The sequence below is a fragment of the Oryctolagus cuniculus genome, chromosome 1 (assembly GCF_964237555.1).
Source record: "Oryctolagus cuniculus chromosome 1, mOryCun1.1, whole genome shotgun sequence".
NCBI classification, from domain to species: Eukaryota; Metazoa; Chordata; class Mammalia; order Lagomorpha; family Leporidae; genus Oryctolagus; species Oryctolagus cuniculus.
Window position 1 is genome coordinate 195,589,182 of NC_091432.1, and position 121,896 is coordinate 195,711,077.

At 40.9% G+C, this 121,896-nt stretch overlaps 1 protein-coding gene and 2 long non-coding RNA genes across 4 annotated transcripts; 1 reads left to right on the forward strand and 2 right to left on the reverse strand.

Moving 5' to 3' along the window:
• Positions 1-23,568: 23,568 nt before the first annotated feature.
• Positions 23,569-25,943, reverse strand: LOC100353387 (heterogeneous nuclear ribonucleoprotein M). 2 transcript variants are annotated; one of them, XM_051844844.2, is made up of 2 exons: positions 25,632-25,943; positions 23,569-25,578 (listed from the first exon to the last, which is right to left on the reverse strand). In XM_051844844.2, the coding sequence occupies exon 2, from the start codon at positions 25,551-25,553 to the stop codon at positions 23,838-23,840; it is 1,716 nt and encodes a 571-aa protein (XP_051700804.1). In that variant the 5' UTR covers positions 25,554-25,578; positions 25,632-25,943; the 3' UTR covers positions 23,569-23,837. The 2 variants fall into 2 exon arrangements, with proteins under 2 accessions (XP_051700804.1, XP_051700802.1); XM_051844842.2 differs by having other exon boundaries at positions 23,569-25,937.
• A 38,667-nt stretch (positions 25,944-64,610) lies between these two features.
• Positions 64,611-71,272, reverse strand: LOC127490775 (uncharacterized). Its single transcript, XR_007919197.2, has 2 exons — positions 71,041-71,272; positions 64,611-67,680 (listed from the first exon to the last, which is right to left on the reverse strand). It is a non-coding gene; the product is annotated as an uncharacterized lncRNA (long non-coding RNA).
• Positions 71,025-106,058, forward strand: LOC138844500 (uncharacterized). The gene is made up of 2 exons (XR_011380377.1): positions 71,025-71,605; positions 104,887-106,058. It is a non-coding gene; the product is annotated as an uncharacterized lncRNA (long non-coding RNA).
• The last annotated feature ends 15,838 nt before the right edge of the window (positions 106,059-121,896 follow it).

Consider the following 121,896-nt stretch of genomic DNA (forward strand, 5'->3'; position numbering starts at 1 on the left):
TTATCCCAGGGCACATATGCCCAGATTATCATTTTTTTGTCATGTATACTCTATTATTCTCAGTTCTAAGGCCCAAGCACTCTTCCTTTTCTCACATACATTGGATCAATGTGGATTTCAAAAGCTATTTTTAAAAAATTCATTCCATTTCTCATATATGCAAATGAAGTTCGCTATGGTTTTTTAGAATTCCAGCTTAACTCCTGTTTCAGTCACTAAAGCCTTGTTACTCTGCTTTAGCTAGGGCTCAGAGTCATTGGCCTAGAACTGCCAATCCCTTTGGTATTCAGCACACAGATTACTTCCATTTGATGACAAGTTTTATTCCTGAATTTTAATGGGGCCTATCCTAACTTTTAATTGCTTTGAAAAATGAGGGCTTCTTTTGAAGGAATCTGCACATATTTGGCACAATTATAAATATTTTAAAGAGAAAAATCTCATGCTGAAGAACCATGAAAGACTCATCACTTAAAGTAAATAGGAAAGAGCATTGCAGAATTAAATTTGCATTATTTCACATCAGATTGGGGCAATTACTATGTTAAACTCTAGTTGACATCAAAGGCAAAGGATGTGTTAAACTTGTCTCTTAAATTATTAATTGAGTAAAATGATTTAATTACAAATTCTCTATTTTCTCTCTGAATGGAAACATACTTCCCTTCCCTTGTACTACACTGTTCTCCTTTGGTCACTGAATCTTGAAGTTTTTCTTCCATTAATACTGAATAACAATAGATCCTTCAAATGGATGCATTCCATTATGGTCAGAATCCTTAAAGGTTGTACAGTTGACCATGAGATTTTACCCATTGTTAAATATCACCCTGAGTCATAAAACAAAAGTCAAATGAAAGATGACTTCTTTACTATGAGAACTATAAAGCTGAACTTGAGGGGAGGATCCTACCTCTCAGATTTACCATTTCTATTACTCTTTCATCTGCATATCTGTGTTAGAAAAGATTTGGTAATAAGACTACAAACAGAGGGAAAGTCGGTGATAGAGAAGTTTAAACAGAGAAATGTATTGAAAGGATAAACTTTTCCTTCTACTTACTACTGTTGCATTAATTAACTTGGGGAATATTTATTTCTATGTATGACAACACCACTTTTCCTCAAGAATGTGGCCCCTACTGAAAAGGAGGTCACTTACATGTTCAGAGAAACAGAGAAGAATAGATTTGATAAACTCCATATTCATCTGCAGGTTGTTGAATTTTTATGTTTTTCTCTAGATTTTTAGTTGTGAAAAATTTTTAAATCGCCAGAAAGTGCAGAAAGTACAATAGTAAACACCTGTTTGTATCTCCTAGGTCCTAAATCAGTAATATTTTCTTCAACATTTTAAATAAATAAACAAAACATTGCAGATACAGCTGGAGTTCCCACTGAAAATGGCCCAAGCTTGATTTTTCTCTAGCCCTCCCCACATGTAACTGCTAGCATGATGTTGGAGAGTATTCTCTCCACGTTTTTCATATTTTAACTACTTTTATATCTCCAAGGTGATATTGCATTCTATTGTGGGTTTATCAAACTGATATGTCATATAATATGCATTGTATTATACCTTTCTTTCATTTTCAATATAATGCTTTTGAATTTTATCTATTGAAACATAATGATACCAATCATTTTAATATTCCAATATTTTAATATTCCATTGTTAAATACCTACAATCTGTCCTTTCACCTCAATGATATTTATTGAACTTAATTTCTAATTGTTCACTTCTATTTATTATGATTAGGATATATTGGGATTTATTCCAAACTCCTCCCCACCTTATTCCTCACAGAAATATCCACATTTCAGTTCCATGTTGCTTTGAAATTATCAAATATATTGTTATTATTGCTGCTACTTTTAAATCTAACATCATGTTTGTTTATTTCTATAATTCCTGGTTGGTTCTTTTCATATAAACTTTCCCTTTTTTCATAATATCCTGTTCATACCATACAGTTTCTATTCTTTTTCCATCTTTGATTATTCTTTTTTTAAAACTCATTTTTTATTTAAATGAGAGTTTACAAAGAAAGAAGGAGAGACAGAAAGAGAGAGAGATCCCCCATCCTCTGGCTCACTCCCCAATGGCAACAATGACTGAGACTAGCCCATGCCAAAGCCAGAAGTCAGGAGCTCCTTCTGGGTCTCCCACATGGGTGCAAGGACCCAGGGATTTGGACCATCTTCTGCTGCTTTCTCAGGAGCACTAACAGGGAGCTGGATTGGAAGTGGAGCAGCCCAGACTTGAATTGGCACCCACATGGGATGCCAGAGTAACCCACTGAGCTACAGCACCAGCCTCTGATAATTCTTTAAACAAAATAATTTTAAAGTCTTTTCTAGCTTCCTCATTATTGCAAGATTTTGAATTTTTATCCATCTACTTGTAACCTGTATCAGCTTTCTTGGGGAGAACAGGATATTTTTTGACAGAAAGGTCCACTTCACTGGGAACTTTTCTCCCTCCTGAGAGAGATCCCTGTAGGGCAGCTCCATGTTGACCTCCCCTAGTCCTTGGTGCATCAGGCTTTCGTTTTAGCTCACGCTTCCAGCTGTGCTCCTCTTAGTATCTGGAAACTTGAGTTTGGGCTTCCTTATCATTGAAGTTCACTGCATTTTACTGTTTCCTGTTGCTGTGTACTTCCACCAGCATTTCTGTATTGGGGGAGATGGGAATATCTCCCCTTTTCTCTGTTCAAGTGAATTCTCCCAAATTTTACCTCAGAGCTCTCCGAATTCTACCACCAACCTTGGGACCCATAGAACATTGATTTGGTTATAAAGTAAGAGGAAAAGGCCTTCCATTGCAACAAATGCAATTTGTAGAAATTTCACTTGCTCATTTATTATGTTTGAATGTCATTTTCCTTCTTTAGGCAATTTATTTTTCTTCTGAAATCTGAACTACTTTTCTGCATATCATTCCTATCCACACATCGAAAGGTAAAACTAAGGCTTCTAAAAAAGGTATAAAGTTTTATTCATAACTTACATGAATATTTTATTTGAAAGCATCAATAGAAATATTGCTTTGTAACCCTCTTTCATCTATATATTTTTTGTTTTATTGCTCTTTTTCTAGGATTGTGCTCTTTCATGAAATCCAAAATAGTCTTCATAAATACTTTTTAGATATATAAATCTTATGAAAACTTTTCAAGGAAAGAACTGAAGTGAAATATGGAACACACAGGAAATCAACCTTGAGATTTTTTTCCTCGAGAGATATAAGGGACTGATATATGCTTCAAAATAGGAGCTTAATAGGAAAAAGTACAACCTTACAAACCCAAATGGGTATTATTTCTTGATAACCCTGTTAAAACTGGGTTTGAGCAGAAATAAACTCTGTGTGATTTTTTTCCCTAACATTAAATAACATTCAGGAAACTATCTCATTACATTCTAAGGATTACTAATATTAGTTATTTATCATGTTTCACTTAAGATTCCAAAAGCTGTTAGATTTAAAAATTTAACTCTATTTAAATTAAAATAACTTATAGGCTTCTAAGACAAAATGTATCTATTATACTTTTCTCTGAAGCTGAAGAAAAACTATTTCTTTGGATCTTCCTAGAAAAATTAACAACGTAGAATTGGAAACCGACATCTCAAGATACTGACATGTATTGAGGTCCTGCCGTTGACAGACAATTTCACACAGTATTATTTAATTCTGTTTGATTTTCTGCCCAATCCTTTGAAGTAATAGTACCATTGCTCTTATATGAAGACACCAAAGCTCAGGAAAATAAGGCAATTTTCTCAAGCTGACAGCTAATATGTGGTAGAGAAAGCATCAGAAAACCCCTCTGCCCAACCTCCAATAGTATATGTGACCATGATGCAACACATGCCATTTATGGGTGGGCTCCCTTTTCACTATATCTGTTTAGTTTGAAATAATTTTATTCAAAATAATTTCACATGAAGTCACAAAGCTGCTACAGAGGGATTTTGTAACCTTTACCTCAATGGTTACCAATGGTTATAAGAAGAGTACCATAGCAATGCTAGTAGCTGGCATTGTCCATATACATGTGTTAATTTCCCATTACTATCACCCTAAACAACAACAGAACCATTCTATCACCACAAAGATCTCCCTCACACTCCTGGTTTACAATCACATGCTTCCTTTTCCACTGCTGCCCTTGACCACTGGTGACCATTAATCTATTCTCCATTTCCATAATGCTTTGTTATTGTGAGATATTATATAAATGAGATCAGACTATATGTGAAATTTTGAAAGTAGATTTTTACTCGAGATAATTCCCTTGATATGCATCCAAGTTGTGTGTATCAGTGGCTCATTCCCTTTTGTTGTTTAATAGTATGTATTCCATGGTATGATTTGTTCAAGCACTCTCTTATTAAAGATACAAATGAACTGTTTCTAGCTTGGGTCTATTGCAAATAAAGATGTTATGAGCATTTATATATATATATATATATGTATTTGTGTGGCCATAGGTTTTTATTTATCTGGAATAAATGCTCAGGAGTCTAATTGCTGAGTCATATGGTAATTTTATGCTTCCATTTTATGAAACTGCAACTACTTCCCAGAGTGGTACCATTTTACATTCTGAAAGTTATGTATAGAAATAGTTTCTCTGCTTCTTTGCTAGCATGTGGCATTGTCATTATCTTATTTTTTTTTACTTCAGCTATCCTAATAAATGCAAACTGATATTTCATCATGTAGTTCCTGCCAGCACGGGTGGTTAAAAAGCAAGCTTAGCAGCCGGCGCCGTGGCTCACTAGGCTAATCCTCCGCCTTGTGGCACCGGCACACCGGATTCTAGTCCCAGTCAGGGCGCTGGATTCTGTCCGTGTTGCCCCTCTTCCAGGCCAGCTCTCTGCTGTGGCCAGGGAGTACAGTGGAGGATGGCCCAAGTGCTTGGGCCCTGCACCCCATGGGAGACCAGGATAAGTACCTGGTTCCTGGCTCCTGCCATCAGATCAGCACGGTGCGCTGGTCGCAGCGCGCCAGCCGCGGCGGCCATTGGAGGGTGAACCAACGGCAAAAGAAGACCTTTCTCTCCCTCTCTCTCTCTCACTGTCCACTCTGCCTGTCAAAAAAAAATTTTTTTAATTAAAAAAATTTTAAAAAGCAAGCTTAGCACTTCCCTTCTGTCTCTCTCACACACATACCTCTCTTCTGCAGGTGCCCACTTCCTCTTTCCACTTCTCCAGTGTGAAGCCAAGGGATTCCAGTGCCAAGGCCTTAGCCCTCCAGGACTGTGAATCAAAATAAACCTCTTGTCTTTATAAATTTCCCTATTTGTGAAATAAGGAGGATATTTTATCTCCTTTGCTCGGGGGCACCCTTTGTCATGCATTTCTTTTTCTCATCACCCAGGTGTTCCTTCTCTTTAGATATTGACTCCTATCTCTCTCCTTTCCCACCCTCACACCTAGGGACCTACTATGGTTTGGGTATGATTCCTCATCCCAAGGAGTCCCCAGGGTGCTGGTGTAGACACAGTGGAAACTTCAAAGGGTGGAAGCCAGTGGAAAGTAGTTAGGTCATGAGACCAAACCCCAGAAATGGATTAGTGTTTTGGGAGAGTGAGCTAAGTGTCATGGAACTGGATTAGGTCCCATGAGAATGGATTTTTATAAAGGGAGTTCAGCTGTCTGGACTTTCCCTCAGGCACATGTGCCTCCCTTGCTACTTCTCTGCCATGTTGGGACACAGCCAAGGGTCAGGATGCCTGGGCCATGCTGTTTGGACCCTTCACCACCAGAACAACGAGCCAAATAAGCCTCTTCACTTGACAATCACACAGCTGTAACACCAGCCTTAAGGGTGATAGCAACACAAAAACGACTCAAACATGTGGACACATGTGACCACTGGATTCCACTGCTCTGGATACTCATGACCTAAGAATTTCTAACCAAGAGCTAAATGTCTGGTCAGGAGTCACATAAGAAGTCATACCTGGATCTCAGGTCTTGGCTTATCTTCAAACAGACAAGATTTGACCACAGGGGACTTATAAGTGACCTGTCCAAATGAGGAGATGTAGGGGAATTCAGGCTGGGAAGTGAGCCCACTCCCATGCTTCTAGCGTTGTGTTTCTCCTTCCCAGAATAAACACACATTAGAAAGCAGGAGGGCAAGACTTGTTAATGAAATATTGATGCACTAAATTGGGAACTGTATCTTTTTAAAAGTTTTTAAATGATTTGTACCAGTACATAAGGCGCTTGTTGTGTGCAACTCCAAGGAGCTCCATTCATGTGTAGAGTGTTTTTCTCCAGGAAATGCCACTGACATAGAATATAATTTAAAAAAAAAAAAAAAGATGTTTCTTGGCTTAAGGGACATAAGGCCTAACTCCAACACCTCATATCCCATCAAGGAAACCCAAATTCATTAATTGATTGGCAGCTTATTGATAGAGCAGCACTGGTTTATGCATTTTGGAGGTTGGTGGTTTGGTGTTGTAACTTTTCTATTTTGCCTCTGAAGTTGGAATAGAATGGAGGCATCTGGTTGAGGTTTAAAAGAACAACTGAATCACTGGAATAATCTTCCAAAGAATTATCTTTAAAAGTTTCTCCATTAGACACAAAATTCAGAAGTGCAAATAAGTAGTGTAGAAAGAAAGAGAGAAAAAAAGAAAACCCTTCTGTAGGGTTCTCAGACCCCTCCTCTCTCTCTGGGTCCTGACAAACACAGAGTCCCTAGGCCACTCTGTGACCTGGCCAGCAACATGTTTTTCCATGCAGGCTTGAACCCAAGCCAAGGTTTTGAATATTCCCAGGCACTGACAAACATTTTTACATTGTTTCCCAGAACACTGAAAGGTCAAACATGTAGCTAAATACACAGAGAGAAGTCTTAGCCCTGGGCCAAATTTCTTAAATCCTTATATAAACTCCATAACCCAACCTCTTCACTGCAGACACACCTGGTAGAACACCTCTTCTCTCATTGTCCATCATCAAGACACTATAGCCACTAGAATGTAAAGTACCCTAATAAAGGCTTGGGACTGATCACCCTGGTGTTTAGTGTTTCTTTCTTGGGAGTCCCAACCTGTCTCAACAAGGGACACTTTGCGGCCATCCCTGTGAGAACTCCCCTGAGACCACTCTTGGGGAAACTCCAGTCACAGGTTCCCCCAAACAAAACCCCTGCTTATCCAATAGTAAACTCTGAAAAAAAAATGTCAAAATTAGTTATCATTGACCTGTGAAATTCTCACTAAATTTCTTTGTGCTGTGTTTTCCAATTTTTTATGTAGGTCTGAGAGAATTTTTAATGAAAAAATAAATACTATGCTAACAATAAAAAATTTAATGCAAATATACAAAGGAATTAATAGAATTTATTTCTGGGAATGGAACAGATCTAATACTACAAATAACTTATTTATGAGACGTTTTGGACACATCAAATCACATAAACTGCCAAATTTCCTCCTCTTGTGGCTATCAAGAGTGCTGATATTTGTCAATTACAGTATTGGTATCATTCTGCTCCTCTTGCCTCCTAGATAAAAATTACTAATCCACATCCATAGCATGATTTGTGCTGACAGTACTCAGTCCATAGCAAATATCTGCCTCCTTGGGTGCTTCCTCAAATCACTTAACACCGAGCCAACTTCTCTAACAAATCTTCCTACCATACTTCAACTGAGACACTCCACACTTGCCATGGGATCAGCTTCATTTGTTCTGTCAAGTAACAAACCCATCTCTTATGACTATAGCTCTCCCTGGTTGTCTTCAGCTGGTGCACATCAAGATAGTAAGGCATACAGTTTTCTTGGACTTTATGGTTTACCTGTCTACAAAAGGAAACAACTGGATGGATAGCCATTGTCTAATCCTCTTTAGAAATTTTCTAGTTTTGTTATGCAATAGATGTGGGGTTGCTGTTTCTGCCCCTTGCTTGTGATTTTCTATTATATTTACCAAATTCCTGAGAATATTGAAAACATGACATAATAATTAGCACAGGCATTAAGCTAGAAGAAATTCTCCAGTGGCCTCGGTTAGAAAGGTGACGGTAATGTTCTTACATAATCTGTACTAGGCTTTGAAGTCAGAAGTGCCAGAAACCCAGATTCATGCTTTAAATAATTCTATAAGCCTATATGCAGGCTTTATAACCTTTTTGTTGCTCTGGGGTTTTAACCATTTTATAGAATTGAAGCCTGGAAGCAAATATTTTTGGCATGGAAATTTATAAATTAGATGTCATTAAAAGAAGCTAAATGATTAAACTTCATTCATGCAGATATAATGAAGTCAATAAATAACATCCAAATTAATTACATTTCTGATACACATGACATGTCAGTTATGCATCCTAATAATAACTTGGCTTAGAAACTTTTTTCTATCTTTTGTTGAAATTTGGCTGAATGGATTATTTGGACTTAATAAGTTTTTACTGAAGAAAGAAGATGCCTCTCCCTATCATCAGGAGAAATTTATTTAAATTCCAATGACGACATGAAAGGAAGTGGTGCTAGTGTAGGGAAGAGGCCCACATAGAATAAGTTGACAGCCACACCAAAGAAGAATATGAACAAGTGGAGAGCAGCAATATTGTCTAAAGAATATTCTTGCAACTCATTGGGAAGCAACTCTCACTAATACTAAAAGAACTACATGAATTCATATGACCATTTAGGGGGAGGCATTTAGCCCAACAGTTAAGGCATCACTTCGGTTGCCCACATCGCTTCTCAGAGTGCCTAACTGAGTCCAAGCTATTCCAATTCCAAACCAGCATCCTGCTAATGTGCATCCTGGGAGACAGCAGTGACGGCTCAGTTCTTGTGTCTCTGACATTAACATAGGAGACATGGATAGAATTCCAGTCTGTTGGCTTTGGCCTGTTCCAGCCCTGGCTGTTGTGTGAATGTGTGGAGTAAGCCAGCAGATGGAATATCTTTCTCTCTTTCTGCATTCCAAATAAAATTAAAATAAATATATAAAAATAAAAATCACCTTCTAAATTGTGGAAGCAAAGACAATCCCTAGAAAAATGCTAAGTAAGCCAGGAAGAAATCTTAGTAAAACAGCAGTGATGTAATAAAGTGTTTTCATTAGTGCTATCTTCTTAGAATTGTACCTATGAAATATATGAAATATGTTCTCTTTATATTAATAAACATTTAAAAAGAGATAGTTATTTGTACCCCCATGTTTACTGCAGCTCAACTCACAATAGCTGGATATGGAATAGGTGCTGGCGATGCAGCATAGTGGGTAAAGCCGCCACCTGTGGTACCAGCATGCCATATGGGTGCCAATTCAAATCCTGGATGCTCCACTTCCAACCCAGCTCTCTGTTATGGCCCAGGAAAGCAGAAGAAGACGGCCCAAGTCTCTGGGCCCTGCACTCATGTGGAAGACCTGGAAGAGGCTCCTGGCTTCGGATTGGCACATTACTGGCCATTGCAGTCTGGGGAGTGAACCACCAGCTGAAAGATCTCTAGAACTCTCTCTCTCTCTCTCTTTCTCTGCTTTTGCCTCTCTGTGACTCTGCCTTTCAAATAAATAAATAAATCTTTAAAGAAAAAAGATATGGAATCAACCCAGATGTCTATCAACTGATAACTGGAAAAAGAAATTGTGGTATATATACAATATGGAATACTACTCAGCCATTAAAAAGAATAAAATCCTGTCCTTTGCAAAAAAAAAAAAATGGATCGACTGAAGACCATTATGCTTAGAAAAATGAGCCAGCCCCCAAAATACAAATATCATATGTTTTCCCTGATTTGTGGCAACTAATATACAGAGTACCAAACAAAATGTTATGTATATAAATTAATTTGACATTTTGAGATTTGATTATTATTTATAGCCTTTGTCTTTGACTCTACTGTTGAGTAACAGTGTTTATTCTTCTTACTACTTGTTAACTCTTTACTTAGTACATGGTTAAACTTATGAGTATAAAGTACACTGAAAGTAGATCATTGTAAAAATTAAGAGAGGGTGTTGTATTTTATCAAATGCTTTCTCCATATCTACTGAGATAATCATATAATTTTTCTTCTGCAGTTTGTTAATGTGGTGTATCACATTAATTGATTTGTGAATATTAAACCATCCCTGCATACCAGGGGTAAATCGCACTTAGTCTGGGTGGATGATCTTTCTGATGTGTTGTTGCATTCTATTGGCCAGAATTTTATTGAGGATTTTTGCATCTATGTTCATCAGGGATATTGGTCTGTAATTCTCTTTTAATGCTGCATCTTTTTCAGGTTTAGGAATTAAGGTGATGCTGGCATCATAGAAAGAATTTGGGAGGATTCCATCTTTTTTGATTGTTCTGAATAGTTTCAGAAGAATTGGAGTTAATGCTTCTTTAAATGTCTGGTAGAATTCAGCAGTGAATACATCTGATCCTGGGCTTTTCTTTGTTGGGAGGGACTTTATTACAGATTCAATTTCTGTCTCAGTTATGGGTCTGTTCAGGTTTTCTATGTCTTCATGGTTCAATTTAGGTAGGTTGCGTATGTCCAGGAATCTATCCATTTCTGATAGATTTTCCTGTTTGCTAGCATACAGCTCTTTGTAGTAATTTCTGATGATTCTTTTTATTTCTGTGGTGTCATTACATTCCCTTTTTCATCTCTGATTTTATTGATTTGGGTCTTTTCTTTTTTAATTAGTTGGGCCAATGGTGTGTCAATTTTGTTTATTTTTTCAAAAAACCAGCTCCTCGCTTGGCTGATCTTTTGTAATGTTTTTTTTTTTTTTTGATTCAATCCTGTTGATTTCTTCTCTGATTTTAATTATTTCTCTTCTCCTACTAGATTTGGGTCTGGTTTGCTGCAGTTTTTCCAGATCCTTGAGATGCATTGATAGCTCATTTATTTGGTGCCTTTCCAATTTCTTGATGTAGGCACCTATTGCTATAAACTTTCCTCTTAACACTGCTTTTGCTGTATCCCATAAGTTTTGGTATGTTGTGCTGTTATCCTCATTTACTTCCAGAAAGTTTTTGATTTCTCTTTTGATTTCTTCTATGGGCCAGTGTTCATTCAGGAGCATGTTGTTCAATCTCCATGTGTTTTTATATTCTCTAGGGATTCCTGAGTTGCTAATTTCCAGCTTCATTCCACTGTGGTCTGAGAGGCTGCATGGTATGATTCTAATTCTTTCGAATTTGCTGAGGCTTGCTTTATGGCCTAGTATGTGGTCAATCCTAGAGTAGGTTCCATGCACTACTGAGAAGAATGTAAAATCTTTAAGTGTAGGATGAAAAGTTCTGTAGATATCTGTTAGATCCATTTGGACTATAGTGTTGATTAAATCTGCTGTTTCCTTTTTTATCTTCTGTCTGGGTGATCTGTCCATTGCTGAAAGTGGAGTATTGAAGTCCCCCAGTACTATTGTATTGGGGTCTAAGTCTCCCTTTAAGTCCCTTAACATATCTTTTAAATAAACCGGTGCCCTGTAATTAGGTGCATATACGTTTATAATAGTTACATCTTCCTGTTGAATTGATCCCTTAATCATTATATAGTGCCCCTCTATTTCTCTCTTAACAGTTTTTGTGTTAAAGTTTATTTTGTCTGATATTAAGATGGCTACGCCAGATCTTTTTTGGTTTCTGATGGCATGGAATATCTTTTCCCAGCCTTTCACTTTCAGTCTGTATGCATCGTTGTTGGAAAGATGTGTTCCTTGTAAGCAGCAAATAGATGGGTTTTGTTCCTTAATCCATTCAGCCAGTCTGTGGCTCTCATGGAGATTCCTCAGAAGCCTGACTATAACCCTACCATACAACCCAGCCATCCCACTCCATGGAATTTACCCAAAGGAAATGAAATTGGCAAACAAAAGAGCTGTCTGCACCTCAATGTTCATTGCAGCTCAATTTACAATAGCTAAGACCTGGAATCAACCCAAATGCCCATCAACAATAGACTGGATAAAGAAATTATGGGATATGTACTCTATAGAATACTATACAGCAGTCAAAAACAACAAAATCCGGTCATTTGCAACAAAATGGAGGAATCCAGAAAACATCATGCTGTGGGACAAATATCATATGTTCTCCCTGATTGGTGACAACTAACTGAACACCAAAAAGGAAACCTGTTGAAGTGAAATGGACACTATGAGAAACAGTGACTTGATCAGCCCTTGTCCTGACTGTCGAAGAACAACTTAATACTTTATCCCTTTTAGTATTTTTTGTTCTACTTAATACTATTGGTTGAACTCTTTAATTAACACACAATTATTCTTAGGTGTTTAAATTTAACTAAAAGGTGGTCCTTGTTAAATATAAGAGTGGGAATAAGAGACAAAGGAGATGTACAGTTTGGGACATGCTCAATTGGACTTGCCCCAAATGGTAATGTTAGAAACATGCCAGGGAATTCCAACTCAATCCAATGAAGGTGGCATGTACCAATGCCATCTCACTAGTCAAAGTGGTCAGTTTCAGTTCACAGTTGATCATAATGAAAGGATTAAGAGTCAAAGGGATCACATAAACAAGATTAGTGTCTGCTAATACTAACTGAAAGAATTAAAAGGTGCAAACTGTTGAAATCTTTACTTAGTATATACTAAATTGATCTTCTGTATATAAAGATAATTGAAAATCAATCTTGATGTGAATGGGATGGGAGAGGAAGTGGGAGATGGGATGGTTGTGGATGGGAGGGAGGTTATTGGGGGAGAAAGCTGCTATAATCCAAAAGTTGTACTTTGGAAATTTATATTTATTAAATAAAAGTTAAAAAAAAATTAAGAGAGGAGGGGCCAGTGCTGTGGCATAGTATGGTAAGCCTCCGCCTGCAGCACCAGCATCCCATATGGGTGCTGCTTTGAGTCCCTGCTGTTCAATTTCTGAACCAGCTCCCTGATAATGGACTGGGAAAGCAGTGGAAGATGTCCCAAGTCCTTGAGCCGCTGCATGCACATAGAGGACAGAGAAGAAGCTCCTGGCTGCAGGCTTCAGATCAGCTCAGCTCCGGCCACTGTGGCCATCTGGTGAGTGAACCAGCAGATGGAAGACCTTTCTCTCTATCTGTCTGTCTCTCTTTCTCTCTGCCTGTAACTCTGCCTCTCAAATAAATAAATAAATCTTTTTTAAAAAATTAAGAGAGGAAATAAGAGAGGAGGAAGGATTGGAGCACGGGCAGCAGGAGGGGTAAGGTGGGAAAAATCACTGTGCTCCTAAATCTGTATATATGGAATTCATGAAATTATTTACTTTAAATTAAAAATTAAATTAGTCTTAATACAAGAAAATTATTTTTAAAAGAAAATGTACATTTTCTCAAATTTAAATTAGAAAATTTTAAATTAGCAAATTTTAGAGCCGGCGCCACAGCTCAACAGGTTAATCCTCTGCCTTGCGGCACCGGCACACCGTGTTCTAGTCCCGGTCTGGGCGCCGGATTCTGTCCCGGTTGCCCCTCTTCCAGGCCAGCTCTCTGCTATGGTCTGGGAGTGCAGCGGAGGATGGCCCAAGTGCTTGAGCCCTGCACCCCATGGGAGACCAGGAGACGCACCTGCCTCCTGCCATCGGATCAGCGCAGCGTGCCAGCCGTGGTGGCCATTGGAGGGTGAACCAACGGCAAAGGAAGACCTTTCTCTCTGTCTCTCTCTCTCTCTCACTGTCCACTCTGCCTGTCAAAAAAAAAAAATTAGCAAATTTTAAATTAGAAAATCAATCATTCTGCCAAATGCACTTGCTACCAATGGCTTCTTTTATTTTATTAAATAAGTTCATTGTTTGGATAGTTTGAGGTAATATAGTTGGACCTGTTAATAATCTGCACTCTACCCACTCACATACAAATCACTTCTACTTCCTCATCCTTAGTAAAACAAGGGTCAAGACTAGCAATCAGTAAACTCTCTGAGAACAGTGTCCTGGCTCATGAAAGAATCATACTGAGCAGTTGAACCTACAAAAGGTGTCATTGCCATTGATAATAATTAGAACTATTTATTTTCAACTTGGCCCTTTCAAAAAAGAAACTATTTTGATGCTTGCCATTCTGGCAATAGATTAGGTGGCTGGGACTAACTTTTGCACACATACACACACACACACACACACACAAAACCTAGAAAATCTGGAGAAACATTTAAATCTACTGTAAGACATCACAGAAACAAAGTATTGAACAGTCAACAGGCCAAAGTCCAGATGATAGAAATTCTGGAATGTAAGTGTGGCTGTTAGTGTCATTTTGCCCCCCGGACATTTGCTCTCTCAGGAGAGGCAGTTGAAGAGCAAAGGGTCTGTGCACTTCTTGTCAATTCATTGAGCCAAAAGGGGAAAAACTGCTGGAGCTTGGGACCTTTTGGGAAAGTGGGGCAAGGAGGTGAGTAAACTCATACTATGTACTTGTGCCCTGAATATCCATATCCCAGGAAGTATGGTGAAACAGAAGCAGACTGGCCCATGAAATACCATTGCTAAGCATCAAGTCCTCTCAGTCCCTAAAAGATTAAAATCATTTCAGATCCTCTCCCAGTGCTCAGCAGAAGTAGGCAGAAAGGCTCTCCAGGAGGTAACATCTTCCTGGCCCTCAACTGTATCTTCAAGTACATTTTTAAATAAATTTCTCTGATATAATCAGCATATATAATTTATTATTCTAGTTATATAATTATTATATGCTATATTATGTATTATATAGTATAAATTAGTATATAACATGTAATAGAGGTATATTTTATTATATAATATAGTAATGTATTATATATTTTATAGTTATATAATTATATTTGTAATTTATAACTTACAAATGTTAAAATGTATAATTACTGGATAATTCATAATTATAATTTAAATAATTTATAATTGTTAAATAAGTATAACCACCTATCTGTGACATAATAAACCAGTTAGTTGAGCCATCACCTGTTGCCTTTTGAGGTATGCATTAGCTGAAGTCTGGAGCGAGGAAGAGAGCCAGAACTCAGACCCAAGCATCCCACATGGGATATGAGCATCGCAAGCAGTAGCAACCACCACACAAAATACCCACCCCTTGGAATGGATGTTTTTTAAAAATCATAACATTGAAAGCAACAGCACAACCTTCTTCATCACAATGCTGGCCCCAAGTAATGGTATTTTACAGAGACCACCAGGTGCCATCTAAAAGACAACACAGAGGACATGCTAACCATGGGTCTCAGGAATATTCTGAGCTCTCTACCAATGTTCCACAGAGATTTTCATTTTAGAGTTCGAGAAATAATATGGCCTGGTTCATATTAGCTTAACGACTAAAAGACGTCCTGCTGGGTTACAGGCTCTGTTATACCTCTACCTTTTACTTCTGAATATTTAGAGAAATTTGAATTTTAGAGAAAGTCTTTATTTTGGAGAAATTTCCTTAGTCACCCAACATCCTTACCATGAAAATCAACATAGTAAATTCCTGTGACAATCTGGCATTTTGGACAGTTTCTGTTACTTATTCAAATTCACTAACCTTTTATTCTATAATGTTTAATCTGATGTGGTGTAAGTAGGCAGTTAGTTAAACTTTAGGTGAGCCGGAATTCTTGCAGTCCTGAAATGTAGTGTTCATCTCTTTAACTGTTGATTTCAAATGCTCACTTGCTCAGGTTGCACCTGTCTCATCATTGACCAGGATGCATGCTAAGACTCCACCCTATTTGTATATCCAATTAAGGCACTATCTTCTACCTTATTAAAGAGGCTTGGGGGATTGGTCTCTTTCCACCATGGGCCACACTTGTTCTATCTTTTTTCTCTTTCATGATCAAACCTCTGGCCTACTCATGAAGTATCCTCCATGTCGGGCAGCCCACACTTACACGTGAATGCATGTTTCTTCTCACTTTAAGTAAATCCTGCTCTCACTTGTGTACTATATATGGATGCTTCCTTTTTGAATTCTTATCTCTGTAAGGGCAAGAACCTGGAATAGAAATTAAGATACTCGAGCCCACATCAAATCTGGTGTTAATCCAGTCAAATACAGTTTTTCAATTTAAATACTATGTGCCTCCAGAAGTCCAACTTGAGTATTTTTAAATCTTCCATATTTCTCTTTGACTTGTCCATCCTCTTATTTCTTGAACACATATATATATATTATATACATATACACATATATAATATATACATATTCGATATTTCAATATCCTTACATATTCTGTCATTCTCCAGTATATTTATATTGAGTGATTTTTCTCTTGTTTATGAATTGAATTTTTCCTGTTTCTTTTCACACCTGGTAATTTTTACTGAGTACCTTATATTATGAATTTTATACTGCTAGGTCCTGGAAGGTTTGAGGATTTATTCATTTGTATTCCTTTAAATATTTTGGGAGCTTTCCTTAGAAGTACAGTTATATTATCTGGAATCAGTTGATACTTTTGAGATTGCTTTTAATTTTGTTACAGCATATCAAAAATGGCTTTTATTCTAAATTTTTCCCTCCTACAGAACTAACACCTCTCTGAAGACTCAACTGGATGCTATGTGTGTTGAATGGTCTTTCATTCTGGCTGTTGGAAAAAGAAACTATTCTGAATTCTTTATGAGTCTTTGCTCATTCACTCTTTACAACAATCTTATGAGGTAGTAATGCTCTCATTATTATTATTTTACAGATGATGAAATTGAGATAGAGACATTAAGCACACACAGCTGCTAAGAAGCAAAGCTGTAATTTGAACAAAAGCAGTCTGGCTCCAAAACTTATACAGTTAATCACTATGTTATTCCTTCTTGTTGTTGTCATTATCATTATTATTAATGGCAGGCACAGAGTTCAAGAGCAAACTTATAAATTGATCTCAGAATATACAAGGTAGTATGTCCACTAAGCAGAGAACATTGTGGAGACCTAAGCTGATGAGTTAACTCACTTGTACCCACAAATGATGACAAGGTTGAAGAAATAGGGAGACAGAGTTGGGACTCTCTAACACTGAAAAATCTTTCCAATATTCAAAGATCTCTAGGTGTTCTACAGTCTTAATCTGGAGGAAGATGTGACCCCCCATTCTAAATACCAAAGAAGAATTTTCTAAAAGATTTTTTTTTGAGAGGCAGAGTTACAAAGAGGCCAAGGACAAGGCCAAGGCCAAGGCTGGAACAGTGATCTTCCCTCAGCTGGTTCACTCCCCAAATGTCTGCAACAGCCAGGGCTGAGCCAGGCCAAAGCCAGGAGCCTAGAGGTTCCTCCAGTTTTCCCACATGGGTGCAGGGCCCCAAGCACTTGAGCCATCTTTCAACACTGGATTGGAAATGGAGCAGCTGGGACTCCAACCAGCATCTATATGGCAGCTTTAGCTGATACACCAAAGTATCAGCCCCTACCAAAAAATAATTGATAGTTTGAAACCACTCTGTTTTTCTCCATGGTAGGAAAATCTAAATTTGGTTATTCTCACTTTGTAACAAATGAGAAAGTAAAAAATCTTTGAGCTCTCCCAAGCAACATGTCAAGTAGAACAAATTAAAGATCACTACTTACAAAACTAGAACTAGAATTCAAGTATTCTGGTTCTGGATCCAGAGCTCTGGAATGCACTTTGGGAACAATGACAGTCTAAAAACTTATAATACAGTGCATTTTCAAAAACCAAACACTCACCTGGGTGTATTTGATGAGGATAACTGGTATATGTGACTGGTGTGCTACACTCCAGCATTTACAAGGGTTTCATCTCATGTTATCTCTGTAACAAACTCTCTGGAAGCTGAACCTCTTTCCCCTGCTTAACAGGTGATGAAATCGTGACCCGGAGAATCTCTATGTCAAGATGCCTCAGCAAGCAGACTGGATTGGAAGAGGACCCCTGATGTTGGGTTTTTGTTTTGTTTTTTAAGATTCATTTATTTATTTGAAAGTCAGAGTTACACAGAGAGAGGAGAAGCAGAGAGAGAGAGAGAGAGAGAGAGAGAGAGAGGTCTTCCATCCACTGGTTCACTCCCCAAATGGCCACAACAGCTGGAGCTGTGCCAATCCGAAGCCAGGAGCCAGGAGTTTCCTCTGGGTCTCCCAGGTAGGTGCAGGGGCCCAAGGAATTGGGCCACCTTCTACTGCTTTCCCAGGCCATAGCAGAGAGCTGGATTGGAAGTGGAGCAGCTGGATCTCAGAACCAGCGCCCATATGGTTTGCCAGCACTTCAGGCCAGGGCATTAACCCACTGCACCACAGCACTGGCCCAGATGTTGTGTTCTTATCCTTTGTGATTTCTGTGCCACGGAACTTAGGATCTCTACCACTAGACCATGATGAACAAAAAAATCATAGATTGTTGACCCTCAACCTTTTCAGAGTTTCTTTTCCCTATAATATATAAAATCATGTACATTTTAGCCTTGAATGTTGTTTGTAAGCTTCAAGGCTTGGATGTTTTTGAGATGGTTAATGGACTTGACTCTGGAATGGTTAACTGGCAAGAAGACTCTGAAGTCCAGGCACACAAAGTAGGTGTAAAATTTGCCTAATTCTGCTTGTGCCATGTCCAGACTTGGGAAAGTGTGAGAATTTCTGTTGATATTATTTTTTACTATGTAACCAAAAACAAAAAAAAAGGTACTTACAAGTTTGAAGGCTGACATAAGCAAGCACTCTGAGAATTGTGTGGGGAGGTTTTGTTTCAGGACACAAGTCAGGTTCAGGTCAACTTCCTATGTCCTTCATTCTCAGCTAGCACAGACATGTTGTTTCCAGGAACAACGACAAACGTGTAAGAGAGAGAAGCAGGACCATAAAATTGATTTGAAGATCTCTTGAGAATTGACACATCCTCACAACACAAATGAAATGGGGATGAATCCCCCCACCTCCTTCTGAGATATCCTGCAGCGTTACAAAGAGGGAGTAAAGAAATGGGAATAATAATCCAACATACCACATTTCTCGTTTTTATTATACATTTCACTTTTGAAAAAAAATTGTTTTCAAAGAATATATTTTTTCTCAAGATTGACACAGTGGGAAAGTAACCATTACAGTTTTATATTTATGGATGTATTATTTTAGGACAAGTGAAACACATTTGAGCATTAACTCTCAGTTGAGAATTTGTAGTATTTTAATACATCAACCAAGGAAACTTCTTTCTTAATGGAACTTCTCGGCTGGCGCCGTGGCTCACTAGGCTAATCCTCCGCTTTGCGGCGCCGGCACACCGGGTTCTAGTCCCGGTCGGGGCGCCGGATTCTGTCCCGGTTGCCCCTCTTCCAGGCCAGCTCTCTGCTGTGGCCAGGGAAGGCAGTGGAGGATGGCCCAAGTACTTGGGCCCTGCACCCACATGGGAGACCAGCAGAAGCACCTGGCTCCTGCCTTTGGATAGGCGCGGTGCGCTGGCCGCAGCGCGCAGACCGCGGCGGCCATTGAAGGGTGAACCAACGGCAAAAAGGAAGACCTTTCTCTCTCTCTCTCTCTCTCTCTCTCTCTCACTGTCCACTCTGCCTGTCAAAAAAAAAAAAAAAAAAAAAAAAAAAAAAGGAGCTTCTCTACATGAAGTTCTCTAAGCTTTTCTTCGTAGGATTTCTATTTTTTATTTTGTAAAGCAAATGTTTAAGATATCTCTGTGTTGATGCTTTATATTAGGGTCAAAAAGGGAGTAGACCCTTGGGACTATGGAGATACTGACTCCAGCTCTCTTCTACTGACCATGTAACCATGAGATTGATGTTTAAGCCAACAGAATTCACTAGTGGCTGATGGATGTGTCAATTCATAAGCTAAAGTTACTTTGTATTAAAATCTCTCCTGGAATCTTAAGGAAAAATCATTCCATTCAAATAATAGTGAATTCCAGCAAAAGTCATTTGGAGGCACATCTTGTAAAAGTGAACATTAAAGCAAAATTGCCGGTAAAGAACAAGCCTGCATGCAAATTGCTCTGCTGTGCTCCAGAACAAAGAGCACATTCAGTGTTGGCGCCTCAGTACCCATATCCATCAACTAACTCCTTTCCTAGAACAAATCACTCTGCACAGCCACCACCTGGGGAACAAAGAGTACTCAAATTCACATAAACATGCAAGATTCAAATACAGAGTGAAACAAGTAAAGGACAGTCTCTGAATCTCAACTTTCAGTTGAAGGGAGGACACCAAATCAGACCAATCTCACCTTCTACTATTCAAAGATTAATACTTTAAAATTTTTAAATTTGAAAATGATAATCTCATTTCTAAATAATGAAGTATCAGATGCAGCTGTAGAACAGCAAGTTAAGCCGCCACCTGGGAAACCTGCGGCAGTATCAGAGTGCCAGTTTGAGTCCTGGCTATTCTGTTTCCAATCCAGCTTCCTGCTAATGTGCCTGGGAAGGCAGCAGATGATGGGCCCTGCCACCCACGTGGGAGACCCAGATGGAATTCCTTGCTCCTGACTTTGAGCTGGCCCAGCCCTGATTGTTGTGGCCATTTGGAGAGTGAACCGAAGGATGGAAGAGCTCTCTCTGTCCCTCCCTCTATGTCACTCTTTCAAATAAATAATTCTTTAGAAAATAATCAAGTATGGGAATTTTTCTCTTTCATAATTGAGATTTAATTGGCTGTGTTGAGGACCAATACAGACATCAACATGTACAAAATTGTTAACACAATGTACCAAAAATCTAAAAAGTTCTGTACTGTGACTCTTTTTTAAGCAATTACTTCAGTGATTTTGCAGCTTTCAATCTCCAGGCAAATTTTCTTTAAGAGGCTATTGTCATGGAATCCTGAAACCTGGGTCCACTCACCCTATACACAGTAAGCCAATCCCTGACACCAGGGCAAAGAAAAAAGTAGGAGCAGAGCAGGGATTTGAGTAACACAAAAATCCTCAAAGTTCCCCCAAAATTAAGCAAAGTTAATCTTTAATCTTACCTCACTCATAACAGTGAGTTAATCTTTATTAAGGAATTAACTTGTAGCCACAAAAATAGAGACAGAGGAAATGCAAGCCAAAGGAGAGAGCTCAGGGCCTGATAAAATCTACAGCAGGCCGGCACCACGGCTCAATAGGCTAATCCTCCGCCTTGCAGTGCTGGCACACCGGGTTCTAGTCCCGGTCGGGGTGCCGGATTCTGTCCCGGTTGCCCCTCTTCCAGGCCAGCTCTCTGCTGTGGCCAGGGAGTGCAGTGGAGGATGGCCACAGCGCGCCAGCCGCGGCGGCCATTGGAGGGTGAACCAACGGCAAAAAAGAAGACCTTTCTCTCTGTCTCTCTCTCTCACTGTCCACTCTGCCTGTCAAAAAAAAAAAAAAAGTCTACAGCAAATGCATTAGGGATAGAAGCTTGGTTTCAGTACCAAGTATTCATATCCTCAAACTCTGATAAGCATGTTGGCAAATCCCAACAGTTCACAGTTTAATGTCGTGGACATTGCAAACTCAAAATTCCAATCTTCTGCAATAAAATGATCAGAACTAGATTGCCATGACCAAACGTGCTGCAAAATGCACTCAATTATAACAGAGCAATGATCACAGACTGGTTCTCTCTGGGAAACAATTTTACTTAAAAGCAGCACAGGAATATAAATAATTTAAAATGTTAAAGACATGTTAAACGCATAACTGGCCTCCAAATTGCATTTTGTTTATTTCATATTGTGGGGTATAAAAACTATGCCCCATCTATGGAATGTTAAACTGACTCCCAAGAGTCAAAGAAACTGATAGTTCAATATCCCACTATATTCTGGTTATACCAAAAAATGGGTAACCACTAAATGAGTTTACCTCTTAAAAAATTGGCTTGCACTTCAAAAATAGGATGACATAAGATTCCTTATTTTTAAAAAAGTGTTCCTAGAGTTATTAAAAAACTTGCATTTATAAGATCCACAAGTGGAAAGTGACACAGAGACCATGAGTAAGGGGATGGCAGTCTCAATAAATTACTGTGTGATCTTAAAAAAGAAAAGAAACCTGCATATGTAACCAAGCAACTGGATTCTTAGTTCAGAGAAACAAAGACTCTCTCTCTCTCTCTCTCTCTCTCTCTCTCACACACACACACACACACACACACACAAATATGTGTGTGTATATATATATATATCATGAATGTATATAAAATATATATAAATACATGTGCATATATATGTGTATATAACATACTTCAATAGGTAAATAGTTAAACTATAGTACATCCATATCATTTAATACCACACAGGAACAAACTATCATATTATACATACGATAATCAGAACAGGAACAGGCATTCAGCCCAGCAGTTAAGATACCTGCATCCCACACTGGAGTATCAGGGAAGCCCAAAGTCATGGCAGGCACTGTGGTACAGCAGGTTAAGTGACTGCCTGGATTGTCCTCATACCAAAACCAGAGTGCTGGGGATTAAGTCCCACTTCTGGCCCTGCCAAGGTGTACCCTGGGAGGCAGCAGAGAATGGCCCAAATACTTGGGTTCCTGCCATCCATGTAGGAGACCTGGATGTTATTCCTGGTTCCTGGCTTCAGCCTTGTCCAGTCTCAGCTGCTGCAGACATTTGGGAAGTAAACCAGGAGATAGAAGATCTCTCTCTCTCTCTGCCTTTCAAATAAATAAAACCTAAAAAAAAAAAAAATTAGTGACAAATCTGAGGGGATGAGAGGGTGAGGGATGGGGAGAAAGAGCTACAGTGTACAGTTTCATGTTTTTGAGAGGACCTAAATGTCTTTTGAAAAGATTTGTTTATGTATTTGAAAGTCAGAGTTACAGAGAGGTCCTCCATCTGCTGGTTCACTCCCCAAATGGCGGCAACAGCCAGTGTGGGGCCAGGCCAAAGCCAGGAGCCAGAAGCTTCATCCGGGTCTCCCAGATGGGTGGTAGAGTCCCAAGCACTTGAGCCATCTTCCGCTGCTTTTCCCAGGCCATTAGCAGAGAGCTGGATCAGAAGTGGAGCAGCCAGGACATGAGCCAGCACCCATATAGGATGTCAGTGTTGCAGGCGGTGGCTTTACCCTCTATGCCACAATACTGGCTCTTCAAATTATTTTTTTTTTTTGGACAGGCAGAGTGGACAGTGAGAGAGACAGAGAGAAAGGTCTTCCTTTTGCCGTTGGTTCACCCTCCAATGGCCGCACCACGCTGATCCGAAGGCAGGAGCCAGGTGCTTCTCCTGGTCTCCCATGTGGGTGCAGGGCACAAGGACTTGGGCCATCCTCCACTGCACTCCTGGGCCATAGCAGAGAGCTGGCCTGGAAGAGGGGCAACCGGGATAGAATCCGGTGCCCCAACCAGGACTAGAACCCGATGTGCCAGAACTGCAAGGCGGAGGATTAGCCTATTGAGCTGCGGCGCCGGCCTCCTCAAATTATCTTAACATCAACTGTGGTGATGGTTGTGCATGACTGTGCATGGTTTGCAAGCTTTTTTGCACATAATAAATTTATCTTTTTATTTCATTTCCAAGAACTTTTTGAAGTCCCTTATATCTGTAAATATAATTTAAAAAAACATTGAATCATATACTTCCAATGTGTGGACTGCATGGCATGACATTTTTGGCTCAATAAAGCTGTTAACGTAAAAAAAAAGTTATATTTTTAAAAATGATCAACTTTCATCTTTTTTTTTTTTTCAGGAACTTGTATTTATTATCAAAGTCTTATTCGATGTCAACAAGATGCCACAACTACAAAAAAAATTGCGCACATTGCAATCTCAATGCAAACAGTCAAATGGAACCCCAGTCATTAAAAAAGTAATTCAAATTACCCCAAAAAGCAACTGAATTTTTTAAACATCTCTATACATCCAGCCAACAAATTAAAATGGTTAACAAGAAAAAATACAAATTCAGAGGTCTGGTATCGATGTTTAAAAAAGGCAAGTGCTTAAGCATTTCTATCGATTCGAACATCAATCTCTCGGCCACTCAGCTTCATGCCATTCATCATCCGGCAGGCTCGCTCCGCCACCTCTGGCGACTCAAACTTAACCACACCGCACCCCTTGGACTTCCCGTTCTCCATCTTGATGTCGGCGTACAGCACGTGGCCACATTCGTTGAACTTGTCCTTTAGCATCTTCCATGTAAAATCAAATGGGAGATTTCTCACAAAGATCTGGCAGGCCTTCCTGGCCACCCCAGGAGCATGGCCTCCAGCTCCACCAAAGGAACCTGCGAAGCTTCCTCCAAAGTTGCCACGTTCCATCTCAATGGCACGGTCAAAACTGGCACCTCCACCGCCACCCATGGCCAGGCCCATGCGCTCGATGCCAGCGCCCAGGGCTGGGCCCATGGCGGGGCCCATGCGCTCCAGGCTGTTGGCGCCCATGCGCTCCAGGCCCATGCACTCGAGACTGTTGGTGCCCATGCGCTCCAGGCCCATGCGCTCGAGGTTGTTGGCGCCCATGCGCTCCAGGCCGCTGGCCATGCGATCCATCACGGGGCCCATCCGCTCCAGGCTGGCCCCCATGCCTGCTGGCACCATGCGCTCCATGCTCAGGCCCATGCGCTCGATGGCAGGGCCCATGCGCTCCACGCCAGAGCCCATCCGCTCAATGGTCTGGCCCACACGGTCAATGGGCGCAGCCATGCGCTCCAGGCCGAAGCCCATGCCGGCGCCCATGCGCTCCACACCAGAGCCAATGCGCTCCATGGTCTGGCCCATGCGCTCGATGCTGGAGGCCATGTGGTCGAGGCCCAGCGGGCCCATGCGCTCGATGCCGGAGCCCATGCGTTCCACTGAGCCCATGCGGTCCATGACCAGGCCCATGCGCTCGATCTCAGAGCCCACTCGATCCATGCCGTGGCCCAGGCCTGCGCCCATGCGCTCCATGCCAGCACCCCCGATGCGGTCGATGCCGGGGCCCATCCTCTCAATCCCCGGAACACTGCCTCCGCCTCCACCTCCTCCCTGCTTTGCAATGATCTCTCCTCTCTTCAGTGCATTACTTAGGATTTCGTTTATCCTGCCCATGTTCATCCCAGATCCAAATCGCCCCATGTTTTCCATACCACCACCAAAGGGGCCTTCCATGGCTCCCATTTTATTTATTCCAAATCCTATGCCTTCCATTCCCATTCCTGCAGGCCCTATGTTTCCCATACCAATGCCTTTATTCAAATGATTGGCATCAATAGGCTGCCCTCCTGGTCCTAACCCCATGCCGATACCACCAAGTCCATGGGGCAGTTGTTGTGGACGCTCAGGAGGGAAAAAATCTCCCTTTGGTAAGGCCCTCTCATCCATTTTGACGTGCATCGGTCTGTCAAACAGCAGTTGACCGTTAAACATAGATATAGCTTGCACAGCTTCAATGGACTGCTCAAAAGTCACAGTGCCTATTCCTCGACTTTTCCCATCTTTATCCTCCAGAATGTCTGCTCGGACCACCACACCAGCCATACTAAATACTTCCTTCAGTTTCTTCCAGCCAACTTTATAATCCAGATTTGCTACAAATACTGTGCTTCCAAGTCTTCCAGCCTTTTGCATTGCTCTCCTGGCATGTTCACCATCAGGATCTTCCTTTACTTTCAGTGGCCGTCCACTCAAACTATGCTTGTTTAGAACTTCAGCAGCTTTTTTCATGCTCTCTTCCATCTTGAATTCAACAACGGCACATCCCCTTGACTTTCCTTCAGCGTCCATTAAGAGCTCCACGTATGTTACCTCACCAACTTTTTCTTTAACCAGGTCTTTAAGTGACTGCCATTTCACATCAAAAGGTATGTTTGTGATGAAGGCTCGGTATCTCTTTGTCGGATTGGCGTAAGGTTCAAAGCGATTGCCTCCTCTTTTTATGTTTTTCTCCTTCCTCTTCTCATTCTGAGTAGGTCGTTCTCCTTCACTCTTCGGGCCCGGAGTCCCATTGCCGCTCGGCACGCCGGGCGCGCCGCTCTCCTCCTCCATTTTGGGTTCCGTCGCCGCCACCTCGGCCGCCGCTTCGACCCCTGCCGCCATTTTCTCCGCGTCTAGGCTTTGTGTCTCAACTTTCATCTTTAAAAATGATCAATTCTCATAGACTAAAAAATTACTCAAGACTGGCAAAGATAAGGAGAAAACTCCTCTCTCATTCATTGCCGAAGAGAATAAAATAATTTCTAAAATCTTTTGAAGGACAATTTGGCATCTCAATGTAAGCATTCACTGAAATTTAATCTAGCAAGTCTTCTTTTAGCAATGTGGCTGAAGGGGAAAAAAATCATGGATGAGTGACGTAACATTAGTTGAATACTTTTCATAAAAGTCCCAAAGTGGTGACAACCTAAATGCCCAATAATGAGGACTGGGAAAAGAAAAAAAGATGCATTATGTGTTATAACTGTGGAATATTATAAAATCATCAAAATATCATATAAAATAATATGTAATTCTGTGATAAATGTGAACATATTGAAATCTAGAGAAAAATTACTGAATACTATGCACATTATGGTCATTTTTTGCTAAATATTCATGCATTTATGCATAAAAACAGGCATCAAAATGTATCACTGATAATTTCAGTTAGGATTGGATGCATTTTTTAAGCGTGTCTATATTTTTTAAACTTTCAAAATATATATATACACATTAATGAGAGAAATAAAATAATAATAAAAGTTCTTACTTTAACAGATGCAAGAAAATGGCCAAATCCATGCTAACATATGCAGATGAAAGCCATGCACCAGGGTTTATGCTGAGACCTCTATCAGGAAAAGCCAAGAGCTCATAGAGATGCTGCTGAAAGCTCAAATTATGAAGTGAAAATTACATAGGCAAGGTTTTGAGAGACAAAAATGACTGCAAGTAATTCCAAGATGCTCCAAGTAGCTGTCCTTAACAAGCCCTTGCAAGGACAATACCTCTTGCCCCACAGCCTGACAATTGTCTTCCACCTTGTCAGTCATGTAGGATAAGGAGAGACTACTGGATAGGCCATTTATTTTGAATTTTCTGATCTTTTTCAAAATTAGATTCAGGTCATAAAGTTTAGGCATGAATATTGCATAAGTGATGTTATGTTATCCTCAGTGCACCATTTCAGAAGCTACATAATATCCAATTTGTTTCATAGACTTCATCCACAAAGCTCAATAAACCTTTACAATTAGAATTTTTGGTTTTTTGGTCAGAAAAGTTTCATGTTCCCCTTTTTCCCTCTAAATTTTCCCCCTGCATAAAAGTGAATATGAAAGAATTCAAAACTTATGTTCACACTGAAATCTGTACATATCTATCACACAATTTTATTGTAAATAGCCAAAAACTGTAAACAGCTTAAACATATACCAGCTAAGGAGTGGTTAAACAAACTGAAGCACATACATACTACATATACCATTCAGAAATAAAAAGGAATGAACTATTGATACACTCACATTTTGAAAGAATCTCCAGAAAGTTATGCTCAATGAAAAAAAGTTAATAGTTAGCATGGGGTCGGCGCTGTGGAGCAGCGGGTTAAAGCCCTGGCCTGCAGCGCCGACATCCCATATGGCCCCAGTTCTAGTCCTGGCTGCTCCACTTCTGATCCAGCTCTCTGCTATGGCCTGGGAAAGCAATAGAAGATGGCCCAAGTCTCTGGGCCCTTGCACACACGCGAGAGACCTGGAGGAAGCACCTGCCTCCTGGCTTCAGATCGGCCCAGCTCTAGCCATTGCGGCCATCTGGGGAGTGAGCCAGCGGATGGAAGACCTCTCTCTCTGTCTCTACCTCTCTCTGTAACTCTTTCAAATAAATAAAATAAATCTTTAAAAAAAAGATAGCATGATTTTACCTACATAGCACTTTTGAAATGACAAAATTACCAAAATCTAGAATGGACTAGTGGATTAGGACAAAGGAGGGGCAGAAGAGTGGGTGAGAGAGAGGTAGAGACAATAGGAAGGATTTTCAGGGTCATGAAATTGTTCAGTTTCTTGACAGTGGAGGCACAAGCAACCTCCATGCATTATATAATTGTATAAAAATATTAAATATGTACAGACAGAATACTGAATACAAGGAAAACTAAGGAAATCTGAGTAAGATAGGTAAATTGTAAGATATCAATATACTAGGTGTGATATTGTGCAATAGTTTTGCAAATGTTACCACTGGGTGAATCTGGATAAAAAGAACACAGGATCTCTATTATTATTACAACTGCGTATGAATCTATAATATGCATAATATACTTCAATTGAAACAAATACAGAGCTAGTCACAGCTGAGTTCATTCATGAAAATTGATCATTCTAATGAAATTATGTATCTACGAGTTTGTATGATGGAATTTATGGTAGTTCTTAAACAGTTTATCCCACCTTACTTATTTTTGTAGTATATTTCTATTTAGGCAGCTCATTTCTGTGACTATTTTTTTATTCCCTCAGTCATTGATTTGTGGTGTTTCTCTTCCACATATGATCATTATAATCAGCTTTTCATTTATCATTGTTTATGATATTTTTATCTCTTTGTTATAAGTGTTTCATCATCAAAAAATATAAGAAATCTGTAATAAAGTGGCTTTCCAAATAAGAAAAAAAGTGAACACAGCTTTTTAGGAAGAAATGTGAAAATTCTTGCTCATGGTATTTGGTCATTCATTTTAACAATGCCAAGCACTATTTTGGAGCTAAAAATCCCCACTTTCATGGAGATTATGGTCAACCAGATTAGAAAATAGGCATGTAAATAACCATATATCACTTAATACTAAACGCAGTAAAGAAAAATATACCTGGACAATTACCAATAGGAAACAAGGAGACCCTGATGCAGAAGGGGTGGCATTCTGACAGCTTGTCTGAAGAGATGACATCTGAACAGAGACATGGATGACATGATGGGATATAGTTTGCTGTTAGCAAGACAAAACTAATGTTGACTCCTCTAAAAGAGATGCTTTTTAATTCATGATTCCAAGGTTAATTAAAGAAAAGTGAGTCCTTAACCAAACTTCCTTACCTTTCAACCAAAAGCCTGAAGTAGTTGGTTACAAGATAAAAAGGAGTCATATACTTAATCCTACTCTTTCATTCTCCTGTCCTTTGATATGTTTTAAAAGTGAGTCTAGCTCTTTCAATTTCTGTTTGCTATGAAAGGTCTTTATTTCACCTTCATTCACAAATGAGAGCTTTGCAGGATATAATATTCTGGGCTGGCAGTTTTTCTCTCTTAGTACCTGGGCTATGTCTCGCCATTCCCTTCTAGCCTGTAGGGTTTCTGATGAGAAGTCTGCTGTGAGTCTAATTGGAGATCCTCTGAGAGTAATCTGATGTTTCTCTCTTGCACATTTTAGAATCTTTTCTTTGTGTTTCACTGTGGTGAGTTTGATTACAACGTGTCATGGTGAGGATCTCTTTTGGTCATGTTTATTAGGAGTTCAATGAGCTTCCTGTACTAGGATGTCTCTGTCCTTCTCCAAACCCGGGAAGTTCTCTGCTAGTATCTCACTAAAAAGACCTTCTAATCCTTTCTCTCTCTCCATGCCTTCAGGAACTCCTAGAACCCAAATGTTGCGTTTTTTAATAGTATCCTGTAGATTCCCAACAGTATTTTTTAGATTTCTAATTTCCTCTTCTTTTCTTTGGTTTGACTATATACTTTCCTGTGCTCTGTCTTCTAAGTCTGATATTCTCTCTTCTACTTCACTGACTCTGTTTTTAAGGATCTCTAATGTGTTTGTTATTTGATCTATTGAGTTCTTCATTTCATTTTGATTTCTCTTCACTATCACACTTTCCTGTTCTACTAGTTTCTGTGTTTCATTTTGATTCCTCCTTAAGATTTCATTTTCATGAGAGAGATTTTCTATCCTGTCCAGTAAGGATTTACATAGCTCAAGCATTTGTTTTTGAAAACTTCTAAATGTTCTTATAAATGTTTTGAAATCTGTATCTTGCATTTCTTCCATCTCATCATCTTCATAATCTTGGCTTGAGATGTCTTGTTCATTCGGGGGTGTCATTATGTCTTCCTTGTTCTTGTTTCCTCGGTTTCTGCGTTTGTTGCTTGGCATTGTGGAGATATTCTTTGGATTCTTCTTCCCTTGCTGTGGTGTTTTGTTTTTTTTTCTTGTTATACTATGACTGTATTAAGTGGACTGTCTGCTTTTGATGGAGCCTTAGAGGCTTGAGATGGGTGTGGCCAGAGAGCTCTGTTTGGCTCCTCAGGGTTAAGGGTGTGCCAAAGGTGACACTCCCAGGTTAGGCATGGTAAATCTCTCTCTCTCTCTTTTTTCTTTTTCTTTTTTTTTTTTTTTTCCAGCCCTTAAGGCATTCAGATCTGGCTGAAGAGCCCACGAGAGTATTTTAGGCATGGAAAGCCAAGACACCCTCGGAAAAAAAAAAAAAAGGACCTAAATGAAAGATCTCTGCAAGTAAGATCCCAGTGGAAAGAACGGGCCATCAAAGAAGGAGGTAGCTTTCTCTGAAGGGAGGAGAGAACTTCCACTTTGACCATGACCTTGTCTAAATAAGATCAAAGTCAGCGAACTTAAGAGGCTTCCAAAGCCTGGGAAACTCATGACTAGAGCCTAGGGTGATTACTGATGCTATAAACAAGAGTGTCAAATTGTTAAGTCAACAACAGGAGTCACTGTGTACTTACTCCTCATGTGAGATCTCTGTCCTTAATGTGTTGTCCAATGTGAATTAATGCTATAACCAGTACTCAAACAGTATTTTATACTTTATGTTCTGTGTGGGTGCAAATTGATGAAATCCTTACTTAATATATACTAAATCGATCTTCTGTATATAAAGATAATTGAAAATGAATCTTGATGTGAATGGAATGGGAGAGGGAGCGGGAGATGGGAGGGGTGCGGGTTGGAGGGAAGTTATGGGGAGGAAAAAGCCATTGTAATCCATAAACTGTACTTTGGAAAATTATATTTACTAAAAAAAAAAGGCATGACACCAAAAAAAAAGTAATATATGAACAGGAAAAAAAATGAGTCTAGCTCTAAAAGGTTAAAAAAAAAAACACTTTTAATGAAGACTGTAATTAAGAAACGCATCAAATGTATCCCCTGGAAATTAACCTCCTTTGAGCTGCTGGGATATTGGCCTTTTCCAGATTTGAGGTCAATAAAACATGTTTCTGTCTCCCAGGGAAAATCCCTCTATGTAAAATCATTTGACTTACTCTGGCTTCCCAAATCCTCCTAAGAAACTTGTTCACTAAGCAGATCAGTGAAGGCTACTCCTTTTCAATTAACTCTCTTTCAGACTTGATCATTGTCCTTGTCTTCATTTATGTCTAATGGTGCTCCCTGCGGAGATAGGCAGCTGGTTATTCTGTGCCAACTCAGATAAACCTGATTAACATAACCACCTCCCTTGTGCATATCTATCCACCACCTTCGCCTTGACAGGCCCTTGTCAGACTAGCACCCAGTGCCATCTCTGGGTCCCAAATTGTAAGCCTTGCCCACCCCTTAACCCTGTAGTATTGGCACTGTGACATTGTTGGCAAGATGCAAACTGCATGTGGAAATTTTGAGCCATTTGCTTCTTTGAAAGTTTAATTCCATTCAGGAAACGTTAACTGGACAAATATTGTAGGTTCTGAGGAAACAGGTAGGATCCCAGGATGGATTTGCCTGGAAGTTTTTCTCGGAGAGGACAGGACTTATTCTGGGGTAGTTTCAGGTTTCTAGGCCAATAAGATGCTAAGTCCAAGTTTTCATTGGAGCTTTTGTTTGCTTTGTTTTTTGAAAAGTAGAGAGAGAGAGAAATAGATAGAAATAGAGAGGTAAAGAGGGAGAGAAAGAGCTCCTTCCCCCTGGTACATTTTCCAAATGCCTGCAATGGCTATGGTAGGCAGAGTTAAAGCCAAGAGTTAAGAGTTCAATCCGGATCTCCTATGGGGTAACAGAAACCCAATTACTTGAGCCAGCACTGCTGCTTCCCAGGGTCTGCATTAGCAGGAAGCTAGATTCAGGAGCACAACTTGGATTTGAACCTAGACACTGTGATATTGGACATGAATGTCAATACTGATGGGTTAAACACCTACTCTGTTAAAAAAAATTATTTTTTAGTTTATAGGTCAATGTTTTTTGAGGCAGCTCCAAAGCAAGTGACAGGGAATGGTAAAAGAAGTTTTGAGAGCTGATATATCCCAAGTTCAGCATGAACATCTATATGGGAAAATAAGAGCTAACATTTTCTGTTCCATACAGAAAATTGTGTGAAATGAAGGAAGAGCCAGGCATATGAAAGGGAGTTCACTCCAGCTCCGAAAATCTTCTCTATGCCCTCCTATTGCTTCCTTCATGACTTTGAGTCACCCTCTCTTTACATCAAAAGTGATTTGCCTTGTCTTCTAAATTCAAACTCAATACTGATGCAATAATGAAGGGAATGGGGGCCAAGCCAACAGCCCTGTGGTGTGGTTTCTGTGAAGGTTATTTCTGAGAGCTCTATTGATCTCTGCTAATGTAAGCCTGACTAGGTGCAGTAAGATATTGGACATGTCATGGTCAGGGAGGAGCTAGTGAGCTTTCCAAGAGATTGTTTCCTATTGTCCCTTTGTTACTCATGGAGATAATTAGGGACTGTTACTTCTCCTGTACTTATACTTAGTTTGCATAAAAAGTCCTAAGGTAGATTGGTATATCTGATGGAACATGGTCATACACCTTTGGAAACGTATGACCAACCTTCCTTGAAAAGTCACTGGAGAGCTCACAGGGCTGATCACCCTCTCTCAAGTAGACAGAAAAATAAGATCAGAGACCATGAGTCAAGAGTCAAACTACAAAGAACTGATTTCAAAAAAGGAAAAAATGTTGTACTAGATGAATGTCAGGCTATCCAACAGCTTATAAACCAAGACCTCAAGATGTTAGGTAGGAAGTCAGAAATTTAGCCTATGTGTGTGGAGAAAGACCTGAAGCCCAGCATCTTGCACTTCAAAGTCCTGCTCAGACCCTGACAACCTCCCAGGTGAGCCAGCCCTTCCCAAGGAAAGCTCCCAGGGTTATTCTCTCCTCAGAATCAAATGGGTTACCTGACCTGATGACACAGGGCAATAAAACCTTCACAGACTACAGAGGCCCTAAAGCAAGCCCCAGTGCTCTGCCTGGTACCAGCAAATCTGGGGAGGAATTTGCTAATTTTCACCCAACAAACCCTTCCACCAGGACTCCCCATCCTTTGTCCTGGAGGAGAGGAGGAGGTGGATAAACAGACTCCCTTAAAAACCTTGGGAGTCTAGGGGTGCTGTGGCAGCAGCAGGTTAAAGCCCTGGCTTGAAGCACTGGCATCCCATATGGGCGCCAGTTCTAGTCTCAGCTGCACCTCTTCCAATTCAGCTCTCTGCTTTGGCCTGGGAAAGCAGGAGAAAATGGCCCAAGTCCTTGAGCCCCTGTGCCCATGTGGAAAGACCTGGAGGAAGCTCTTGGCTTCAGATCGGCACAGCTCCGGCCGTTGTGGCCCTCTGGGGAGTAAACCAGCATATGGAAGACTTATCTCTCTGTCTCTACCTCTCTCTGTAACTCTTTCAAATAAATAAAATAAATCTTAAAAAAAAAAAAAAAAAAAACTAGGGAATCCAGACTGCATGCTCAGCTCTCTGTCTCTCTGCTGAGTCGCCTGCCTGGCCTGCCCAGGTATATTCTTTCCACTCAACCATGTAACCTCACTCTCCACCAGTCTGAGTGACTGGGCATTCTCTCTATCCTTTCCGTTCTGATGGATGCCCTATCCCCAATAAAGCCTTATCACTCCACTCTGTCTCACCCCTGAATTCTTTCTTGCATGAAGTCAAGAACCCCACAGCTTCCACAGCCTTTCCTCCAGTGACAAAGAGACAGAATTGTTTCAAAGTACCTTGGATGAACACAGCTTATTGCTAGAGCTCTGGGAATTCTGACCAGCCAGCACCTAGAGAAAACTGAAGACAGGAAGAGTTGCATACTCACTGATAAAAGAAACAAGATATCTCCAAGTCTAGATCTACAAAGTGGGCCATGCCAAATGGCACAATGTTGCCCCTCTGGGGAGTATGATGTAGAGTCTTACTTCTGGAATTTGGAAAATAACAGTTACCAAGTCAACAGAATTTCCAACATTAACTCATTTTCTGAGTCCTTTTCTGATCACTTGTGGCTAAAGAATTTAGCCACAAATGGAGATCCCAGGTTATGGAAGGTTTGGGGTAGTCATGTCTTTTCCAGACTCCTCTTGATTTGTGTAAATCCATCATCTGTATCCTCCCCTTAATAACCATTATGTCACATAAACTTATTTTTGTCATTCTTGTTCTGACAATTGCTCAGTCGTTTTCCACTGCAATAAAGAGCAAGTCCAAGAGACAGTGCTATAGTGGGTAAAATCTGCCCCCTAAGTGCCAGAATCCCATATGGGTGCCAGTTCAAGTCCCAGCTGCTCCACTTCTGATCCAGGTCTCTGCTATGGCCTGGGAAAGCAGTAGAAGATGGCTCAAGTCCTTGGGCCCCTGTAACTGCGTGGGAGACCTGAAAGAAGCTCCCAGCTCCTGGCTTCGGACTGGCACAGCCCCAGCCACTGAGGCCATCTGGGGAGCGAACCAACAGAAGGAAGAGCTCATGCGTTTTCTCTCTCTCTCTCTCTCTCTCTCTCTCTCTCTCTGCCTTTCAAATAAATACATAAATTTAAAAAAAAGAGCAAGTCCAAAAAATCTTTAACATGGCTTTTTGAAGTTCTAAACAATTTATCTTTCAGTTTCTCCGCTCAGCATTGTCAGTGATAGAGGCATCCATTCTTGTGCATAAATGGCACATATTTTCATTGAATAAGCCAGGCTTTCTCACTGTTCAGAGTGTTCCCATTGGCTGGTTTCCCCAACCCTTTCACCAAGCTAACTCCTCTCCACCCTTCAGATTGCAAACCAGACTTAACTTTCTCCAGAAAGCTTTCCTTATGCCTCAAATTGCACTGTGAACCTCTCCTAGAAGTTCCCAGAAAACTCTCATGCCCACTCCATAATGGTACTTATTATACTAGTATTATTGCTTATTTATAATTCCTCAGTTTGTTTATATATATATATATATATGTTAGTTTTTACTTTCCCAGCAGAAAACACAATCCCTTGAATGAATAAATGGATGAATGAAGTCAGCACTGTCACCAAGAGGCAGAAGACCTGCATTCAAGTCAACAAGCTCATTATTTACCATTGGTTTTAAGCAAATGATAAACTGTCCATAAAAGGGAACATAGATGTAGAAACATGATCCTCTGTCTGCATAAAACCAGTTTACTTGACTGGGTTCTATATGCCAGTGATTGCAAGTTACATTGGGTTGCTCTAAAACACATTCAAGACAAGCATTCCTGCCACTCTGAAGAAAAGGAAGATGAACTGTCTCTCTCTCTCTCTCTAAATGCACAAATTTTAAAAGTCTCTATTCTAATTATTATGGGAAGGAAGACATTAACTCTAAGGACTGGTGTGGAAACATGAATCCTTGGCCAGATTATGCCCCAGCTCTGCTAAGATCCAAGTATTTGTTATTTAAAAACTAGCTTCAATTAGGCAAGACTATGTTCTTTGTTGAATCAGATTTACTTATTAATTTTTAGCATAGCTTCCAGTTTTTATCCTGGCTGTTAATTGGGACCCTTTCGTTCAAAAAATGTACACCTGTGCATAATTCGAGCTTTCCTGGTGCTAACCTCCCTCCATTCAGCTCTCTTGTGTTTAGGTAAGGGCAACATCCTCTGTGTTCTAGCAGAGCCTTGGCCCTGTTTTAGCTGGCATGCAAATGTAGAGTGTGATCCATCATGTTTTATTTAATAGAGTCGCTGAGAGAAAGGAAAAAGGAAATTGTTGTGAATTAAATGTCCTTGTCTCTTCAGGCAAGAAGATAAAAGTTCTGATTGATTGCCTAGATGGCTGGAAATGGAAGTATTAACGCAAAACAATGATTTTGTTATGTTTCTATTCTCTGGAGTATTGCAAATGGAAGAGAAAATTTGACTCCAGAAACAGATTAAGAGAGGTGTCCTTCTTTACCAGAAAAAAGTAAATTTGGTGAAATCAAGAATCAAGGGGGTAACAAACCAATGATTGGGCCCCAGGGTCTCTACTCCAGTCCTACCCCTACTAAGTTTCCTCAGTGGCCTTGGACAAGTCATTTACTGCCCAGACCTCAAATTCCTTAAGATCCCACGGTTTGGCTACATATGAGCTCTCATTTGTCTTACAGTGCTAGTAATACTACAAAACTCTCTCTTGAAGTAACTCAAGCACAAGGCCATTAATAGATTTTATATTCTCGGAAATGCTACTGACCTGCTCTGCCCACTAGAATCCTGACTAACATTAAGCATAGGATCACACCACATTCTGCCATTTCTCTTTAACAATACATGAAAAAATTATCGTACTAAAATTATCGTATTATTGTATAATAACAAAAGTACAAGCTGTTGAGCATCTCCACACAATGAATTAAACTTGACAATTCATCAAAGTTAACTTCAACACAATTATGTACACAAGAACTGTGTGTATTTTGCAATATGGTTTTGGTGTTTGTGTCTATTAACTACTCATTTTTAAAATGGGGGAAATCTGCCTTTCAAATAAATAAAGCAAATCTCTAAAATGGGGGAAATACTTAACTGAATGAAGATTATGGAAATGAAAATGTTTTATTCTAGGCCAGATCATCCTTTTTTCCACAGTCCTGAATCTGATTTGACAAATCCCTGAGTTCAGATTGTTCTATTTTCCATGCTTGTAACAGAGATACTGGCTGCTTGATGCGTCCAAGCTTTTAAAGAACACACCGGGAATTCTCAGTATTTGGCTACAATCACAAAAGCTTCAGTTTGAGTGTCACTACTATGCTTTTTTTTTTTCTTTCTCACACTTGCGTGTTGCTGAAACTAAAGAAGGTTTGCTGAAGAAAGGGAGAGTGTGTATGTGTGTATGTTTGGAAATGGGAGCATGAGACAGAGAGAGAGAAATAGAGAGAGGGAAAAGGAAACAAAGAAAACAATCCTCTTCTTTGAAAGCTAATAAACAACTACCAGATTCTATAGCTCAAAACAGTGTGTGTGTTCACAGACCATGTCCAATATTACCCACCAGGTCAGAACTCAAATCCAGTAAGAGATCAGGTTTTAAAATGGAATTTAGATAATGGTCTTAGAACTAAAACCAGACCACTTTCAAAACTCACTCCAACAGATATGCTTTCTTAGAGTGGTCTTGAAATAATCTTTTACATTATGTGTATTTTTTACTAAGTATCCGATTCTTAAAGCACTACTATAATTTACTTCCTACAAAATTTAAAAGATAATTCTGTATGATTTATAAGAGATGTTGACTTGACTACTGTTTTTGTTTAAAACAATTATTTCATAATTTATATGCTACAATATCCATATCTTAATACCAAATCCCCAGAGTGTACTGGTTTTCTCTACAGCATTGATGGTTTTGTTTTATTCAAATGTTGTTTCTGGATGAAGGAAATCAAACATAGAAAGCTGATATTCTGGTATAATGGATAATATAGATGAAGTCAAATTTTTCCCTTTGGTAAAATGACTCAGATAATAAACAATGATTACTCTCTCTGGCCACTAGAGCATAACCACACACACACACACAGAGTAATTTCCTAGCAGAGTAAATTAACAAATGTAACTCAAATGAACTTAACTTGTTAGAGTATAGAGTTAATGAGGCTGAAACATGTGAGATTAGTTTAGGAGAGTGAGTTTGGGCAGACTCCCAAGTAACACAATGCATCCCAAACACCAGAAGTTCTAAGTCATTCATAGCAAAGAGCAGAAGCAAGATAGTCAGCATGTGGGTCAGTGTCCACCGCTCATCCATGAGGAAAGGCAACTAAATGAGGACAGGTAGATTTCCCAAAGTTGTTGTAGCTGGGTACTTTATGGAAATGTGTGGAACATTTTCAAATGCATTGATTTTGTAAGACTTATATAGACTTATATTTGTGAATTTGTATGTATAGTATAGTCTTTATATTAGCTATTTGTATTTAGTATTTAATAACCTTTTTTGTTCATAATTCAGTCTGAAAGTACATTACCTATTATTAAATGTTTATAGAGGAAAATAAAAATATAATCCTAAGAAAAAAATTCTCCTAAGTAAATCTCTGAGAATGAACTTTTAAAGCTTTGGCCAGGGGCAGGCGTTTAGCATAGCAGTTAAGACATTGCTTGAGATGCCAACAGCCCTTATTGGATTACATGAGTTCAAGTCCTGGTTCTTCCACTACTAATCTAGCTTCCTGTTAATGAGCACCCTGGGAGGCAGGCGTTTAGCATAGCAGTTAAGACATTGCTTGAGATGCCAACAGCCCTTATTGGATTACATGAGTTCAAGTCCTGGTTCTTCCACTACTAATCTAGCTTCCTGTTAATGAGCACCCTGGGAGGCAATAGTGATAGCTCAAGTTTTTGAGTTGCTTCCACCCACGTGGGAAACCTGGATTAGGTTCTGGATCCTGGCTTCTGGCTTGGGCTTGGCCCAGCCCCAACTGTTGAGTGCTTTTGGGAAGTGATTCAACAGATGATTTTGAGAAGTGATTCAACAGTGATTCAGACAGATCTCTGTCTCTGTCTCTGTCTCATGTTTCTGCCTTTCAAATATGCATACATTGATGATGATAATGATAGGTTGGTGATAGATAGATAGATAGATAGATAGATAAAAGGTAAATCTTTGGCCAGTCTCTGAAGTCTGAAAGTTACTGGCTTTTGTGGTTCCTGAATACACACAGTATACTTAGACTTAGGTCAGTTACGTGAACTTTCTGTGATTCAGTTTCTTTCCCCAAAAAGCAGGAATAAAATAGTCCCCACCTCAGTCAGTCTATGTGTCTCATATTTAACACATTTATTTTTATAATTTCAAAGTATGGGTTATTCTTAAGGTGGAGTAAAGTTAAATTTCTACCTTAAAATATGTAGAAAGTAATTCTATTAAAGTTATTAAACAACAAATATCAAAAAATATCTCTAGGATCAAGTAGTTTTTACAATCTTGAGTTGCAGAAGTTTGTGTAAGCAAGACAACAAAGCTAGAGACCACAACATAAACAACAGTGCAAATTTATATAGATGAAAATCTGCTGAGGAGACAAAATCTCTCTTTAACAAAGTGAAAAAAGAAATGAAAACTTTTTAAAAAATATTTGAAACATACATGACAAATAAGCCATGTCCTTAATATATAAAAACTTACAGAACTTAATAAAGAAAGGATGACTTTCCAGTGGGGGAAATAGGTGAGGGGCATGAACAGGCCACACACAAGAGAATTAACAGATGATTCTATGTTAAACACTGACCTGATAAATAACCAAAGCAATGAAAATGAAAATAGCATCAAGGTTGGTAATATCCAGGGCAGTGTCAATGGTGAAAAAAATGAATCTAGTAAAGCTTTGGATATTAAGAAACTGGATTTAAAAATAAGAAAATGATGTGGAAAATGTGGACAATGGGATCAATCCATGAGAAAAGAAAGGGCTCAAGGAGAAAAGATCATTGTAATTATTTTAAATTTTTTAAAAGTTTCTTTTTATTTTTATTGAAATGAAGAGCAAGGCAGAGAGAGGTTGGGGAGAGAGACTGATTCACTCCCCAAATGCCTGCAACAGCCAGAGGCGGGCCAGGTTGAAGCCAGAAACCAGGAACTCCATACAGGTCTCCCATGTGGTTGGCAGGAACTCAAGTAGTTGGGCCATCCTCTGGTGTCTTCTGGGGTGCACATTAGCAGGAAGCTGAATCAAGAGCGGAGGCAGAGCCGGCGCCGTGGCTCAATAGGCTAATCCTCCACCTTGCGGCGCCGGCACACCGGGTTCTAGTCCCGGTCGGGGCGCCGGATTCTGTCCCGGTTGCCCCTCTTCCAGGCCAGCTCTCTGCTATGGCCAGGGAGTGCAGTGGAGGATGGCCCAGGTGCTTGGGCCCTGCACCCCATGGGAGACCAGGAAAAGCACCTGGATCCTGGCTCCTGCCTTCGGATCAGCACGGTGCGCCGGCTGCAGCGGCGGCCATTGGAGGGTGAACCAACGGCAAAGGAAGACCTTTCTCTCTCTGTCTCTCTCTCTCACTGTCCACTCTGCCCTGTCAAAAATTAAAAAAAAAAAAAAAAAAAAAGCGGAGGCAGGACTCAAACCCAGGCAGTCCAATATAGGATGCAGGTGCCCCAAGCAGTGGCCTAACCCACTGCATGACACCACACCACATAAAGTCTACTGTAATTAAACTGGAAATATTAGAGGGCCTTCTGAGTCTTGGCATGAGTCTGCTCTTGGATGATGACAGTTATATGCCTCAGCAAGTTATTGCATACCTGATTCTGTATTTCTTCGTCCGTAATTTAAAGTACAGTTGAGAGGATTCAGCAAGACAATGTATTTGGTTTAGTGAAATATATGGACTGATTCATACAACCCTCCCTGCTCCTGCTGCTGAGCAGAGGGCTTCCTGTCCTGGAAAAGCACCCCAGGCCTCCAAGCATCCTCTTGCGCCATGGAGAAAACTGGCAGCAAAGCAGGAACCAGCAGAGTCCTTCCAAGGTTAAAAGCAAAATGGACATCCGGAGGTTTTCAGATCTCAGCCTGAGCTGTCTGCTCCAGCAGCCAAGGAATGAATCCTGCTTGACCAGTGAGTGCAGCAAATGCAGTCAGCTCACCAATCACTCTTCTCTAGGAATAAACAGGATGGATTTGCAGGGAGTGCAGGATGGATTATACTCACATTTGGCCCCTGGTTTTTTGTTATTTTATGTAGTGTTCTTTTTGGTAAGAGCGTTGTGTTCAATGTTTTAATTTGGTCACCTTTTGTGTATTTTGTGGGGAGTGTGCGGGGTATCAGAACCCTTCCTCATAACTTCAGAGATGGAAAGAAGATTGTGACAGTAAGAAATCAAGCAAATAAATAATAAACCTGTTCATAGGGACAAAAATTAAATGCTTCTTGGAAATGAGAGAAAAAAAAATACAGTATAAGAGAGAGCAAGAGAATAGCAACCAGTGTGTGCACGGGAAAGGATTTTCCATCAAAGACTGCCACCTGGTGGAATTGTAGCCACATCTGCTCGGTGGCCTCCGCTAGTCCTGGAAGGCAGCCAGAGCAATCAGATGCAGCTGACCTGTGAGTATTCAAGGCTAAAGAAAAGAGCAGATGAATAAATGTTGGTGTATCAGTAGGTTCTAAGTCTTGACAACACAGAAGCCTTATTTAATTTGATCCCTGTGCATCAGAGACTTTAAACTGCCATTAGTCAGGCACTCTGCCACTCTCTTCTTAGTTTCAGAAAGCTAATGCCGTTTATGGGGCATGAACCAGTTATATTTTATCTGAGCAAGTAAAAGAAACAAAATCACTGGTGATAAAATAAAGAATAAATATAAACACTATTGCCTTATCCTCTGTGAGTCCTCATGAACCTCTTTTTAAGCCATTTAAATCATTCTTCATTTAAAAAAAAGATATCTATAGATTTGAAGGTATTGGACATTTGAAATGATCATTAACTTTTTTTAAAATGATAAAAAGTGATTTAAATTAGATTAGATATTTAAGAGATTAGTTCTGGGGGCCGGCGCTGTGGGTTAAAGCCTCAGCCTACAGTGCTGGCATCCCATATGGGCACTGGTTCTAGTACCGGCTGCTCCACTTCTGATCCGGCTCTCTGCTGTGGCCTGGGAAAGCAGAAGAAGACGACCCAAGTCCTTGGCCCCTGCACCCATGTGGGAGACCCAGAAGAAGCTCTTGGCTCCTGGTTTCGGACCAGAGTTCAGCTCTGGCCATTGTAGTCATTTGGGGAGTGAACCAATGGATGGAAGACCTCTCTCTCTCTTTAGCTATACCTCTCTCTATAATGCTGTTTTTCAAAAAACAAAAATAAATCTTTAAAAAAAAGAGAGATTAGTTCTGCCCAGTAACAAGATAATATTGACAGAAAGTAAAATATGTTCACATTTAATGTTTTCTCTTTGTTCTACCAAACATAATAGTGAAATCATATGTATAAAAAATATTTCCTTAACTCTGTGCCTCCACACTACATTACTGACTTAAACAAAGATTACTATACCATATGCCAGAAATCTATTTAAGTGCCAAAAGCAACTTTGTATTTCTAAGCCTTTGTGTTGCCTTTTTATCTAGTAGAGAAAAAAGCAAATAAGATTTGTCTCTTTTTTTAAACTCCTGTGCAAAAAAAAAAAAAAAAATCTTAGAAGCTCTCATATTCTCTTTAATCACATTTTCTACCTCTAGGCTCCAAATCCAATTCTCACTTACAGATTTCTAAGGTTTGCATAATTTTTAAAGCATAGCACTATGTATTTCTGTCCTGTGAGTTGAATATACTCTGGATTCAGCCGTTTCAGTGCAGATTTAAAGACCATCTAGCTCTGAGCAAAAAGAGCAGGTAAACAGATGCAAGTGGGTACTTCCTCTAGTAAGCTAATGCTACATAAAAAGCTAGTTGAATAAAATTAGAATATATGACCAAAAAAAAAGTAAACAGTAAAATTTTCATTTGGGTACCCAACCTATTGACAAGAAATAGCTCCAGTGTGCCTACAATATTTATTACTAATTTAGATGAGTCACTTAAATTTATTTTCTAAGTAGGTAAATTCATTGAGCAGACAGACAATAAAGAAATAGTCTGAGAAGCAGAAGAAGAAGCGAGAAAGTAAAATTTCATAGTGCCCAAGGGTGTAGAGTTTCAGAAAAAGAAGTATATGCAACTGAGAGGTCCAGTAAAATAGTCTTGAAAAATGTCAATGCCATTAGACATGGCAATTAAGGAGCCACCGGGCCTTAGGGAGAACAGTCTCAATAGAGTGGTGAGGGCAGAGGCCAGGACACGGTGGATTGGGAAGGAAGTTGTAGCAGTAGAAGTAGAAATAGCAGTATTACTCTCTCACAAAAAGGAAGGAACCAGGGTTCAGTGAGGAATTTTCTTTTTAGGAAGGAAGAGCCATGAGCATACGTATTCACTACAAGAAGGGTCCAATGGAAAGGCAGCCACTTGTTACTGGGCAGAAAGGGTCCAGTGGAATGACTGGATGAAGTTCACCGTGGGCTCAAGGGGAAGGCGTGTCAAGGGCAAGGAATCAGGAGGAAGATAATCTGAAATGAGGGGAATTTTTTTGTTTCTCTGTAGCTGGAGGAAAGGTGACAGGGATGGTTGTGGTCACAGGGATGTGTTTGGCTATAAGTATGGTCCAGGGGACCAAACACATCTGACGGCCTCAGTGAGGGAAGGCAACTGCTAGAACCAAGTGACTGCATAGGCTGACTGGACAACCCAAGGAAAGGGCACAGCTCCTCTGGGAATGAGCTTGATAGTGTCTTAAGAAACTAAATATATACCTACCATATGATCTAGCCATTCCATTCCTGGGCATTAACCCAAGAAAAAATGGAAGGTATATCTGCACAAAAAATGTACACAAGACTTTTTATAGAAGCTTTATGTATAATAACCAAAACCTTGAAGCAGCCCAAATGTCCAATGGCAGGTGAATAAATAAATAAATTGTGGGATATCACCATAATGGAATACTACTCAGTGATTAAAAAGAATAAACTATGTTACACACAACACTGATAAATCTCAAAATAAATATGCTGAGTGAGGGTTGTCAGCTAACAGAGTACATACTACATGATTCTACTTTTGTAAACTTCTGGGAAATGCAAACAAATATACAGTGACAAAATAAATCAATGGATTCTAGAGGAGAGCATGGAAAAGCAAAAGGGATAGTTATAAAGAAGCATACAGAACATTTGGAGGGATGATGGATGTGTTGGTTTTCTTGATTATGGTAATACTTCACAAGTGCATATATATGTCAAAACCTTTCAAATTGCATTTTTTTAAAATGTATGCAATTCATTATATGCTGCTTTTATGAGGGAGCATTAAAAAGGTCATGGAAATTTAATTAAAAGATAAATTTATTTTGGTGTGAAACAATTTTGGAATCCATGCATAGTTATTTCATAATCCATATCCTCCATAAACTTCTTGAAGACCCCTCATATATCTAGTCATTCCCCTACAAATTTTTGCCATTTACCCATGATGTCAGCTCTAGGTAGTGGTAAATTGAGACCCCCTTCTTCTAGCCATACAGGCCTCCTCTCAGCTCACAGAAACACATTTGGATTTGCTCTAGCACTGCTCAGCTACAGCACAGTTCTGCTCCGTAAGCAGGTGGAGGGGGCAGAGATGACTCTGGGCAAATTCAGATGCACACATGGCCTTTGTTCACTCCAGCGACTGACAAAGGTGGGACAGACTCCACTTTTGCTTTATCACTCCAGGCTGTCCTTCTTTTCATGCACTGTGTACTCCTTATTGGAAATGACAGAATCTCTGCCTGTCAAAGGTGCCGGGGAAAGTAAACACATTTCACAAAGTCCACTGCTATCTTAGCAACTGCTTTTCTAAACATTTTGCAATAATACAAGAAAAAAGACCTTTTTCCACAATGATCTGACACAAAAACATCAAAGAATTAATGTCAGGCTGAAATGGGAGAAAAATACTCTGCCCTAAGATTAATCTCTGGAAGAAAAATAAACAAGCAAATTCGTAAGCAATTCTGCCTGTTACAGATTTCAGCATGTGGAACTCTCTGGGGCCTCAAAGACCACCATGTGCAAGACACTTGCTTTACAGCAAGGAACTGTGGCAGGATTGCTTTATTGCTTCCTGTTACAAAATCATTCTAAATCTCTAAACAGTCACCAGAGTTTGCTCATGTTCATTATGTTTTTCAGTGCTTTGCTAATGGCTTTTCAAAACTTTCCAAATGTAGAACAATAAGGCTTCAAGACAGTGGGCTGGTTCCAATCAGTAGGGCTAAAATGAACAATTTATAAAAGCTAATTAAATTTTATCCCACTAAGCGATGAACCAAAACTGCTTCTGGCCTAAGCTATCCCTGTTTTCCTGAAACTGATGCAAGAAAGAGATCAGCTGTACACCCTTCTTCCATTTTACAACCAACACAACACACACAGCCCCATTATCAAGTGACAGGTTATTGATGGTTCATTGTATAGTCCTGAAACTCCTTGCTTCCACAGACCAGAAAAGCTGACATGAGTGTGGTTATGAGGGTCTAATGGGATCAATTGTAAGTAGGATAAATAACCTCTTTAGCAACACTGCCACAGGGTAATCTTTCAACTATAAATGTGTAATTTGTGTCTCTCCTTAAAATTCCTTAACCATCACCCAGCACCTTGCAACAAAAGTTAATATTCTCTATTTATCTATACAAAGCCTTGCATAACCTGTATATTTTATAATAGCTTTATTAAAGTATAACTAATATATAAACTCTGGTACATATTAAATCTATATAATCAGGTGAATTTGGGCATTTGTTTATACCCAAATATCATCACCAAAGTCACAGCAAATAACTTTCTGTTGCTACAGGTTGTTTTCTCATTTGTTTGTTGCTTTGTTTGTTTGATGGTTTTTTGGTTGTTGTTTTGTTTATTTCATGATAAAAACATTTAACCTGAGACTTACCCTCTTAACAAAATCTCAAGTAAAAAACACCACACTGTTAACTCTAGCTTCTAGGTTGTACAGCCAATGACTAGAACTTACTCATCTTATATGAGTGTCACACCCTTTGAACCTGTATCCTGCTTCTTTCTGAGCTCATTTTTTTTTTTCAAGCACCACTGCCATTGCCATTCCTACCCTTCATGCCAGTCAAATTTGCTAAATTCTCAGGTGGTCATGCCTTGCTTTTTTTTTTTTTTTTTCACTGCTTAGCTTAACTGGGTCCCTTTTTTGTAAATGTGCATGTCCTCTTCCACCATCTCCACTTTGCCTTGACCAATGCTTGCTCCTCTGTAGTAGGAAGCTTCCACGATGGCTCCCAGTAATCCCCAGCTCCTGGTCTTCATGCCCTTGTGTAATTCCCTCTGCCTAGAATGTAGGAGGAAACTAGTAACTTGCTTTTAATAAACAGACTTTGACAAAAATGATGGGATGTCACTTCTAAGATTACACTGCAAGAAATGACAACATTGGTCTCACTGGCCTTCTCTCTTTGCCTCTTCCTGCCACTCACTCTGATGAAACATGCTGCCAATGCTGTAAGCTGCCCCATGTGGCCAGCAACAGAGAGAAGCCTTCAGCCAACAGCCAGCAAGTAACTGAAGCCTTCAGTCCACCAGCCTGTGAGGCACTGAACCCTGCCAGCAATCACGTGTGTGAGCTTGGCAACAGATCCTTTCCCAGCCTAGTAGTGGAGATCTCTGCAGCCCTGGCTGATGTACTGATTTCAGCTCCCTGAAAACCTCTGAGCAAAACCATCCAGCTGCCCCACCCCAGAGAATTACCCCTCCCTCCTTTGTACCTAACTGTGCCTGTGCTCTGCCTCTGTCACAGTTGTTGCCTGCAGGGGCATGTTCACAGCTTTGTCTCTCCCATCCTACTTGGAGCTCTCTGAAACTGGAAACATGTTCTGTTTGTTGGTTTTACCTTTTTATCCCTGCACAAAGGCTGGAACATGGAAGGACTCAATAAATGTTTATGAATTCATGAATGCAATGAATTACAACTAGTTTCAGAATTGAAATATTAAAAGAACCAAGCCAAATTACTGCTTTAAAGTATAGGGAAAAATAATAGGAGGGCCTATTTTATTTTTTTAAAGAAATTTATTTTTATTTATTTATTTATTTGAAAGACAGAGTTACAGAAAGAGGTAGAGACAGAGAGAGAGGTCTTCCATCCAATGGTTCACTCCCCAATTCGCTGCAACCGCCGGAGCTGCGCTGATCTGAAGCCAGGAGACAGAAGCTTCTTCCAGGTCTCCCACATGGGTGCAGGGGCCCAAGGACTTGGGCCATCTTCTACTGCTTTCCCAGGCCACAACAGAGAGCTGGATCAGAAGAGGAGCAGCAGGGACTAGAACCAGCGCCCAAATGGAATGCTGGCGCTTCAGGCCGTGGTGTTAACCCGCTGCACCACAGTGCCAGCCCCAGGAGGGCCTATTTTAAAAAACTGTTTTGAATGTATTTGAGAGAGAGCTCCCATCTGCTGGTTTGCTCCCTAAATGTCCACAACATCCAGGGTAGGGCTGGGTCAGAGAGGGATCTGAGAACACAATCCAGGTTTCTTATCTGAGCGGCAGAAACACAATTATTTGAGCCAAAACCACTGCCTTGCAGGGTCTGCGGTAGGGGACAGCTGGAGTCAGGAGCCAAGGCTGGGAATCAAACCTAAGTATATTGATATGGGAAGTGGGCATCCTAACTACTAAACACCTGCTCTGAAGCTCTTTTTTTTTTTTTTTTAAGACAATCCTTCCTAGCCACATCATTACCCAGTGTAGGGGATGTTTAAGGAGAGCCTTCCTGGGTGGGACACAGACTCATTTAAAATGGACATCATTCAAGCTAACCATTATCAGAGATACCAATTACCCACCAGGGACAAAGAATCCGATCCTGATCCACTCTGTCTCCTCACAACTGCTTGCAGAAAGTCACAGCTAGAAGAAGGACGTTGGGAGTACAGGAGGTTGGATAAGCTCTTTCCCAAGAACAGGGGCATAAGTTAGGGGCCTGGCAGGGACTCCAGTTACTTCTTCAGAAGAGAATAACAAAATACTTCCTGTAGCAGTGTTTATTACATTGATAATTCTTACTTTTGTTTCACATTTTAATTAATATTAAAATGCAAAAAGTCAGGGTCAGGTATTGTGATGCAGCAGTTAAGCAAACTGGGGTGCCAACATTCAACATTCAGTATCAGAGTGCCTGGGTTCAAGTCCTGGCTCTGCTTCCCACTACAGCTTCCTGCTAATGTCCACTGTAGGAGGCAGCAGCTGATGATTCAAGCACTGAGGCCCCTGCTATCCACATGGGACACTCAGATAAACTTTCTAGCTCCTGGCTGCAGCCTAGCCCAGCCCTGGCTGTTGCAGACATTTGAAGAGTAAACCAATCAAGGGAAGACCTCTCTCTCTCTCTTTCTCTCTTTTTCTCTCTCTCTCTTTCCCCCTCCTCCTTCCCCTCCCTTTCCCCCCCTCTCTTTACCTTTCAAATAAGAATTTAAAAAAATACAGTGCATAAAATCAAAAGTCCTCATCTATGTCTTCTCTAAAACCAAGTGTGTAGACATTGTAGGCCACATTATTGCTTGTGGATCTCTTGAACTGTAGAGAGAGCTTAAAAGATTAGAAAAGATAGAAAAGCAAACTCATTTTCTCAGGCCTGTGGCAAGGGCAGTGAGTAAAAATTACCCATGTCCTCCAGTGGCTGTCTCAGCTCCCATTGGTTACCACTTAAATCACATGGAACAAAGGTAACAGTGATGGCTTCAGAATCCAAAGTTCAGGGCAATTGAGTAATTTCCCTAGGTTGCACAGCTGGTAAACAGGGATAGTGACTTAAACCCAGTTCTCAAAGCCTTCAGTTCATTATTTCTTCCTCTTGGACTGTGCAGAAGCTGTTGGCTGAGACTTTAATTCTTGCTTCCTTATTTTACAAAGCATTGATTGATCTTGTTTCCCACGCCAGACTCTGCCAAGAAAGACACTAGGAGACACAGCATTATGGTGTCACTGGGGAAACCCCAGCACCCAAACTGGAATTCTTGACAGTCACAGCCCTTATATTTAAGTAATTTTTTCTATTGGTAGTTTTTCTGATACTATCTAAATTTTTCATCCATGTCCCTGTTATAGAAGAACAAATATTCTATCACAAACGAGATTGATTTTGCCAAATGTAGGAAAGGCAAGTTAATGGCATGCTTGAGTCAATGATGCTTCCAACAATGATGCTTTCAACTATTTAGTAATTGAATGCATGAGTAATTGACTGCATGAGACAAATTGTACCCAAGTGAGGATGTGCTCACTTGTCTCACTTCCCTCTATGTGGAGATTTGGGTTTTAAAGTCTAAATAAAATCAGTATGAAAAGTTAAAAAATCCAGTTAAACATCTAGAGGCTCCCAAATATATAGATGTTAAGTAGCCATATACCAACCCTTCTCCATTTCTGTTACACAACTCAACAAAAGGCTGCAGCGGGTGCCTTGCATATACTACCCCAATTACTCACTTCACCAGCCCTGTGAAGTAGAGGTTAGTATATCCAATCCATGGTTATCTGACATATATGAGAGCCATCAAAAAGTTCCTATAAAATATGTGTTATGAAAAAACTATGCAAGGATTTCAAAAGTTTTTTGTACCAAAATAAATGTATCTTTTAATTCTACTTTTCTACAAACTTTTTAAAAATATATTCATATTTGGCACTAGGTTCTAGGCACTGTGGTAAGCATTCAAAATACATTTATCATTTATGGATATATTCAATAACTGTTAAATTTTATTTATTTTCTATTTATTTGAAAGACAGAATTGGAAAAAGGGAGACAAATAGCTCCTATCTGCTGGTTGACTTTTTTTTTTTAACTTTTATTTAATGAATATAAATTTCCAAAGTACGACTTATGGATTACAATGGCTTCCCCCACATACCGTCCCTCCCACCCACTACCCTCCCCTTTCCCACTCCCTCTCCCCTCCATTCACATCAAGATTCATTTTCGATTATCTTAATATACAGAAGATCAGCTTAGTATACATTAAGTAAGGATTTCAACAGTTTGCTCCCACACAGAAACATAAAGTGAAAAATAATAGATGATTTTCTTTAAATGATGATGAAATCAGAGCAGACCTATTGTCATGTTTAATCCCAGTGAGAGTCAAGTTGGGAATTGATAATTTCTTTTTTTTTTTTTTTTTTTTTTTACAGAGGATCAGTTTAGTATGCATTAAGTAAGGATTTCAACAGTTTGCACCCCCATAGAAACACAAAGTGAAATATATTGTTTGAGTACTCGTTATAGCATGAAATCTCAATGTACAGCACATTAAGGATAGAGATCCTACATGAGGAGTAGGTGCACAGTGACTCCTGTTGTTGACTTTACCAATTGACACTCCTGTCTATGGCATCAGTAATCTCCCTATGCTCCAGTCATGAGTTTCCATGGAAACTCATGGTTGACTTTTTTTAAAATTTATTTGACAGATGGAGTGAGACAGTGAGAGAGAGAGAGACAGAGAGAAAGGTCTTCCTTCTGTTGGTTCACCCCCCCAAATGGCCACCACAGCCAGAGCTATGCCAATCTGAAGCCAGGAGCCAGGTGCTTCTTCCTGGTCTCTAACACAGGTGCAGGCACCCAAGCACTTGGGCCATCATCCTCCACTGCATACCCAGGCCACAGCAGAGAGCTGGACTGGAAGAGGAGCAACCAGGACTAGAACCCGGCACCCATATGGGATGCCGGCGCTGCAGGCGGAGGATTAACCAAGTGAGCCACGGCGCTGGCCCCTGCTGGTTGACATCTTAAATGCCTACAATAGCCAGAGCTGGGCCAGAACAAAGCCAGGAGCTGGGAATTTAATCTAAGCCCCCAAATGGATTGCAAGGACCTAACTATCTGAGCCATCATTGGCTGCCTCCCAGGGTGTGCATTAGCAGGAAGCTGGGTTTAGGAGTGCAGCCAGGGCTCAAACCTAGGTACTCCAATATGGGATGGCGGCATCCCAGGTAACTGCTATGCCAAATGCTTGCCCAAAAATTATTTGGGGGGCATATACTACAATCTGGAAATTGAATTAACCCCTAACAATACAACAGCAAGCGAACTAAATATTGATAGATTATATAAGTTCTATGAAAGAAAATAATAAGATAACAATATCTGGTGGCCAGGAAAGCCTGTCTGAGAGGTGATAACCAGTCTGAGGCCTGAAGGACATGAAGGAGACAGCCATGTAAAGACCTGTAGAAAGAGCTCCTAGCGAGAAGGGGAGAATATGTGCAAAGGCCCTAGGTTGGGATATAGCCTGGCTTGCTAGGTGAGCAGAAAGGACACCAGAGGTAGGATGGTCCAACATGAATCTGAAAACATAGGTAAAAGTCATGATACAGAGCCTTATGGCTCATGGTGAGAATTTGCGATTCTGTTTAAATTTATTGAAAGGTAGACAGAGAAAGAAACAGACAATGAGAAAGAGCTCCCATCTGTTGGTTCACTATCCAAATACCCATGACAACCAGGGCTGGTCCAAAGCTAAAGCTCAGAAGTAGGAGCCAGAAACTCAGTCCAGGTTTCCCATGTAAGTGACAGAAACCCAGTTGCTGGAAACATCACCACTACCTCCCATGGTCTGAATTAGCAGGAAGTCAGAGTCAGCAGGAGCCAGAGCTGGGAATCAAATTCAGGTACTCCCGAGAGGGATACAGGCATCCTAACCACTAGGCCAAGCACCCCTGATTCTGTTATCAAACCACATGAAGGCACTGAATGTTTTCAGCAGAGATATGTTATGACCTGGCTTGTGCTTTTAAAAGATGACTCTGGTTGCCATGAGGGGCAGTAACCCTAGAAAACCAAGAGTGGATGTGGGTGAAGTAGAGGGAGGGTCATTCCTGCCATTCAGATCAGAGATGGAGGGAGCTTTCTCCCTCTCTTGGCTCCCTCAGAGGAAAGCCAGCTACCATGTCATGAGAATGTGAGGCAACCTTTGGGCAGGCCCATGTGGGCATAGAATGAGGGCCTGCCAGTGACCATGTCAGTGAGCTTGGAAGGAGATTTTCCACAGCCTGCCAACACCCGCCATTGAACTTTAGGGTAACTCCAGCCCCAACCAGCACCTTAAATGTAACTACATGGGAGACCTAGATGTCTGGCCCACAGAAACTGAGAGGTAGTAAACACTCGTCATTTTGAGCTTGGGGTAATTTGTTCTATAGCACTGGATGACAACACAACTCTAAAATCAACGGTTCCTGGAATTGTACAGGACAGGGCCTTCTTCACACATCCCCTTCTCCCCGCCCCCCATTGCTGCTCTGCTACTATGGCAGTTCTACAACTGCTTCTCTTCTCCAGAAACTAATTTTGAGTTTTTTATTCCAGCTCAAACTTAGTCACTTTCCCAGACAGGATCCCCAGCCATACTACAGATGATTCTGCATCAAACAACACTTCTTTTTGCACATTTTCCTGGATTGAACAAATGCAGATGGATGTTTTAAGCTTGAATCTTTCTGGATATTCAACTTACTCTTTATTCTTGACAACCTCCACAATAGTCTGCCTCCTCTATCCTCCAGTTGGGCAGGGTACAACTTTCATGGCTGTACATGACAGTCCTGGCTAAAAATTCTGATGCCAAGGCCAGGAGTAGAAGGTAAGATAAAGCTGGGTTAACTGAAGAAATTCTGGTTAGGGAGAAGGGAGGCAAGAGAAGCAATGAAGCATTGTGGTTAAAGGTCCAGGCTTAAGTTTCAGGTGTTTTTTGTTTTTTGTTTTTTGTTTTTTGTTTTTTCTGTGTAAAAGGATTATACATGAGCAGTACTCAGCTTGAATATTTCTGTTTATTCCAAGGATAAGATACACATTGTCAGTGTTCAGGGCCAGAACCGTACCGAATCTCTGGGGAGCTTAACACACAAAGATTGTTGGGCCTCAATGCTAGAGAGGCTAATTCAATAGGTTCTGAGTGAGGTCCAAGAAGCTGTATTTTGAAGGATTTCCCATGTAATTTTAAGCCATGGCCAAGTTTTTTTAAATTCTGGCTTAGTATTTGTCCCTGACTTGTGTGGAACAAGGTTCATAACTAGAACCACAAGCAAGTTCCCTTGAATCCTCTGCATTAGATAGTCCACACGCAAACAAAGCAAGGTTTACATTCTGTCTCTGTGCATTTTAACTGAATTACACTGGCTAAATGTGTGCCAAGATGTAACAATAAGGAAGTCATGCATTTGCATATGAGACCTTTGTCCTTTTAGGAAACCAGAATTCAACTTGATGGTGGTTAGTGCTCTGAACATATAACTTTGTTCTATGTGATCTCATTTTTGCAGTTATGACTTTAAACAGCATCTTCTTGGACTCTGTGGAGAATGTAAATGGTACCTCAATAAATTAATAAATGACAATTTGAGGCTTATCAGCAACCGCGGCTGCAAAACTAATAACTAACGAAAATATAGTAAGGCAAAAATAGAGACATTTCCTCTGTTAAGAGTTAAAATAGAAGAAACAGGGCAGTCAGCAAAAGTGCCAAACTGAGTCAACGAAGCTAGTGGGGAGAGTTTCTGGTAGGAATAAAGGAAGCTGCAGTTTTCTAATTAACAGTGCATCGAATACTAAAAATGACCTTAAAGTGGAGCTTAAAAGGTATTTTAATGAGTTTTTGGCAGGCACTGCTGATGAGCCCTTTTTCATAAGTGAAGGGAAATGTCTTAAAATTAACCAAGGCTTATGATCATCATATTGGAATCATATTTCAGGGAAATAAAACCCTTTGCTGGAAGTTAAACAAAAAACCCAGCAGGAATACTAATGCAGATTGTATCCCATTCTAATAATTCTAAGAGGCAGATTCCTGAAGTCTAAATATTATAACATTGTCTCCCTTTTAAGCTTCTTTCTGCAAATTATTGTCATTAATGTGAAATACACACACACACCCCTTCTTAGTCCACATGTCTACCTCACTGTCTTTCCCTGTCTCCATGGAATCTTTCCAGTCCTAGTTCCATAAAAATTTAGACAGGCATCTCTCATATTTTTTAAATTGCTTACTTGCAATACACTTCTGGATTAATCTGATAGCTGCTTTCAGTTTTTTACCAAAGTACCTCTGAAGATGGAGGGAGACAGCCCACATTCTAGCTTTTAATCCAATGCTCAAAAAAAAAAACTATGCCCCAAAACACATACACACATCCCTGGCAATTCTGATTCTTCTTTAGAGAGCAGATCCTACAGCACAAGCAACCAATCAGGTTCTGAGAACAAGGTGCTGGCTGGACCCCTGCCAAGCTATCTGGGCGCTTGAGTCTAGAAGCATCTGTCACTTCTGCAGAGCTGCTTGCTATTTTTAGAGGTTCTCACCTCTACTCTGTTTTACTTATGTCCTCTCTCATCTGTCCTACATGGTCCAGAACCTGTTCAAATTCTCTATTTTACTCTTCCCACTCTTTCAAAATTGGTATGAAACTTTCCCTATCTTTCTACTTACCCTGTCATTTCTAGGGGTAAAAATAGGGTAAAAAGACAAATTTGTTGGCTCAGAATCGACCTCTGACTCAATTTACTAAAACTCTAATACAGATTTGAGGTTCCCCCAGGACCACTAAGAAGCTTTGTCTGTAAAATCCATCTTGGTGTTCATAGTTGCCCATGAATAAAGGAAGGCACTGTATGTCTCCATTTGGTTAGGGCAAAATGGGCTTTTGATGATATGTAATAATTGTTCTGTCTTCTAGGAAAAACTTTAGGATTAACAGCAAGATTACAAGTAGGAGTTCTTATTTTAGCATAAATAAGTTTTGTAAGTTATTTCAGATGAAAATAAGTGATTTGTCATCAAGAAATTGAAAATTTTTCTAGATATTTCATCCATAGCTACAAACATACAAACTTCATCCAGCTCAACAGCTTTGGCATGAAACAGTAAAGGATAAACTCTCACTGAGAATAACTTGAAGAGTTCTGTCATTGGTTTGGGTCTCAGTCTAGACTCTAGATTGATTAAAGTAGAGGGGAAGGGAACAGACAAACACAAGGCCAAAGCAATACCTAGCACTTTGCTACTCAATGTGGTCCTTGGGCCAGAGCATTCAGACCACCTGGAAGCTTTTTAGATATGTGGAATCACCTGCCCCACCCTAGACTTTATGAATCATAACCTATTCGTTTTTTAGATTAAATTATTTGAAAGGCAAATTATTGAAAGGCAGAGCAGGTATTGGGGACAGAAAGAAAAATCTTCCATCCACTGGTTCACTCCCCAAATGGCCACCAAAGCCAGGAGCTTCTTTCAGCTCTCCCACATTGACTGCAGGAACCTAAGTATTTGGGTCATCTTCCACTGCTTTCCCAGGTGCATTAGCAGGGAGCTGGATTGGAAGTGGAGCAGCCAGGATATGAATGGGTTCCTATATGTGATGCCTGTGTTGCAGGCAACAGTTTAACCTGCTATGCCACAGCACCAGCCCTCCATAATCTGCTGTTTAACAAGATCCTTAAGTAATTTGTATACCCTTTAAAATTTGAGAAGCCTCTCCAGTAGAGCACTATAGAAAGGTAAAACTGTTGGTGATATAGGCAGGCAGATAGGGTCAAATTGATTAGATTTGTAAGCTGGAGACCGTGCCCCCTGTGTGATCTCACACTCCTACCTGACCCCACCTATATGCCCACTTGCCAATCAGACTACGTAACCACTCCTCTGTGGAAGTAAGTAAAAGATCCGGAACATGGTGGGCCCCTCCCTTGTTGTCCTCTGCCTTCCGGCACAGTCTTCTGGCCGCTGCTCTGCCTCTGCTTTCCTGCCTCCACTAAGCTACCTGTGGTTTTGCTCAATGTGGCTCCTGGCCTGCACTCTGCCTGGTATGGACCCAACTTAGTGTCTAGACTTCTTTCTCCCCTCAATAAAGCCCTCACTTTCCTGCATATTTTTCTCACTGAATAAGTGCTAAAGCTGTACCATGGTGCCTGTTTCATTATAAGCAGCCGATATTTAGAATTCTTATCTAAATATATGGCAAGAACCCTTGAAATTTTGAGTAAATGTCCCTGATTTCATTGGGACATTAAGTTCTCCAACTTTACACCCTTCTAGATTTTCTTCCTCCCCACTTTCTGGGCTATATAGGCTGCCCATAGACAAGGCCTGCAATGATTCCAAAGACCAGATTAAGTGCAGATTCCCAAATTCCATCATCACTCACACAAACATGACCAACAGAGACTTCATTAAGCCAGTGTTAGAGAAAAGGGTCGGGTTTCTGAGAGTCCCTATTAGTCAAGACTCTGAGTTGCAGTAGTGGAAAATCCAATACAAACCAGGCTAGGCAAGAAAAGAGGAACTTGTTAGTTTATGTCACTAAAAAGTCCAGGTATAGGTCCATTCTAAGCACAGCTGAGTCTATGTATTTAGACAATGTATGGAAAGTTATCCTACCCCTTTTTATTGACAAATAATAATTGTGTATATGTGCAGAATACAATGTGATGTTTTGATCTATGTACACATCATAAAATTCATTCAAGAAAATAAATTTCACCACCTCACCAATTCATCACAGCTTTGTGGTGAGAATTTTAAAAATCTACATTAGCAATTTTTGAAAAGTGTATTATTGTTAACTATAGACAATGTGCTTTACAATAGGTTATGCAAAAGTTATTCCTCTGGTCTAAGTGAAACTTATTGCCACCGATCAACATCTTCCCTTTCCCCATCCCTCCACTCCAGCCTCTGGTAACCACCTGTCCTTTGCTTCTAGAAGGACTTTTTAGTCTAACTTTGTTAGACTCTACAAATCAGTGAGACCATGCATGCAGTATTTTTCTTTCTGTTCCTGGTTTATATCACTTAGCATACTGTCCTCCAGTTGCATTGCAGCTGACATAAGTGACAGAATTTTCTTCTTTTTTCAGGCTGTATAGTATTCTATTGTGTATATATGCCCCTTTTGAAGATCTCTTTTTCTCTGCATTAGTTTCTTTCTCTGGAAAAGTTATAACTGAGCATAGCCTATAGTTCCAAGCCTACCTCTTCTTAGCTCTACCTTCACAGAAAGAAACAAGGCTTCTCAGGAACAGTGTTGTGGTGCAGTGGGTCAAGCCACTGCCTGCAACGCTAACAACCCATATGGGTTCCAGTTTGTGTTCCAGCTGCTCTGATTCTGATCCAGCTCTTTACTAATGGCCTGGGAGGAGCAATGGAGAATAGACCAAGTGCTGGGGCCTCTGTCACCCTTGTTGGAGATCCAGATGAACCTCTAGGCTCCTGGCTCCACCCTGGCCCAGCCAGGGCCACTACAACAATCTGGGTAGTGTACTAGCAGATGGTAAATCTCTCCCTGTGTCTCTCCTTCTCTCACTCTGTAAAATAAATAAATAAATCTCTAAAAAAAAAAAAGAAAAAGTTTTCCAAAATTCTACAACTGAGTTTCATTGTCTCTGTTCGGTCCAGTTTGAGCCCTATATTCATCTCTCCACTGATTATAAATGATGTGACCCTCTGATAAGCCTAGATGCCTACTCTTGAAACCAAGAGTGAGAGCTAACTCATCAGAAGTGCATGGACCAAGAGTGTGGGAGCTGATGGCAGAAGAGATTAGAAGAAAAAGCAGAGAAGGAAAAAAAAAAAGAGAGAAGAAAAATCAATAGCTATTCACAAGAGCACTTTTCTGCCCAAATCTATAGCTGGTCTTTCCCCCACACAGAGGCATACTCCCCAAAAGCAATGGCATGGCCATTTGTTAGCACAATTGTAGAGCTGTAGAGCTAGGAAGTGTGCCCCCAGTGTATTTTTTGGGCCGTCTACTATTGCAGTATAGTAGCTGCAATTTAATAAATTGAAATTATATTTAAATTATGTGTATTCAAAGCACTGTTTTCTTACTTTCTCAGAGTGGCAAGGTTTAGCCTAACAACTTGACTTAAGGAAGGTGGAAATCATTAGCCAGTGACAATAGAGAAGGAGAAGTCACAGTAGTGGTGACAGAGCTCTGGGCAAGGCTACAATATGTGCTGATTTTATCCTAATTAGCATCCAGCACCACCTCCTGTGAACTAGCGTGGAAGATTTCAGCCCTTGTCAGAGTTCCCAGAGGTTTCTTAAGGCTTCTGTTGAGTGTGATTTTTGCCTCAAGAAAACACTGATCTCTCTCTGTCTCAAAAATCTATATACAGAGTTGTGGGTCGTATTTGGAGATGTTCAATTTTGTTCCCCACTATTCAATTCTCAAGTGAACTATTCTGTACAAATCTACTTTAATTATGTATTAATTTCAGTATTATTACATGCAGTACACAACTGCAGCTCATTAAAAATTAATCAGGATCCTATCGGTTTTATTTAGTATTCATTATAAGGCAACGTTCCTTTTTTTAAAAAAAGGCCTCCAGATAAATGTGTTGCTCTACATAACCAAGTAGTGATTTGCCAGAAATAGAAATAGCTTCATAAGAATTCTGCCTGCCTTTTTCTTTCCCTCCTCTCTTTTGTGGCTCCATTCACAACCATCAATAACAAACCAGCGGAAGGCAGAAATGGCAGGGGCTGGTTAAGCACAACCTTGGAGGACCCCACTGTTCTAGGCTGGTGCTGGAGTTGGAACACCAAAGCCCATTCTCATTTGGCCATTAAAAGGAATTATTTAATGTGCTTGTCTTCAACAGCCCTGGTCTGGAGATTCTGGAGCAAGAAGACCTTTGTTGAGGTGCTGACAAGAAACCCCAGTGCTTTATTTCTACACATCCCTAGCAGTACTTTTCCACACAGATAAGTGCAAAACAAAACATTATGCTTAAGTAGTGCGTGGGAAGAATCACACACATTTGCAATAAAGAAATAAATAAAGTTTTCAGCTATTTTCTCCTAACTCTGAAAATAGTCAACATTTATGAAGACACTACAATATGCCAGGTATTAAGTATATATCTTATTTAATCCCAAGGTGAAGGTGAATACTGCAGTTACTTCTCACTTACTGAACTTAGTATCTCTTTTTCCTGCCTCAGAATAATTTCTACCCTTGTTCACTATGGCTGAGCAATACTTTAAATTAATAAAGAAGAAACAAAGCCTTAATCATGAATTCATAATACCAAACAATTTACAGAGAGAACTAGCTTTTGAAGTACAATGGTGGTCTCTTTTGAGGTATGAAATCAGCATTTCAAAGCTGAGCTAACAAACTCTGGCTTGGGCACCTGCTAACATAGGTGGTACAGCTGTACTTTAGGCAGTTACTTAAAATGTTGGCTTCAAACTGGAACTGACTCAGACAGGAGTTTAAAAAAAAAAAAAATTGTTGTGTGACTCCTTATCCATGAGCTACACTTGAATGGGTATCTACTCTATTTTGCCTTTGACTTTCTCTTTGTCTTCAGTTAATAAACAAGTTAAAAATGTGCCAGGTCAATTTACTAGTTGGGACATCGAGTTGACAGGAAACAACTTTAGCCAGCATAAATGAAAAATAAAATACATGGTGGAGGGTAAGGGCTATGATATAGGACTATCATAAAGAACCAAAGGCAGGGAAACATTCAGGCTTCCAGGATTCATGAGAATAGGAATAGGCTATGTCAAACCCCTTCTCCATCTTCATTTGTGATATTTTCTACTGTCCTCACAGACAAGCTTTCTTGACTTCTTAACCACGTGACATAAAGTGGTCCACCATAGCTCCCAAAGTCTAAAGTCACCTATTATTCACATAGGTAATGCTGCTTTCTCCCTCTATCTCCAGGCCAATTTCCAATTCTCCAGAGAAGTCACTGGAATGTCCCACCTCAAATCAGGGGTCTGCTCTGGATTGGGACACAGAGGTGGGGTCGCATAGGGCCAGATGGGTATAGAACCATCATTACAAGTTGGAAGACACTTGCCAAAGACAAGGGAGGGGCTGGCACCATGGCACAGCCGGTTAATGCCCTGGCCTGAAGTGCCGACATCCCATATGGGCTCTGGTTCAAGACCTGGCTGCTCCACTTCCAATCCAGCTCTCTGCTATGGCCTGGCAAAGCAGTTGAAGATGGCCCAAGTCCTTGGCCCTTCACCCACATGGGAAACCTGGAGGAAGCTCCCAGTACCTGGCATCACATCAGCCCAGCTCTGGCCATTGCAGCCATCTGGGGAGTGAACCAGCGGATGGAAGACCAATCTCTCTCTCTCTTTCTTCTCTCTCTCTCTCTCTCTCTCTCTCTCTCTCTCTCTCTCCCTCTCCTCTCTCTGTGTAATTCCAATTTTCAAATGAATAAATAAATCTTTAAGGAAAAAAAAAAAGAAAAGGGAATGACCATGAACCAGACAATGCTCTTAAGGACACTGCATTAGTTAGAGTTTTCCAGAAAAATAGAACCAATAGGAGCCATGAATATAGATACAGAAATAGAGATAAGTAGAAAAGTGGAAAGAAAAATAGAAAGATAGATGGATAGATACATGGATACGAACACATACAGTGAGGAATTGGCTCAGGCAATCACAGACACTGAGCAGTCCTAAGAGCTACTGCTAGCAAACTAGAGACCCAGGAGAGCCATTGATGTTAAATTCAAGTTTTAATCTCGGGGCCAGTGCTGTCACGTACTGGGTAAAGCTGCCACCTGCAGTCCCGGCATCCCATATGGGTGCTAGTTCAAGTCCCAGCTGTTCCACTTCTGATTCAGCTCTCTGCTATGGCCTGGGAAAGCAGCACAAGATGGCTGAAGTCCTTGGGCTCCTGCTCCCATGTGGGAGACCTGGAAGAAGCTCCTGGCTTCTGGCTTCGGATGGGCGCAGTTCCAGCCATTGCAGCCAACTGGAGAGTGATTCAGCGATGAAAGACCTCTCTCTCTCTCTTCCTCTCCTTCTCTTTCTGTGTAACTCTTTCAAATAAATATTTTTTAAAAATTTTAATCTCAACCAGAAACATCCTCACAAATACACTCAGGAAGATGCTTGCCCAAATGACTGGGCACCTTGTATCCCAGTCAAGTTGACACATAAAATTAATCATCACAATTCAAAGTCTCAAAAGTAATTCCAAAATGGAAACTCTAAATCCCACACTTCTGAACTTCATAACTTCTCTCTCTCCTTTATTCTGCTATTCCATTTTCTGGCAAACCACCACTCTGTTTCTTCTTTGCTTCTCTGGCTATTAATCTGCCTTTCTCTCAGTCTCAACTCCCTCCTAACTCTAGCTTATTTCTTATTAGCCTCCTTCCCCCCTCTCCCTCTATCTACATTTCCCCTCCTTGATTCTCTTTATTAGAGAACACAACCTCAGTACTCCATTTCTCCCAAGAAATAGTTTCCAAAAATCTTTTAACTCTTAACTCCTTCACAGGAGAATTTGTGACCAATCAGATAAAATCTTGGTTTTGTCATTAATAAATAGTCCCAGAACAGCCATCAAGACTGGCAGTGCCAAATACCCAATAATAATGAGATTTTATAGCCTGTGTAAAATTGCAGGGTGTTCTTGCCGTGCTCATCTGCTTACTTCTCTTTTGAATACAAGTGCTTCATTCCCTCAAGTCTCTCCCCTCTGATAATGGAATTTCTAGTTTATCTCTCGAACTCGGTGCTTGCTTGCAAAGCCACAAGGTGCCAGAGAACCTAAATTCATAGGTGCCAGGACCTTGGATAAATAAGCAGTGATACTGGTAGGCAGGTGGCCTTGTTTACTCTTGTGCTAAAAAGGGAGATACTGCAACACTGCCATGCCTATTATAATGGCACTTTGCTGATGGGACATGCACAAAACAGAGCTAAGATAAAAAATACGCAGGAAAAAATATTAGGCTGCTACTTAGAGAAAGAGTTCTGGTAAGTTCTAAACCATAAAAACAAAAACATGTCTTTTCATGAACAAAGGTGCAGGACTTTTCTTAGAAATTACAGCTGCCAATTCATAAGCTTAAATGCTCTTCCAATTCAACTTCTCCATTTTACTCTCCTTTTTAATTGGAAAAATAAAGCCTGGATCAACTCTAGAATTTATTGCAATGTCATAAGAGAGTATTCTTCTTTAGAGAACATTTCGTCTGCCTCATTTACCTAGGTGAAGAAACAGATTACTTGGAGTGAAATGAATCACTCAAATCACTGGAGGCAGACTTGGCTCCAGTGCAGGGTCAGGCTCTAGACCACAAACAGTACCTCCTCCCCTTTTATGAGTCTCTATGCCAGGCCCTCACCAGGACACATGGTCCATCTGATAGTCATCTAGTTTATAGACTGACTAGACAATAATTAATTTCATCTTACCTTAATAAGAGACTAAAAATGAGCAGAAATTGATCTTCTGAAACTACTGATCCAAAAGTATGCCCAAAAAAGATTATTTTTTTTCTATCCAACACCCTAGGGGTAATGTCATAATCATTTATTTTTATCAATCTCAAATTCACCATCAGATAGAATTGCACAATTGTGAGAAATTTTCCAATGACATCAAAAAGAAAAAAGGTTATTTTTTTAAGAACACCTTTTCTCTGTGAACAATGAGCCTATAATTTTTATGTCATTTTTCATGTCATTTTTTTCATGATACACAAAAGTGGCCCAATAATCCCTACCACTTTCCCTAACTCTTTGCTGTGCTTATTTTCCATCCTATACAGCACTGGTCTAAGCAATATGCTAAGACTGATAAAGTTATTAAACGTGAAGCATCTCAGTTCTGCAGCAATCTGAAGTTTCAGTTGCTAAGGCAGGATCTAAAACTTGCCCCTTCCCCAGTCTCCTAAGTCCTCCATTCTTGGACAATGCTACAGAACCACTGATTCTCATCTAACAAAACTAAAAAGATGTGTCTGGCTTGTAGAGAGAACAAAATATTCTTACTTATTTAATCGTTATTGGTCTTAAAGATAGTTGACCTTATTCTAGGTTTTCCCTTACCTGTGTCTTGGCCTACTTTAAACAGCCTTTTTTTTTTAGATGAGTATTGTTTTTAATCCATTCAGCCAGTCTGTGTCTTTTACCTGGACAGTTGAGACCATCTATTCAAAGTGAAGTTAGGTTATGACCTTGCCTTGCCATTTTTCCATAAATGTTCCCATCTTTTTACTTCGGATTTCCTTTGTACTTTTACTGGGCGATTTTCTCACTATACCATCTTTCGTAATGATGACCATGTTTCTGTGTTTGTGTGTGTAGCATATCATTTTTTTTTAATTTTTTGGATTTTTTTTAATTTTTTATTTAGTAAATATAAATTTTCAAAGTACAGTTAATGGATTACAATGGCTTCCCCGCCCATAATTTCCCTCCCACTCACACCCCTCCCATCTCCCGCTCCAACTCCCATTCCATTCACATCAAGATTCATTTTCAATTATCTTTATATACAGATGATCAATTTAGTATATATTAGGTAAAGATTTCATCAGTTTGCACCCACACAGAAACACAAAGTGTAAAATACTGTTTCAGTACTAGTTATAGCATTACTTCACATTGGACAACACACTAAGGACAGATCCCACATGAGAAGTAAGTGCACAGTGACTCCTGTTGTTGACTTAACAATTTGACACTCTTGTTTATGGCATCAGTAATCTCCTTAGGCTCTAGTCATGATTTGCCAAGGCTATGGAAGCCTTTTGAGTTCGCCGACTTCGATCTTATTCCGACAGGGTCATAGTCAAAGTGGAAGTTCTCTCCTCCCTTCAGAGAAAGGTACCTCCTTCTTTGATGGCCTATTCTATCCACTGGGATCTCACTTGCAGAGATCTTCCATTTAGGTCTTTTAGGTCTTTTTTTTTTTTTTTTTTTTTTTTTTTTTTTTTTTTTTTTTTTTTTCCGAGGGTGTCTTGGCTTTCCATGCCTAAAATACTCTCATGGGCTCTTCAGCCATATCCGAATGCCTGAAGGGCTGATTCTGAGGCCAGAGTGCTATTTAGGACATCTGCCATTCTATGAGTCTACTGTGTATCCTGCTTCCCATGATGGATCCTTCTCTCCCTTTTTGATTCTATCAGCTAGTATTAGCAGACACTAGACTTGTTTGTGTGATCCCTTTGACTCTTGGACCTATCAGTGTGATCAATTGTGAGCTGAAATTGATCACTTGGACTAGTGAGATGGCATTGGTACATGCCACCTTGATGGGATTATATTGGAATCCCCTGGCATAATTCTAACTCCACCATTTGGGGCAAGTTCGATTGAGCGTGTCCCAGATTGTACATCTCCTCCCTCTCTTATTCCCACTCTTATATTTAACAGGGATCACTTTTCAGTTAAAATTTAAACACCTAAGAATAATTGTGTTTAATCACAGACTTCAACCAATAGTACTAGAACAAAACAAGGAGAAAATACTAAAATGGATAAAGTATTATATTGTACATCAACAGTCAGGACAAGGGCTGATCAAGTCACTGTTTCTCATAATGTCCATTTCACCTCAACAGGTTTCCCCTTTGGTGCTCAGTTAGTTGTCACCAATCAGGAGAACATATAATATTTGTCCCTTTGGGACTGGCTTAATTCACTCAGCATAATGTTTTCCAAATTCCTCCATCTTGTTGCAAATGACCGGGTTTCATTGTTTTTGACTGCTGTATAGTATTCTATAGAGTACATGTCCCATAATTTCTTTATCCAGTCTACTGCTGATGGGCATTTGGGTTGGTTCCAGGTCTTAGCTATTGTGAATTGAGCTGCAATTTTTCATTAATGTGCAGACAGCTTGTTTATTTGCCAATTTCATTTCCTTTGGGTAAATTCCAAGGAGTGGGATGGCTGGGTTGAATGGTAGGGTTCTATTCAGGTTTCTGAGGAATCTCCAGACTGACTTCCATAGTGGCTTAACCAATTTGCATTCCTACCAATAGTGGGTTAGTGTCCCTTTTTCCCCACATCCTCGCCAGCATCTGTTGTTGGTAGATTTCTGAATGTGAGCCATTCTAACCGGGGTGAGGTGAAACCTCATTGTGGTTTTGATTTGCATTTCCCTAATTGCTAGTGATCTTGAACATTTTTTCATGTGCCTGTTGGCCATTTGGATTTCCTCTTTTGAAAAATGTCTATTGAGGTCCTTGGCCCATCTCTTAAGTGGGTTGTTGGTTTTGATGTTGTGGAGTTTCTTGATTTCTTTGTAGATTCTGGTGATCAACCCTTTATCAGTTGCATAGTTTGCGAATATTTTTTCCCATTCTGTCGGTTGCCTCTTCACTCTCCTGACACTTTCTTTTGCAGTACAGAAACTTCTCAATTTGATGCAATCCCAAATGTTAATTTTGGCTTTGACTGCCTGTGCTTTCAGGGTCTTTTCCAAGAAGTCTTTGCCAGTACCTATATCTTGCAGAGTTTCTCCAATGTTCTCTAATAATTTGCTGGTGTCAGGTCATAGATTTAAGTCTTTAATCCATGTTGAGTGAATTTTTGTGTAAGGTGTAAGGTAGGGGTCTTGCTTCATGCTTCTGCACGTGGAAATCCAATTTTCCCAGCACCATTTATTGAACAGACTGTCCTTACTCCAGGGATTGGTTTTGGATCCTTGATCAAATATGAGTTGGCTGTAGATGTTTGGATTGATTTCTGGTGTTTCTATTCTGTTCCATTGGTCTATCCATCTGTTTCTGTACCAGTACCATGCTGTTTTGATAACAACTGCCCTGTACTATGTCCTGAAATCTGGTATTGTGATGCCTCTGGCTTTGTTTTTGTTGTACAAGATTGCTTTAGCTATTCGAGGTCTCCTGTGTCTCCATATGAATTTCAGCATTTTTTCCAGGTCTGAGAAGAATGTCTTCGGTATTTTGATTGGTATTGCATTGAATCTATAAATTGCTTTTGGGAGAATGGACATTTTGATGATATTGATTCTTCCAATCCATGAGCATGGAAGATTTTTCCATTTCTTGGTATCCTCTTCTATTTCTTTCTTTAAGGTTTTGTAATTTTCATCGTAGAGATTCTTAACGTCCTTGGTTAAGTTTATTCCAAGGTATCTGATTGTTTTTGTAGCTATTGTGAATGCGATTGATCTTAGAAGTTCTTCCTCAGTCGTGGCATTGCCTGTGTATACAAAGGCTGTTGATTTCTGTGCATTGATTTTATATCCTGCTACTTTGCCAAACTCTTCTATGAGTTCCAATAGTCTCTTAGTAGAGTTCTTTGGATCTCCTAAATAAAGAATCATATCATCTGCAAAGAGGGATAGTTTGACTTATTCCTTCCCAATTCGTATCCCTTTAAACAGCCTTAACCATCACACCTTTTTTTTTTTTTAAGGTAGCTAAATCAATGGTTAGCAGCATGGGTTTTAGAGGAAGATCCTCTTGAGTTCCAGTCTGACTCTGTCGGCTACCAGCTTTTTGACCTGGTCAAGTCAACAGAATCCAGATTTAACTACATCTCTAAGCTTCAGCTTCTTTATTCTTTGAACTGAAGGGATAAAACCTGCCAGAAATGTCCTCATAGAGATGAAATAATGTTTATGGAACAATTGGCACATTTTCTGGCACATTGTTAGTGTTATTCTTATTTAGGAGATAATATGGAAATATTTTTCCATCAATTTCATAATCTCCAAATACCTCTCTTGACCGCCACCCAAAAAACATAAACAGAACTGGTCCTCTCCTTTTTTGGTTTAGAACAAGCAATCTGAATTGTTCGGAATCCTGCCAGGTGTTCTTCCCACCTTACTCTTAACAGAAAATTTGAAATCTTTGGGGTGGTTTGCATCTTAAAAAGAACTAAAGGGCTGGCACCATGGCTCACTAGTCTAATCCTCTGCCTGAGGCACCGGCACCCCGGGTTCTAGTCCAGGATGGAGCACCGGATTCTGTCCCGGCTGCTCCTCTTCCAGTCCAGCTCTCTGCTGTGGCCCGGGAAGGCAGTGGAGGATGGTCCAAGTGCTTGGGCCCTGCACCCACATGGGAGACCAGGAGGAAACACCTGGCCCCTGGCTTCAGATCTGTGCAGTGCGCCGGCTGCAGTGGCCACTTGGGTGGGGAGGGTGGTGAACCAATGGAAAAGGAAGACCTTTCTCTGTCTCTCTCTCTCTCACTGTCTAACTCTGCCTGTCAAAAAAAAGAAAAAAGAAAAAAAAGAAAAGAAAAGAACTAAAGCATTTAAGGAGATTTGAAATCTTTCCAGGAAAAAGTAAACTCCTGGAGCAAGACATAACTAGATCTCCCTTTATCTTGGACTGTCTCAGAAATCTTTGACTTAGTCCTTCTGCTATGGAATAAGGCAATTAGCTATATTAAGTTAATGAGCTGGAAGCCACACCTCCCCTACTCCATGTAATCTTATTCACTCACCTTTCAATCAGATGGCCCCTTCCCCAGGAAGTGTTTCCCCTTACCTGGGACATGGGGGCAGTACCATGTAAACACTTCTCTTTCTAAGCTCATAGGAAGCCCGGTAAAGGGAAGTGTACTCTCCTCTCCATGTGGACCCAGACGGAGCAGGGTATGAAAATCTCTCTCTTTACCTTTCCTGGCCCACTTTCCCTAAGCAATGCCCATGTGTGCGTGTGTGCTTTCCTCACTTTTTATAAATAAACTTTATCACATTACTCAACATGTGTGTGCCTGTACTTAGAATGTTTCTCTAGGTAAAAGGCAAGAGCCTGGGATAGAAATTTAGGTCACTTCCAGAACTGTGTCCTACATTGGGCCCTGGCAAGAATTGGGACTCTGGACACTGAACCTCATCTCCTGAACCATACCAATATTTCATGTATTGCAGGGCTTGAGAACTTTGCTTCAAACACTGCTTCCAAGTGCCTCAAAATTTTGAGACAAAGGTTTATTGCCTGCTGCCATTTCTCCTTCCCCTCAAATGCTCTATCAACCAGCAAAAATGCTAGAACACATGGCAGGTATTTCATTCCTTCTTCCTGGATTTGCTCCTACTGTTGCTGGCACTGGCTCCTCCCACAAGGACAGGCTTAAGTGCAATGGTGGCGCCGAGGCAGACATGATCAAATCTATTTGATCTTGTTAGGGAGGACCTCATAGGAGAGACAACCCTTGCCTATTTCTAATCACCTTGCATCAATCTTCCCTTTCTTTTCACATTTTTATTTACATTCTTCCACTGTGCAGGCTGTGTAGGATAGTTTGTCCTTCAACCACAAGAGTCAAAAGGAGCCACAAGCTTCTTTTCACCATTCTGAAGCCTGGATTGGAAAAGGTGGAGGGAAAGAAGGGAGAACATGACTTAAGTTCTTAAGTATAGAAAATTCCAATTTTTTGTAGAAGGCTCATTTATTTATCTGATCAGCCAGCATTTACTAAGCACCATGTCTAAAGGCCAGTGTTAGACCCCAAGGATTCACGAACATCATCTCGGCCCTCATAGTTTGCAAGGTAGTAAAACAACTCAAAAAATGTGTTCCAGGTGCAATGTAGAAGTATATAGAGTGTGAATCTAGAGTGAACAGAGGGAATAAACATTCATTTACAGAGACCTCAGAAAGCATGTCATTGAGGTGTGTTGAACATTGAGAAAAGAGCAGGTTGGGAAGAATATCCCAAGCAGCAAAAGAGGATTAACACAGTTATAGAAATATTAAACAGCAAGAGAAACTTTAGAGTCTCAAGTCATTCTTCGTGGCTGAGGAACAGAGTGGAAACTAAGAACCAGAGGACAATGGCTTTTATTTGAAAGGCAGAGTTAAAAGAGAGAGAGTGAGAGAGAGAGAGAAAGGTCTTCAACCCATTGGTTTGCTCCCCAAATGTCCACAGTGACTGGGCTAGGCCAGGCCAAAGCTAGGAGCCAGGAGCCAGGAGCTTCATACAGGCCTCCCATGTGGGTACAGGGGCCAAGCACTTGGGCCATCCTTCACCACTTGCCCAGGCACATTAGCAGAGAGCTGGATTGGAAGTGGAGCAGCCAGACTCAAGCCAGAACCCATATGGGATGCTGGCATTGCAGGCAGCAGCTTAACCCATTATGCCACAACACGGACCCTGGACAATGGTATTTAGAAAGGTGGATGACATTCTGAAAATGTTTGTATATTGGGAGAGTTTGGCTTGGGTTTCTTGGGATTTTTAACTTTAAATATAAAAATATAAAATAAATCAAGGGATTTAGAATGGATTTTTTTGTTCCTAAGCTAGGAAGGTTGAACTATATTATGAAAACCCTAGAGAGGGGCCGGCGCCGTGGCTCACTTGGTAAATCCTCCGCCTGTGCTGCCGGCATCCCATATGGGCACCGGGTTCTAGTCCCGGTTACTCCTCTTCCAGTCCAGCTCTCTGCTGTGGCCCGGGAAGGCAGTGGAGGATGGCCCAAGTGCTTGAGCCCCTGCAACCATGTGGGAGACCAGGAGGAAACACCTGGCTCCTGGCTTCGGATCAACACAGCGTGCCGGCCATAGCGGCCTTTTGGGGGGTGAACCAACGGAAGGAAGACCTTTCTCTCTGTCTCTCTCTCTCACTGTCTAACTCTGCCTGTCAAATAAAAAGAAAAAAAAAAAAACCTAGAGAACACCCTTGAAAGGATAGTATTATCAGATCTGCTTTTTCCAAAGATTAGAGATTGATTTGGAAGTCAAGTAGGCTTGACATTTCTGTGGTCAATCCATTAGGACTGAAGAGGTTTTCTGAGAATGTTCTTTCTCTCCCTATGTCTTTTAAAAGAGGCAATGATGGCTTACCTCTTCAGCTGTTAATCCCACCTTTACAAAAAGAAAAAACAGGGAAGGGGCAAGGTGGAAACAAGAGATAAGAAGAGTATGAAGGACTACATTAAGACTAAGACGATAAATTAGCCAGGAAGTTTGTGTAGCTACAAGGCAGGCTATCAGCAGGTAGATACTGAATGGTTTAACTAAATCATTTTTATTGAATTTAACTTTTGACTTTCTACTCAATGAGAAATATTCTGGGAATTGTTTATTTATCGATAGCCATGGTTCTCTGAGAAGCACCAGTTCATCTAAAATTCAGAGCTGTACACAGGTTCTACAGCTGTGATTGGCTGGCTAGAGTTGACTTCTCTTGAGTTTCCACTTCATCAGATGGGTCTCCCAGGGGGCAATGGTGAATCTATCACTAAGGAAGACATCACATTCAAATTAAAAGTTATTTAAATAAAACTAAGTAGCTGAACTAAAAATAAAGGAAGGAAGGGGTAATTCTTTTAACTTTTTTATGTAGAGGGTGGGAGGATTAATTAGCTTATTTTTGTAAAGTGCATTAGAGATAAAGCATGCTGATAACTTGCCAAAACCCATCCCTATCATGCTTGCTTTCTTTGTCCTGCATAAATATTTAATAATCACTCTGGGAAAGCAATTCTTGTTTAATCTATCATTCTGTTCTTATTAGATCATATACAACAGCCTAATTTTCCCCCTGTTTGCATTATTTCAAAAAATACCTCCAAAATAGCTTTGTATCAACCAAGCAATAATCTACAGATAAATCATTAAATTTTGAATCTTTCTCATCAATGAGAACTATATATTATAGCAGGATCTGTAAGTTGGAACATTGTCAAGGTAAAATAGGCGTTAATTTTTCTCTGGACATAATCAAACTGGTCATTGCCAGAAATAAGCTTTTTAATCAGGAAGAAACAAAACAGATTCTAATTCATTCAACTGTTTCTAAGCATTATTGACCACAAAACATGACTTAGTTTTTGGAAACACAGGTTTCACAAATTAAGAGAATGCATTCATAGAGCCACCCAAAGTGGTGATTTTCAGTCAGTATGTTTCATGTCTCACTAATTAATCTATTTGTAAGAAAGAAAATGAAGGAGTATCAAAACCTTTTTTCTCCAGATTTTTATTCCTTAAGTAAGACCAGCACAGGCCGCATCATGTGGCCAGGGTACCTAGCCCTGCTGCATAGAGGACCCCTCCCTGCATGGCCTTCTTCCTTATCTGCACATCCCTAGACATCTCTCCTAAGCTTGGCAGATGTGCACCTTGGCTCCCCACGGCCGCAGTTAGCATGCACAACACCTGGCACTGGAGGGCGGAAGGGCAGAAAGCCAACAGATAATCTCTGGCAAGTAAGGTTGGCAGAAAAATAGCAAGAAGTGAACAAGGAGATAGTTATTAAGAGAAATAACCTGTACATGATTATCCATCACAGGCCTCGGGTTACAGTGTATATCCGTCACGCTCACAGGTGAACATGAGAACAGGAAAGTGGAAAAATCTTAATATGTTTTCAATTGTTGCCAGAACTCTGTGTCCTTAGTACAGTAACTCTGGGTCCAACTAGTTCTGAACCACTGACCCAAGGAACAGGCACTTAATTCCAAAACACCAGATGATTTCCTTCCCAGCTGAAGCCTTTAATGAGTTGGCCAGCTCTGCCTTCCTTGGCGGGAAGACCCTGTCTGGGAGAGCAGGCTTCAAACAAATAAAGGTCGCTACCTCCGCCCCGACCACATTTGTCTCTACTGCCTCAGCCAAGCCAGCAAATCTTATCCAACTTTTCCTTAGAAAACGTCCCACAGCCGTGGGTGCTGCAATCTAGTTTATTATCATTGCATCACCTCCCTCGGGCCTTACCTCTGGCCTGGCTGTGTATGACTTTAGACTTGAGCTCATCTTAGGAGAGGCAGACCTCATTGGGCAGGTGGAAAAACCATTTCCGTGCCCTTGAGTCAAGTTCCCACAACAGGGCAGCAGCGGCGCAGGCGTGGTAAGAACATTTCCCGGCAGGCACCGCGGTTTTCCGCAGCTCTGCTGGGGCTACGGAAGCATCTCGCCTACCGCTACCCGCGAGCACAAGCGGTGCTGCAGCCCGCCCGGTACTTCCTGCGGAAGAAGAACTCCTGCTCCCCCTCTGCCGTCATGGGCTGGGGCTGGGCCTTCGTGAAAGGCCCCAAAGCCCGCAGGCTGAGGAAGAGGAGTGTGCAGACCCTCTAGGTTAATCCAAGTACAACTGCGTCTCTGGAACAGGGCCCGAAGTAGCCAGCTTTCCAGTGTTTCCGCCTCAAGGAAGCCACAGGGAGGACTTGCTGTGCCCTGGGGGCTGGGAAGGAGCCCGGTGGCACAGGACCCCTGACCACCGACCACGGCTGACTAGGAAAAGGCCGCTCTCCCCCGCTGATGCTGACCGTGAACATGGGAGGTAAACAGTTATTTGTCAACAATTTGTAAGTTTCACTTGTAATTGTGTTTATTTCCACGTCAATAACATGCTTGAGGGAAAAGGCCCCGCTTGCCCTCAGCGGGGCAGGTTCCCAGAAGTGTGTTACACAGACTTGCAAATAAACTCTGTGCGGTGGCAGAAAAATCTATCGACGTCTATAGGCTGATCGTTTGTAACCATAAATATAATTAGTTTACTCTGCAGGAGGAGCAAAGATGCATGAACTTCATGAGGGTTTTCTTTTTTCTTTCTTTAAGATTTACTTATTTATTTGAAAGGCAGAGTTTTTAAAGAGAGAGAGAGATACCTTCCAACCGCTGGTTCACTCCCCAAACGGCTGCAATGCCAGTCTGTGCCAGGCGGAAACCAGGAGTTTCTTCCAGTCTCCCACGTGGGTGCAGGGGCCTGAGGACTTGGGCTGCTTTCCCAGGCACAATAGCAGGGAGTTGGATGGGAAGGAGCAGCTGGGACACTAACAGGCACCCATGTGGGATACTGGCGTCACAGGTGGCAGTTTAAGCTGCTATGCCACAGTGCTGGCCCCCTGGTTCTTCAATGAATGCTTATTCTGTTGGATGTGCTACTGTTGAGTGCCCTGTAGATCAAAGCAATTTTTAAATCCCAAGTTTGCTTTGTACATTGTAACTATCATTACTCAAAGTTCATTCAGCCTGGAAGAAGTATTTTCTGTGAAGTAATGTTAGATCACTGTTTTGTTTTGTTTTGTTTTTGACAGGTAGAGTTATAGACAGTGTGAGAGAGAGGGAGAGAGAGACAGAGAGAAAGGTCTTCCTTCTTTTGGTTCACTCCCCAAATGGCCACTATGGACCCAAGCACCTGGGCCATCCTCCACTACCCTCCCGGGCCACAGCAGAGAGCTGGACTGAAAGGAGCAACCGGGACTAGAACCCGGCGCCCATATGGGATACCAGTGCCATTGGCGGAGGATTAACCAAGTGAGCCACGGCGCTGGCCCCAGATCACTGTTCTAATAAAGTTATTTTTAAATATAACACATTTAACTAATTATGAAATATCTCATACTTGTTGAAATTTTGGAGGAGGAGGAAGCACAGGAAAACAAAAAACACCATTAAATTCATATATTTGTTACCACTCAAGATTACCTCTTTAAATATTTAGTCTCAACTTTCTCCAAATGATATATAACTTGCATGTAATTTTTTATGTAAATTCAAAATTAGCCAATTATGTCCATATTTCTAGTTTTTACAACATCATTAACATTCTGAAAAATACTGCCAAAACTATCACTTTTAATAACCACATGTTAGCATATTATTAGACATTTGGATTGCTGTAGATTTTTAACTATTACAAATATGTTGCGATGAATGCTTTTCAAATTTTTTTTATCAAATGGCAGGTGATTTTCATAGGATAGATTCCTAGAATTTACAAAGAATCTGTTTTAAGGATTTTGTCAGACATTTCCAGTTTCCCTCCATAAAATCCATGCTTATATGCATTCCCATCAGAACAGTATACAGCATTCATTTTCCCACATCCTTGCCAACACAAAATTTTTAAAAAATATTTCTATCATCCAGCTGATATATACTACTTATCTAAGATAACCAGGGTTTTTGGCCACAATAAATGCAGGCTGGTAGAAGAAACAAAACCAGAAAGAATTTGTGAGTAAACATGGAAGTAGATTTAATTATGATGTTGAAAGAAATGTGTGAAATGAGCTCTGGCTAGGAAAAGGTGAAGCAACTGCCGGAAAAGGAAAAACCTGTGTTAAAGCAAGCAGTTTCATAGCCCAGCTGGGAAGGTCTTCATCCATAAAAATATCTTCTGGGTATTGAAGTGTATTTCTGAGAAATAGTATATTTTAAATGTCATCTCTCAGATGAAGAGTAGGCATACTATTCCCAAAAGTTGGCCAACCACTGAGAGGAAGCCAGACAGAACTTTAAGTAACACTTTGTGACAGCCTGGGTCAGATCCAAACCTTGTGATGAGCATGTGGATGGCAATTCAGATACAACCCAGTGGAGCACTTTGCTGCTCTTCACAGGTAAGTTTTAAACAGGTTTAGGAGAATGGAATCACTGAGCATTTCCCAGTGCATGGTCTTCTAAAATCAGGAAAAACTTATTTACTTTGGAAATGATGCTGAAATATTAATACCTACAATTTCAATGCACCAAGGGAATTTAACAACTAAATTTTGGTGTAAGTTGAGGAGAGGCATGAAGCTAAAATCAGCAAACCTCTCAAGTGTGGAGCAGTAAATGTAGCCAAAAATGTTCAAATAAAATGTAGAGCAAGACTAAATTGAATAAAAAAGGAATTTAAAACACTGCCAAAATGCAAAATTAAGCATTCTTGTTAGCTCATTTTGCAGTCAATTTACTCCATTACAACTCTTTGGCCTATTATTTGCCATGAATTTTTACTGTAAGGGTTTTAGTTGTTCTGTAATATGCACTCAGTTTCATGTATATGCTTATAGATGTATATACATATAAATGAATACACACACATATCTATGTGTGTGTGTGTGTGTGTGTGTGTATATATATATATAAGCTTATATATATATATATATATATATGAACCTCAGGGTATAAATGACCCCTGAGGGGGGAAAGAATTGTACCTGAGGCAATGCATGAATGCATGCCTGGTACTCCCTATAATTCCTTCCATTCTCCAAAAATATTTGTGAGTGAATAATCCTGCCTTGGGCTATTGTTCAAACAACAAATAGCAAAATCTAGATGTTAAAGTATATTTAACAATATTCTTAGATGACACAGCTTTGCTTTAATTTTTAAGACAGAATGAGCTGCACTGAGGAGGCAATATAATCTAATTAAATTGTCACAGAAGTGAATTCTTTTTTTTTTAAGGGAAAGGGTTTTTTGGGGGAAACCCGACAGACTGAAGGGAAGGGGTGAAGAAGGAAAAGACGGAGAAGGACAGCATAAGAGAGAGATTGAGAGAGCCACGTGTTCAGGAACAGGTCATCTTAAACCTTTGCTAGGGGGCGGGCAGGGAAGTAGGAGCAGGGAATCCCATTAGGGTGGGGGTGGAACTGACACCAGTGGTTGGGCCATGGGGTCACCTGGCTTCCAGCCATGGCGGGGGAGGGGGGGGGCTAGATGGTGTCTGGGGTGTACATTGAGCCATAGATAATACTGCACCATTTTACTAACATTCCCCCCTCCTTTTTTGTTTTTTTTTCAAGATTTTTTTTTATTTATTTGACAGGTAGAGTTATAGACAGTGAGAGAAAGAGACAGAGAGAAAGGTCTTCCTTCCGTTGGTTCACTCCCCAAATGGCCGCTACAGCCAGTACTGCGCAGATCCGAAGCCAGGAGCCAGGTGCTTCCTCCTGTTCTCCCATGTGGGTGCAGGGGCCCAAGCACTTGGGCCATCCTCTACTGCCCTCCTGGGCCACAGCAGAGAGCCAGACTGGAAGAGGAGCAGCTGCTGAGACTAGAACCCGGCACCCATATAGGATGCTGGCACCGCAGGTGGAGGATTAACCAAACGAGCCACGGCGCCAGCACCCCCCCTTTTGTTTTTCATAAAGCAGGATTTGTATGGGATTATATTAGCCCCAAAAGTTGTGGAAGGGTAGAAGGAAGATGATCTGTCTTCAGAGCTACTATAGATATGAATTCTGACCCAATTAAAATCTGCATGACTTAACAAATCACCTAATTCTTAACCCTATAAATTGTGTATTATTGAAATAATAATTAACCACTAAAGTTATTGTGAAAATTAAATGAGACAATGTTTGTAAATTTTTTTAAGTACAATATTGTTAGCTGGGCTACAAATTCTTTTTTTTTTTTTAACAGAGTTAGAGAGAGAGACAGAGAGAAAGGTCTTCCTTTTCCATTGGTTCACCCCTCAATGGCCACTGCGGCCAGCGCACCGCGCTGATCCGAAGCCAGGAGCCAGGTGCTTCTCCTGGTCTCCCATGCAGGTGCAGGGCCCAAGGACCTGGGCCATCCTCCACTGCACTCCCAGGCCACAGAGAGAGCTGGACAGGAAGAGGAGCGACCGGGACAGAATCCGGCGCCCCGACCAGGACTAGAACCCGGGGTGCCGGTGCCGCAGGCAGAGGATTAGCCAATTGAGCCGCAGCGCTGGCCACAAATTCTTTTTGATATGATTACTTAAATGTTATGCTTACAGAATGATTCCTAACCTTCTTCCATTTCATAGTAACTTCCTGTTGAAATAGGAGGAATTTCAGTCACTCAAAACTTGGCATTGCCCAAATCTAAAACCCCAAGAATAGAATCCTCTCAAGTACAGGGAGTTTCTTACATTACATTGATATCCTAAGCCTATCAATATTTCTTACCCCTCTTCTTAAGTGCATTAACTTCAATATGCTTCATGAAATGAAAGTGAGAATGCATGAGGGAACTTTTTTTTTTTTTTTTTTTGACAGGCAGAGTGGACAGTGAGAGAGAGAGAGAGACAGAGAGAAAGGTCTTCCTTTTGCCGTTGGTTCACCCTCCAATGGCCGCCACGGCCAGCGCACCGCGCTGATCCGATGGCAGGAGCCAGGTGCTCCTCCTGGTCTCCCATGGGGTGCAGGGCCCAAGCACTTGGGCCATCCTCCACTGCACTTCCTGGCCACAGCAGAGAGCTGGCCTGGAAGAGGGGCAACCGGGACAGAATCCGGCGCCCCGACCGGGACTAGAACCCAGTGTGCTGGCGCCGCAAGGCGGAAGATTAGCCTAGTGAGCCGCGGCGCCAGCCATGAGGGAACTTTTAACACACTGCCTTTCTCCAGGGCGATGTAGGGGGACAGCTTGTTCTGGATGGAGGAAGAGGACCTTGGACTACAGATCCTGACTCAGGTAGGGTCTTTCCTAGGTAGCCTACACTGATATCGGGGGGTGTTGTACACTCCCCTGTTTTAAATGTAAGGATAATGACTCCCTGCTTTTTTATTTCCTGATAATTTCTCCTGAATGGAATGCAGCAAACTGTCTGAGGTCCCAGACTGCAGAAATGAGAGAAAGAGGAACCTTTTGAATGGAGCACCAAATTGTTTATTGGATCAAAGGGCTTGTCATAATTTTATATAGATGAAAGCATAGGTTTCTCAGATGCAGAAAGATTTAAGACTCCTCGAACAGCACAAATCAGATTGTGAAATGAGTCTCAATAGTGTTTTGAGAAACAGTCAAAACACAATATGTATTAGAGGAATAAATAATAACTAATAACTAATAACTGTGCTGAGGCTTCCCCTCCTTCATTCTTTGGTCTGTTTTTCCATCTAGATTTTCAATCCGAAAAGACCGGAAACACAGAGAGAGTGAAAGTCTCATTGCAGAACCCTGTGCGTGATCAGATCAAGTTTGAAAACCTCAGTCCTTATTGGAAGTGTAATTTGCACCCCCCTTACATCAACACAGTTCTACCCGGGACAGTTTCCTTTAAATGAATTTATTTCAGAGAAATGCATTTGAATCTTATCCTCTTGGACAAACAGATTGTTGGTATGTCTTGGCATTCAGGAATAGTAACCCTCATTATTTTTTCTGTTGTTATCCACAAACATTGACAACTTCCTGTCAGTAGCATTATCCATGTAATTCATCAAAGCTTCAGTGAGAACATAAACTACTCCAACACCTCCTAGCTTTTGGAGTATCCTCACTGGCTTCCTTCCATTTTATCCCTTCGAGTTAACTTCCAGCTGACAGACCAAATTTTTTTCCCTTTTCTGGAACCATTAATCTTCACTGAAAAGCTGTTCAAATGCCTTCCAACAGCTTCAGGGGCAGAGCCTCCTGCTGGCACTCATAACTCTCATAAATATTATTGGGATTGTGCATGTACATCAGGGAGAGATTTTTAACCCCAGAGAACATGAAAGGAACACCAGCAGTCTCATTCTGAATGATTTTAAGTTGTGCAGCTGAACACAGGAGAGAAAGCATGCAGGAAATTAGTTAGCAATTCAAAGGGCAAACAGGTGCTCCATGCAGGCCCTGCTTCCAGGAAGCAGTAAGCATGTCATACTTTATTGTGTATTATTGTTACTTATTCTTACATCTTATCTCCTCTTATAAATGATAAACTCCCTGCAAGCACATCATTATATTATTTATGAAGTATTTGGCAGATAAACCTTGAGAAGATGTTTGTTGAATAAATGAATGGATGAGTAGATAAATGGGTGGATAAAAAGGTGGGTGAGTAAATACCTTATGAAATGAAGCTGACATGATTAGCATGTCAAAACCAAAGTCCCTGGCAAGAACATACTCCCTGTATGAAAATGAGCAAAATATCCCCAAGTCTTGTTTAAAAGACTGTTCTGTTATTTGAGAGAGAGTTTATGCATCAAAGCTACCCACATAATTTTTTATATTTTGTTTAAGGAATACAATTTCATGCATTTAATATATACAAATTTGGGAACATGATGCTTTTTCCCTGCCTTACCTCCCTCCTACCCACACTCCCAACTTTCTTCCTCCTCCCTCTTCTTTCCCATTCTTATTTTTTACAGAGATCAATTTTCAGTTAATTTTTATATTCTTAAGATTAACCCTACACCAATTAGAGAGTTCACCAATTGGAATGAAGAAAAAAAAAAAGGAAGTATAGAACAAAAACAAACAAATAAACAGGAAAAACATTGTTCCCAGACAGTCAAGGCAAGGGCCATTCAAAATCATTGCATCTCAGAGTGTCAGTTTTGCTCCTATGGATTACATTTTTTTGTTTTTATTTGATGAATGCATTTTTTCATAGATAATTCTTTCGGAATATAGTGGTTCTTTTCCCCCATACTCCTCTTCCCAGCTCCCATTCCACCTCCCCCTCCCTCTCCCATCTCCTTCTTCATTATGGTTCATTTTTAGTATGACTTCTTTAAACAGAGGACCAACTCTATGCTAAGTATGGACTTCAGCAATTTGCACCCACATATACACACAACATATAGAGTACACTTTGGGAAGAAAATTTGCAGATGATTCTCATATTACAGTTCATTAGGGACAGAGGTCCTACATAGGGAGCAAGTGCACAGTGACTACTGTTGTTCCTTTAATAGTTAACACTTTTTTATTACGTCAGTGATCATCTGAGGCTCTTGCCATGGACTGCCAAGGCTATGGAAGCCTTTTGTGAGCATAGACTTCATCAGTATTTGGAAACAGCCATAAGGAAAGTGGATGTTCTCTCCTCCCTTCAGTGAAGAGTGTATTCTTTGATGACCCTTTCTTTCCTCTGAGGTCTCACAGAGATCCTCCATGTAGGATATTTTTTTTGTCACAGAGTCTTGGCTTTCCATGCCTGAAATGCTGTTGCAGGCCTTTCAGCCCAACCAGGAAGCCTTAAGGGTTGATTTTGAGGTCAGAGTGTTATTTACAGCAAATGTCATTCTAGGAGTCTGCTGTGTGAACTGCTTCCCATGTTGGTCTTTCCTTCCCTTTTAATTCTATTATTTTTACCTGGTACCTGATGTTATTTATATCATTCCTTTTAAACTTAGACTAATCTATATGTTGCCTTTAACATTCAATATGATCATTTTAACAGTGAAGACGGCATTTATACCATTGATTTTTATGGGTTTGAAGCTCCATGACAAGTTCGTAGGCTGTACTCCTAGAGGTAAGTCTGTATGACTGTATGCAGAACTAGACTGTTTTACAGTTATAGACTACCTCTTCCATCTCTTATTCCCCCTCTTACTTTGAACTGGGATCTTTTTCCAATTGCCTTAAAATACATATGATTAACTCGTTACATAGAGAGTTTAGCATAGAGTATGAAGAAGAGAAAGGAGAGAGAAAGGAAAAAAAAAAAAAAACAGAAAAAACAAACAAACAAAACAAAACAAAAAGGATATACACAGTAAAAAGTAACAACAGTAAACTATCCCTCGGCAGTCAGGTCAAGGACTATTGAAGATAATGATTCTAAAAGTGACAATTGTGCTTCTGTAGCTTTCATTTTAGGCATGCTATTAATTCTCCCAAATCAGGGAGAACATATGGTATTTGTCTCTTTGGGACTGGGTTATTTCACTAAGTATGAGGTTTTCCAGCTTGCTCCATTTTGTTACAAAGGACCGGATTTCTTTTTTTTTTTTTTTTTTACGATTTATTTATTTATTTTGAAAGTCAGAGTTACACAGAGAGAGGAGATGGAGAGAGAGAGGGAGAGAGGGAGGGAGGGAGGGAGGGGTCTTCCATCTGATGGTTCACTCCCCAATTGTCTGCAACAGCTAGAGCTGTGCCAATCTGCAGCCAGGAACCAGGAGCTTCTTCCGGTCTCCCACGCAGGTGCAGGGGCCCAAGGATTTGGGCCATGTTTTACTGCTTTCCTAGGCCATAGCAGAGAGCTGGATGGGAAGAGGAGCTACCAGGACTAGAACTGGTACCCATATGGGATTCCAGTGCTTCAGGCCAGGGCATTAACCCACTGTGCCACAGTGCCAGCCCCAAAGGGCTGGATTTCATCCTCTTTTACTGCCATATAGTATTCCATAGTGTACATATCCCACAATTTTATCCAGTCTTTTTTTTTTTTTTTGACATGCAGAATTAGAGAGTGAGACAGAGAGAAAGGTCTTCCTTCCATTGGTTCACCCCCCAAATGGCCACTACGGCCAGCACACTGTGCCGATCCAAAGCCAGGAGCCAGGTGCTTCCTCCTGGTCTCCCATGCGGGTGCAGGGCCCAAGCACTTGGGCCATCCTCCACTGCCTTCCCAGGCCACAGCAGAGAGCTGGACTGGAAGAGGAGCAACTGGGACAGAATCTGGTGCCCCAACCGGGACTAGAACCCAGGGTACCGGTGCCACAGGTAGAGGATTAGCCAAGTGAGCTATGGTGCCAGCCACTTTATCCAGTCTTTGACTGATGAACATTTAGGTTGATTCCATGTCTTAGCTGTCATGAATTGAGCTGCAGACAGTTATTTTGTTTACTGATTTCATTTCCCTTGGGTAAATTCCCAGGAGTGAGATGGCTGGGTCAATGTAGGTCTACATTCAGATTTTAGAAGTATCTCCATACTGTTTTCTGTAGTGGGTTTACCAGTTTACATTCCCACCAGCGGTGGGTTAGGGTGCCCTTTGCCCTGCATCCTCTCCAGCATTTGTTGTTTGTTGATTTCTGTATGTAAGCCACTCTAACTGTGGTGAGGTGAAACCTCATTGTGGTTTTGATTTGCATTTCCCTGATGGCTAGAGATCCTGAGCATTTTTTCATGTGTCTGTTGGCCATTTGGATTTCTTCTTTTGAAAAATGCCTGTTAGGGTCCTTGGCCCATTGTGAGAAGGTGAAAAGTTCATGCCAAGATGGCCGCTGACAACAGAAACTGCCTAGCAACAGGCTGTGATTGGATGGCTTCGGAAACCACATGACAACAGAGCCTGACTGACAACAGGGTGTGATCGGATGGTTCATAGAAAGACTTTGAAAGGATTTCCTTCCTTTCAATTGTTTTGAATAATTTGAGAAGAACTAGGGTTAGTTCTTCTTTAAATGTCTGGTAGAATTCAGCAGTGAAGCCATCCAGTCCTGGGCTCTTTGTTGGGAGGGCATTTATTACTGATTCAATTTTTTTTCATGGTTATGGGTCTGTTTAGGTTTTCAGTGTCTTCATGGCTCATTTAGGTAGGTAGCAATCTATCCATTTCTTCTAGGTTTTCCAATTTCTTCACATACAGCTCTTTGTAGTGGTTTCTGATGATTCTTTTTATTACCATTGTGTCTGTTATTACATTTCCATTACCATCTCTAATTTGATTGATTTGAGTCTTCTCCTTTTTTTGATTAGTTGGGCCAATGGTGTGTCAATTTTGTTTATTTTTTCAAAAAAACAGCTCTTCAATTTGCTGATCTTTTGGGGTTTTTTGTTTCAATTTTGTTGATTTCTTCTCTAATTTTAATTATTTCTTTTCTTTTACTGGATTTGGGTTTGGTTTGCTTCTGTTTTTCTAGATCCTTGAGGTGCATAAAGAGTTCATTTATGTGGTGCCTTTCCAGTTTCTTGATGTAGGTACCAATTGCTGTAAACTTTCATATGGATTATATTTTTTTGATAGGCAGAGTGAACAGTGAGAGAGACAGAGAGAAAGGTCTTCCTTTTCTGTCAGTTCACCCTCCAGTGGCCACTGTGGCTGGCACGCTGTGGCCGGTGCACCACGCTGATCCAAAGCCAGGAGCCAGGTGCTTCCTCCTGGTCTCCCATGCGGGTACAGGGCCCAAGCACTTGGGCCTCCACTGCCTTCCCGGGCCACAGCAGAGAACTGGACAGGAAGAGGAGTGACTGAGACAGAATCCAGCACCCCGACCGGGACTAGAACCTGGTGTGCCAGTGCTGCAGGTGGAGGATTAGCCTATTGAGCCATGGCACTGGCCCCTTATGGATTATATTTTAAGTACTCTGTTAGTTACCATGGATCAGAGAGACCATATGGTATTTGTCCTTTTGTAACAGTGTAATGGTTTCCAGTTGCAAATGACAGGACTTCATTTTTTTATCACTGTGTAGTTTCCATGGTGTATATATACCATAATTACTTTAGCCAGTCTTCAGTTGATGGATATCTGGGTTGATTCCATATGTTAGCTGTTGTAAATTGAGCTGAAGTGAACATGGGGGTACAGATCACTCTTTCACATGCTGATTTCATTTCCTTTGGATAAATTCCCAGGAGTGAAATGGCTGGGTCATATGGTAGGTCTGTATTCAGCATTCTGATGTCTCCATACTGTCTTCCACAATGGCTGTACCAGTATACATTCCCACCAACAGTAGATTAAGGTAACGTTCTCCCCACATCCTCACCAGCATTTGTTTGTTGATTTCTTACGTGAGCCATTCTAACAGGGGTGAGGTGAAACCTCCTTGTAGTTTTGATTTGCATTTCCCTGAAGGAAAGTGATCCTGAATATTCTTATGAGTCCATTGGCCATTTGAATTTCCCCTCTTGAGAAATGTTTGTTCAGTTTATTTTCCTCATTTCTTTTTTCTTTTTTTTTTTTTTTTTTTTTGACAGGCAGAGTGGTCAGTGAGAGAGAGAGAGAGAGACAGAGAGAAAGGTCTTCCTTTGCCGTTGGGTCACCCTCCAATGGCCGCTGCGGCCGGCGCGCTGCAGCCGGCGCACTGCGCTGATCCGATGGCAGGAGCCAGGTGCTTCTCCTGGTCTCCCATGGGGTGCAGGGCCCAAGTACTTGGGCCATCCTCCACTGCACTCTCTGGCCACAGCAGAGAGCTGGCCTGGAAGAGGGGCAACCGGGTCCTCATTTCTTAATTGGATTATTTGTTTTGTTGTTGTTGAGTTTCCTGAGTTCTTTATAGATTTTGGAAGTTAGTCCTTTATCAGTTGTATTGTTTTGCAAATATTTTCTCGCATTTTATCAGTTGCCTCATAACTTTGTTGGGTGTTTCTTTTGCAGTGCAGAAGCTTCTCAGTTTGATGTAATCCCACTTGTTAATTGTTCTCCAGTAATTTGATGGTATCATGTCATAGATTTAGGTCTCTGATCTATTTAGAGTGGATTTTTGTGTAAAGTGTGAGGTAGGGGTCTTGTTTCATACTTCTGCATGTGGAGAGCCAGTTTTCCCATCACCATTTGTTGAAGAGACTGTCTTGGCTCCAGGAGTTATTTTTGCTCCTTTGTCAAAGATAAGTTGGTTGTAGATGCTTGGATTTATTTCTGGGCTTTATATTTTGTTCCATTTGTCTACACATCTGTTTTGTTCTGTTCCATTTGTGTACCTGTTTGTTTTTGTGCCTATACCAGGCTGTTTTGATTATAACTGCCTTATAGGTAGTCTTGAGGTCTGGTATTGTGATACCTCCAGCTTTGTTTTTGTTGTTTAAGAATGCTTTAGCTATTCAGAGTCTCTTGTGTTTCCATACGAATTTTAGCATAATTTTTTTCTAGATCTGAGAAGAATGTTGTTGGTATTTTGATTGGAATCACATTGAATCGATAAATTGCTTTTGGTAGTATAGACATTTTGAAGGTGTTGATTGTTCCAATCATGAGCATAGAGGATTTTTCCTCCTTTTTATGTCTCCTTCTATTTCTTTCTTTAATATTTTGTAATTTTCATCATAGAGATCTTTGAAGACCTTGATTAAATTTACTCCAAGGTATTTAAACTTTTTTGTAACTATTGTGAATGGGATTGATCTTAGAAGTTCTTTCTCAGGGCCAGCACCATGGCTCACTTAGTTAATCCTCTGCCTGCGGCACCAGCATCCCATATGGGTGCTGGTTCTAATCCTGCTCTTCTTCCAGTCCAGCTCTCTGCTGTGGCCCAGGAGGGCAGTGGAGGATGGCCCAAGTGCTTGGGCCCCTGCACCCACATGGGAGAACAGGAAGAAGCTCCTGGCTCCTGGCTTCAGATCGGTGCAGCTCCAGCCGTGGCAGCCATTTGGGGAGTGAACCAATGGAAGGAAGACCTTTCTCTCTGTCTCTCTCCCTCACTGTCTCACTCTACCTGTCAAATAAAAAAAAATCATTCTCTGTATATACAAAGGCTGTTGATTTTGTGTGTTGATTTTATATCTGCCACTTTACCAAACTCTTTTATGAATTTTAGTATTCTCTTCATGGAGTCTTTTGGGTTCCCTATATATAGAATCATGTCATCAGCAAATTGGGATAGTTTGACTTCTTTCTTCCCTATTTGTATCCCTTTGGTTTCTTTTTCTTGCCTGATGGCTCTGGCTTAAACTTCCAGTACTATATTAAATAGCAATGGTGAGAGTGGGCATCCTTGTCTGGTTCCAGATCTTAATGGGAATGCCTCTAATTTTTCCCCATTCAGTAGGGTGCTGGTTGTGGGTTTGTTATAAATTGCTTTGATTATGTCAATGAATATTCCTTCTATACCCAATTTGTTTATAGTTTTCATCATAAAAGTGTGTTGTATTTTGTCATGTTTTCTCTGCATCTATTGAGATAATCATATGGTTTTTGGTCTTCAACTTGTTAATGTGGCTTTCACATTTATTGATTTTCATATTTTGAATCATCCCTGCATACCAGGGATAAAACCCACTTGGTCCAGATGAATAATCTTTCTGATGTATTGTTGGATTCAATTGGCTAGTATTTTGTTTAGGGTTTTTGCATCTATGTTCATCAGTGGTATTGGTGTATAGTTCTCTTTCTCTATCATGTCTTTTTGTGGCTTAGGATTAAGGTGATGCAGGATTCATAGAAGTTGTTTGGAAGGATTCCCTCCCTCTCAATTGTTTTGAATAGCTTCAGAAGAATTGGAGTTAGTTCTTTAAATGTCTGGTAGAATTCAGCCATAAAGCCATCAGGACCTGGCCGTCTCTTTGCTCGGAGGATCTTTATTATTGATTCAATCTCCATTTTGGTTATTGGTCTGTTAGGTGTTCTATGTCTTCATGACTCAGTTTAGCAAGTTGTACGTGTCCAGGAATTTATCCATTTCTTCTAGATGTCCCGATTTGTTGGCATACAGCTCTTTGTAGTAAATCCTAATGATTGTTTTTATTTCTGTGTTATCTGTTATTACATTTCCTTTTTCATCTCTGATTTGTTGATTTGAGTCTTCTTGTTTTTGGTTAGTTGGGCCAATGGTGTGTCAATTTTTTGTTTTTTGTTTTTCAAATAAAAATTTTTATTTTTTCAAAAAAACAGCTCTTAATTTCATTGATCTTTTGCATTTTTTGTTTGAATTTTGTTTATTTCTTCCATGATTTTAATTCTTTCCACCTACTAATTTGTGATTTGGTTTGTTGTTTTTTCCTAGGTCCTTAATATACATTGACAGCTCATTTATTTGTAGACTTTCCAGTTTATGATATAGGCACTAATTGTTATAAACTTTCCTCTTAACACTACTTTTGCAGTATCCCATAAGCTTTGATATAAAGTACTATCATTTTCATTCATTTCCAGAAATTTTTTTATTTCTCTTATGATTTTTCTGTTCATTTAGGAGTATGTTGTTCAGTCTCCGTGTGTTTGCATATGTTCTTGAGATTCTTGAGATGTTGATTTCAAGCTTCAATCCAATGTGATCAGAGAAGTTGCATGGTATGATTGTGATTTTTTTTTTTTAATTTGCTGAGCCTTGTTTTATGGCCTTAAGATTTGGACTATACATTGCCATTGTCTTCTAGCCTTTAGGGTTTCTGATGAGAAGTCAGCTGTGAGTCTAATTGGAGATCCTCTGAAAATAATCTGGAATTTCTCTTGTGCACATTTTAGAATCTTTTCTTTATGCTTTACTGTGGAAAATTTGACTACAGTGTGTCATGGTGAAAATTTTTTCTGGTCATATCTATTTTGGAGTTCTTTGTGCTTCCTGTACTTGGACTTTACTTTCTTTCTCCAAGATAGGGAAGTTTTCTATAATTATTTCACTAAGTAGGCCTTCTATTCCCTTCTCTTTTTCCACTCCTTCAGACACTGCACTCCTAAGAACTGCATGTTGGGATATTTGATAGTATCCCAGATATCTCCAACACTGTTTTTAAGTTTTCTAGTTACTTCTTATGTTGGGTCTGACTGTAAAATTTCCAGAGATTCATCTTCTAGTTCAGATATTCTTTCTTCTGCCTCACAAACTTTGTCATTAAGTCCTTCCACTGCATTTTTATTGAATTCTATTGAATTCTTCATTTCTAGTGTTTCATTTTGATTTTGCTTTTTTTAGAAGCTTTTATTTAGTAAATATAAATTTCCAAAGTACAGCTTATGGATTACAATGGCTCCCCCCCTCATAACTTCCTTTCCACCCACAACCCTCCCAACTCCGCTCCCTCTTCCCATTCCATTCACATCAAGATTCATTTTCAGTTATCTTTATATACAGAAGATCAATTTAGTATATATTAAGTAAATATTTCAACAGTTTGCACCCACACAGAAACACAAAGTGTAAAGTACTGTTTCAGTACTAGTTATAGCATTAATTCACATTGTATAACACATTAAGGACAGAGATCCTACATGGGGAGTAAGTGCACAGTGACTCCTATTGTTGACTTAACAAATTGACACTCTTGTTTATGGCATCAGTAATCACTCTAGGCTTTTGTCATGAGTTGCCAAGGCTATGGAAGCCTTTTGAGTTTACCGACTCCGATCTTATTTAGACAAGGTCATAGTCAAAGTGGAAGTTCACTCCTCCCTTCAGAGAAAGGTACCTCCTTCTTTGATGGCCCATTCTTTCTACTGGGATCTCACTCGCAGAGATCTTTCATTTTGATTTCTTTTTAAAATCTATTTCATGGGAAAAAATTTCATTCATATTATATATGAATGAAAGCTCGTGGATTTGCTTATGATTACTTTTGAGTAAACCTATGATTAATTTTTTCAATTCCATTTCCAGCATTTCCTCAGTCTCTCCATCATCACATTCTAGTATCGAAATGTTGTATTCCTTTGTGGAGGCCATAGTATCTTCTTTATTCTTGTTTCTTGAATCTTTACATTTATTTTTAGCCATTGTACAATGTTTCTCTTTTTCTTTGATAGTTTTTTAATCTTTGAACCATGTCTCTGTGGTTCAGTGGAATGTCTATACTTTCAGTGAATAACAAGAGGTGTGTGGTAAGTTCAGCTAGGGAGTTCTTTTCAGTGCTCCAAGATGGGTGAGTATTGAGGTAACACACAATTTGGGTGTGCTAGCTTTCCTCTGTTAACTGGATGACGATGAATGATCACCTCTGTTGGTGTGACCACTCCTTCTCCTCCAAACAGAAATGCCAGGTGTTAGCCCTAGTGTATTATTCATCACTCATCCACACCGCCATATGAACCGCACATATGATCTGTGCAGCTCCTCCTGCGAGCACTGTTCCGTCTGCTGTGGGCAACTCTAGGCAACCAAGGAGCTCTGAGAGTATGCTGCAGCACTCTGTGATTGCCCAGATCCCAGCTGCTCCCTGCCTCCTGTCACATGGTCACAATATTTTCTCAGTCTCAGCTCCCAGTGCTCTTAAGGTTGAGGCGTACAAGTGAGGCCATTCTGCCCCGTTAGCACATCCTGATGGCAGGGGAGTCGAGGAGCTCCCAGGGCCTCTATGTCTGCATGTGTTCCAGCCCGCTAGATCGACTTCTGTCCTCCCAACCAGATTCAATGCTAGTGGGGTACATGGATTTTTCTCTCTGGTAAGATCTCTGGGTCATAGGCATGCTCAGTACCCACCAGCCATAGCCCTGCTCACTTCACAGTTGTGCTGGGTACTTAGGAGAGTCCCACAGGCAGCACTTTCCTTCTCCCCGCCCATTGTTGGGTGGGTACAGCAGAGCTTGATGTCAGTTGTCTGGTCATGCAGTGAAGACTTAGGGGCATTTTCTAAAGAAATATGGAGGGGCCAGCTCTGTGATGTAGCAGGTAAAGCCACCGCCTGCAGTGCCAACATCCCATTGGGTGCTGGTTCTAGTCCTAGTTGCTCCTCTTCCAGTCCAGCTCTCTGCTGTGGCCCGGGAGGGCAGTGGAGGAGGGTCCAAGTGCTTGGGCCCCTGCATCCGCATGGTAGACCAGGAAGAAGCACCTGGCTCCTGGCTTCAGATCAGTGCAGCACCAGCCGTGGTGGCCATTTGGGGAGTGAACCAACAGAAAGAAGACCTTTCTCTCTGCCTCTCTCTCTCTCACTGTCTGTAACTCTACCTGTCAAAGAAAGAAAGAGAGGAGGGGGGAGGAAGGAGGGAGGGAGGGAGGAAGGGAGGGAGGAAGGAAATTAGAAAGATTATGACAAAAACATTTTTAACAAACTGAATAAAAACTATAATATACTCCTTAAAATTATACTTACATTAGTGCTTTGAACATTTATATAAAAGCTAGAAGAGCTCTTGTGATGCAGAAATTATGAATTTAGAGTTGTTAGAATTAGGGTTACTGCATTCAAGTATTTTAGTAAGAATCATTTTCTAAAAGAAACAGTGTTTCTTCTGCTTAATTATTTTCATTTTACTCCTGGCAAGCTTGCCAGGTGAGCTTGCTCATCTCTGATAGTTGTCTATAAACTTACATGGGGCAGGCAGCTCAAAGCACTTCTTAAAATGTAAACAAATCCCAACTTCTTCCCCAGGCCTTGGAAATATATGACAGGGAATTTAAAACAACTTTGATTGATATGTGAAAGGTTCTAACTGAAAGATAGAAGACACCTAAGATCATAGGGGCGATTTCATCAGAGAGATGATAGAAATAAATGAAACAGTAGCAGAGGTATAGAATGCCTTCTGTAGCTCATGAGTAGACTCAACACCATTGAGTAAAGAATAAGTACACTTGAAATAAGATCAGTAACAATTACCCAAACTGAAATCAAACAAGAAAAAAAAGTGAAAAATTTCAGATCACAACATCCAAAAGCCTAGAGGACAATATTCAAGAGGATAAAGTTGCAGAAAAATAACATGTGAAGAAATAATGGCCAGTTTTCTAAAATTAACAATGAAGTATGGGCAGCATTTGGCATAACAGAGAAGACACTGTTGGACATCCACATTCCCAGCTCTGTTCCCAGTTCCAGCCTCCTGCTAATGTACACTCAGGGAGCAGCAGGTGATGGCTCAAATACTTGGGTCCTTCCTTGCCACCCACATGGGAAACCCAGTCTGAGTTCTTGGTCCCCAGCTTCATCCTGGCCCAGCCCTAATTGGGAATTTATGGGCATTTGGTGAGTAAACTAGCAGATGGATATCTCTGTCTGTCTCGGTCTTTGTCTCTCTGATGTTCAAATAAATGAATAATAAAATCAATGACAGTCTGAAGCAACATATCCAAGAAGCTCAGGGAACACCAAATATGATAAATGCCAATAACAAAAACATAGGCATTATATTCAAACTACCAAAACAAAGCATTGTCAAATGACAGCCAGGTATAAAAAATATATACAGAAAAATTAAAATAAGAATTACAGCAGACTTCTTATCAGAAATTCCCAAACCAGAAGATATTATCAATAAGTGATATCAGCCCACAGTTCAATATCCAGCAAAACAATCTCAAAAATGAAAAAAAGACATTTCAGACAAAAACTGAAGACATTTATTGCCACCAGACCTACTATGTAAGAAATGTTAAAGATCTTCAGGCAGAAATAATGTATCAGAGCTAAAAAAAAAAAAAAAAAAAAAAAAAAAAGAAGCAAGAATATAAGAAGTAGAATAGATGAATAGATGAAGTTGAAATTGAATGAATCTTTTTTTTTTACCATTCTATAACAAAAACAATAGCAATTCATTGCATGTCTCTAGCATATAAAAAAGTAAAAGGCCCAGCGTTGTGTTATAGCAGGTTGGGCCCCCTATGCCAGGAAAGGTGGAATGTAGCTTAGGGACCCTGCCACCCAAGTAGAAGACCAGAATGGAGTTTCTGGATCCTGGCTTCAGCCTGGCACAGTATCATTGTTGTGATTATTTGGGGAGTGAGCCAGCCAGCCAGTCTCTGTCTCTCTGTAATTCTGCCTTTCAAATAAATAAAATCTTTAAAAATAAGTAAATAAATAAATAAATAAATAAGGAAGCATCCAGTGCTGTGACATAGAAGGCCAAGCCTCTGCCTGTAATGCCAGCATCCTATATGGGCAACAATTTGAGACCCAGCTGCCTCACTTGCAATCCAGCTCCCTGCTAGTGTGCCTGAGAAGGCAGCAGAAGATGGCCCAGGTACTCGGGCCCCTGTACTCATGTGGAAGACCCGGAGAAAGCTAGCTTTGGCCTGGCCCAGACCCAGCCATTTTAGCCATTTGGGGAGTGAACCAGCAAATGGAAGATTCTCTCTCTCTCTCTCTCTCTCTCTCTCTCTCTCTTTCTCTTTCTCTTTCTCTTTCTCTTTCTCTTTCTCTCTTGCTCGTTCTCACTCTCTCACACACACACCTCCTTCCCTCCCTCCCTCTCTCTGTCTCTCTCATTCTCTTTCTGTGGCTCTGCCTTTCAAATAAATTAAAAAAAAAAAAAGTAAAAGGTATGACAACAGCATACAAAAGAAATTGAGAGTCTATAATTGTAAAGTCTTTATCCATGAAGCAGTATAATACCATTTTGAAGATAGACTATTATGAGTTAATTTTGTTAAAATAGGCTATCTGTAAGGAAATTAAGTTTAAAGACAGAAAATGAAAGAAGAGAAAAGCATACCAGGCAAAGATAAATAAATGAAAGATGGAGTAGCTATCCTTTTTTTTAAAAGATTTACTTATTAATTTCAAAGAATTACTGAGAGTGAAAGACAGATCTTCCATCCACTGGTTCATTCTCAAAGTGACCACATTGGACAACACTGGACCAGGCCAAAGCCAGGAGCCAGGAGCTTCCTCCATGTTTCCCACATGGATGGCAGGGGCACAAATTCTTGGGCCATCCTCAGCTGGCCATCTCTGGCCATTAGCAGGGAGCTGGATTAGAAGTGGAGCAGCGGGGACACAAACTGGTTACTGTATGGGATGCCAGCATAACAGGAGGTTTTACCTGCTATGCCACACAGACAACCCCAGAGTAACTATCTTAATACCAGACAAACCTTCATAATAAAACTGGGTATGAAGAAGGACCCAATATGATGGCAAGAGTGCCAATTCTTCAAGAATACCTAGCAATTTATGTAAACACCTAACAAAATACCTTCAAATATGTGAAGCAAACACTGATGGAACTGGGTAGCATCAGCAAGATGGCAGAATAGGAAGTCTCACTTTTACTTGCCACCTGCAACACAGAGAGAGACATAGAAAGTTCAACTAGCAGCTATCCACAGATCAGAACATCTTTTTGAAAATCCTAGTATTTGGCAACAAGCCTGAGACACCACATGGTTTGCAGAACTGAATGAAAACCAAAATAGAAGAACAGTCTCACTTCAATCATAAAATCCTTCCTTCTTCCTCCAAGTCAGCACAGCACTGATGGGTAAGAATTCCCTGGGCCCACAGTTTCCTACAAAAGGAAAAGAGAACTAGAAGCAGTCATTCAGCTTTCTTAGAATTCTGAGCTGTTTCCCAGGAAGCCCATTCCAGTCTCACCTCATGGAGAACAAGAGGGTCACAGCATGGCTAGTCCACTCAAGGTCAAGTAGAAACAAAGAAAGGAGACCGAAATCAGAGTGACCAGCAAGTGTAACTTTATGGTACCTGAGTGTTCCTACCAAGTGGAGCACCCCAAAGACACAAACTCCATCCCACAAAGCTAAGATGATTGCATCATAGAAAACAGTTACACAATCTCTTATATAGGGTTAATGCTCTCTAAATTACTATTGTATTTAGTATTCATTCTCGTATTAGTATCAGTATCAGAATATCATTTAACCACTGCTGTCTCTTTTGGGAGATTCAGTCCTCATTGGCTCTGAACATCCCTGCACATTCCTGATGGATTTGCTAAGAATGCTAGGACCTTGATGGCTCCTTATCATGGCCATTTCTCTGAGTTGTGTTTGCCCCCAAGCAACTTTGAAAGATCAGGTTTTCTTACCACTTATTGCAAAAAAACAGTAAATTCGTGTCTTGTAACATAAATTCGTGTCTTGTACTACCCAACTAGACCCATCTGTATTCCCCCATTGGACTTGGAGTGCATGGAAAAATGAAACCCATCCCATGCTCATGCTGCCTTTGTACTTGATCTACAGGTTTTGTGTCTTCTACCAGCATGAAGAAAGTAGTATCCAGCTAACTTGCTAGTTCACCAGTAGAATAAAATCTCAGAGCTTTCAAAACTTCACAACAGACTCTTAATTTTCTCATTTCCCATAGAAGAATAGTTGCTGCTCCATATCCCTCAGAAACCTCATAGAACAACTAAACAAAATAATAATAATAATGCAGACACATTATTGATTTTTATAAAAGATGACAATTATATATATTATATATATTTTACTATATATAATTTCAGATGCTAAGTAAAGCACTATGAGATTTAAAATGTAATAACACTTTATTGTTAATTACAAGTCAGCAAGTTTCTGAGCTTTTTGGGCTTCATCTTAAAAGTTTCCATGTAGTTTGGCATCAAAAGATACCAGATACAGAGAATAGTGGATTTGAAGGACACACCTAAGTGTGCATGGAAATGAACCTTCTGGTAACTCATGAAGCGAAACAAAGACAAAAATCTCCAAAACATCAACTTTTCTCTGCTGAGATTGCATTGTCCTTTCTTATAGCTTTAATGTAATTCCTTACATATTCATTTTCCACTTACTTAAATGAGCTTTATACAATGGGGATTCTACATTGTGTTCCATAAGGATTTTGACATTTTTCTTCTGGCCTAAAGACCTTGAAGAATCATATGGGATTATTATTAATTTCAAAGAATTACTGAGAGTGAAAGACAGATCTTCCATCCACTGGTTCATTCTCAAAGTGACCACATTGGACAACACTGGGCCAGGCCAAAGCCAGGAGCCAGGAGCTTCCTCCATGTTTCCCACGTGGATGGCAGGGGCACAAATTCTTGGGCCATCCTCAGCTGGGAAGCCCAATTTATCCTGCTTCTCCTACCTCACATGAATCAAGGCCAAAGGAAAAAAAATCTGCTCTGAGACCTGCTGCCAACTAAAAGGACCAGTGGAAAACCCAGGGCATTGAGTGATGTGAATGTAAGTTACAGTTTAAATCTATCAAGTGATTACTGGATATGCAATGGCCCATATGCTGAAGTCTTTGAACGTCCAGATGGGCCCTGCCAAATTCAGATAACCACTAAGGGTCATTCAAGCTCACTGTAACAAGAACCCTTGACATTTCCCAAACGTGGCCCACATGAAAAGTTACTAAGTGAAAAGTCATTAAAACCAGCTCTAATCCAAAGGCAATATTTTTTAACAGTAGACCAAAATCATCAGAAGTCCATACCATGTGAGTGTGATGAATGTTTTATGAATAACAAATAGTGCCAAAATGAGATCCAAACACATCTATCTACAAATGTCTGATGAAGTAGTGGAAGGCCAAGAGGAAGCAATTTGCATGAATCAATTTGCAAATAGATTCTCTTTTTTTTTTTTTTTTTTTTTTTGAATGATGGAGTTTTGTGTGGTACTTAAAAATCACGAAAAACAAACTAGAGTATATAGTACATGCCCCTCCTGTCTGCCACAGGACCCATGTGTACAAACAGAAGCAGCCTTGAGGCTCTGGGAAATAGCAGAGTATAAAGGCTATAACTCTGATCCCAAGCCACAGAATGAAACTGTAAAACATATAGTCTCCCTGGCAATCAGAAATTATGGTCAACAGCTTATTTGCTATTACACATAACATTTCAACCATGTGTCTGAATATAACTGGGTCTATTTGCTCTGATTCAGTGGTCCTAGACAATAGACTTTAATGTGAAAAACCATTCAGCATTAGTAACTGAATACTACAATAATGTCTTCAAGGTTTGAAAGTATTCTCTGCAACCTGCATTTTCTCATAATGAAATCCAACCAAAAAATAGATTTGGGGGCAGGCCTTTAGCATAGCAGTTAAGATACTGCTTAGGAGGCTTTCCTCCCTTATCAGTCAGAGTTTCTGGGTTTGTGTTTATTCTGTGCTCCTCATTCCAGCTTCCTGCTAATGTACACCCTGGGAGGCAGCAGATGATGGCTCAAGTGATTGAGTTCCTGCTGCCCATGTGGGAGACCTGGGTTGAGTTCCAGGATTCCTTACTTCAGCCTGACCCACCCCCAGCCCCAGCTATTGTGGCCATTTGGGAAGTGAGCCAGCGGATGAAGGCCTCTCTTTCTAACTCTGCCTTTCAAATAAATAAAATAAATCTTAAGTAAATGAAATTAAAATTACCATCAATATCAAGTGCTGGTGAGGATTAGGCTTTTAATTACACATCGTTTGAAATAATGTATGTTGTTATCTTTTCTTGGAACTTTCACTGATAGTTCAGCTGACTGCACAATTTCTTCAAGAAGCAAACTGATAGATTTTCAAAGAGTTTTTACATGTTTTAAAATTAGAATTGTTTTAAAATATATGTTGAGAAAACAAATATTGGTTTAGCCTGAGACTTTTTTTTTCCCTAAAACTGTTTGTCGGGATAAAGAGGGGTCAACACTGTGGCACAGTGGGTTAAAGCCCTAGCCTGTGATCTTCTGTATATTAAGATAATCGAAAATGAATCTTGATGTGAATGGAAGGGGAGAGGGAGTGGGAGAGGGGAGGGTTGTGGGTGGGAGGGACGGTATGGGGGGGAAGCCATTGTAATCCATAAGCTGTACTTTGGAAATTTATATTCATTAAATAAAAGTTAAAAAAAAAAAAAAAGCCCTAGCCTGAAGCGTTGGCATCCCATATGGGTGCTGGTTCTAGTCCCAGCTATTCTCTTCTGATCCAGCTCTCTGCTATGGCCAGGGAAAGCAGTAGAAGATGGCCCAAGTCGTTGGGCCCCTGCACCTACTTGGGAGACCCAGAAGAAGCTCCTGGCTTTGAATTGGCACAGCTCAGGCTGTTGCAGCCATCTGGAGAGTAAACCAGTGGATAGAAGACCTCTCTCTTCCTCTGCCTCTCTCTAACTCTGCCTTCCAAATAAATAAATAAATTAAAAAAAAAATAAAGAAGCGTATCAACAGGGTTTCAAGGAAAGAATGTGACCCAGAATTACTATTTGTGTGAAAAGGAAAAAGCATAAAGCATTGAAGAAATGCTAGTGAGCCATGTTAACAAGGAGTGAAATAGGGAAAGGAGGAAGAAAAGGAGCGAAATAAGAATGAAGGTAGGGAAAAAAGCAAGACATATGAGGGGCCTACCAAAAGTTTGTGGGAAATGTGCATTATCTTTTAATTCAATTTTTAATGAAATTTTTGAAGCCCCTTGTATTGTTTTGGATATGTCCTTTGATTATTTAAGTGTCTGAGAGATAGAGAAAGGGTTCACAACTGATGGTTTATTCCATAAATGCCCAATGTGGCCTAGGGATTGAATCCGGGAGCTAGGAACTCAATCTATGTCTCTTACATATGTAATAGAAACTTTCCTACTTGAGCCATCACCACTGGCTGCCAGGATCTATACTAGCAGGAAGCTGGAATCAAGAGCCAGAGCCAGGAGTTGAACCCCAACTTGGAGCATAGGACATGGGCATCCTAACTACTGTGTTAACAACTAGGCCAACCACCTGGCCTAGGTTTGAATATTTTTAATGAAGCAAGGCATACATCAAAAATCATCCTTGAAAATAAAGCAACATGGCATAAAATTTTTAAATATTAATAATCTGGATCCAAAATACTATAGTATGTTTTAATATCCTAAGATATAACGAATGGAGTGAAAGGAAGAAAAAGCACACCAGGCTCCTCAGCTTTCACCCTCTCCTGGGAGTGAAATGTTTTAAATTAAAAAAAAAGACTTTCACACAACTAAATGCTATATAATCATTAAAGGATGTACTTCTGATTAAAGGTAACACAATAGTCCATTTCCCTTCAGTCACACTGCCCAGATTTGGTTCTCATGCCCACACTAGACCTAATATTTGCAGAGTTCAATCGTGAGTCATACTGGGCTGGAAGAGAGGCCAGGCTTCCTGAGGACCAACAGGGTGCTACTAGCCACAGCATCAAGGTTCTGTTTTCAGGAAAGATGGGCTGGGAGGATTAGCCATTGAAAACCTAGTGAAGAGTGTCACTGTCCTGCCAGCAGACACCAGAAATGCATCTGTAGTTGGGCCAGTTGGGAATAGTGCTTGTGACAGGGAAAATGCCATGAGCATCTCAGTGAGAAAGTGTAAGAAAGGATTAATTATAAGACTTGGGAGTGGGTCAGTAGACTTGGAGGAGGGTTACAATAATCAGGAGTTAGAGGTTGGTTATCATCTCGGTTAATAAATCATGTCTATAAGTCAAGAGGAACAGATTGAAGCTAATGCTGTGATAGATTAGCCAAGATAAGAGGATGTTTAATGTTTTTGTGGTTTCCTTTTGTTTGCCTTCAGACAAAATTATGAAGTTATCTTGTTTTTTCTCACTGCTCCAAAGTCAGAAAGTATCCTCATCTGATGTTGATGTTCTGTGAGATCATCAGTGTCCGAGCAGAGAACGCTTTGAGCTAACTGGAAATGTCAAGCTGGCTCCCTCATGTCAAGAGTGGTTTTTCTCTTTTTCAATAGTTTTAGCCAGATGGTGGGTTTGTGGGAAGAACTAATCCTAATGTTGTTATTTGTACTTAATATTTTTGATGCTTCAACCTTGTGAAAGGCAGGAGATTTCAGTACTGGGTATTTTCTTTTTTTTTTTTTTTATCTTTTATTTAATGAATATAAATTTCCAAAGTACGACTCATGTGTTACAATGGCTTCCCCCCCCATACCGTCCCTCCCACCCACAACCCTCCCCCTTCCCACTCCCTCTCCCCTTCCATTCACATCAAGATTCATTTTCGATTATCTTAATATACAGAAGATCAGCTTAGTATACCTTAAGTAAGTATTTCAACAGTTTGCTCCCACACAGAAACATAAAGTGAAAAATAATAGATGATTTTTTTTAAATGATGATGAAATCAGATCAGACCTATTGTCATGTTTAATCCCAGTGAGAGTCAAGTTGGGAATTGATAATTTCTTTCTTTTTTTTTTTTTTTTTTTTTTACAGAAGATCAGTTTAGTGTACATTAAGTAAAGATTTCAGTCGTTTGCACCCCCATAGAAACACAAAGTGAAATATACTGTTTGAGTACTCGTTATAGCATTAAGCCTCAGTAGTACTGGGTATTTTCAAAGAAAAAATGTGCTTGTATATAAACTAGTGAAATAGCTAATTTTCTATATGCAGGAAATGATGCCCCTTCTCCTTTATTCTTGTAGAAAACCTCTAGGTCACTTCTGTTTGCAAAAGAAATGTGGAAGGTTTTGTTTATTTACTTGGTCTTCCCTAGCACTCCCAAACATTGATTTATAGCACTGACTTTATTTAAGCAGCAAACACACACACACACCAAAAAACGAGCTTCCCCAAATGAGCATTTCTAAGCCAAGCTTCTTGCCAGAGGGAATTTGTTTCCCTTTCAGTTATAATTCTCTCCAAACAAGGTTCCATCAGGGGAAGTCTAAGAAACAGCATGTGCAACCCAGCTCACAGCAGCTTTATTTCAAGTTTCATCCCCAACTAGGTCTGAGCCACACAATGCAAAAACCAATAGAAACAAGATTCTAGTCCCACTGGAAATGGTAAACTTTCAGCTTTCAGTGGGCAACAAAGAGAAGAGAATACTTCTCAAAAACAGAAAATGATGCATTTTCTATCCCCAGTGTACCTTCAGAGTGCTATCATTCTGAACTTTGACCATTTTAATTCCCTTTTTAAACCTCATAGCTCAAAGAATCCAAAATAAGTACAAACTAGCAGTCATTGAGTCAGGTAAACAAGTAAGTCAAAAAAGCCACCTGTTTGGTAACTATCTTCTAAAATTCCATGGTTGAATTGAAGACAGGAGGCAACAGGAGACACAAATCAGGCTGCTGTGTCTCCAGGGAACTGAATTAGAGCAGGGACTCAGCTGTGCCAGTTCATGCCTGGCATAGCATGAACACTGAAGTATCCAGAAAATTCATTTAACAGGTGTCAGTTCTCCCATTTCCTACTACCTAGGTCATAATCAGCCTCTTCTCCAATCCATGGGCAGTATGTCAGAGCAGCCCTTCCCTCTGATTCCCAAAACATGACTTCATGACAGCCTTCCAGGTAAAACTGCACAAGTGGTCAGTGCCTGCCAGATGTCTCTGGTGTTGCTTTGCCCAGTCCCTCCCAGCTGGAGGAATATCTAATGACACTTTTACAGTGCAGACCCAATGTGGCAGGGGCAGGAAGTACATCAGCCTTCCATCTTGACAAGGTGGTGCTTGGATCTGATCCTTTTGGCTGCAGCACTGGATCTGCCTAGGGCCAACAAGCTGATTCCCAGTCACAGCTCCCCTTTCTGCCCCTGCCCTACAGTGTAGACCCTAGGACAGGACTTCTGCCTTGGTTTTCCTGCCTTGTACTCCCTTTGCCTTCTAGGAACTCTCTAAGCTCACTTAGGGCACACAGATCATTCTGGTCTCTTCCAGGGGACCAGCTCCTCTTTCTTCGCCCTGTCCCTGACTGGGGACTTAATTTAAATGGAACTCTCTTTACCATTTCCGAAGTCAAGACTTTGTATTTATTCTGACTTGAGCTAGAGGTCTTCAGAATATTCTTTCCTGATTAGGAAGCAATAAAAATCAGATCTCTAGCCTCTACCCTGCAAACCATAAGCCAACAATGTGGTGCAACCATGTTGTGGTTAAAGGGTGACTGAAATAAAAGGGAAAATGCCTGCTGTGAGTGATTAGTCTAAGCCTGGGTTCCACTCAGCCTTGGTCCTGTAGATGGCCTTTGATGAATAGGGAGCACATGGGCATGACACCAGATGCCTGCCTGGGAAACATCCGCATGTCAATCATGTTATTAATCAGCTATCCATGATGCTCATATTATAAATATTACTACGTATGTTCAAGTCCAAAATATGAGGTTCCTTCTACAGAGACTCATATCCTCTACTGGTGTTAAATCACCGTTCCACAGGCTGGCACTTCCTCTTTCTTTCCTCTTCCTGGGATCGTTTGAGGGTTATACGTTTGCCCTTCAGCAGTGATGAATGGAGTGTTGTGCTAATGCTGGGCTCTGCCATTATTCATGTCCCATCCTCTGTCCAGAAACTTTAATTGCAGCATCCTAGATGGAGGAGCAAAAATTGTATTACAGAGGATACTTTCATCTTCCTGATTATAATATCTGACAAAAGGCAGGGCTTTTCTATTAATCTCAGGTCCTTGCACTAGAGGGGCATCCACTCACCATACTGCGCAAGGTTCACATCCAGGCGGCATCATACAGATATGTGGCTCATGGGATCTATAATTTCAGGCTGAAGAAGCTGAGCTGATAATCATATCACCCCACTGCCACAACCTTAATCGGCCTATTATGGGCATAAATTAAGAGTTTTACTGAAGAAAATCTGTGTCCCAGAATTCCTGACTGCCAGAACCCTGATGAGCTGGGCTGAATACCAAGTATCCCACCCTGGTCTAGCTCTCTCGTTGAAGTCCATTATCATCTAATTCATGCTTATTCGGATTTCTCAGAGTCATCTTTTTTCTTCCCTTTTTAGTTCTTAAAGTGATACTCAAAGGAGGGCATTCAGCCACACAAATTATATCTAAAGGATATTGGCCGAAGATTTATTGTCCAAAGTGTTCAATTATAGTGATTTTTCTCACAATTAACAGAGGCAGAACTAGTGAGAAGCCCATTGGAGCACAATAAAAGCATCCATTTGGGTTACAAGACAGTCCATTACTGTAGTTGATCATGGCTTCTATTAAGTCTTAGATACAAAGGTTGTAACTTTGCCATCTGCTACTTCATCACATGGTTTATACACAAGCTTCTGGTCTGAAGAAAAACTAATGCAACTGCAGGCTGCTTGCTTCTCTTTTTAAAATTAAGACTGCTCAAGAAAGTCTAGTCTCCAATCCAAACTGCAGGAAAGGGGAAATTATTTTATATAGTGCAGTGCCCCATACCTTGGAATTTACAATAGTTAAAGCTGAACTATAATTTTTTTTAGAAGTTTATAATGAGCACTGTTCTAGCCATTGGCGGTGTGGGAGGGGTATAATTAGGTAAAGGAATTACAGTGGGACTCAGCCCATTAGCCACTTGGGACGTCTTTGCAGTTCACCACTTTCCAGATAGACACACAAACCTGGAAGCCACTGTCCAATCTTTTTCACCATGGAGACAGTAGAAGAAGGTAGAAGTAGAGTCCTCCCTCTGCCATCTACACTGGCTATCCCTGAGCCTCCTTTTCTGAGTCCTCAGCAGAGGGCTGTCTAGCCTCAGCCTGACTCAGAGCACATTCTGGTAGAGAGGAGTCAGGGACTGTCCCTGGGTTATACAGAGGCTATTGCCCTTACACAGGGAGCTTCAAAGTTTATTTTAGTAACTTAGGTTTTTCCTAAGTGAAAAATCTTTGAATCTGTCAGACTGAAAAGATAATCAACCACAGGTTTGATTGATCCATTGAACAGGAGAGTCACAGTCAAGGAGCAGAGAATTAAGTATCTGCAGCACCAGGCACTGACAATTTTCTGACAACCAGCCCCCTTCTCTTGAGAGCTCAGGATAGATCTGTTCCTGTGATATCTGAAGCAAAGTCTGTAATACCACTTTGTGATGAGACAGCCAAAGAGAGATGCCCATTGGTGGAAACAGCCAATGAACCTTAAACAATGGTTTCCTATTCTATTCTGTGGTCTCCTTTATAGAAGTCGGGTGAGTACATGCAGATAGAGACAAGAAAAAAAGTTAAAATAACTTTTTCAGAGAATTTCTAATCTTCCAAGTGTCTCACAGTGTATTTAGGCAGTCGGACGCATAAATTGTAATAACTGTGAAACAGAACACACTCCACCTCACAAGGGAAGTGGTTTACCCAGCAGTAAATGAAGTTGAGTGAAAAGAAGGAAGTCTTCATGGAAGAACTGATGATCAAATTGACTCTTAAAGCATGAGTAGGCTCTGCCTTGGTGCTGCCCTATGGAGGTGGTATGGCAGCCTTCTACTTGGCATCATGGCCATCCTAGACTCCTCATGAAGCCTAAGGTCATCAAAAAGAGGACCAAAAAGTTCAGCCAGTACCAGTCAGACCACTATGTCAAAATTAAGCATAACTGATAAAAACCCACAGATACTGAAATCAGGGTGCAGAGGAGATTCAAGGGCCAGATATTGATGCCTAACATTGGCTATGAGAGTGACAAGAAAAAAAAGCACGTGCTGCCTGCCCAGTGGCTTCTGGAAGATCCCAGTCCACAGTGTCAAAGAGCTGGAGGTACCGCTGATGTGCAACAAATTTCTGGGCTGAGATTGCTCACCATGCTTCCTCCAAGACCTGCAAAACCATCATGGACAGAGCAGCCCAGCTGGCCATCAGAGTCACCAATCCCAATGCCACGCTGCTTGGTGAAGAAAATGAATAGACAGTTCCTGTGCACAGTTTGTGTTTAAATAAAGCCATAAAAACTGTCCCAAAAAGGGTGAGTAGGAAATTGCAGATGCATTAGGTGGTATGACTATTCAAACCTGCTTTGCTTAGGTGAGTAGCTTTCAAACTTTATCATCCATCAAGGTAATCTGGAGGGTTAAAGTGCAGATGGCTTGGCTTTGCCCCTGGAGTTTCCAGTTGCATAGATCTTCAGTGGTCCGGCAAGTTTGCAGCTCTAACCCATTCTCAGGTGGTGCTGCTGCTGAGAACCAGAGACTTAGGTGCACTATGAGGAGTGGAAGTAGAGAAAGGGATGCAGTATCTGGATCCTAAGGGATTCCAGGCCCATGTGGAGAGACCATTCACTATCTAGACTGTTAGGACCTATTGTCAGGTCCTCAGCCATTGAGTGTAAGCATCACATCTGTGGTTTTTAGAAGGTAGTGCTGTTAGGAATGTAGAAGAAAAGGCAGTTACAACACGGTCAGAGTCACTTGGGAAATTGTACAGCCAGAACAAAGGCAATGGGAATGGAGAAGATGGGTCTGAGCTTGCTTCTGTGAAAATGAGAGCCAAGGCCTGGCGTCTTCAGTGATGCTGTCAAAGGAGGAAAATAAATCAGCTGTTTCCTTTGCCTCTGGAAGCTGTTATTTGTTCTCTTCCCTTATTAAAATATGCATGATGGATCTTCTGGGAAAGGACACAGAGAGTTTAGCAACGTTTACTTAGCCATAATTCATTGATTATTATTTCCAAGAAAAAAGAAAACATCCTTATTTGTTGCAGTTAGAGTATCCCTGGGGTGTTGTCCACATGCATCTCTGTTCCCTGTGAAGCCCTGGGGCTGGGGAGCCTGTGTTTGAGCAGAAGCAGGACAGGCAAAGTGGAGTGTCACAGAACAGTGCCATAGAGGGAGGTCAGAGGAGCAATAGAAATAACAGAAGTGCATATACCTGCAGGGAATGGAATGGGATTTCTAGAAAGCCCCAGAAATATCTAGTAGGTGACTGAATTTCCTACAGAAATATACTAGATGTAGAAATGTAAAACTGCCCGTCATGTTAAAAAGCTAGTATTTTTGCTATTTCTTTTCTTAGCCCAGGATCCCTCAGAAGTGAACCCAAGACAAAGACTCCCAAGCTGGTGGTTTACTGGGGTGATGAGATCTGAAGGAGTGGAGTGTGGGCAGGGGAGAGACTCACAGAAGCAGGGAAGTCCAATACCTGGCTGCAGTATAGAGCTGACCACTGATAGAGGCCACTGCTCTATCCACCTAAGACACTTTTATGAAACACTCCTCAGAGCCATCCACTTGGAGAAGAGAGGGAGCAGGGCCCATTATTGGCTGCTTTTTCCCTCTGCTCAAGGCTTGCCCCAACGAACATTAAATGTCTCATACTTCTGAGTTGCACACATAAGCATGACCACTACAGGAATCAAAGACGGCCTGTGCAAGACATGAGAGTGGTAAGGAGCTATTGGGTTACACCTGTATCAGGTGAGTTGGGCCTGTGTGGAACTTGTCAAACTACACTGGCATCAGATGTGGGTCCACCCCAAGGATATGCAATAGCACATAAGGTTTCCTGTACTTTTGTTATGGTCCTAGGCTAAGGGCTTCACAGCCATTCTTCCTTCCATTTAATCCATACAACAACCCTATAAAGCAGGCATTCTATCCCCACTTTACAAATTAGGAAATAAGGGTAAGAGACTCAAGATGAAACAAAAGGAAATGGCAGGGTTAGAACTCAAATCCACTTCTTTCTGGCTTCAAAGCCCATGCTTAACTAGAATATCAAGTGGTACCGAATGCATGATAGATGATAACTCAGGAAGTCAATTTAGGAGGCCATATCAACAGCCTTTAAATATTTATCTTATTTCTGTCCTAAAACTCTAACTTAAGAAAACAAGGTATAGGCATGGAATCTAGTGGTCAGATGTCTGTATCCCACATTAGAGTGCCTGGGTTCAATGCCTGGCTCAAGCTCCTGATTCCAGTTTCTTGCTAATGCATACCTTAGGAAACAGCAGTGTTGTCTCAAGTAACTGGGTTCCTGCCTCTCACTTGGGAGGTCTGGATTATGTTCCTGATTCCTGACTCTGGACCTGGCCCAGCCCTGTTTGTTGTAGACATTTTAGGAATGAATGGGATCTCTCTCTCTCTCTCTCTCTCTCTCTCTCTCCCTCTTTCTCTGACTCTATTAAGTAAAAACAAAAAAATTAAAAAACAATCATTGACTCTAATAAGTAAAAAAAAAAATCTTTAAAAACAATCAGAAATGTACACAAAGATTGATGTTTATCCCAATTATAATGGATTAGATAGATAAATGTGTGCATGTGTGTAATGGAATATGCAATTATCTAAAATAATTATTTAAAACATAATAATAGGGGTGAGCATTGTGGCACAGTGGGTTAAGCTGCCTCTGGAACACCTGCATCATACATTGGAGTGCCAGTTAGAGTTCCAGCTACTCCACTTCTGATCCATCTTCCTGCTAATATGCCTGGGAAGGCAACAGATGATGCCCCATGTACTTGGATGCCTGACACCATATGGGAGACACAGATGGAATTCCAGGCTCTTGGCTTTGGTCTGGCACAGCCCTGGCTGTTGTGGGTATTGAGGAGTGAACAAATGGATAGAAGATATTCTCTCTTTCTCTCTTTTTCTCTCATTGTCTCTCTCTCTCTCTGTGTTGCTCTGCCTTTCAAATAAACAGTTTACAAATATATATAAGAAAAATACTTATAAGCTTAAGAAAATACAGCCTACAAAACATACAATATGTTCTTAACAGCATATAAAATATAAGCAGAAAAACAGACTGAAAGGAGAATTCAAAAATGTTAAAGTATATGGCAAGATAATACTAACATATTTTTCTTTATATTTCTGAATATTTTAAAATTTTTCCATAAAACTATGTATGATATTTATGACGAGGACATTTTTACTTTATTTTAATGGGCAATGGAATAAAATGACTGTTACCCTAGGGCACCTTCTGGCACCAGCTGAGTTGAGTGGTGTGTCCTGCCTTGCAGCTGTCATTGCTGTCACTGAGAAAAGGCCCTTTGTGGCTTGGAGGAGGTTTTCTGGTCCTTCACAAACAGTCTCTTTCTAAACACCCTGCTTGCTCCCTGGAGTTATGTCTCTACTTCTTGGATCCAGAGACACTTCTGTCACCTCCAGTTGGATGCGTCACCCCAGCCTGGCCATCACTCTGTGTCCACAGGTGAGCTGAGAACCCTGGCATGCTTATTTTGGAGAAGATCTTAACAGGGGAGGAGAGGAGACTGCATGTTGAACTGACCTGTCAAGATGCACTATCTGTTCTGGGTGGGACCAGACCTGTTACTCCTGCATTCCCTGAAATCCCAGAAGTCTGCCTCATGCCTAAAGAAGAGCAGAAGTGAGAGAGAGCAAAGTACACGGGATCCATAACGCTCAGTCTCCAGAGGTGGCTCTTTCACATCTGAGCCTGCCAGTTCCCTTCATGCTCAGTGGAGAGATCTTCACATCAACGTGATTTTCTACCGCAAATTCAGCCAGTTAAGTCCTTACCTTTTCTTCAGTTTTTTCTATTACTTTTCCTTTTTGCTGTGTTATTAGAAATGTACATAATTTTGGAGTATTTCTGTGTGAGTTTGGGTTTTTGTCCTACATCTCTTAATGGCTGTGTAGCCATTTCCCTAATAATTTCCTCTTTGGAGTCTGTCCTCTCTAATCACCTCCTGGGAATAAGTCCTGGGGACCCAGTCCTGGCAGGCTACTAGCCTTGGTCAGAATGGTCGCAGCCCAGTACTTCATAGTGACATTTCAAAAGGCCACGTGGTTTCCTTTGGTCCTTTAATAAGCAGTATGAGTTTTTTCAGGGAAAACAGAGTGGCTGGGAAGGATGCCCAGTGGAGAGGAGGCAGGGCTGTGAATTCTGACTGTAACCTCACGCACATTTGCAGTTCTGTCTCACTCTGCATTATTAGGCATCAAAAACCCCTGTGACAGGGAGTCAGGTGGAGGAAACCTTACAACTAATGGCTGTTCTATATTAGTGGCTGCACAGCATATTTTAAACACATTCCTGGATTAAAAGAATTTCACACATTATAAGACCCATTTTCCCAAAGGAGACAGGAGTAAACAACACAGCATCTTTTGCAGGGATAACTGGTAAGTGTTTTACAATTGGCTTGTCAGGGAGAAAAGAAGTCCTGATTTGGAAATTGCATTTGCAGATTTCCATGGTGTAAGGACTCCTATGATGGCATATTTTAAGTTTCCCAACGGTTTAAAATCTGGCTTTAAAAATCCCTGAAACCTAACAGTCAGTCGTGTTTTGGGAACTCTGAGAACCAGTTACAACATGCCACTTGAGCAGGCATGTGATTGAGATGGGACTTAAGCTTTGAAGAGAGAAAGAATTAGAGGGAAGTGGGCTCTACATCCAATCTATCTTTGGGGCATGTGGTAGAGCTAACATGCTGTCTCAGAGTGTAAAAGACAGTGATTGTCAGCAGACTCATAGAATGGCAGATGTCCTAAACAGCACTCTGGCCTCAGAATCAGCCCTTAAGGCATGTGGATCTGGCTGAAAAGCCTATGAGAGTATTTCAGGCATGGAAAGCCAAGACACTCTGACCAAAAAAAAAAAAAAAAGCCTAAATGAAAGATCTCCGCGAGTAAGATCCCAGTGGAAAGAACAGGTCATCGAAGGAGGAGGTACCTTTCTCTGAAGGGAGGAGAGAACTTCCACTCTGACTACGACCTTGTCTAAATATGATCAGAGTCGGTAAACTCAAAAGGCTTCCATAGCCTTGGCAACTCATGACAAGAGCCTAGGGTGATTACTGATGCCATAAACAAGAATGTCAATTTGTTAAGTCAACAACAGGAGTCACTGTGCACTTATTCCTCATGTAGGATCTCTGTCCTTAATGTGCTGTACATCATGATGTAATGCTATAACTAGTACTCAAACAGTATTGTTCACTTTGTATTTCTATGTGGGCGCAAACTGTTGAAATCTTTACTTAACATATGCTAAACTGATCTTCTGTATATAAAGAGAATTGAAAATGATTCTTGATGTGAATGGAAGGGGAGAGGGAGTGGGAAAGGGGAGGGTTGCGGGTGGGAGGGAAGTTATGGGGGAGGGGGGAAGCCATTGTAATCCATAAGCTGTACTTTGGGAATTTATATTTATTAAATAAAAGTTAAAAAAAAAAAAAAAAGACAGTGATTGTAGTGTCTGTCGAAGCACCGGCTGCAGGAGGGGCTGCGTCTCCTCATGTGCATGCACAGCCATGCAGTGGGGTCAGCCCTGGAGCAGACTGTCTGAGCATTGTACTTGACTTCAGAGCCCCGGGGCACACCTGGAGCTTCTTTAATAAAGCCCTCTTGTGTTCTGAGTAGAATGGATTCTCTTATTTGCAAATAAGAATCCTAGCTGACTCTGGTAAGGAACATTTTGTTTGAAGTAGAGATGGATACTTGCGAACAGAATTACATACTGCTGCCATTCAGTCTGTCTTTGGAGTTTCAGATGTTCTATGTGGGGGGGGGGGGGGGTGAATTTCAGCTTCATTCTCTCTCACCTGCTCTATACCTTTTACTCAGATTACTCTGCAGCAGAGTATGTAGGAAGAATTCAGCTTTTAGTGCAATGAAGCTCCTAATAAGTGTGCCTGAAAAACCTAGAGAGAGTAAATAGTAAATCCCACCTCCTCGGCAGGGCCTGCTCTCTCATCCACATGGTGTCAGTGCACAGCCCCTGTGAGGAACAGCACAGGTACTGTGCCAGACCTCCATCATGGACATTTGATAACTTCTCCCAGATAATTAGCTCCCTGAACTTTGCCTTAGGTATTGCTCGAGCACCTTGTGGACCACCCCCCTCCAAGGTACCTGAAATGCTTGTTAAAAATGATTGCTGCCTTGTAGACCTCCTGAGTCAGAGCCTCTAGGTACACACCAGGAATGTGTACAGTTTCAACTGGTGTTTATAATTTTTGAGAAAGAAAACTTCTTATCAACATCACAAAAATGCGTTTTTTTCTACCTACTACATAGGTATATGACAGATACAAGTAGATGTAAAAGTTCAACAGGAAATACTACAGCTAAAACTTAAACAAAAAATTACATGTTTAGACATGGCAAACATAACATTCTCATGAGGTGTTTAATAAAATATTTTAACCTCTAGTTTTGGGTCAATAAAACACTCCAGAATGCCTAGGAAATGTGAAGAAGGGTTGAGAGGAAGCCAGTTCATTTTGCTAAAAATCAGTATTGTTCCCCTTTTTCTTTCCATGCTCAGAAAATTCCTCTCTCCACAGAGGAAGTCGTTCCCAGATCCTCTGGGAGTCTTCCCAGAGTGCTCTATCCAGACATTTACAAATACTGCTGCTGCTTATCATTCAGGAAAATATAGTGAAGTCAAACATAGTAACTAATCATAGGGGCCAGTGTTGTGCCCTGGCAGGGAGGGCTGCTGCCTGCAATGCCTGCAACCCATATGAGTACTGGTTCATGTTCCAGCTGCTCCACTTCCTATCCAGCTCCCTGCTAATGGCCTGGAAAGGCAAGCGGTAGATGGCCCAAATGCTTGAGCCCCTGCTACCCATGTGGGAGATCTGGAGGACACTCCTGGCTCCTGGTTCCAGCCTGGCTCAGCCCTGGCCATTACAGCCATTTGGGGAGTGAATCAGCAGATGGAAGATTCTCCTCACCCCTTTTGTATCTCTCTCCCTCTCTCTCTATAACTCTTTCAAATAAGTAAGTAAATCTTTTTCAAAAATAACTAGTCTTTAATAATCTATTTTCAGGGCATTCAGGACAACATGCTAAGCAATTTGAACATATTATTTCACTTAATTTTTACAACAGTTTAAGGTGGAAACATAACCCGTTTTAGAGACAGGGAAAGTAGATGTGAACAAAGTATCCATGGAGAGTAACAGCAGTCATGAACATACCCGTTGTCTGTGACCTGAACCATCACAAGCTATGTGTACTGTAAAGTGACTAAAGTATATAAGGCAGAATGAATTCTATTGTTGCCATCTGATTCTGCTGTTGTCTTTATTAAAACCCATGTAAAAGAAACTTCCTAAGGCTTCTCCTGACCAGAATAGTTCTGGGTGTTTGTTGAAATCAGCTCCTAATTTCACCTCCTCTGCTCTCATGCTTTTGCAAGTTTCATAGCAACCAAGGCCCTTCCTCTGAAGCAATATAGCCTAGGACTGGGTTCAAATCCTTACTGTACGACACCTGCAACCTTTGGCAAGTTAATCGACCTCTCTGAGCCTCTGCTTTATTCATCTATAAAAAGATGATGAGTATCCTTGTTTGTGTGTGTTTAAGATTTACTTATTTGAAAGGCAGTGTGACAGAGAGAAGAAGAGAAAAAAATCAATTTTATATCTTGTTCACTCACCAAATGCCCAGAACATCTGAGGCCAGGCCAGGTTGAAGCCAGGAGTCAGGAACTCCAACATGGTCTCCTACATGGGTAGCAGGGGCCCAAGAATTTGGGCCATCTTCTATTGCACTTCCAGGTACACTAGCAGGAAGCTGGATCAGAAGCAGAGAAACCAGAACGCAAACTGGTGCTCTGATATGGAAATGCTGGCATTGCAGCCTTAAGTTTAACCTGCTGTGCCACAGTGCTGATCCCAAGATGAACATTCTTAATTCACAGGAATAATAGGATTAAATGAAGACAACGTTTGGCAAAGGTTTTGGCAAAGACTAAACACTCAATGAATTATGGCTGCTTGGACTGTCACCAGAGCTCTCATCTTTTCCTAAATCACTGAATCATTAATTCCTTTATACATAAGCCTCTTTGACAAATGTTTCTTGAGTCCTGTGCCCTTGCTGTCCTGACAGAGACACTGGGAGAGGGAGGGTGTGGTTGTGTGTCATCCGATCTCAGCTCACCTTCTAACAGCAGAGTTTGCCAGATGCCATGCCACGCCGTAAGGAGACGCAACCCTAAAGTGGGCCTCAGGGTCAAGCTGTCTCTTTCCAACCAGCACAGCATGGTTTCTTTTCACATGGGAATAAATAGGAACAGGAAGTTTCCCCTCCACTTGTGTCTTCTCTTCCATCCTTCTGCCATCTCCCATTGCCTGGCTCTCTGTAGTTCTCCATATTGGCACTATCCTGAAACTGTATCCATAACAGAGAATGGCAGGTGAAGTCTGCCCCCAAAGTCACACTGAGGAATAAAACACAGATAAAAGGTTATGCCTACTTTTATGAATGAGGAGTGTCAGACTGAATGACAGTTTGCTAAAGGAATGTCATATGGATTGCCTTTTCCTACATGCCCCTCATGCCTCTCAGTTTGGCTTTTTTTCAGTGTTTTGACATTTGTCTGAAGAAATGGATTGTTTGATCTTTCTGGATTTCCCTCTCAGTGATAATGGAAGAAAAGAAAAATGTGAATGTATCATTTTAAGGCCTCACATCACTGATTGCAACTATAAAGACTGATAAAAAGATCCGAATACTGCCTCTACTTCCAATCTGGCTTCCTGCCAGTGCACACCCTGGGAGGCAGCAGGTTTTGAATCAAGTAGTTGGGTCCCTGTCAGCCTTATGGGAGGCCCAGACTGTTCTAGACAACTGGGGAATGAAGCAGTAGATGGAAGTACGCTCTCTCCCTCTCTCTACCCCTCCCATCATTTTGCCTTTCAGACAAATTTTTTTTTAAAAAAGGAAGTAAGAAGGATAAGTTTTACTATGCTCTTTAGTTGATACACTTACCATTTATTGTGTCCTATATATGTAGCTACAAGCCCCCTTGCCCTCAAACCCCATGGACAAGTGCAGAGTTTTTGAACCTCAGTACTACTGACATTTGATAAGGAATAACTCTTTGTTGTAGAGAGCCATGCTATGCATTCTAGGATGCTTAGCAATATTCAGAGCCTCCACCCATTGGATGCCATCACTATTCCCCAATACCAAAAATATTTCCAAACATCTCCAGATGTTCATGGGTGGAAAATTGCCCCTGGCTGAGAACTACTGCACTACACAGATACGTGCAAGAATACCTGTAATATGGTGGGAAGGTGTTAGAAGGTAGAAACATATCTAGCACTATAGAAACACACTCTACCAGGAAAAATGAGGAAAACTTCACAGAGGAGATGACAATTGAGCAGGATTTAGAGCTTTTGTTATCAGAAAAAAATACTTATTTTAAACTCAAATTAGGGATCTTATACAACTAATATCCTTTGGTTTAGAGGAGACATTTTTCTGCTATGAAATGGGACAAAAGTGAGCTGTAGCAGGGAGCTTTTTGAAAGTTCTTGAGTTTAAGACAACTACATTCAATCCTTACCCAGAAATGCTGTGCACACGACTGCTGCTATGGACTAGATGAGGTTCCCTGGCTCTCCAAGTGTCAACCACTTGCACCTCTGCAGGGTAAGAAAAGTTCCAGCTGAAGCTGTGGCTCAGATGCTCACGGTGTCAGACCTGTTATGCTAGACAGTCACAAAATGCTGCTGTCCCCTGTCCCCAGAGGTGGGCGAGGACATAGGAGCCAGTGTGCTTCTCATTGACTTTTAATGGTGATAACTGTACAAGGAATATTCAGAGCCTCCACCCATTGGATGCCATCAGTATTCCCCAATACCAAAAATATTTCCAAGCATCTCCAGATGTTCATGGGTGGAAAATTGCCCCTGGCTGGAGAAAGACCTTTCAGATGATCTAATACTCCACAACAGCAATGAGAACACTGGTCCCCAGTTCTGCAGAAGCCTTGAAAATAGAGAGCCTCAGTAACTTTGAGTTCCAGTAGCTCAGCAGTGGCAGGAGGGGACAGAACAGGTTTGGAACTTCCTAGAAAACAACAGAGAATTGCCACTAACTGACCTATCCTTGGGAGCTGTCTGGAAAAGTCCCACTTAAAGGACATCTCTTTATTTGACCCAACTCACTATGTAATCGGTGAGAAAAGCCAAATGCCAAATTCTCATATTCCCAGACATTTGTAAAAAAAAAAAAAAAAAAAAAAAGCGCAAATGTTTATCATAGCTGCCAGAAGTTGTGAAACCAAATGTGTCAAAAAAGAATACAGAAAAAACCTGAAAACAAAAATCTGGAAATAAAATGTTCATAGGGAGCTTTTAAAAGCTGTAAGTTAGCCCTGAGAATCTAGAAGGCCACACACGTATGCACAGCTGTGCACATCTCCAAGAAATGCCAAAGAAGACCCTAATCTCCCCTTATGACTGCTGTGAAGCTCTGAGCAAGCAGGTGGTGAAAGCTAGGGTAGAACTGTGAATTACCTGAGCACTGAAAACGTGCTCCTAATATATCACAGAGCACCTTAACAAAAGCCTGGGAGATTTCTTCATTAAAAGACTTAAGGAAATTTCTGTCCAATCATATAGTTGATCATCAAGTTAATCAACTAGAGATTTTGTCACACAAAATATACAAGTATACATAATTAGTCCATGGAATTTACATTTCAAGAACAGTATTTTCAGACAAATGGCACAGGGACAACCAGATAGCCATATTCAAAAGAATCAAGTTGGACCCTCCTTTACTCCATATACAGTATTTTACTCAAAGTGGATTGCAGACCTGAATGTAAGAGATAAAATAAAAACTCTTAGAAGGTGATGGTTAATTTATGTGTTGACTTTACTGGACTAAGGAATGCATAGGTAATTGTTAGCATTATTTCTGGGTGTATCTGTGAGATGTTTCTAGACAAGGTTGGTATATGGATTGACAGACTGAGTGGAGAAGACCTGCTCTGAAGGTAGGCAAATACTTGCAGACATCTGGCGTTCTGGATAGAACAAAAAGAGGAATCATTCTCTCTCTCACTGTGTACCCCCTGGATCTGGAATATCCTTCCCTCCACCTGAAAAATCAGAGCCACAGGTTCTCTGGCTTTTGGACTCAGGGTTATGCACCAACAGTCACCTGGAGTTGCAGCCTCAGACTAAGAGCTATACCATTGACTTTTCTGGGTCTGAAGCCTTTGGACTTGACCTGACACATGGTACCTGCATCCCTGGTTCTCCTGCTTGCAGACAGCTGAGTAAAAGAAGCCAGACGAAAAGTGTGTCCATACTCAATGATTCCATTTATATATGCACTGTAATTTGTTGATAAATAGATGTAGATTGCTCCTTGATTAAGCATCAGTTGGCATATAATATGGCTGAAAACAGTATATCAACAATAAAGCAGTGATGTCACCATCCATAAACTCAGCTTTGGCTGCTAAGTTTTTTTTTTAACCAGTAAGTTATTTAACACAGTAATTTTTCTTATGGCCTAATGAATTCAATGTAGATCTGAAGATATAACTTTTGTAGGAGAGAATCTGGCTTAAGATATATGTACACATTAAATTCTATTGATTTCCTTGTCAGCACTTGATATGCTGTTATTATCACCATCTTCACTATAAAATGTATCCATGTGCTTTATTTCTCTTTTTTTTTTTTTAACGTTTTTTAGGGAGAGAGACATACAGATAGACAAGATCCACTAATTAACTCCCCACATGCCCACAATGGCTGGAGAGTTGGGCCAGGGCAGAAACCAGGTGCCAGGACTACAATCCAGGTCTCCCATGTTGTTGGTAGGAATCCAATTACTTGAGCCTTCATCATTGCCTCCCAAGATCTGCATCATCAGGAAGCTGGAGTCAGGAGTCAGAGACAGAAATTGAATCCAGGTACCAGGTATGGGATACCAGCATCCTAACCGCTAGGCTAAATACCCACGCTCTGTCCATGGGATTTTTTTACTGGGCCCTTGCCACCGAGTTTAGAGCTCTAAAATTAAAATAACGGTTGCAGTAGAAGCAACACTTCTCCACCAGAATGAAAACGGAAAAGTTAAATTGCCTAGGAATGCTGTGAGTGTTTCAGGACTTTTCACACCTTTTTTTTCAATTTCTTTTTGCCAAGAGTGTAAGTTCCTTTCATTTGTCTCTGACTACTTGGGTTGCCATGGTTTTCTAGCTTTTGCTACTTCTAGAAATAAACAACCCATTAGATTTATGTCATTGTTAATTTATCTCTATGTACAACATAGGTGATTTGTAGCCTGAGAAACACTAGATATCCTTAGTCTCCCATAGTGAAAAGTTGGCACCAGAATGTTATATAAAATGGTAAGTTCTATTTAGGAGAAGTGACCTCAAGAAAAGGTATTGTTTCTAATTAGAATGTCAATTTCACACACATCTAGAGTTGCTAAATGCAGTTTATTGTATGAATCTTTTTTACTTTTAGTATTATCATATATATGGGCCCCTTTTCTTTAGAGAAGATAAAATTAGCCCAGATTGTTCCCTAAAAATGCAAATTCAAATATAATAGACTCCAACTGATTGAGATTTTCTTAAAAACATATTTACTTAAAAATTATCTTTAAAAAAAATTATCCAGATGTTGGGACTGGCACTGTGGTGCAGCAGGTTAAACTGTCACTTAGGATGCCAGATCTCATATCACAGTGCCAGTTAAAGTCCTGGCTGCTCCACTTCTAATCCAACTTCCTGCTATTGCATCTGGGAAGGCAGCAAATGATGGCCCAAGTATGTGGCCTCCTGCCATCCATATGAGAGGCCTGGCTGGAGGTCCAGGCTCATTGTTTTATTCTGGCCCAGGTTTGGCCATTGCAAGAATTTGGGGAGTAATCCAACAGATGATCATCTCTGTCTCACTCTGCCTTTCAAATAAATAAGTCTTTTAAAAAAATTATCTATAGGTTCTTTTTTTTGAGGTGTTATCAAAAGCCATTTAAAACCTAGTCTAAAATCCACTGGCGATGAGTCTCCCAAATAACCTCAGCCTCACCCCAGTTTTCTCTCTCACGTCAGTCCCACGAAGTCCAGGATCGAAATAGAACCGAATCTCAAAAAATATAAAATAGCTTCATAAGTACTAACAAGAAAGGTAGTTGGGGGACAACTTATAATCTCTCAGGGGGTCAGGTTTTATTTCCTATCTAGAGAATCTTTGAAGCTCCTCAATCAAGACTATATTAGCTTTGAGTGTTACACAAAACAGGTGCCCCAGATCTCCACACTGGGACCTTCCCATCCACCCTCACCACAGCCCCACCACCATCATGTCTACAACAGCTGGCCTCCAGGCATGTAATACCTGCCAGTAACTCAAGGACAGAGCTTCTGCTCATTTTTCTTTGCATCCTCAGCACCAACCACAGAGCCTAGTCTATATAAAGATTTCACGTGTGTCAAAAATACATGGGACTAAAATGTTGTTGACTGCATAATAATTATAAAATATGCTTATTTTGTGTCTTATAATCATAAAGACATTTAAAAGGCCTGAAGAGGCAAGGAGAAAAAAGTGGTTTTAAGAGTTTTTTAAAACTTTTTGAATTCTATTCCATATTATATGAAAAGGACAACTCTGATGGAAATCATAGATTCAGCAGAAGTTGTGGTTAAAACTGTTTCTTTGGCCGGCGCCGCGGCTCACTAGGCTAATCCTCCGCCTAGCGGCGCCGGCACACCGGGTTCTAGTCCCGGTTGGGGCGCCGGATTCTGTCCCAGTTACCCCTCTTCCAGGCCAGCTCTCTGCTGTGGCCAGGGAGTGCAGTGGAGGATGGCCCAAGTGCTTGGGCCCTGCACCCCATGGGAGACCAGGAAAAGCACCTGGCTCCTGGCTCCTGCCATCGGATCAGCGCGGTGCGCCGGCCGCAGCGCGCCGGCCGCGGCGGCCATTGGAGGGTGAACCAACGGCAAAAGGAAGACCTTTCTCTCTGTCTCTCTCTCTCACTGTCCACTCTGCCTGTCAAAAAATAAAAAAAATAAATAAAAAAAAACTGTTTCTTTAAAGATTTGTAACTGAAAGATAAAACCTAGGAATAAGAACCTAGGAGAGAGAAAAAGAGAAGAGGAGAGGGAAAAGGGCTCTGAGGTGAAAACTTAGCAATTCCCAATGACCTTTAGCAGCTGATCCAAGGGTGGATGTTTGGCACAGTGATGAAGACACTGTATGTCTGTATCCCATATAAGAGTGTCTGGGTTCTAGTCAGCTATGCTTCCAGTTCCAGCTTCCTGCTAATGTGCAACCTTGTAAGCAGCTGATGATGGCTCAAGTACTTGAGTCTCTTCCACCTACATGGGAGACTTGGATTGAGTTCCCACCTCTTGGCCTCAGCATGGCCTAACTTAGGTTTTTCTTATCATTTGTGGAGTGAACCAGTGGATGAAAGATTTCCTCCCTCTCTCACTCTCCCTTTGCCCCCCCCCAATTCAAGTAAATATCCATCCACAGCTTTTCTGATCAATTGAGTATGAACCAGTAAGTTCATATAGCAGAAAAAAGGGGAAAGAATGTAAGAAAATTCACTTTTCCTAAAGGAGATACATGAATCTTCAGTGAAAAACAACAATAACACCGATGTAGCTAAAGAGAAATGTTTGAGGGACTAGGTCAATGTGTCCATCCCAGGCAAAGCCCAGTCAGTCTAATAGAAAGAGAGAGAGCATATCAGAGGAAAGTAGCCAAGAATCAGAATTTTCAGGGAAGTCACACACACACCTAGGCCATTAGCAAACCCAGGGAGCCGTTGAGAGTGAAGACCATGTGTGACAATTTGCGGTCCTCCCTACTGACTCTGGAACACAGACTTGATTTCTAATGTGCCCTGAATCACTTTGTCCTTCTATCCAACAAGCTTGTGTACAAAACATCATCACAGAGACACAAGGAAAACTAAGGCCTTCTGGGGTCTGCCTGGATCCTTTGGAGATGGACACAAGTAGCTACAACCCAAAGTAGAATTGGCAAATGCTCTAAGAGGAAGATAATACTTGTTATGATATCCATTAATAACCATTGTCTAAGCTGACTTACCTGAGAGAAATTCTCATTTATAACTTTCTAAATGTTTGCAGAATAAATGAGAACGATGAAGTGCTGCTCGCACTGGTCCATTTGTCGTCACTTTTTACTGCCACTCATCTTCAGGTCTTGATTTTGAAGTCAACTCCTCCAAAACATTTTTTCCTTGATCTTCTCCAGGCCCATGTTACATGCTCCAAGGCACAAAAAATTTCTATTATTAGAGTGATTACTACACTGTATCCTAACTACTTGCTAAATTTTCCATCCCTCTAGTTAAGTTAAATTTCGTGGAGGCAGAACTGTACTTGTCTGGGTCACCTGAATCCCCAAGTTTGGTGCATTGTTGGCCTGCAGTGGATGGTTTATATGGACTGTTCCAGCCATCAGTGCAAAGTACATTTAATGAGCCTCAGCAAAAATCAAGGTGGAATAACATTGAGTGACCAAACTTCTCAAGAAATTTAACTGGACCTGAAAACAGATTCAGACATATTTTCCATACACAGTAAATAATTCAGGGCAACAGGCCATGTACCTCATGTGTGGAGAGCAGTTCATTGGCACCAGCAAAAAGGCACAAAGAAAATGGAAGTAGAGAGATATTTTGAAACTCAAAATTATCCAACATTTCCGTGATAGTTTCCCCAAAATCACAATACCTTTTAACTGAGTCACTGATGAAAAAGAAAGGGAAAGCATGCCTTGACTTTTCTTCCTCTCTGCCTACTGCCTTTTGGAATTCTCTAAAGGAGCTGGCAACAATCGAGAGAACATTGAGGAAGAAGGAGTATGAATAATCCCTGCACTTCAGCTTTTGGTTGTCAGCTCCTGACAGAGGATCAGAGTCATGCCCAAGGCTTGTACAACCCTGCGGAACCAATATCCAGGATCTGTATTCAGGGAGTATTTGTAGCTCTGAATCCCCACTACTGGATCCCGATTAGAAGGCTTCCCCATAGGCTGCCTCACCACCTTGGAACCAGGCTACGCTGGGATGTTAGATCCGATGCCCATCAGCATCCCTGGGTGTCATACACACTGGACAGCCGCTAAGCATGACTCTGAGCAGCCGTTTTACCACTGGATGCAACAAAACAAGCAGAGCTGTAGTTGCCAATGGAAATGCTCCCGTTTGATCTGTATCAGTGACGATTACCTTTTCTACAAGCCTGTCACTGCATGTGATGCCTCATTACATACACAGCCTCTGGCAACATGGACAAGGCTGAATCCTTGCCCAAAAGCAAAACATGCCAAAGCAGATCAAAATATGAAGCAGTGGTTCCATTGGTGTGGAGAGCAAATCACAGGCACAGACCTCTAACTTCTTTCTTTGTATCATTAATTTACAACCTAACTGGATACCGCATCACTGCCCTCTGCTGCTCAAACTCCACCCTCATCCCTGTTCCTCCAAACTATTATCACCGCCAAAAGCCCCTCAGATCTCGCTCCATCATACAATGTTAATCATTGGATTCTAGCACAGAAGCAATGGAAAAACAACAGGACATCTTCCATTTCCAAACAGAGCCTGGGAAAGCATCCCTCTGCTAACAAATGTTTACTTTCAGATACTCCCAGCTACCCCCTGGTGGCTCATATGCACACCCAGTTGGAGAGTGACACTTGCCAGTGTAGAGCAGCTGCTTCTCTGAACCACCCTCACAAGGTTGCCTCAGCTCAAAGCCAAATTGTGTGGTGATACCCACAGATTGGTAAAGAATGTGAATAATAATAACAAATCCCCATGAATAACTCACCTCTATATAGCAAATCATGGGAAGTCAGCACCAACCTGCATGCAATTTCAGCTCCTTTAACCAGCACAACTGTGAGCATGTTAAGAATTTTGTTATAAACATCAGGTGCCTTTCTTAAAGCACTGATGAGAAGCATAGGACAGGGTGACATCTCCAGGATCTCATCGGAATGCAAGTGCAGTTCTCTTGGGCAGGAAGGCACCAAGGGGTGACCATCAAAGCTCCCAGCTAGAATGAATCCACTTTCTCAGGGAGAGGGAGAACAAGGACTGCAGGTGAGTCTTACTGAATCCACAGATGTGAAAGAGGACTGATCACAGATCCTGTTGGGACTGATTCTTAGCTTTGTAAAAGCCGGCGCCGTGGCTCAATAGGCTAATCCTCCACCTTGCGGCGCCGGCACACCGGGTTCTAGTCCCGGTTGGGGCGCCGGATTCTGTCCCGGTTGCCCCTCTTCCAGGCCAGCTCTCTGCTATGGCCAGGGAGTGCAGTGGAGGATGGCCCAGGTGCTTGGGCCCTGCACCCCATGGGAGACCAGGAAAAGCACCTGGCTCCTGGCTCCTGCCAGGATCAGCGCGGTGCGCCGGCTGCAGCGGCGGCCATTGGAGGGTGAACCAACGGCAAAGGAAGACCTTTCTCTCTCTGTCTCTCTCTCTCACTGTCCACTCTGCCTGTCAAAAAAAAAAAAAAAAAAAAAAAAAAAAAAGAATAGTGTGTTTCCTATTACCAAAGTAATTCATGTTCCCTATAGAAATGCAGGAAAGCATGAGAAGAAAAATAAAATGGCAATAATCCATGCTCTAAAAGTAATCATTCTTAAGATTTTAGTGCAATTTCTCCTTTCCCAGGGTGTGTGAATATGTGTGTATTTTAGGTTCCAAGCACTATTTTGTAACTGGTGTTATAATTAATAAAGCTGCCACAATAATATTTTTAAAAAACTACATATATGGGTACTAAAAATTGCTAGCATTTGTTGAGCCAAGAACCTTGCTTTATTCTCTCAGTCTTCACGAAGACTCTCTGAGTTAGATCCTATTAGATTGGCCCATTTTACAAAGGACAAAGCAGACATAGAGATCAGCTCAGTGGTGACTCTCTTCTGCTTCTCCTTTCCTTTCTCCTCATTGCCAACACCATTTGTCTTCCAAGCGGACAGAACACAGCTTCAGCTGCCTTCTCAAATTGCAGCAAATGAGGCAAGCCTGGGCCTGTAAAAGCAGTCCCCAGGCAGCTCTTTCTGGACCAGCTCTCCCTGGGTAAAGCAGATGTGCCTGCCATGCAGCCTCCAGGTCTCCACCGACAGCCTCCTGATGATTTCCTGCCCACCAACACCCCAGGGTTGGAGCTGGGCCCAGGTTTGTCTTAGTGTGGGGGATTCACAGTCCTGTGTTTCTATGCAGTGTTCCCTGTGTAGCATTTTCAAGTAACAGTTGATGGCCAATATTTCAGTCTTGCCAGGATCACAAATTATATTCACCATACTTCTCTTTGCTTAATCCTGTTCTTCCCTGCTTTTGGTCTCTTGTTTTGAATTATTTGTCTCTTCTTTCTTTTCCCTTTCACTCTATCTTCATTTGTTTCTAAGAGACAGTTTGTTCTCCTCCTTTCTTTGTTCACTGTACCTTTTTCCCCTCTCATCCTGGACCCTTCCACCTGTGAATGATTTCACAGATTCATTGTCTGGGGACATCACTCAGTATAACAGGTCCTGTTCTTTCTCTCCTCAGTCTGACATATTCAAGCCTGCTGCTGGTATATGAAGGAGCTGAAAACACCACATTTAACAAAGCTTATCCCATCCAGAAGAAGCCGCCAGCTGCCACACACAAACATACATCCCCCCACCAAGGGAGAGCTGCCTTCTCTTTGACTTCCAATCTGTCTGCATTCTTCCTCGGTGACTTCCAGCTCTCATTTATTCCCAGTGTAACTGAAACCAATGTGGCACGGCTGTTGTGTTGAAAGACCTTTCCTAGAGTCTCTCTGTCAGCATTTTGCTTCACAACAAGGATTTTATCCCACAAATGCAAATGCAAGTAATATGTGCAAAAAGATTACAATGCACCCTACAGGTACCATCTGGAGTCAGATCTGCTTAGTTTTCAGACAAAGGCCAAGGTATTCCTGAGACATTTCACTGCAGTCCAGCCTGCTGCCTGGAAAACCAGGCCTCCTTTCACTCATCACCAGTGACTAAAGGGGCTCAGGCGCCAGGACTCTGCCAGCAGTTTCAGGAGTGGGGGGAGTGGAGCAGGTGGAATGTGATTGCTTTTGAATTCTGGGCTGACTCTCCAGCAAAGCTTTAGGGAGCACTTGTTTCTCAGTTTGAGTATATTCTCCTGTTTTTCCTCTGTGCCCTGTCTGCCCCAAGTTTTCACACATACAGCCACACACAAAAATACAGATCCAAGATTCAAGGATTTTGAAAATGTTCTCAGGCATAGAAACAAGCATTGTTTAGAACAGGCTGCTGCGGTTTGACCAAGTCCCCCAAAGTCATGTAGGAAGCCTAATCCTCAGTGGCACAGTGTTGAAAGAAGGGACCTTGGGGCCGGCGCTGTGGTGCAGTGGGTTAAAGCCCTGGCCTGAAGCGCCAGCATCCCATATGGGCGCCAGTTCTAGTCCCAGCTGCTCCACTTCCCATCCAGCTCTCTGCTATGGCCTGGGAAGGCAGTGGAGGATGGCCCAAGTCCTTGGGCCCCTGCACCCGCATGGGAGACCTGGAAGAAGCTCCTGGCTCCTGGTTTCAGATCAGCACAGCTCTGGCCATTGTGGCCATCTTGGGGAGTGAACCAGCGGATGGAAGACCTCTCTCTCTGTCTCTACCTCTCTCTGTAACTCTACCTCTCAAATAAATAAAATAAATATTTTTTTAAAAGAAAGAAAGAAGGGACCTTTAGGAGGTGATTAAGTCTCTGCCTTCATGAATGGATTAAGACTGTTATTGCAGTAGGATATTCATTATAAAGAAGAGTTCAGCCCACTTTTCCCCTCTTGCTCACTCTCTCTGTTTTCCTCTTTCTCTCCCTGTTGCTATGTGTTGTCTTCCACAATGTTATGATGCAACAGGAAGACCCTCACCCAGTGTATCCCCTTGACCTTGGGCCTCCCAGCCTCCAGAAGTATAAGCCAAAGAGACTTCCATTGTTTGTGATTTGCCCAATCTGTAGTTTTGAGTTACAGTGGCAAAAAAGTAGACTACTACAAACCATCAAATTGCTAAAGGAAAACACTGCAAGACACTGGCATAGGCAAAAACTTCTTGGATAAGACCCCAAGGCAGCATCATTAAAGGCAAAAATAAACAAATGGGATTACATCAAGCTAAGAAATACCTGCATAGCAAAGGAAACACTGAACAAAGCAAAGAGGCAGAATGGGAGAAAATATTTGCAATCTATACATCTGATAAAGGATTAATATCCAGGATATATAAGCAACTTGAGAAACTCAGCAATAGAACAAGCAATCCAGTTAAGAAATGGACTAAGGATATAAACAAGCATTTTTCAAAGGATGTGTGGGGAGCAACTGAGACTAGACTAAGTTACTGGAATTAAGACTTATTCTATGCATCTGCTCTCCCACAATATG

Excerpts from the sequence above, each read along its gene's own strand:
- LOC100353387 (XM_051844842.2), bottom strand. The coding sequence starts at position 25,913 with ATGGCGGCAGGGGTCGAAGCGGCGGCCGAGGTGGCGGCGACGGAACCC.